Genomic DNA, 144,179 nt, shown 5'->3' on the forward strand with positions numbered 1-144,179 from the left:
AGAGAGCCTTGCTTTCTTTACCCCAATCCTCTTCTCCGTTTGGTGCCACGTGTTGCTCCATCATCGCTGCACCTCGTGGTCTGGCCGCAGCCATCTTTTTCTTCAGTGCCTTGCCTCGTGGTTCGGGCGCCATCTTTCCTCCATCCACGATGTCGTCTGCGGTGATCCTCTTCTCCCCGGGTTCTGCCTCCAAAAATGAGAAGTCGCCTCTGGATCCGATTTTCTTCCTTCGGAGTCCTGCCACTGAAGCCTGGAAGGTGCGTTCGGGTCGTCTCAGCTGGATCATCTCCACGCTGAGCGGTCTGTGTCTCGGGTGCCGTGCTGGTCTGTGCCGTGCCGGCGCTGGGTCCATCCTCAGGTGAGGGCTTGCTTTGCCTCTGAACGCAGAGGACGTCAATCACTGGAGGGGTGAAGTCTTCCCACTTCTAATGGATCTTCTCCATCCACTTTCTGGCGAGCAGTGTTGGTCCATCACCTGCAACAATTCACAGAGGTAACTTGTGCACCATGCCATCATGGAGTACCTTTACATTTGCGCTACCAACGACTGGGATAGTTTCATTGGTGTAGGTGCACAACTTTGCCTGAACCGGGACCAACTTGGGTCGTTCAGCTTAATTGTCCCATAGCCTCTCAAAGGCTTCTTGATTCATCACTGACTAGCTCGCCCACGTGTCCACTTCCATGAAGACTGGAAAGCCATCTATCTCGACTTCCATCTTCAGCGGAGAACACTCGGTGGTACAGGTAAACATGCTACATACCTCCCCGTGGGTCTGGGCTGCCTCTCTGCCTATCGATTCATAATCCGCGCTGGATTCATGGCCATCTGCAGACTCTTCATCGACACAGTGAGTCATATTTCTCTCACACATTTGTTTTAAAGGGCTGCAACCTTTGCATACATAGTCTTTAAAGCAGCACTGGTGAGTCCTGTGATCCCCTCCGCAACGCCAGCATGATTACTCGATTAGCCCCCCTCGGCGGACTCTGAGTTAAGGGACTCAGGGGCCTGTTCTCTCCTCCCTGAGAGGGTTCACGCACTACAGTCCAGCCTCTAAATGACGCCACTCTGTGCACAGTACCTGCCAGGTTTGAGTCCTGAGGGTGAGTCATCTGCCTAGAGCTGCAGGTCAAGGTCATGAATGACTGGCTCACAAAGATGGCCTTCTGCAGTGTGACTGTGATAGCCGCCGACAGTAGCTGATGAAGAAGGCCCTCATGGCCAATTCCAATGACAAAAATGTCCCGCAGCACTTCATTGAGATGGTTGCCGAACTTGCACGGTGCCGCCAGCCTCCTGAGGTCTGCGGCATACTTCGCGATTTCTTGGCCTTCAGGTATAGAACCGGTATCTGGCTGTGAGGATGCTCTCCTTCGGCTTGAGTTGCTCATGGATCAGGGTTACGAGCTCCTTGTATGTCTTGGTCATTTTCTTCGCTGGTGCCAGCAAGTACCTGACGAGGCCATAGACGGTGGGCCCACAAGATAGCTCTATGGTTATCAGTGTGGCCGGGTCGTCTCCTGCCAGGTTGTTTGCAGTGAAGAGATTTTCGAGCCTCTATACAAAGGCATCCCAATCATCACCATCGGCGAACTGTTGCATAGTACCAAGGGTAGCCATTTTCACATGAAAGTTCATAATCTCGTCGCCAATTGTTGTGTCCTTAGATGCTCTAGTAATGACTCCACGAGGCAATGTGTTGTACTTGAACTGTAGTGACCTTAGTCCTTTATTTGTTAACTCCAGAGTGAGATCACACCTGGTGGCCTGCCTTTTATACTAGGCCAGGCACACCTGTACAGGTAACCTACAAGGCTCCCACTGCCCTCTGGTGGCACACCTTGTGATAGTACCAACAGTAGTCATGTAGGATACATGACAGTTTGGACAGAGTAGATGGAGAGAAACTGTTCCCATTGGCAGAAGGGTCGAGAACCAGAGGATACAGATTTAAGGTGATTGGCAAAAGAACCAAAGGCAATGTAAGAAAAACCTTTTTATCCAGCAAGTGGTTAGGATCTAGAATGCACTGCCTGAAGGGGTGGTGGAGGCAGATTCAATCACTGCTTTCAAAAGGGAGTTGGATAAGTACCTGAAATAATTTTTTTTTGCAGGGCTATGGGGAAAGGGTGGGCAAGTGAGACTAGCTGAGGTGCTCTTACAGAATGCTGGCACAGGCTCGATGGGTTGAATGGCCTTCCTCTGTGCTGTAATCATTCTATGATTCTATGATTCTATGATTCTATAGCCGACACGGGCTTGATGGGCCAAGTGGCCTCCTACTGTGCTGTATCGATTCTAAGAGTCTATGATTTTTTTTGTAATCTATTTATACCAACGGAGGACATGATAGCTAACCATATTTTCAGGTTATAGTTCAAATCTATCATAATAAAGTAACAGATGAAGTATAATGTGGATAAATGTGAGGTTATCCACTTTGGTGGTAAAAACAGAGAGACAGACTATTATCTGAATGGTGACAGATTAGGAAAAGGAGAGGTGCAACGAGATCTGGATATCATGGTACATCAGTCATTGAAGGCTGGCATGCTGGTACAGCAGGCGGTTAAGAAAGCAAATGACATGTTGGCCTTCATAGCGAGGGGATTTGAGCACAGGGGCAGGGAGGTGTTACTACAGTTGTACAGGGCCTTGGTGAGGCCACACCTGGAGTATTGTGTACAGTTTTGGTCTCCTAACTTAAGGAAGGACATTCTTGCTATTGAGGGAGTGCAGCGAAGGTTCACCAGACTGATTCCCGGGATGGCGGGACTGACATATCAAGAAAGACTGGATCAACTGGGCTTGTATTCACTGGAATTCAGAAGAATGAGAGGGGATCTCATAGAAACGTTTAAAATTCTGTCGGGTTTAGACAGGTTAGATGCAGGAAGAATGTTCCCAATGTTGGGGAAGTCCAGAACCAGGGGTCACAGTCTAAGAATAAGGGGTAAGCCATTTAGGACTGAGATGAGGAGAAACTTCTTCACTCAGAGAGTGGTGAACCAGTGGAATTCTCTACCACAGAAAGCTGTTGAGGCCAATTCACTAAATATATTCAAAAAGGAGTTAGATATAGTCCTTACTACTAGGGGGATCAAGGGGTATGGCAAAAAAGCAGGAATGGGGTACTGAAGTTGCATGTTCAGCCATGAACTCATTGAATGGCGGTGCAGGCTAGAAGGGCCGAATGGTCTACTCCTGCACCTATTTTCTATGTTTCTACGGGCCCAAGTTTCCACATGATTTGCGCCTGATTTTTAGGAGCAACTGGTGGAGAACGGACTATCTTAGAAATCGCAATTCTCCACATTTTTTTTTCTGCAGTTCTAGTCAGGTAGAACAGTTCTACTTTGGAACAGAATTTTTTCTTCAAAAGGGGGCGTGTCCGGCCACTGACGCCTGATTTCAAAGTTTCCACAGTGAAAACGTACTCCAAACTAAAGTAGAATGGAGCAAGTGAAGATTTTTGTACAACTGAAAAAACCTGTTCTACACATTAAAAAATCAGGCGCAGGTTACAAATTAGGCATCCAGAACGAGGTGGGTGGGGGAAGGGAAGTCATTAAATTCTATAATAAATCCTTATTTATACTTATACAAATATTATACAAATAAATCCAACCTGAATAAACATTTATTAGCAAAGAAAAGATTAAATAAACCATCTTCCTACCTGTGTGAAAGTGCTTCAGGCAGGACTTTCGGGACCGAAGGCTGAACGGGCCGGCCCGAGACTTCAGGCAGGGCCCGTCCCCAGCACCAGATTTACAGGTAGGTGGCGTTGGGTTGGGTCGGGGAGGTTCGGTTCGGTTCGGGTCGGGGGGGGGGGGGGAGAGAGGGAGAGAGAGAGAGGGGGTGAGAGGGGGGGAGGGAGAGAGAGAGGGAGAGAGGGGGGGAGGGAGAGAGAGAGAGAGGGGGGCAGGGAGAGAGAGAGAGAGAGGGGGGGAGAGTGGGGGAGGGAAGGTCGAATCCAGTCCGGGAGCGGGAGTCGGGTCGGGTGCAGTGGGGGGGGGGTCGGGTCGGGGGGCGGGAGCGCGGGTCGGGTTGGGTCCAGTCGGGAGGTTGGGGAGCGGGAACAGGAGCGCGAGTCGGTTCGGGTCCAGTCGGGGGGGGGGCGCGCGGGTGTCTGGTCTGGTCCGGAGGCAGGGGGGGCGGGGCGCGGGTGTCTGGTCTGGTCCGGAGGCAGGGGGGGCGGGGCGCGGGTGTCTGGTCTGGTCCGGAGGCAGGGGGGGCGGGGTGCGGATGTCTGGTCTGGTCCGGAGGCAGGGGGGGCGGGGCGCGGATGTCGGGTCTGGTCCGGAGGCAGGGGGGGCGGGGAGCGGGTGCCGGGTCTGGTCCGGAGGCAGGGGGGGCAGGGCGCGGGTGCCGGGTCTGGTCCGGAGGCAGGGGGGGGCGGGGAGCGGGTGCCGGGTCTGGTCCGGAGGCAGGGGGGGCAGGGCGCGGGTGCCGGGTCTGGTCTGGAGGCAGGGGGGGCAGGGAGCGAGTGTCGGGTCTGGTCCGGAGGCAGGGGGGGCAGGGCGCGGATGTCTGGTCTGGTCCGGAGGCAGGGGGGGCGGGGAGCGAGTGTCGGGTCTGGTCGGAAGGCAGGGGGGGCGGGGAGCGAGTGTCGGGTCTGGTCGGAAGGCAGGGGGGGCGGGGAGCGAGTGTCGGGTCTGGTCCGGAGGCAGGGGGGGGGCGGGGCGCGGGTGTCTGATCTGGTCGGAAGGCAGGGGGGGCGGGGAGCGGGTGTAGGGTCTGGTCCGGAGGCAGGGGGGGCGGGGAGCGGGTGTCGGGTCTGGTCCGGAGGCAGTGGGGAGCGGGTGTAGGGTCGGGTCTGGTCCGGAGGCAGGGGGGGAGCGGGTGTCGGGTCTGGTCCGGAGGCAGTGGGGAGCGGGTGTAGGGTCTGGTCTGGTCCGGAGGCAGGGGGAGGAGCGGGGGAGCGGGTGTCGGGTCTGGTCGGGGGTGGGGAGCAGGAGCTGGCCGTGGGAGGAGCCTTATTCACGCAGCCCCAGTGAGGCCATTCAGCCAGGGCTAGGGGCTGTGTGCTTCGGGCCCCTCCCACACAGTTCGGCGCCTGGAGCTACTGCACGTGCGTGCCGACTGTAGCGCGCATGTGCAGAGATCCCGGCACTGTTTTCAGCGCAGGGACCTGGCTCCGCCCCCCTACAGCTCGTGCTGGCTGCGCGGAGGGCCAGAGGACCTGCAGGGAGGTGGAGAATACCGAGGATTTTTTTAGGCGCACTTTGTGGCGCGAAAAACGGGCGCCCAGCTCGGAGGGGCGCCGTTTTTTTTCTTGTGGAAACTTGGGCCCTATGTTTCTAACAGATTTATGCAAGGGATAGTATGGCTGGTATTTAATATATCTATAATACCAGCCATAATATCCCTTGCAGAGCTGTCTTATTCCGAGGGACTGCCTATGATGATTACAATAAATACTAACCGTATTCTGGAAATATAACTGTCTAATTTAATTATAAGCTCTCCGTATGATTTTCTGTTAATGTTGACTGTCACTCAATAATGTGTAGTAATAATTAATCATTTGGTGTGGATATTATTATGAACTAAAGAGGTGGAGTGTGCTGGTCATTGATGTCTATAACAATATTAGCATAATTAGAAACAGACAGGCAGGCACCTGGGCAGGGGTACGGCGGAGGGGGGTGGTGACCTTATGTACTGCTGAAGATGTTTGAGTTAAGTAGCTGGAAAGTAGGAAAGTCAACCACATGTTTTATTAAGTGCCTAAATCAGTCTGAATCAGTTCCTCAAATTTAGAAGCCCAAGATTGCTGGTCCTGGGATGGAGTTGCAGCAATTGGGTGGGGTGGGCAGGAATTGGGACTGGAGCCAGTTCCACCGGATCTCCACCCTTTTTTTCCTGACAATAAATATTGTTCCAGTTCCACCCCTCACCGACGCCGCCACCCCCGCCCCGCCCCCACCCCACTTCCCCAATGCTAATGTCAGAAGATGCGCTAGTACTGGCCAGAAATTCTTCCAGTGCCATCTCCTTTATCCTCAATGACAAGTATGCCTGCACAATGCAGGTGTATTTGAATGCCAGGATAGCTTCCGCGCAGAAGCGGGGCCCATAATGCCGGCTTCCTAATGGTGATCAATTGAAGAAAGCGGCTCCAATTTTCAGTTGGAATGTCCTTCCCCCTCTGAACTACTGTGGGGCAGATGCCTGAGCAACACCAAAGAAATGGTGTGGGTACCCACTCCACATGAAGAAGGCTGACCCTGAGATCTTGGATGGAGTAAGATTGAGGCAAACTGGTAGGTAGAAGCCCAGGCCATCACACTTCTGGTGGAGGAGCAGGGCTCCAGGAACTCTGGGTTCAATGCGTTTAAGTATTTCTCTTGTGAAGTTTCATTTAGTTGTAAAGAGACACCAAACATTGAAGAAGCGATTGAATGTGCTGAGCATCAGAGACATCAGCCCAAAAATTGCAGTCGGAGACTTCCTGCGGGTCGACGCCTCCGAACGAAACATTTTTTCCGAAAGTACCTGGTGGTCCCGGAGGAAAGTATACTTGCGGTCCGAGGCATAGATGCACAGCCCAGCGTATGGGTTCAAGCATCCAGGAACGTAAGCGCAACCTGGGATCACGTGGGCCTGGGCCACCAATGAACATGGAGCATTCTCATTGATAATCATGGTGAGTTCCCATTACTATGAGTGAGAATACCCCCAAAAACACAGAAACATAACACAATAAAAAAAACAGCTCACATATTTAAAATTGATTGAAATTGAATTTAATTAAATGTTTTAGAAAAAAATATTTATTTTTAGAATTTAAAAAAAATATGTTTTAATAGGGTTAAAAAATAAACTTACCTTAATAGACAGGGTTTTTAATATAAAACTTAGTGATACAATTTAATTTTTCTATGTTTTAAAACTATTACACAGGTAAAAGTAGGCTATACACCTGCTTTTACCAGGCGTAAGAGTTTGAAGGACATTCGCTTGGCAAGAGTTGGACAAATAGCCCAAATCTCTGCCCCGTGAATGTCCTTCTCTCAGGGATGCATGCGATCTGTCAAATTTTGAAAGATCGCAAATGCCGGTTCTAGGCGCATGTGCATTGCGTGCCGAGAAGCAGCATTTGCCGGGCCTCTTCAGGTGTGTGTGCACATCACACACATCCGGAGAGGCTGCAATTTTCGGGCCATCATTAGGTCATCTCAGAAGAATGAACAACTGTTGCCTAAAGTTGAATAGAAGATACAAACACAAATCAAAATGGCTGCACAGGAATTACTGACTGAACAATTCTAATCCTAACGAAAGATCCTGTGCAGAACTGAAGGAAGGTCAAAGTAATGATGAATGAATTATGAGCTGCTTATATGATCAACACATTTGTTACTTAAACTCAAAAATGTATCAGAATCAAAAGCCTTGGCCTGGAAATAGGAGATTGTTAAAAATCTTCCGGTACCACCGTGTGCTGCTGACAGGACTGGTGAATTGGTACTGGTTGTTAATTAACATCAGCCCAGTGCTAACTTCACTATGCAGGACCGTTTTTGTGGTGATAGCCTTGGCAGGAGGCCCAATGTAGTGTGGCCATAGCGTCATTGCAGCTAGAACAGCATTCTCTTAACTAAGGCTGTGTCGGTCCTTTCAAGGGGAACTACCTTCTAAAATGAAAAAAAACCTCATTTAAAAATAGGCAGTTTTTAACCCTTGCAGCTCATCTGCCTTCTGAACAAAAAAACATTAAAAATAATTCCCAAATAACAGTCTTCAGCACCTAAAAAAACGCAAATGGCTTAGCAAGCCAGGGAAGGGGCACCAGGGTCTCGCATGCAGCACTCCAGCTTTGTGCAGGGGGTCAACACTGCAAGAGAGGTCCTCTACCCACAGGGGCCAGGAGGCCCTCCAGAAAGCAGGATGTGGGACCACATCACCGAGGCCATCACTGCCAGCAGTGTGATCCCCATAACCCGGCTCCACTGCCCAAAGAAGCTTCATGACCTCAGACCAGTGATCAGTGGTCAATGTCATAGAATGCATTTTCAAAAGTTGTCTTCTACCAACTATAACACCAGTCTCAGATATTTCTCAATGCACCCCTCCCAATCACTCACTTATAAACAATTTATACCAAACATGAGGCATACCTTCCATTCATAGCTTCAACTCACCCTCTTGGAGGAGACGGTGCTGGCCATTCTTGGCAGGGGCATGGCTGAGTCCTTGGCCAGAAATGTGGCTGAAAAGATGCATGATGCTGGTATCCTCCTTCTTGCATGTACCTCTTGCTTGCCTGCCCTCTCCTCAGCAAAACTCCACCCTTGTGCCTTCCTCAATTCACACACCCAAGAAATACAGTTTGCCCAGCCAGTAGTTGCCCAAGAAGAGGGAGAGGAAAGTGAAGAAGAAGAAACAGCGTCACTTGATTTTACCCTCCCAGCCACCAGCTACTTAAGGTTGACCAGCAAGGCCATTTGCAGTGCCCCCCACTGAAAAGCAGCAGCCTTCCACCAGACATACGGCAGCCACTGGGATAGCACTGCGTGGCATCAGTAGGATAGGCAAAGGCACAAACACGATACTAAGGGATACACAAAGGTGATTAGTTGATTTCTTGATGTCATATTGGATGCATAAATCAATAAAGTTGTTATGTATTTAACCCATTGTAACCTGCATGACAGCTGACCACCAGAGGGCCCACCTGTTGGAGTCCCAAGGGATTCCAGCATCCCTTGGGAGCACAATATATAAGCAGGCCACCCACGAGGTACCTGCACTCTGGAGTCTTATTAAAGGAGCTAAGGTCACACTTGCTCATTGTACACAGTACTCAGTTTCCACCTTTATTATGAGTGTATTAATTGGTGACGAGGTAACGAACAACCGCGCGAAACAGTCGGCATCTTGGAGAAGTTCTCAGAAGGGGATGATTGGGAGGCCTTTGTGGAGAGATTCGACCAATACTTCATGGCCAATGAGCTGGAAGGGGACGAGAACGCTACCAAACGAAGGTCAATCCTCTTAACTGTCTGTGGGGCAACAACCTATGGCCTCATGAACAATCTCCTGGCCCCTGCAAAACCAACAGAGAAATCCTATGAAGAATTGTGTACGCTAGTCCGGGAGCACCTAAATCCTAAGGAAAGCATTTTGATGGCGAGATATCGGTTCTACCTATGTCAACGATCGGAGGGCCAGGAAATGGCGAGCTACGTCACTGAACTAAGGCGCCTCACAGGACATTGTGAGTTTGAGGGATTCCTAGAACAAATGCTCAGAGACTTTTTTGTACTGGACATCGGACATGAGACAATCCTTCGCAAACTGTTGACTGTAGAAACTCCAAATCTAACTATGGCCCATTATGATCACCAGCGACAACACCAAACAGATTTAGCAGAATAAAGAAGTTTCGGCCAGTACTGTGCATAAAGTAACGTCGGTCTCGAGCAGAAATGTACATGGCAGAATGTACACGCCAACTGCTCCGGCCCAACTTCAGATAACCCAGAGTCCGCCATCAATTGTTAATGCGAGGCAGTTAACACCCTATTGGCGCTGCGGAGGTGATCATTGGTCCCATCAATGCTGCTTTAAGCATTATGCATGCAAAGGTTGCAAAACAATGGGACACTTCCAACGAATGTGCAGGCGAACTGCAAACCCTGCAAACCCTGCAAACCACCACGTTGCAGAGGAAGATTGATCTACTGTGGATCAGGCTGAATTGGAGCCTCGAACTGAGGGGGCCGAAGTGTACGGGGTACACACGTTCACTACGAAATGTCCACCAATAATGTTGAAAGTTGAACTGAATGGTATCCCAGTATCTATGGAACTGGACACGGTGGCAAGTCAGTCCATAATGAGTAAAAAGGCCTTCGACAGACTGTGGGGCACACAGACCCAAGCTCAACCCCATTCACACCAAACTAAGGACTTACACCAAGGAACTAATCCCTGTAATTGACAGTGCAGAAGTCAAAGTCTCCTATGACGGAGCAGTACACGAACTCTGGCTGTGGATTGTACCAGGGGATGGCCCCACGTTGTTTGGCAGAAGCTGGCTGGGAAAAATCCGCTGGAACTGGGACGACATCCGAGCGCGTTCGTTCATCGACGACACCTCATGTACCCAGGTTCCCATCGTTGTTCCAGCCAGGCATCGGAAGCTTCTCAGGGGCAAAAGTGCAGCTCCATTTGATTCCCGGTACGCGACCCATCCACCACAAGGCTGCAATGTGAAGGCATCATCGCGCCGGTGGAATTCAATGACTGGGCCAGTCCGATTGTTCCGATACTTAAGGAGGACGGCACGGTTAGAATTTGTGGGGACTATAAAGTAACGATTAACCGTTTTTCGCTGCAGGACCAGTACCCAAGGCAGACGACCTATTTGTGACCCTGGCTGGAGAGAAGACGTTCACCAAGCTGGATTTGACCTTGGCCTACATGACGCAGTAGCTGGAGGAGTCTTTGAAAGGCCTCACCTGCATCAACACGCACAAAGGTCTGTTTATCTACAACTGGTGCCCGTTCGGGATTCGGTCGACTGCGGCAATCTTCCAGCAGAACATGGAGAGCTTGTTAAAGTCGGTTCCTTGCACAGTGGTCTTCCAGGATGACATACTAGTTACAGGTTGGGACAACATGAATCACTTGAAGAATCTGGAAGAGGTTCTTAGTCAGTTGGATCGCGTGAGGCTCAGGTTGAAACACTTGAAGTGTGTTTTCCTGGCACAGGACATCGAGTTCTTGGGAAGGAGAATTGCAGCAGACGGCATCAGACCCACCGACGCCGAGACGGAGGCCATCAAAAACGCACCGCAACCACAGAACGTGACGGAGCTGCGGTCTTCCTGGGACTCCTTAACTACTTCGGTAATTTCCTACCTGGTTAAGCACCCTGCTGGAACCCCTACATGCGCTACTGCGCAAGGGAGACAACTGGGTATGGGGGAATTCACAAGAGGCTGCCTTTAAGAAAGCCAGAAATCTGTTGTGTTCTAACAAACTGCTTGTCTTATACAACCCTTGTAAACGATTAGTGCTAGCTTGCGATGCGTCGTCATATAGAAACATAGAAACATAGAAAATAGGTGCAGGAGTAGGCCATTCGGCCCTTCTAGCCTGCACCGCCATTCAATGAGTTCATGGCTGAACATTCAACTTCAGTACCCCATTCCTGCTTTCTCGCCATACTCCTTGATCCCCCTAGGAGTAAGGGCTACATCTAACTCCTTTTTGAATATATTTAGTGAATTGGCCTCAACAACTTTCTGTGGTAGAGAATTCCACAGGTTCACCACTCTCTGGGTGAAGAAGTTTCTCCTCATCTCGGTCCTAAATGGCTTACCCCTTATCCTTAGACTGTGACCTCTGGTTCTGGACTTCCCCAACATTGGGAACATTCTTCCTGCATCTAACCTGTCTAACCCCGTCAGAATTTTAAACGTTTCTATGAGATCCCCTCTCATTCTTCTGAACTCCAGTGAATACAAGCCCAGTTGATCCAGTCTTTCTTGATAGGTCAGTCCCGCCATCCCGGGAATCAGTCTGGTGAACCTTCGCTGCACTCCTTCAATAGCAAGAATGTCCTTCCTCAGGTTAGGAGACCAAAACTGTACACAATACTCCAGGTGTGGCCTCACCAATGCCCTGTACAACTGTAGCAACACCTCCATGCCCCTGTACTCAAATCCCCTCGCTATGAAGGCCAACATGCCATTTGCTTTCTTAACCGCCTGCTGCACCTGCATGCCAACCTTCAATGACTGATGTACCATGACACCCAGGTCTCTTTGCACCTCCCCTTTTCCTAATCTGTCACCATTCAGATAATAGTCTGTCTCTCTGTTTTTACCACCAAAGTGGATAACCTCACATTTATCCACATTATACTTCATCTGCCATGCATTTGCCCACTCACCTAACCTATCCAAGTCACTCTGCAGCCTCACAGCATCCTCCTCGCAGCTCACACTGCCACCCAACTTAGTGTCATCCGCAAATTTGGAGATACTACATTTAATCCCCTCATCTAAATCATTAATGTACAGTGTAAACAGCTGGGGCCCCAGCACAGAACCTTGCGGTACCCCACTAGTCACTGCCTGCCATTCTGAAAAGTACCCATTTACTCCTACACTTTGCTTCCTGTCTGACAACCAGTTCTCAATCCATGTCAGTACACTACCCCCAATCCCATGTGCTCTAACTTTGCACATCAATCTCTTGTGTGGGACCTTGTCGAACGCCTTCTGAAAGTCCAAATATACCACATCAACTGGTTCTCCCTTATCCACTCTACTGGAAACATCCTCAAAAAATTCCAGAAGATTTGTCAAGCATGATTTCCCTTTCACAAATCCATGCTGACTTGGACCTATCATGTCACCTCTTTCCAAATGCACTGCTATGACATCCTTAATAATTGATTCCATCATTTTACCCACTACCGATGTCAGGCTGACCGGTCTATAATTTCCTGTTTTCTCTCTCCCTCCTTTTTTAAAAAGTGGGGTTACATTGGCTACCCTCCACTCCATAGGAACTGATCCAGAGTCAATGGAATGTTGGAAAATGACTGTCAATGCATCCACTATTTCCAAGGCCACCTCCTTAAGTACTCTGGGATGCAGTCCATCAGGCCCTGGGGATTTATCGGCCTTCAATCCCATCAATTTCCCCAACACAATTTCCCAGCTAATAAGGATTTCCCTCAGTTCCTCCTCCTTACTAGACCCCCCGACCCCTTTTATAACCGGAAGGTTGTTCGTGTCCTCCTTCGTGAATACCGAACCAAAGTACTTGTTCAATTGGTCCGCCATTTCTTTGTTCCACGTTATGACTTCCCCTGATTCTGACTGCAGGGGACCTACGTTTGTCTTTACTAACCTTGTTCTCTTTACATATCTATAGAAACTTTTGCAATCCGTCTTAATGTTCCCTGCAAGCTTCTTCTCATACTCCATTTTCCCTGCCCTAATCAAACCCTTTGTCCTCCTCTGCTGAGTTCTAAATTTCTCCCAGTCCCCAGGTTCGCTGCTATTTCTGGCCAATTTGTATGCCACTTCCTTGGCTTTAATATTATCCCTGATTTCCCTTGATAGCCACGGTTGAGCCACCTTCCCTTTTTTATTTTGATGCCAGACAGGAATGTACAATTGTTGTAGTTCATCCATGCGGTCTCTAAATGTCTGCCATTGCCCATCCACAGTCAACCCCTTAAGTATCATTCGCCAATCCATCCCAGCCAATTCACGCCTCATACCTTCAAAGTTAGCCTTCTTTAAGTTCTGGACCATGGTCTCTGAATTAACTGTTTCATTCTCCATCCCAATGCAGAATTCCACCATATTATGGTCACTCTTCCCCAAGGGGCCTCGCACAACGAGATTGCTAATTATTCCTCTCTCATTACATAACACCCAGTCCAAGATGGCCTCCCCCCTAGTTGGTTCCTCGACATATTGGTCTAAAAAACCATCCCTTATGCACTCCAGAAAATCCTCCTCCACCATATTGCTTCCAGTTTGGTTAGCCCAATCTATGTGCATATTAAAGTCACCCATTATTACTGCTGCACCTTTATTGCACGCACCCCTAATTTCCTGTTTGATGGGGTCGGGTGTGTGTTACAACAGGCTAATGAATCGGGGATTTTGCAACCGGTCGCTTACGCATCCAAGAGTTTGTCCAAGGCCGAAAGGGCCTACAGCATGATTGAAAAAGAGGCTCTGGCATGAGTCTATGGGGTAAAAAAAATGCACCGGTACTTATTTGGCCTCAAATTTGAGCTTGAAACTGACCATAAGCCGCTCCTATCGCTGTTCTCTGAGAGCAAAGGGATTAATACCAATGCCTCTGCCCACATTCAAAGATGGGCGCTCACGCTGTTGGCATACAACTATGTAATCCGCCACAGACCAGGCACAGAGAACTGTGCAGATGCTCTCAGTTAGCTGCCATTGCCCACCACCGGGGTGGAAATGGCACAGCCAGCGGACTTGCTCATGGTCATGGAGGCATTCGAGAATGAGAAGTCCCCCGTACGCCCCGCCAGATCAGGACCTGGACAAGCCAGAATCTTTGGTAAAAAAAACTGTGTCCTCCATGGGAGCTGGTCCGGTATCCCAGTGGAGATGCAGGAGGTGATTAAGCCTTTCCACAGACGCAAAGACGAGTTGTCCCTGCAGGCGGACTGTCTATTGTGGGACAATCGCGTGGTCTTGCCCAAGAAAGGCAGAGACCCACTCATATGTGAACTGCACAGCACCCACCCAGGCATTGTAATGATGAAAGCCAATCGCCAGATCCCACGTGTGGTGGCCTGGCATCGACTCAGATTTAGAGTCATGCATGCGGCAGTGCAACACTTGCTCTCAGCTGAGCAATGCAACCAGCGAGGCACCACTAAGCTTGTGGTCGTGGCCCTCAAAACCATGGTCGAGGATCCATGTAGACTATACGGGCCCATTTCTAAGCAAAATGTTTTTGGTTGTCGTGGACTCTTACTCAAAATGGATTGAATGTACAATAATGTCTGTAAGCACATCCACGGCCATCATTGAAAGCCTACGAGCCATTTTTGCCATACACGATTTGCCTAATGTCCTAGTCAACAACAAAGGGCCGTGCTTCAGCAGTGTTGAATTCAAGGAATTCATGACCCGCAATGGGATCAAACACATCACATCTGCCCCGTCCAAGCCAGCATCCAACAGCCAGGCAGAACGGGCAGTTCAGACCATCAAGCAAAGCGTGTGTCAGAAGGCTCCCTGCAGGCCCGGTTGTCCCGAGTGCTGCTCAGCTACCGCACCAGACCTCACTCACTCACCAGGGTTCCCCCAGCCGAGCTGCTCATGAAAAGGGTGCTTAAAACAAGGCTCTCTCTTGTCCACCCTGATCTCCATAATCACGTGGCGGGCAAGCGGCATCAACAAAGTGTGTACCATGACTGCGCAAATTTGTCACGCGATATTGAGATCAATGATCCTGTGTTTGTGCTCAATTATGGACATGGTCCCAAATGGCTGGCTGGCACTGTCACGGCGAAAGAGGGGAGTAGGGTGTTTCAGGTCAAATTAGCCAATGGACAAACGCACAAAAAGCATTTGGACCAAATCAAATTGTGGTTCACCAACAGCTATGGAAAACCCAAAGAGGACACCACCAACTTTGACCCTCTAGCACACACACACAAATGGCAACTGACATCATGGTTGACCACGAAACCAAACTCATCATCCCCAGCAGCCCGGCAAGGCCGGCTGCCCAACAGCCCAGTGAAGAACTGACCAACCCAACCACACCCGCATATGGACTGAGACGATCGACAAGGGAGCGCAAAGCCCCAGATCGTCTCACCTTGTAAATAAGTGTACTGTTGACTTCATGGGGGAGTGATGTTATGTATTTAACCCTTTGTAACCTGCATTACACCTGACCATCAGAGGGCTCACCTGTTGGAGTCCCAAGGGATCCCAACATCCTTTGGGAGCACAGTATATAAGCAGGCCACCCACAAGGTACCTGCACTCTGAAATCTTATTAAAGGAGCTAAGGTCACGCTTGCTCATTGTACACAGTACTCTGTTTCATTCATTATTATGAGTGTATCAAAAGTTGGATTGGAAAATTTGATTTGTGGTGGCTTTTATTTCAGTATTGTAGCCAAAAGGACACTGTGTTGGTCAGTATCAGAGAAAAAGTAAATGTTGAAAGGGGAATGGCAGTTGTGGTCACTGGTATCACAGGCAAATGATTCCATCTCGGACATCCTAGCCAGAAAAGGCTGTCTGGGTTGCATCCTTCCTTTCGCTTCTTCCTCTTCTGCGTCTTCCTCTTCCCTCTATGAGCAGATGCTGTAAATCTGAAATAAAAACATAAAATGCTGGAAATACTCAGCAGGTCACGCAGCAGCTTGACCTGAGACATGAACTCTGTATCTCTCTCCATGGATGCTGCCTGACCTGAAGAGTATTTCTAGCATTTTTGTCTTTGCTGAGGTCTTCCTTTACCATCCGAGGCCTTGCAAGCATCAAGCAGCACGCCCTGCACACTTAAAAAACTTTTAACATGTATTGAGGTTAAAGCCACTAATTCAATTTTTTTTTTAATTCAGTCCAAAAGCTTAAATGTAAATTTACCTAAAAGGTGTGTGTGTCCCTTTAAGAAGTGCTGACAGCCTCTCTGTCAGTCTGATGCACACTCGCTTTTCAGAGCGAGCTTAGAACCCAGTGCTAAACTCAGCGCAAAGGTTCAATTTTGTTAAGCGTGAAATTAAGTCGGCATTGTATGCCGACTGATGTCACGCTTTCCATATTTGCATCTCCAGGGCCAGTGCAGCTATTGGCCCTCAACAAAATGGCGGCCGCCGAGTCCTGTGCCACAGAAGGGCGTTAGAGTGGCCGCCATTTTTTTGGATTGCAGCGGTTACTCATAGCGGTAAATATCCCAATTTCAGGGCCCTTGAGTTTAACTTAGGGCAGAAATCGGGTGGGGAGCTGAAGCAGTCAATAAACCATTCTGACCTCAGCAGCTGAATGATTTTTAACTCCTAAGCCTCAGCTGGATGGCTAGTTGGCAGGAGGGATCGCAATCTCTGGTGGCAAGAATCTGCCACCAAGGACCAAAGGACCAGTCCAACCAGATTGAGAAATCCTCACTGAGACATGAAGACTGCAAAGCAGGAACTATGAAGCAGGAAATATAAATTAGACTTAAATCACAAATAGAAAGCAAAATAAATATTGGGAAATACAGATGCAATTAAGGGAGACAGATAAAAGAGAGACAGAAAAATTAAAAAAAATATATTTTACTTTAAAAAAAAATCTTCAACATTAGTTTTCTTCTGAGGGAATGAGACCCTACACTTTTAACTTAATTTTTCTGGCCAGAGTGGTTGTTCAGCTGTAATTATCACTTATTATGCCATTAAAAACTCACTTACTCCCGAATGCACCAGCCCTAACTTTTTCAGCTATCTTTAGTACAGAACTAGTGGGAAAGTGCAGAAAATTCACACCATTGTAGTCATTTCAATGCTGAGTATATCACAAGAATTAGGAGCAGCAGTAGACCATTTTGACCCTCGAGCCTGCTCTGCCATTCAATGAGATCATGGCTGATCTTCTACCTCAACTCCACTTGCCTGCATTATCCCCAAAACCCTTGATTCACTCAATATCCCAAAATCTATCGATATCTGTCTTGAATATACTCAACAACTAAGCTCCACAGCCCTCCCAGGTAGAGAATTCCAAAGATTTACAACCCACTGAGTGAAGAAATATCTCCTCATCTCAATCCTAAATGATCGACTCCTTATTTTGAGACTGTAACCCTGGTTCTAGACTCCTCAGCCAGGGGACACATTCTCCCTGCATCTACCCTGTCAAGCCCTGTAGGAATTTTGTATGTTTCAATGAGATCACCTCTCATTCTTCTCAACTCTAGAGAATATAGGCCTAGTCTACTCAATCTCTCCTCAGAGGACAATCCCCCATCCCAGGAATCGTGTCTGAATGAACCTTTGATGCACTCCCTCAATAGCAAGTACAGGTTGAATCTTCCTTTTCTGGAACCCTCGGGACCTGGCCTGTTCTGGATAAGGGATTTTTCCAGACACGGGGTGGTCAGGTTAAATTGGATGGTACAGGTACTGAGCAAGGGGATATCTGGGCTGGCTGGTTTGGGGTGGGAGTGCGGTAGAGAGATCACGGGCGGGGAGGGGGAGGGGGGAGGTGGATTGCAGGGTCAGGCCAGTGATTGTGGGAGTCGGCAGCGAGGAAGGACTTCAATTTGTTCAATTTGTTCATGTCGGAGTTCTGTGCATGCGCCATCCATTAGCCGGGAATGGTTCTGGACGAGGGGAGATTCTGGATAAAGGAGTTCTGGATAAGGGAGGTTCAACCTGTATATCCTTCCTTAGGTAAGGACACCGAAACTGTACACAATACTCCAGGTGCGGTCTCACCAGAGCCCTTTATAATTGCAGTAAGATGTCTTTACACTTATACTCAAATCCTCTTGTAATAAAGGCCAACATACCATTTGCTTTCCTAATTGCTTGCTGTATCTGCCTTGTTAACTTTCAGTGATTTGTGTACAAGGACACCCAGGTCTCTCCGAACACCAACATTTCCCAATCTCTCACCATTTAAAAAATATTCTGCTTTTCTATTTTTCCTACCAAAATGGATAAATTCAAATTTCTCCACATTATTTTCCATTTGCCATCTTCTTACCCATTTACTTAGCCTGTCTATATCCCCTTGAAGCCTCTTTGCATCCTCCTCACAATGTACATTCCCACCTAGCTTTGTATCATCAGCAAATTTGGATATATTACATTTGGTCCCCTCATCTAAATCATTGATATATATTGTGAATAGCTGAGGCCCAAGCAACAATCCTTGCGGCACCCCTCGAGTTACGGCCTGCCAACTTGAAAATGAGCCGTTTATTCCTAATCTCTGTTTTCTGTCCATTAACCAATCCTCAATCCATGCTTGTACATTACTCCCAATTCCATGAGCCCTAATTGTGTTTAATAACCTCTTGTGTGGCACCTTATCGAATGTCTTCTGAAAATCCAAATAAATCACATTCACTGGTTAATCCTTATCTATTCTGTTAGTTACAGCCTCAAAAAAATTGTCAAACATGATTTCCCTTTCATAAATCCATGTTGACTCTGCCCAATCTTATTATTCTTTTCTATGTGCCCTGTTACCACATCCTTAATAATGGATTCTAGCATTTTCCCTACTACTGACGTCAGGCTAACTGGTCTGTAGTTCTCTGTTTTCTTTGTCCATCCTTTCTTAAATAGCAGGGTTACATTTGCTACCTTCCAATCCGAGGGAACCATTCTAGAATCTATGGAGTTTTGGAAGATGACAACCAATGCATCCACTATTTCTATAGCCACCTCTTTCAAAACCCTAGGATGTAGGCCATCAGATCCAGGGAATTTATCAGCTTTCAGTCCCATAAATTTCTCTAGTACCTTTTTTTTACTAATACTAATTTCTTTCAGTTACTCATTCTCGCTAGATCCTTAGTTCTCCACTATTTCCAGCAAGTTTTTTGCATTTTCTTCCGTGAATACAGACACAAAGTATTTGTTTAATTTCTTTGTCATTTCCTTCTTCCCCATTATAATTTCTCCTGTCTCAGCCTGTAAGGGAGCCACATTTACTTACTCTAGCCTTTTTCTTTTTACATACCTATAAAAGCTTTTACAATCTGTTTTTATGTCTCTCGCTAGTTTACTCTCATGTTCTATTTTCCCTTTCTTTATCAATTTCTTTGTCCTCCTTTGCTGAATTCTAAAATCGAAAATCCTTCCAATCCTCAGGCTTACTGCTCTTTTTGGCAATATTATTATCGTCGAGAACTGCAACAGCGCACCCTGTGGAGGAGTGGGATATCTCTGGCAGCAACTTCTAGATTTCTGCGTTTAATTGTGTATGTTCGGACACCAAAGGTTGCTGTCAGATTACTCTATGATAATGGTGAGCACTGATACCCTCAGTGTTATTACTACAGCAAAATCCGCGCCAAAATGTTTTCACTTCTGTGAAGGACTTTGGGATGTTTTTACTACTTTAAACTTGCTGTTGGTTGTTGCTGCAGTTGGTTTTTAACAATGGATAATATATGAAGAAATGATGCTTTTGAAATGCAGTTTTAGGTAATACTGACACAGCCAGCATCAAGTGAATTAGGAATGATCGCTTGTTCTGCCTTTAGGCTTGAACTTCCAAGTTCTCAAGTGGTGTAAGGGTGATGCTCATATTTCAGTAAATGGCATTTACTTCTCTGTGTAAACACTTCCAGCCACATAAAGGTTCTTTGATCAGCACTGAAACCGACTTACCTATCTCCTGGGCAATAGTAAATGATTCAACCATTTCATAGTGCAAAAATAGGGAAGGAGATCAAAGCAGTAAATGAGAAGTAAAAAAGCACATTGTAAACCCAGTCAGAAATTGACTTATCTTTAGACTTGCAAATTCAGATAAAATAGGAAGTACTTTTTGGATGTAATTTTTTTAACACATCATATCTGAAGGGACAAACTCAATGGCAACAAAAGACTGCAGTTAAAATGAATACACTGCACTAAAGACTGACAGCTCTGCACAACAATGGGTTTAATTACCTCTCTGCTATTTTAGTGCACCAATTAGTATAGTATAGCATTAGGCAGTCCCTCGTGTCGAGGATGACCTGTTTCCACCCGGAAAAAGGATGAGCTCACAGGTGTTTCAATGAAGGACCTGACATTCCAGATCCTGAACTACATCTTGAAGGGTGGAAGATGTCTGTGCGTGAATTTTTTTAACATGGAGTGGCCGTTGCACATCAACCAACACACAGGTTTGACAGAGCAATGTCTTGGTCCAGTGGCAAGGGTTAACCAAGATGACTGGAGACCAAGCTCTGCTGCACGGACCTAGTGCTCACACATAATCCTACCGTCCTTGGGATTCATAGGTTACGGTGTGGGTTGACCCGTGCTGCACCTTCCCTGGGCCCCCTGTTGTTATACGCTGTGCCACTTCTGGGCCTCTGCCTCGCTGCTGGGCTCCTCGACTCTGACCACGGTGCTCCTTGACTCCTGACCTCACCGTTCCTCGCCTCCGACCTCGCCGCTCCTCAACTCCAACCTCACCTCCGACCTCATCTCCGACCTCGCCGCTCCTGGGCCACCACCCCACCGCTCCTCAACTCCGACCTCACCTCCGACCTCGCCGCTCCTGGGCCACCACCCCACCGCTCCTCAACTCCGACCTCACCTCCGACCTCACCGCTCCTGGGCCACCACCCCACTGCTCCTCAACTCCGACCTCACCTCTGACCTCGCCGCTCCTGGGCCACCACCTCACCGCTCCTCAACTCCGACCTCACCTCCGACCTCGCCGCTCCTGGGCCACCACCTCACCGCTCCTCAACTCCGACCTCACCTCCGACCTCGCCGCTCCTGGGCCACCACCCCACCGCTCCTCAACTCCGACCTCACCTCTGACCTCGCCGCTCCTGGGCCACCACCTCACCGCTCCTCAACTCCGACCTCACCTCCGACCTCGCCGCTCCTGGGCCACCACCCCACCGCTCCTCAACTCCGACCTCACCTCCGACCTCACCTCCGACCTCGCCGCAGCTGGACCACCACCCCACCTCTCCTCAACTCCGACCTCACCTCCGACCTGACCTCCGACCTCGCCGCAGCTGGACCACCACCCCACCTCTCCTCAACTCCGACCTCACCTCCGGCCTCGCCGCACCTGGACCACCACCCCACCGCTCCTCAACTCCGACCTCACCTCCGACCTCGCCGCACCTGGGCCACCACCCCACCGCTCCTCGACTCCGACCTCAACTCCGACCTCGCCTCCAACCTCACTTCCGACCTCGCCGCACCTGGGCCACCACCCCACCGCTCCTCAACTCCGACATCGCCTCTGACCTCACCTCCGACCTCGCCACTTCTGGGCCCTGATCACACCGCTCCTGGATCACATGGCACCCCCCGACCTGCGAGAGAACACCATCGGCAGGTGAGGGATATAAGGAGGCACCAGTTAACATTTTTGTAAATCCCTATCTACACTATTTTACCACTGTTGTTAACCTGTTTATTTCTAGTGGGTTAATCCTTGCCACTGAACCAAGACCGAGCTCTGTCAAGCCCGTGTGGTGGTCGGTGTGCAATGGCCACTACACGTTAAAAAATCCATGCACAGGCATCTTCCACCTTTCAACATGTAGTTCAGGGCCTGGGATATTAGGTCCTTCATTGAAACACCTGTGAACTCATCCTTTTTTGACGTGGTAGCAAGTCATCCTCGTTTCGAGGGACTGCTTATGATGATGATGAATGGGTTAATGACTGTGTTAAGACAATGCTGACAGGGATTTACACAAACCTGTTATCAGTGTCCTAAGAATAATCCATTGAGGTAATTCAATCCACTGCATGAGAGAGCTGTTTCCTGTTGAAATTAACTGTTAATAATCTCTCAGATATTGACTGAAGCAGGTTTCAGCTACAAGCGCATTGTAATAATTCTGTGGAATGCCATTTACTGTGCAATTCAGTCATTGTTAAATCTCTAATTTAACAGACTAATGTTAGCATTGTACTGATTAAGGTTTGCCCCTCAAAAACATGAGCCTACACTTAGTTCTAAGTTGATCAAACGGCTGCACATTTCCAGGATGTTTTAATTTTCATTTCAGATTTCCGGCGTTCATAAATTTTGTGTCACAGTGCAAAATGGAAAAATAATTATAAAACAAAAATATATGCAGTAATGCCAAATACTATATTCAACAAATGTTGCATCAAATGGAGCTAATGTGGAGAAACTACATGCTTAAGACACAACAGCAACCCTCAATGCGTTATTCTCTGACCACCACTCTTCAGCGGCACATTGAATAGAAACATAGAAAATAGGGGCAAGAGTAGGCCATTTGGCCCTTCGAGCCTGCACCACCATTCAATAAGATCATGGCTGATCATTCCCTCAGTACCCCTTTCCTGCTTTCTCTCCATACCCCTTGATCCCTTTAGCCGTCAGGGCCATATCTAACCCCCTCTTGAATATATCCAATGAACTGGCATCAACAACTCTCTGTGGTAGGGAATTCCACAGGTTAACAACTCTCTGAGTGAAGAAGTTCCTCCTCATCTCAGTACTAAATGGCCTACCCATTATCCTAAGACTGTGTCCCCTGGTTCTGGACTTCCCCAACATCGGGAACATTCTTCCCGCATCTAAACTATCCAGTCCCGTCAGAATCTTATATGCTTCTATGAGATCCCCTCTCATCCTTCTAAACTCCAGTGTATAAAGGCCCAGTTGATCCAGTCTCTCCTCATATGTCAGTCCAGCCATCCTGGGAAACAGTCTGGTGAATCTTCGCTGCACTCCCTCAATAGCAAGAACGTCCTTCCTCAGATTAGGAGACCAAAACTGAAAACAACATTCCAGGTGAGGCCTCACCAAGGCCCTGTACAACTGCAGTAAAGACCTCCCTGCTCCTATACTCAAATCCCCTAGCTATGAATGCCAACATACCATTTGCCTTCTTCACCGCCTGCTGTACCTGCATGCAAACTTTCAATGACTGATGAACCAAGACAACCAGGTCTCGTTGCACCTCCCCTTTTCCTAATCTGCCGCCATTCAGATAATATTCTGCCTTCGTGTTTTTGCCCCCAAAGTGGATAACCTCACATTTATCCACATGATACTGCATCTGCCATGTATTTGCCCACTCACCTAACTTATCCAAGTCATCCTGCAGCCTCTTAGTGTTCTCCTCACAGCTCACACCACCACCCAGTTTAGTGTCATCTGCAAACTTGGAGATATTACACTAAATTCCCTCATCTAAATCATTAATGTATATTGTAAAGAGCTGGGGTCCCAGCACTGAACCTTGTAGTACCCCACTAGTCACTGCCTGCCATTCTGAAAAGGACCCGTTTATCCCGACTCTCTGCTTCCTGTCTGCCAACCAGTTCGCTATCCATGTCAGTACATTACCCCCAATACCATGTGCTTTGATTTTGCACACCAATCTCTTGTGTGGGACCTTGTCAAAAGCCTTTTGAAAGTCCAAATATACCACATCCACTGGTTCTCCCTTGTCCACACTACTAGTTACATCCTCAAAAAATTCCAAATTTGTCAAGCATGATTTCCCTTTCATAAAACTATGCTGACTTGGACCGATCCTGCCACTGCTTTGCAAATGCACTGCTATTTCATCGCTAATAATTGATTCCAACATTTTACCCACTACTGATGTCAGGCTAACCGGTCTATAATTGCCCGTTTTCTCTCTCCCTCCTTTTAAAAAAAGTGGTGTTACATTAGCTACCCTCCAGTCCATAGGGACTGATCCAGAGTCGATAGACTGTTGGAAAATGATCACCAATGCATCCACTATTTCTATGGCCACTTCCTTAAGTACTCTGGGATGCAGACTATCAGGCCCCGGGGTTTTATCATCCTTCAATCGCATCAATTTCTCCAACACAATTTCCCGCCTAATAAGGATATCCTTCAGTTCCTCCTTCTCAGTGGACCCTCGGTACCCTAGTACTTCCGGTTAGTTATTTGTGTCTTCCTTCGTGAAGACAGAACCAAAGTATTTGTTCAACTGGTCTGCCATTTCTTTGTTCCCCATTATAAATTCATCTGAATCCGACTGCAAGGGACCTACGTTTGTATTCACTAATCTTTTTCTCTTCACATATCTATCGAAGCTTTTGCAGTCAGTGTTCCCGACAAGCTTCCTCTCATAGTCTATTTCCCCCCTCCTAATTAAACCCTTTGTTCCCCTCTGCTGAATTCTAAATTTCTCCAAGTCCTCAGGTTTGCTGCTTTTCTGGCCAATTTATATGCCTCTTCCTTGGATTGAACACTATCCTTAATTTCCCTTGTTAGCCATGGTTGAGCCACCTTCCCCGTTTTATTTTTACTCCAGACAGGGATGTACAATTATTAAAGTTCATCCATGTGATCTTTAAATGTTTGCCATTGCTTATCCACTGTCAACCCTTTAAGTATCATTCGCCAGTCTATTCTAGCCAATTCACACCTCATACCATCAAAGTTATCTTTCCTTAAGTTCTCTGAATTAACTGTGTCCATCTTAATAAAGAATTCTACCATATTATAGTCACTCTTTCCCAAGGGGCCTCGCACAACAAGATTGCTAATTAGTCCTTTCTCATTACACATCACCCAGTCTCGGATGGTCAGCTCTCTAGTTGGTTCCTCGACATATTGGTCCAGAAAACCATCCCTAATACACTCCAGGAAATCCTCCTCCACCGTATTGCTACCAGTTTGGTTAGCCCAATCTATCTGTAGATTACTGTCGCCCATGATAACTGCTGTACCTTTATTGCACACATCCCTTGTTTCTTGTTTGATGCAGTCCCCAACCTCACTACTACTGTTTGGTGGTCTGTACACAACTCCCACAAGCATTTTCTGCCCTTTGGTATTCCGCAGCTCCACACATACAGATTCCACATCATCCAGGCTAATGTCCTTCCTTACTATTGCGTTAATTTCCTGTTTAACCAGCAATGCTACCCCACCTCCTTTTCCTCTCTCTCTATCCTTCCTGAATGTTGAATACCCCTGGATGTTGAGTTCCCAGCCTTGTTCACCCTGGAGCCATGTCTCCGTGTTGCAGTTTATATCATATTCACTAATTGCTGCCTGTGCAGTTAATTCGTCCAACTTATTACGAATACTCCTCGCATTGAGGCACAGAGCCTTCAGGCTTGTCTTTTTAACACACTTTGCCCTTTTGGAATTTTGCTGTAATGGAGCCCTTTTTGATTTTTGCCTTGGGTTTCTCTGCCCTCCACTTTTGCTTTTCTTCTTTCTATCTTTTGCTTCTGCCCCCATTCTACTTCCCTCTGTCTCTCTGCATAGGTTCCCATCCCCCTGCCATATTAGTTTAACTCCTCCCCAACAGCACTAGCAAACACTCCCCCTAGGACATTGGTTCCGGTCCTGCCCATGAGACAATAAAATACGTCACACAGATATGTAGTGCATCTATCGTGTTATGTGCTGATTTAATTCGTGAATATGTCAGCGTGCAATTCTGCTGACACTTTCAGGTCTCTGAAAAGTGATTTTGCGTGAGCATCGAAGTGAAATGTCGCAGTGTCACCAAAGCACACTAAAGCCAAGTCTCGTAAAATCCCCACCAGAAGGCTATCTCACAACATTTCAACTTCTCATCACCACTAGTATTAATTTGATCCGGAGCTAAGCCGCATTTCAAAATTGCCCAGGCATTTCTTTGGGAACTTTCAAGAGTCAAAATAGATTGATTTTTATATTTGGAGAAAACAGCACCAAATAGCTCCACTTAACAGACTCAGGCCAGTTTGCGGTATGTAGTCAGTGTGCTAACTGAACATCACAGTCAGAAGGGCCGAAATTTCTCCTCTCTTTAAGGTCCATAAGGTCCTCTAAGAGGCGGTAATGGAGCATTAAGGCCTTTCTGACTGGGGCTGACCCATCCGAAATTGCCCCGAACCGGGTGCGGCTGAAACGGGCTTCTGCCGCGCCTCGTGTTCCCACCCCATTGGGCATGCGCCGATCCTTTACTGCCCAGTAGTGACCCATTTCCGCCCCGCGAGGGAAATTGCAGAGTGACCAGTTGGTGCCCCTGACAGTTTTTCCCGGAGTGTAGCTGCCAGTGGCTGGGCAGCGCATCCACCCTTAAAGGGGAGGGCACACCAACATGGCCGCCATTTTATCCTAATTGTCGGGCGACTCTGCAGTCGGCCCAACAATGGCGACCACGGGTTCGGCCGGGCCACACCCACTCTTGGGTGCTGGACCGGTGGCCCGGTCGAAGCCCTCCCTGGTGGCCCAGTGGGCGCCACTAAAGTGGCTGCAGAATTCGCAGCTGCCCTCCCCTTTAACTGAAGGAGAGGGATGTTGCTACGCGTCAACGTGACATCCACGTCGTGCTGACGTGCTCAGCACGGTGCTGATGACATTTCCCGCCTTCTGCCCCGCTCCTGACACATTTCCACCCCTTAAGCGCCCCAAACACCACCGCAACAAATTCAAACAGAAAGAGCGGGCAGTTTTGCTCTATTCTCCACCTCCAGGGCGGTGAATATTCTTTTAATTCGAATTATCCGCCCTGTTTGGGGTGGAGGGCAATTTCTAGCCCAGAAGGTACTGGTTCCACACTGATGGCTCATGTATAACTGCAGTCCTCCTATGCTTCTCCACTTCTCACTCAAACTTTGAAAACCTTCTCAAAACACAAGTTTTTGACCAAATCTTTGGCCACTCCTCCTAATCTCCTCCTCCACTGCTCAGTTCCCTAACTACTTGCATTTGTGATGCGCCTTGGAACAATTTTTAAGTTAAACATATTTTAATGTCAGGTGTTGTTATTTGCTGAGAACTTTCTATGTATGTGAACATTCACAAAACGGTATTTAGGTAGTGCGTTTAACATGGCAAAATATGTTGAGGAAAGGACAAAACAAACTGGAGGAAATTAAAAGATTATTATTTACACAAATTGTCCTGTCAGATGTTGATTATTTTGAAATAAATTGATTTCAGCAATCTCTGATGATTGCAATGTAGAAATGAGTTTTACCTTGCTTTTATTTCTGACATGTCTGGGGAGAAATTCAGTGTCGCCCTGTTTCGGGGCATTAACATTCAAGAGGTGCGAGACTTAGCACCAAGCGCTGACGTCTTGCCCCTCTCCAGAAATTCGGGTTACCGCCCCTTCCTGCTGTGTTCAAGGGCCCCTTCCCTCACTTAAAGGGAAGGCCTCATGCTGCCATCTCTGCACAAGAAAAAGGGTCTTACCTGGACCACCAGGGAGCGGGGGTGCCGGGTTGAGCGATCGCAGTCAGGGTCCCACGAAGAAACATGATCAGGAGCGGGAAAACAAAGGTATGTTTTGACTTGGCCACCTCACCTTTAATTTTGAGCCGGTAGCGGCCGGCCGCCTGAGACACGCCTCTAGCAGCCGGCATTGCCTTTGCCCGGCGCTGCTGCAGGGGGATAAAGTCAATTTCACGGCTAACGGGGCGATGCGCGCGCCAATGATATCACGATCTCCAGGCGCAGCAGATCAGTGTGCAAAGCCGAAGCAAAAATCCCGCCCAATATGGCGGGAGTCATGAACACTGCCGTGCCCGCTCGAAAACTCATTTGCCCCCCCCCGAGAGCGCTCACGGGGGTGCTAACAGGAGGAGCAAATGAGTTCAATTTCTAGCCCTAGAAGAATATATTTTGTTCTCATCAAGAGATCTTTGTGGAAATGTTTGAAATTTTCATCTTATTTCAGTGGTTTTAATTGTATTCATATGCATAGCTAAAGGTTTTCATCGCTCCACTATTCGCGGCCTAGTCCCTTCAGCTGTATTGGCCCTAAGCTCTAGAATTTCCTCCCTAAACATCTCCACTTTTCTACCTCTTTCTCCTTCTTTAGCTCCACACTTTTGATCGCCTGAACTAATACCTGATTTGGCCAGCTGTCCTAGGGAATCAAGGGATGTCGGGATGAGGCCCCTTACTTTTAGTAGAATGTGAGGCACAGAATCATTTCTTTAAGAGGCCCTGAATTTAATTGTTCAAGAACTCTAAGTAATAACATAGAAGATCAGCCAAGATCCTACTGAATGGCGTAGCAGGCTCAAGAGGCCGTATGGCCTACTCCTGCATACTTCTTCTTTCTCCTTATGTGGCTCAGTGTCAATTTTTGCCTGATTATGCTTCGCTGAAGTGCCTTCGGGTATTTTATTATGTTAAAGGTAGTATATGTTGTTGATGTTATTGTCATGAGGATATTTTCTTTTAATATTATGAATTGTGTTATCACTTCTGGTTGTACAACTCATGGTTAAAGTCTCCAAACTTTCAGTAACTGAAACAAGTCAACACTTCACAAACACTTCAAAAACTCATTGGATACCACCCTCCCCCCATAAGGATCAGTATGATGTCACTTAGAGTTTTTGAACTATTAAATTCAGGGCCTCTTAAAGAAATGATTCTGTGCCACACATTCTACTAAAGGTAAGGGGCCTCATTATCCAAGAAAATGTATCAAGCACGTTTTAGGAAACTGTAGTAAACATGCAGTGTGATGACATTTTTTAAGTATTATATTTATCTTGCCACAATGACAATGATGCAATATTTCTGAGCTCTTTCTCCTGCTCAGAGTAATCCCTTTTTAAAGCTTCTGCTTCTGTTATCATGGAATTGTTTTTGCACTTGAATCAGGATCCTAAATTTATATTTTCAAACATTCTGTATTTTATCCTAGCTATACTTGAGTAAAATTTTATTTATATTTTATAAAATTAGTCACATTCACCTTTAGCTAAATATGATGATTATGAATGTGAGCTGACACTGACATAGATTTTAAAAGGGACATTTTAGTTTTATAAAGTTATAGGGCCTGAAATTGATGAAGGCCTCCGCCTGTCCAAGTGTCACCCAAAGGACCTCCGATGGCCGCCGTGGTCCCTGGCGGTTCTTTGGGCGGGATATTCATGACGAAGGTCCCTCGAAAGTCGGCGGGCGCCAAATGAGCGACTTAGGTCGCCAATCTGGGCGGCAGCCGGCGGGAGCTCCCTATCTCGGCGGCAAAGGCACTTGCCGCCCAAGTGTGCTGAGGATGGAGTCAGGCCCACGGAGGGTCGAAGAGCTGAAAAGGAAAAGCACCAACAACAAAAGACATCTGAAGACCTTCAGGGTAGCCCATCCAGGTAGGTCCCTGGAAAGAAAGAAATGACAAAAAGTTCACCAACCTTTTTCTCAGCATCTTCCTACTTACCGTCGGGAACGGACCAGCCTCCAGCCAGCAGTCCACCTCCTTTCTGCTGCCGAGTCTCGCTGACTCCCGCCCACATGAATATCACATCTCGGCGGGCGGGAGCTCAGTTGCGCCACTCAGCCATCCGCTGATGTCAGCAGGCGCTTCCCGGCAGCTCTCCCCTCCCGCCCGCTCCAGTCCATGTCAAAAGTGGCACTGGATGGTTCGAGCAGAGGAATGTTGGCGGCAGTCGGCGGCCATGGGAGGTAAGGCCATCAATTTTGGCCCCTCATATTCTGGTGATTTGACTAGTTTGGACCACAAAATAAATATGGGATGTTGGAAACACTCAACAGGTCAGCCAGCATCTGTGGAAAGAAACATAGGGTTAACATTTCAGGTCGATGACCTTTCGTCAAAGTTGAAGATCGACCTGAACCGTTAGCCCTATTTCTCTCTCCACAGATGCTGCGTGATCTGCTGAGTATTTCCAGCATTTTCTGTTTTTATTTCAGATTTCCAGCATCCTCAGTATTTTGTTTTTTGTCAAATTTAACCATGTTTAGAGTTAAACCTGGACGGAGATTATACTCCGCAGCTTCTGTTATCCCTCCTTGTCTTTGATCAATATATTACACTTTTACCAAAGCAAAATGCTGCGAATGTTGGAAATCTGAATTAAAAGCAAGAAATGCTGGGAATACTCAGCGGGTCAGGCAGCAACTGTGGAGAGAGAAACAGAGTTTAATGTTTCAGGTCGATGACGTTTCATCAGAAATGGAAAAGGGTAGAGATGTAAAAAGTTTTAAGCAAGTACAGAGGCAGGGAAAGTGGCGGGGAAAGAACAAAAGAGAGGGTCTGTGATCGGGTGGAAGACAGGAGAGATGGTAATGGGGCAAGTAATGAAACTAAAGATGGGCCTCGAGGAGCTATAAATAACAACAAAACCAGAATTACCAGCAGCCGCTGTCCGGAAAAATGGGAGCAGTGGTTCTGATCTGAAATTGTTGGACTCAATGATGAGTCTGGAAGGCTGTGAAGTGCCTAATCGAAAGATGAGGTGCTGTTAGAACAATGTCGGAGGCCAAGGACAGAGAGGTCAGAGTGGGACTGGGCCGGAGAATTAACACTCTTACTGCATTGCAGTCTATAATATTGAATTACAGTTACCAGTTTATTTTGCTGATGTACTTGATTGTTGTGAAAATTAAAACTAAACACACACTTTAGTTACAAAAAATACTGCTGATTTTCTTACATTTTGCTTTATTATTTTGAAGCGAAAAGCTGTAAAGTATAACACAATTTGTTGATTTAGGCCAAGACTACTGGTGTATTACATGTATATCGTAACATGTATACACGTGATCGGGGCCCAGGAAAGGTGTGAGTTCGGGGCCCAGACGAGGCATGGGCCCAGGGGCAGCACGGGCCAGCCACACTGTGATACTTGCATTGGAGGCTGTTCAGGGGAAGGATCACTGGGTTGATTCCGGAGATGAGGGGGTGGACTTATGAGGATAGGTTGAGTAGGTTGGGCCTATAGTCATTGGAGTTCAGAAGAATGAGAGGTGATCTTATCAAAACATATAAGATAATGAGGGGGCTCGAAAAGGTGGCTGCAAAGAGAATATTTCCACACATAGGGGAAACTAAAACTAGGGGACCTAGTCTCAGAATAAGGGGCCAATCATTTAAAACTGAGATGAGGAGGAATTTCTATTCTTAAAGCATTGTAAATCTATAGAATTCTCTGCCCCAGAGAGCTGTGGAGGCTGGGTCATCGAATATATTTAAGGCAGAGAGTAGACAGATTTTCTGAGCGATAAGGGAATAAAGGGTTATGGGGAGCAGGCAGGGAAGTGGAGCTATGTCCACGATCAGCTCAGCCATGATCTTATCAAATGGCGGAGCAGGCTCGAGGGGCCAGGTGGCTTACTCCTGCTCCTATTTCTTATGTTATGTGTGCGCACTATGTCTGTGCAGCAAAGCTAGTCTCCAGTCATCTTGGTTAACCCTTGCCACTGGACAAGACCAAGCACTGTCAAGCCCGTGTGGTGGCTGGTGTGCAACTGCCACCACACGTTAAGAAAATCCATGAACAGGCATCTTCCACCCTTCAATAGGGACCTGGAATATTAGGTCCTTCATTGAAACACTTGTGAACTCATTGAACTCATCCTTTTTTTGGCCTGGAAGCAAGTCATCCTCGGTTCGAGGGACCACCTAAGAAGGAGAAGATTACATGTGTAATGATACTCCTGTAAAAAGCCTCAGGTTTCACTGAAAACAGATAATACTGCAGGGCCTGTCAAATCTCAAAAAAATTAAAGTGAGCCTTGCTCAACCTCTCTTTCATATGTGTTGTAATGTTTGGAAATAAATACTATTGCAATCATCCCATTCTCTTTCCTGCTAAGGGTCACTCTCTCAGACCTCTCTACCAGATCTACTGGTATTCCTTGAAGAGTACCCATTATTATAATGAATGGCTGATTCAGTCCCATCCTCTGCACAACTGCTCCACTACAAACCAGGCTATTGGACCTCACGACACTCAGTTCCTAAGTCTGCCTGTGTCAAAGCTTTTCATGTAATCTCCACGCTGGGATTGAATATCCTTTGTTGATGACCCGGGAGGGTGACTGACAACAGTGAATATCAGCTTGGTTAATTATCTATGCCATCGTTGTGCTTGAGCGGACCAGTATGCCTCGAGGAAAATCATTAACTGGGAGGTAATCCTTCAGGGAGGACTCCCGTGATAATGGGCTCTGTGTTCATTCCCCCGGTGAGGTGCACAAAGCACAGTTAACTCCAGCCTTGTGGGAGCTGCTCTGTTCATCCTCCCTGCCCAGCAATGCCTGCAGAGGTTCGATCAGCTCTGCAAGACGTCCTTGTAGAAACCGGCGACGTAGAGCATGTGCTGCCGGTATGGGATGAAGCGAGCAAGGACTCTGAAGTGCCGGAGTGTTTTATTACATTACCTCAGGACCTGGTGAAAAGTTTCTCTCACACAAAGCGGGTTGGGAATTACCTGGTGGGTAAGATGATCAACAAAGGCTCCTTTGCCAAGGTGATGGAAGGTCTGCACGTTCCAACAGGGGAAAAGGTAAAGACAGATCCCTGAGCTACGCTTGGCTGCTGCTTAATAGATAGCAAATGAAAAATATACTAAAGATCGGGAGGAATCCTAGAGTCTCATATTGATTAATATTTACAAAATATGATTGATTAAGGTATTTTTTTAAACATAAAATAGGTTAAAAGCAGACCGAGTCCAACATGGAAGAACAAAATTAATGAATTTTCTGAAAATATATTATTACCATGAAACAGAATCTGAGTTCTGTAGAGTGACTAAAGTAGAATCTGCTCGAGTTTATCGATGTTTAATATTTCACTCCCATGTGCTAAAATTCATGTGTGCACACGTGCTTTTCTTGTGTTATCTCCACTTTCTTATATTCCATTTGTACTGTAGTCTTTTCCCAGAACCAACTCCAATGATGTTTACGGACTGACAATGCTGGTGGCTCTGCGGAAGTCCTAGCTGCTTCATTGTGGGCCAGTGTGCGGAGTGCCCGAAACTGGTTGCTGTCTAACATTACAAGAGGAGTGTTAGACTGCTTCCTGTTCAGATTCACTCTTATGTTGCATTTTTCCTCCATAACAAGTGACACCACCCCAGCCTCCATATTTAAATGAACAAAAGGTTCACATTTTCTGTGAGTGATTCCTTCCTAAATTGGTGGTGGTCGTTTTTTGAAATGTATTGCTGCTCCTGTTTCTTTATGTTACTGTTGCTCTTCACTCAATCCGCTCTTTATCTTGTTTCTCACATGAATTTTGTTTTAATAGACTGCAGGGTAGAAATTAGCACCGGGCTTCACCTGTTTCTCAGGCATAAAAACGAGAGCAACGTGCCTGGGCGTGAGGTCCTGGGCCCAATATTCGGTGTCTGAAAGTAGCGAAGACACATTTTAAATATGCAATGTAGGGTCTTGCGCCTGATGCCAAATTAGGCAAAAACCCACTGGAGCTTGTGCAGCGCAAACCTCCACAGTTTTTTTCTCTCTCCTTAAACGGACTCCTGGCCTCGGGCACAGCAATGGGCGTTCCAATGGTGGCGACTACTGTCTCCTCCATCGGGGTAAGTTCATGCAGCCATGCCCCTCCCCCACCGGTTAACTCCTGCTGCCGTCGGTTATGCGCCAACTTGTCCTGCAAGAGAGAGGGAAGTGGCTCAGTGAGTGTGGTGCAATGTGTTTGGGTGATGGGCCTGTCATGGCTGAATCGCTGACTGTGTGTGCAAACTGTGAGACAGGGCTGCAGAGCATTCAGCAATGTGTGAGGCTAGTGGTGAAGTGGTGGGATATGGAATTTGAGGAAGAATTCACTGACCTTGATCACACGTGTGAGGTCATTGAACTTTTTGCGGCACTGCATCCAGGTCCTTGGGGCCTGACCTCTGGCATTAATTGCCAAGGCCACCTGCTCCCACTGCCTTTGCAAAGTTTGTCTGGGGGGCTTCTTGGCCCCCCTATGGATAGTGGAGCTCTCTTCTCCCACCCACCTCCTCCACCAAGGCCTCCAGTGCAGCACCGGAGAAACTTGGCACTCGCTCTCTCCACTGTTGCACCTTCAGTCAGTGTTCTCGTCGGTCAGAATCTCTTCCCCAGCCACTGCCAACACCTGCTCCAGCCAGACTGCGCCTCCCCTTTAAAAGATATAAGCTAGCTTTAAGTGGTGCTAGCCTCACACAAACTTGGGCCTCCTGTTGAGGCAATCAGCCATTCAACAGCGCGCTGAGTGCTGCCGCAACGCTGCAATCATTTAAAGTTTGCGTGCTGCCTGCATCAGAAGCAATGGGCGTGGGTTAATCTCGCAGCTCGATCCCCGCGCCTGTTTTCGGGGGCTATCGAATTTAGACCCTGTTGAATTTAAAGACTTCATCCACAGCCCAGGAGTACAAGAGTGTTCCTCCTGGGCCTACAGAAAAAAATGTGCACCTCCGCCGGCCCCCCTCTCGGATTACCCCCCCAGCAAGCTCCAACTGTCGGCTGCCTCACAATGGAAGTCAGCCGATTTCCCACCCATCCCAGAATCAGCGAGCTACAGTGGAGCACTTTCTTGACAACCACAGCTTACTGGAAGAATAGAAATGAGGTCCAGGCCAGTAAATAACTTGTGCCTCCAATAAGCAATACGGGCAGGTTCTGTCTGCCGCCTGTCCGTTCTTTGCAAGTAGTTAAAATCAGCCCTGTGAATTGTACACTGCTCCATTTTCCATAGCAGGGTTACTGCGATCCTAACCTTCTGCTGCCATTATGTCATGCCTTGGGTGAACGGCCTCCCACCACCTGCCCATCTCCCTTCCTCTCCCACTTCTTTTTTTTATCCCCAGCTGGGTTCTGACCTCCCCCTTCACATAATCATGTTTGTTCCTGGATGGAGTCGACACTTGTGCTGGCAGCGGTTTGGGCCACCCACCAATCTCCCCCCGTTTCATCGCTGTCCTCTGGCCTCTCCTCTGAGAAGGAACCAATACACATGCTGGCACTTTGTTGGACTTGAAACACTAGGCCTCAGATCGTCTAACCGCTTCCCCATCTCTTTTAAATCTTCATATCAGGTCCCTGAGGACCAGCACCAGTCGCAGGCCTCTGTCATTGGGCCTTGGGCCACCAACCTGATTCCGCTACAGAAGGCATCTTGCTCCTTGCCTGCTTTGTTCTTTTCTGTCTTAAAGGGCTTAAAGTAATTATACTTTACAATTTACAGTACAAGCATGGTAAGTGCTTTTTAAAATGCACTCCTCTAATTCTGCCCTCTTGAGCATCCCTGATTATAATCACTCAACCGTTGGTGGCCATGCCTTCTATGACCAAGGCCCCAAGCTCTGGAATTCCCTGCCTAAACCTCTCCGCATCTCTACCTCTCTTTTCTCCCTTAAATCGCTCCTTAAAACCTTCTGCTTTGACCAATCTGTCCTCATGTCTCCTTATGCGGCTCGTGTCAAATTTTGTTTTATAACAGTCCTGTGACGCGCCTTGGCAGTTTTACGAGGTTAAAGGTGCTATATGAATGCAAGTTGTTGATGTTAAAAAAAAACTGTTTCTCAATACTATTACAAGCTTCTAATTTGTTGGGGTTTTGTTGAGTTAAATGGAGAGAGCGAGGGCAGTTACTGGTTACTGACCCAGAACTGGTTAAATTGGTGCAACAATTTATATGATGATCCTCAAATAAAAGAAGCTGGAGAGGTGAACACTCAGCAGGAAAATTAAAAATGCTGACAACCTCTGGCTTTTTATGAGAATTTTGAAAGCTTGCTGACAATATAACAGTCTGTGAATGAAGCACGCCATTACTAATGTACAAAGTGGCCAGCAAGTTCAGGGAACAAAGGGTGCAGGAAACGGTCTAACTAATGGCCACGTGGCGAGATGCCCTACTCCAGCAAGATCCAGCCCAATACTGCTGCATCAAAACATCTTCACTTCACATAATTAAATACTTTTGCAGTGCTGTGCAATATTATGTCGAGATGGATGACTAATGAATCTGCTTTCAGACAATACTAAGTGAAGGAGAAATGTTGATTATGCCATGGGTTTGTGAAGGCCTGCTCAAATAGGCATCTCAGTTCATTATATCATCCAAAGGATGGCACCTGGCTCCAACAATGCAACACTCCCTCGGAACTATATTGCTGTGAAGTGTCAGCCTTTATTATGTTCAAACTCTGGAGGAAGATTGCAGAGGGCAGTGTTCTAGAAACATCCAACAGTTAAAAAAAAATGAAGTCCAGGACCGTAATTTCAGCAGAAGGGCACCAGAAGCCCCAGGAAAGTGTCACCATTGCTGCCGGTGGTGTCTCTCTGAGGGTCCCGCAGCTTGAAGTTACAATAGCTGAGTGGGAGATCCAGCCGCTCGCCCCCTCCCCCTCCCCACCCCAACCCCCACCCCGTGGGAATTCACTCCCATGTGTCCAGTTTGGGCACTTTTCGGAACATCAAGTCCACGGAGAGGATCCAGAAGATTCACTAAGATGATACCACGGCTTTAGTCCTGAGGAGAGATTTGAGAAACTGGGCCTTTTTCATTATATCAAAAAGGTTAGGAAGAGATCTGACAGACATGTTCAGAATTATGAAGGGTTTGGATGGGGTAAATAGGAAACATTTATTTCCATTGTTCTGTGAATCAGTAACGAGAGGGCAGACATTTAAGATCATCACCAACAGGAGAGATAGGGAGTTTCTTTTGATGTTGAAAGTTGTTATAAGATATCGTATGTGCTACAAGAAACAGTGGTGGATGCAGAATCTATAATCGCTGCATTAAAAGGGAAAAAAACTGCTCTGAAAAAAGGGCAAGGGACTAGTATTCAAAGGATAACTCTTACAGAAAACTCACACAGACATGATGGGCCAAATGGCCTCTCTCTGACTATGATTCTGTTTTATGTTAAAAATAATCCCCATGGTAGTTTAAGAAAAGCTCATGTTGTTTACCTCCTGATAGAACTGTCACATTCTACATTTTAATTATAACCCGCACTCAAAAGAATTATAACATGATTTTTTAATATGCTTTTAGTGTACAATATGCATAGTCAACAACACAGCCATCCTGTTAGTGATAAAGCATCAGTATTGTATAATATGACTATATATTTTTTTATTATTTGTTCCTGGGATGTAGGCGTCGCTGGCAAGGCCAGCATTTATTGCCCATCCCTAATTGCCCTTGAGAAGGTGGTGGTAAGCCACCTTCTTGAACCGCTGCAGTCCGTGTGATGAAAGTATTCCCACAGTGCTGTTAGGGAGGTTTTCCAGGATTTAGAGCCAGCAACGATGAAGGAACGGTGATATATTTCCAAGTCAGGATGGTGCGTAACTTGGAGGGGAACTTGCAGGTAATGGTGTTCCATAAGAACATAAGAAATTGGAGCAGGAGTAAGCCATTTGGCCCCTCAATCCTGTTCCACCATTCAATAAGATCATGACTGATCTGATCTTGGCCTCAACTCCACTTCCCTGCTTGCTCCCCATACCCCTTGACTCCCTTATCGTTCAAAAATCTGTCTTTCTCCATTTTAAATATATTCAATGGCCCAGCATCCAGAGCTCTTTGGGGTAGAGAATTCCACAGATTCACGACCCTCTGAGAGAAGAAATTTCTCCTAATCTACGATTTAAATGGGTGACCCCTTATTCTGAAACTATGCCCCCTAGTTCTAGATTCGAGGGGAAACATCCTCTTTGCATCTACCCTGTCAAGCCCCCTCCTAATTTTGTACATTTCAATAAGATCATCTTTCATTCTTCTAAACTCCAATGAGTATTGGCCCAACCTGCTCAACCTTTCTTCATATGACAACCTCTTCATCTCAGGTATCAACCTTGTGAACCTTCTCTGAATTGCCTCCAATGTAAGTATATGCACTAGGTATTAGACATCGCGGGTTTGGAAGGGGCTGTTGAAGAAGCCTTGGCGAGTTGCTGCAGTGCATCTTGTAGATGGTACATACTGCAGCCACGGTGCGCCGGTGATGGAGGGAGTGAATGTTTAGGTGGATGGGGTGCCAATCAAGCGGCTGCTTTGTCCTGGATAGTGTCGAGCTGCTTGAGAGTCATTGGAGCTGCACTCATCCAGGCAAGTGTAGAGTATTCCATCACACTCCTGGCTTGTGCCTTGTAGATGGTGGAAAGGGAGTCAAGAGGTGAGACACTTGCCACAGAATACCCAGCCTCTGACCTGCTTTTGTTGCCACAGTATTTATGTGGCTGGTCGAGTTTATGGTGATCCCCAGGAAGCTGATGGTGGGGGATTTGGTGATGATAATGTTGTTCAATGTCAAGGGACCGGGGTTCGACTCTCGCTTGTTGAAGATAGTCATTGCCTGGCACTTGTGTTACACAAATGTTACTTGCCACTTATCAGCCCAAGCCTGAATGTCGTCTAGGTCTTGCTATGTGCAGGCATGGACTGCTTCATTATCTGAGGAGTTGCGAATGGCACTGAACTCTGTGCAATCATCAGCGAACAACCCCACTTCTGACCTTATGATGGAGGGAAAGTCATTGATGAAGGAGCTGAAGGTGGTTGGGCCTAAGACACTGCCCTGAGGAACTCCTGCAGCGATGCCCTGGGGCTGATATGATTGCTTGCCAACAACCACAATCAGCTTCCTTTGTGCTAGGTATGACTGCAGCCAGTGGAGAGCTGTCCCCCTGATTCTCATTGACTTCAATTTTACTGGGGCTCCTTGATGCCACACTCGGTCAAATGCTGTCTTGATGTCAAGGGCAGTCATTCTCACCTCACCTCTGGAATTCAGCTCTTTTGTCCACCTTTGGACCAAGGCTTAATGAAGCCTTAATGAGTGGTCCTGGCGAAACCCAAACTGGGCATCAGTGATCAGGTTATTGGTGAGTAAGTGCCGCTTGATAGCATTGTTGATGACATCTTCTTTCACTTTGCTGATGATTGAGAGTAGACTGATAGAGCGGTAATTGGGCGGATTAGATTTATCCTGTTTTGTAGATAGGACAGATCTGGGCAGTTTTCCACATTGTCGGGTAGATGTCAGTGTTGTAGCTGTAATTGGAACAGCTTGGCTAGAGGTGCAGCTAATTTTGGAGCACAAGTCTTCAGCACGACAACCGGGATATTGTCGGGGCCTTTGCTCAGCTGTTTCTCGATATCATGTGGAGTGAATCGAATTGGCTTCTGTGATAGTGGGGACATCAGGAGGAGGCCAATATGGATCATCCACTCGGTACTTCTGCTGCAGATGGTTGCAAATGCTTCAGCCTTGTCTTCTGCACTCGCGTGCTGGGCTCCGCCATCATTGAAGGTGGGGATATTCATGGAGCCTCCTCCTCCCGTTAATTATTTAATTGTCCACAACCATTCTTGACTGGATGTGGCAGGACTGCAGAGCTTTGATCTGATCTGTTATTTATTAATGACTAAATTATATTTAGAAATTGTAAGCGATTCAATTTCTTCATAATACATTACTTAATTCCCTATCTCCTGAATATAATTAAATATCTTTATGTGGCCTACATATGGAGCTTTACTACAAAAAAGGCAGAAAGCTCAAAACTTTAGTAATTTCTTTGGTCTGCATTTAGCTACCAACTGTTGCATGCTGTTCTTTCAGATTATCAGCACGGGAGCAGACATCATTATACCATTTATTTTCTTATTACTGTGCTTCCTCAGGTTTAAAATTATCATTTATGCTGCTTATGTCTCGCAAGATTGATCAGTACTTACTGCTTTGCTGCTGCGTGAGCTCCCTCCCTGTCCACCATGAGCCACGATAGTTCCTGTCTGGCTGGGTGTGACATCACATGGCAGTCACTCACGGCGATCCTTCTGTGGAGCACAGGAGCCCAGAAGTTTGAATGAAGGCGGGTCAGATCCAGTTTGAGTTTTTATGGGAAGCTGAGCATGGACAAATTGAATGCTGTCTAAAAGTGGATAATTGGCATTTACATATACGCTTTACATCTCAGCACAGGGCCTGCCATCACCCTAAGCCCAACTGCCCCCACACCTGACCCCATCATGCACACATCTCATCTGCAACCTGACAACAATGTAACCAGAAATAAATAAATATCGGGGAAGAAATTTGTCTTGGGCAGTTACGCAAAATGAGCAGAATTGCATTGGCCGCACGTTCTATGTCCCACCCACACCTGACATCAGTGGAGCTGAATATCGGGAGAGGTGGACAACAGGCGACCAATGCGAAGGAGGACTTTCTACCCTGTGATCTGTAAGTGGTCCAGAAGTAGATAGAGAGAAACTGTTCCCATTGGTGGAAGGGTCGAGAACTAGAGGACACAGATTTAAGGTGATTGGCAGAAGAATCAAAGGCGACATGAGGAAAAACGTTTTTATGTAGTGAGTGGTTAGGATCTGGAATTCACTACCTGATAGGGTGGTGGAGGCAGATTCATTTGTGGCTTTCAAAAGGGAATTGGATAAGTACCTGAAGGTAAAAAATTTTGGAGGGCTACAGAGAAAGGGCTACGGGGGAATGGAACTAGCTGCAGTGCTCTTTCAGAGAGCCGGCACGGACTCGATGGGCTCAATGGCCTCCTTCTGTGCTGTAACCATTCTATGATTTCAAGTACTGATTTATTATAGAGATAATTTACATTACCTAATATCATATAAAAACATGCAGTCAAAGTGAAATTAAAACTCTTTAATGTTTCCCAGCTTGCCTCACCCTATTTCTGAATCTAACTTCATGTTTAATTAGTTGTTAGTGTAAATTAGCTGAGTAGCAACTAATTATTGAACAGTAAAATAATAAAAAGACTTCCAGATACTAAGCGCACAATGACTCAGAGCATCTAGGAGTCCAGCTCCAACATGTATCGGAGCTACACACAGAGCATGGAGAACCTTTTGTCCAACATGGACCAAGCGATTAACTCCATGAACGTACAATGGTACCCACCATGATGGAGCCTCTCCTGCCAGCTCTGATAGCTTCTATCGCAGCTCACATTGAGGGTCAGATGGCTGCCACCTTGGCTCTCGGAGCCAGCCTTGACAGGGGCTTCCATAGCATCACAAAACTCCTTCATTCTGTTCTATTGACAAAGATGCCAGGCTGGTGATGGGGAGTATGCAAAGCAATGCGTGTCTATGACACCTTGGGCCCTGAGGAAGCCTACAATATGGGTCAAGCCTGGTGCTCTCTTGTCCTGCTTCATTCTTTCCAATGGGAATTTGATATAGGTTTTCTTCCTGATGTAGAGAGACTCAGTGACCTCCCTGATACAGCACTGCAGAGCAAACTGCAAAGTTTTGCTAATGTCACCTCCTGCAGCCTGGAATGAGTCGGTGGCATATTTGTTAAGGGCCAAGGTGACCTTTACAGCAACAGGCAATGCAGTTGATGCCCCTGGTTCTGCGCTCCAGTTGGGGGTGCAGCAGGTGACACAGCTCCATGATCGCCTCCTTGGTGAAACAGAAGTATGAGAAGTGCCACCTGAAGACCCGCTGTGGGTATAGGCCCCTGAACAATGCCATTCTCCTCTCTCTTATCCCAGCTATTCTGGCTCTCTCCTGCCTTCTTCATTGCTCCCCTTCTTCCTCAAGCCCCAAAGGCAGAACTACCAGACCTCCCGTGACTGGAATAACACACTTTACAAAGCAGATAAGATCAGTCCAGCACCGACACAAATGTGTTTCCAAAAGTCAGAATTAATTTACGGAATGCAGAAAATAGGCCCAGAAGTTAACCCGCAGCCTAAGAGGACCAACCAGTAACTAACCTGCATGGAAGGATGAGCCCTTTAAATAGCGCTCCTGCGGGGCCCTTGCTGACTGTTAGCACCATGATTTGCTGAGCAAAGTTTTGACGTGATGAGTCAAGGCCCTGAGGCAGACCAATTTCCCCAAAGGGTCCTACAACAAGCGTCCTTAGTTAAATGTTATAATGAGGCTTGTAAATGCCTCCGGAGCGTGCCCTGGACACTCACTGAGCAGCTCGATTCAACATGACAGGCAGCTAACTTTTGGCGTGGAAAGAGTGCACGCACATCACCCGCTACGTTGGACTCTTCGGCATCCACTGTACACCTGTAACACAGGCGCAGGGCGATAGCATTGCTAGGCCAACATCTCCAAGCATTCACTAATTTGATTTGGTTGATTTATTTACCAGGTAGCCATCAAAGTGATTGACAAGAAAAAAGCGAAGCAGGACACCTATGTACAGAAGAACATGAAGAGGGAGCCCCGCATTCACCAAATGATCAAACACCCAAACATTGTACAACTGTTTGAGACGCTCGAGACCGAGAACTCCTACTACATGGCGATGGAACTGTGCCAGGGAGGAGACCTGATGGACAGAATCTGCGAGAAGCAGAAGCTAGAAGAAAGAGAAGCGAGAAAATACACCAGGCAGATCTTGTCAGCAGTGGAACATCTCCATCGTCACGCAATAGTACACAGGTAGAAACGGAATCGTTTCCTGTCCATCCCCAGTGTCAGCTACTGCTCTTCTGTGGTCACAGGTCGAGAGCTATTTGTCATGTCAAACTTTAGACAACAGTTTGCTGATTCCGTGAAGCCGAAGGGAAATTTGGGTGTGTGCTGTGCACGAGTAATTTAAATGGTAATAAAATCACACAACACACTCCTGAATTTCCGATGTTTTCTGCCAGTAGTGCAGAATTGGAAAATAATCTTTAACGTGTTGAATTTATGAAACTTGCTGTAAGTTTTTGAAGGTTTTTTCCCTGTGCAAATCAACATGAGACACATTAGTGGTGGGAATGAAACATGCACTAATTTCAGACACTGTGTTGGTATTAATGATTCCAACTTCATAGAGCATTGACTAGCTATAAAGTCAAGCTGATCTTTACTCCGTTCCAAAAAAAAGGGGAAGATCTATTCTAGTACTTTGTGCACCAAAGTTTTAAACCTGTTCTTTTTTGAAGGGTTTGCACAAACATACAAACTAGAAAATGAGCAAAAGCTTCGGAACGCTAATACAGCCCTCAAATGCAAACAACTCAGAATGATCCTGATGCTAAGCCTTTGACGTGTGGAAATAAGTAATCACGTGGGCTTTGTAACTTAAGTTACAAATCCGACTTTCAGATGAGATGTTAAATTGAAGCCCCGTCTGCCCTCTCAGCTGGACATAAAGATCCCATGGCACTATTTTGATGAAGAGTGGTGGAGTTATCCCCAGTGTCTTAGTCAACATTTATCTCTTGAACCAACATCACAAGAAAAACAGATCATCTGGTCATTATCACATTGCTGTTTGTGGGAGCTTGCTGTGCACAGATTGGCTGCCGTGCTTCCTACATTACAACAGTGACTACACTTCAAAAGTATACCATTGGGTGTAAAGTGCTTTGGGACATCCTGAGGTCATGAAAAGCACTGTATAAATACAAGTCTTTCGTTTATTTTTATAAGCCTTTGACATGTTATGCTTATAGAGTTAGATGAGGAAAGACGGGAGGTGGCTCAAGTTGAGCATAAATACCGGCATGGGCTGGTTGGGCAGAATGTAACCATCATATGAAACCACAATAAGTGTGAACGGGAAAACCCCCAAAAACACTGAAAATAACTATTAAAAATACCAACACCTATTTCAAATTCATAAATATTGAATGTAGTTAATTATTTAAAACAAAAATTTTATTTTGTTGGTCCTGACCTTCGTAAATGCACATGTATCCCAGGAAGTACTAGCAGGACATTTAGAAAACCATAATGCAGTCAAGCAGAGTCGGCATGGTTTTATGAAAGAGAAATCATGTTTGACAAATTTGCTGGAGTTCTTTGAGGATGTAATGAACAGGGTGTATAAAGGGGAACCAGTGGATGTGTTGACAGGTTGGATCCAGAGAGGATGTTTCCACTTATGGGGGAATCCAGAACTATGGGGCAGATTTTTGAGCGATAATGGCATGAAGGGTTATGGAGAGCAGGCAGGGAAGTGGAGCTGAGCCCATGATCGGATCAGCCATGATCTTATTAAATGGCGGAGCAGGCTCAAGGGGCCAAATGGCCTACTCCTGCTCCTATTTCTTATGTTCATATGTTCTTAATGTTATTGAAAACAGCTCGGTATTTGGCATCTGGAGATGAATTATTTTTCTTTGTAACTTCAAATGTTTTATCAGCAGCAACAAGCAAATGAATAATGAAAAAAAGTTTTTATTTATTTATTTTTTAAAAGAAAATGCCTTGAGGCAAATAAGTGAACTGAACTCTTTCTCATCGATCATGGCATCAATCTAGGCAGAATTTTAAGCAACAGTGTAGAAACTGGTATGCGTTATACACATTTTTAGGGTGTAAAATGGGTGTAAAGCGAACGAATTTAGCAGTAGGACAGCCTGTGCCTACTGTGGGCAGGTGTTGGTCCCACTGCTAAACTAGTGGGGATCTGTAGAATCATAGAATCATAGAATGGCTACAGCACAGAAGGAGGCCATTCGGCCCATCAAGCCTATGCCGGCTCTCTGCAAGACTGGCTTCAGCCAGTCCCACTCCCCTGCCCTTTCCCCATAACCCTGCATTTTTTTCATTCAGGTACTTATCCAATTCCCCTTTGAAAGCCATGAATGAGTCTGCCTCCATCACCCTTTCAGGCAGTGCATTCCAGATCCTAACCACTCACTGTGTAAAGAAATGTTTCCACATGTTGCCTGTGGTGCTTTTGCCAATCGCCTTAAGTCTGTGCCCTCTGGTTGTCGACCCTTCCACCAATGGGAGCAGTTTCTCTCTATCGATTCTGTTTAGATCTCTCATGATTTTGAACACCTTTAACAAATCTCCTTTCAACCTTCCCTGCACTAAGGAAAACATCCCCAGCTTCTCCAGTCTAACCACATAACCATTGTTCAAGTATCCTGAGTGGATGTCTAAATCAAGCTCTAGGCCCCTTAAAAAACATCTTAATGCCTGTTGAAGGACTGCTTTACATAATTTGTTACTTAGGATTTTTCAATGCCCCTGCCCCCGCAGCCAGCAACTAAAAGTAAGTTTAATTTTTAAATGTTTTAAACTTTCCCATGGAGCGAGGAAGAGCAGGATTCCCTTTGATTCCACAGAACTGTAGCCCGCTCCAATCCCCCCTCCCTGACCTTAGCTCAGGGTAAGTGGCGATGGCCTGAAATTCATGTTTCTCATGGGGCGAGCTGCCTGTTCATGCTCACCCCGAAGATGCTCTCGAAACAGGCCCAGCCTAAATTCAGCCCAGACAATTAATCTCCTTCCAAATGTGTTCCTCTGACACATGCATCAACTTGTGTCGCATTTCTGACGGCGGGGGGGTGGGGGGGGGGGCAGGGTGAGGGTGGCACCATGGAAAATGTTAATGTTTTACAATAAAATGATGCATTCTGGTAAATGTTAAGCACTTTTATATTTCACTGATAGATTTCTAATCTGGAAAAAAAAATAACAAAGTGACATTTAGCTTTTTAACAGATCAACCAGAACATCACTTCCTCAAAAGTTACCTCAGCAGTCACTCTCCCATTTCTAACTAGCTCCCACCTTTAACTACCCCCTCCCCTCTCACTGCCGCCCCCGTGATGCCAGTTAAAGGGATGGTTCTTTGTACATTCATGTCTTTGCCCGTTGGTTTAGCATCCATGATTGGCAGCAACCTAAGCGATTCAATCATTATCTTATTCACATAACCTTGCTATGATGCACATGTCATTCTTTGAATAGCTTTGATATTCTAATGCATCATTCACTGTGTTGAGGTGTAATGGTAGAGGGTGTTTTATTTATTACTCAGTCATTAAGATCACGGAGCTTGTTGACATTTGGGGCAGATTCTGAAACAATAAACCAGTTCAGGTTTTTTAACAGACGGTAGTGGTTTCTATTGGTGTAATGTTGACCAATCATAGAAGGCAGTGACTAAACCAAGCATGATAATTTTACTTATGGTGGAAATCAGTCATTACATGTTCTCATTCCATACAGGCACCAGATTTCAGGAAAGTTCAGAAATACATCTATTGGCAAATTACACCTTAACCTTGGAACCCCAAAAACTAAGCAACAAATGTCAACAGAATATAAGCAAGCTGGAACAGCAAGCTGACTGAAGACAAACTAGTCAACAAAGACATTGTAAAAATTGACTTATATAAATAGGGTCAGTTCAAGTACCACATAACAGACTTATTCTGAAAATAGAAACACATGGCATTAAAGGGATGGTGGTAACTTGGATACATAACTGGCTAAGGGATAGGAGGCAGAGACTAGTGGTAAATGAATGTTTTTCTGACTGGAGGGAAGAATGTTATGGGGTTCCCCAGGGGCCGGTATTAGAAAGATTGCTTTTCTTGTTATATATAGATGACCTGGACTTGGGTATAGGGAGTACAATTTCAAAAGTTTGCAGATGATACAAGACTTTGCAACGGAATAAATAGTAACAGACTTCAGCAGGACATAGCGAGACTGGTGAAATGGGCAGACACATGGCAGATGCTATTTAATGCAGAGAAGTGTGAAGTGATGCACTTTTGGAGAAACAACATGGAGAGGCAGTATAATATAAATGGTACTATATTGAGGCCGGTGGAAGAGCAGAGGGACCTGGGGGTGCATATTCACAAATCTTTGAAGGTGGCAGGGCAAGGTGACAAGGCAGATAAGAAAGCGAATAGGATAGTTCGCTTTGTAAATAAGAGCATTAAATACAAAAACAAGAAAATCATGCTCGATCTTTACAACAACAACAACAACTTGTATTTATACAGTGCCTTTAATGTAGTGAAATGTCCCAAGGCGCTTCATAGGAGCATTCTGAGATAAAAATGTTGACAAGGCACTCGCTAGGCACCAGCTGGAGTATTGCGTACAATTCTGGGCATCACACTTTCGGAAAGATTTCAAAGCCTTGGAGAGAGTACAGGGGAGGTTTACCAGGATTGGACCAGGGATGAGAGACTTCAGTGGTGTGGAAAGATTGGAGAAGCTGGGATTGTTCTCCTTAGAACAGAGAAGGTTAAGGGCAGACCAAATAGAGATATTCAAAGTTGTGAGGCGTTTTGATAGAGCAAATCGGGAGGAATTGTTTCCTCTGGCAAGTGGGGTGGTAACTTGAGGTCATAGATTTAAAATAATTGGCAAGGAGGGGAAATGAGGAGAAATTTTTCATCCAGAGGATTGTTAAGTTCTGGAATGCATTACCTGAAAGGGCGGTGGAATCAGATTCCATAGGAACTTTCACAAAGCAGTTGGACATGTATTTGAAGAGGACTAATTTGCAGGATTATGGGCAAAAAGCGGTGGTGTGGGATTACCTTGGACAGCTCTTTTCAAGAACTGGCACAGGCACGACAGGCCAAACAGCTCCCTCCTGTGCTGTAATATGATTCTAAGTATATAATCATCCTCCACCTGACCTCCAGTACAGAACCTTGAACATCCTCCCAACAAATGGCAGCAGGGAGAACCTTGATTTTTATCAGTAGGCTTCCATTGCTTCTACTTAAAATCATATTGATTAGTATAACTTCAATACCCGATTTCATCTGGACTTTCTGTTGTATTCAGGACTGTGTAGATAGTATAGTGGTTATATGCTACGAGAGTACCGACACCCATGAACTTGCTGTCGAGGTTTGCGGCGGCAGTAACCCCTAGCGCTCAGATCTCCTGCGCCCCAGAGATCGTGACATCATCTGGCTGCGCAGCGCCCCGGATCCGAACTTCGGTTCCGCCACTTGCAGCATCGTCGAGCGTCATCACCGGCAGCTGCAGGAGGCGTTGTAAGGTATTTCAAGGAGTCGCTTTGTTCGAGTGCTTGGCACTGATCATCGCGGATCGCCGTTGCCATCAGCCACCACGGAAATATATTTAATGCAGAGCCTGCAGCAATGGCCTTTCCCTTTAAGGGAGGGAAGGAGCCTCCGATCCCGGCAGCGCTGCACTGGACATTGCGCAGCACTGCACTGCTACCATGCCTCCTGCGTGGCTTACTGCTCCAAGGGAAGTGGCAGCACTTGACTTAGTGCTCCACTTCCCTCCTGAAGCACTAAACTGGAAGTTTGCATCCGCTGGATTTGGGTAGCACCCCGGTAGATACTGTTACGCCCCCGCAAATATTATCGACCCAAACGGGGCGCTATGCAATTTCTCCCCCTGAGAGTTTTAATCTCACCATGGCAAATTGTGAGATTGAATTGAATACATTTGTGGCCAGTACCAGAAAAATTACCTCGAAAACTGATAGATGTTATTTAAAAAAAACAACTGGTTCACTAATGGCCTTCAGGGACGGAAAGTTGCCCACCCGTACCCAGTCCAGTCCACATGATGAAGTTGACACTGCATTGCATTTTCAAGTGGTCTAGCAAGCCATTCAGTTGAACATATGAACAGCCACTTCAAGCAGAACGCTCTCCGTTACCTTCAGGTGGAACTACAGGTGGAAATAAATGAGGCCTCTATTTTAAGTGAAAGGAGGTATATAGGCCACTTCTTCTGCACAGCTGCTCTGGTGGGCGTCCAAGGTGTGGCACAGGCTCCTTGCAGCCATATATAAATAAGGGAACCTCTTACTGATTTCAGAAACAATGGCAGGGTCAATGGCAGAAGTTCCCTGTGTGAAGATCCCAACACAAGCCGAGATTGACGACCCACAAATATTTGGGCCCGTCAGAAGGAGTGTGGCCGAGGGATGGGTCTCCCAGGTTGAGTGTTCCCTTGGTCCGAGCCTGGGCTTCACCGGTCACCGAGTGAAGTCCACCTGAAAGGGGCCAATTTTACTGTTCTTCTTGAAGTGGTTGTTCATATGTTCAACTGAATGGCTTGCTAGGTGGCCTTATGAAAGGGGACAATTTTACTGTTCTATATTAGTGGCAACAGCACTCTCCAGAGCAGCTTTCCTGTACCGTCTGTTCTGGCTTCTCCACAATGGTGGATTTCATGAAATGTTCCCATAGTCTCTCAGGTATTTGTCAGGAAAATTCAGATGAGTGAACATCGGAACAGGAGAAGGCCATTTAGTCCCTTGAGCCTGAGCCTAAAAAGTTCAACAAGGTTCCAAGTGGGCACATCCTGACACTTACACTAGGATTCTTTTTTAATTCATTCACAGGATGTGGGCTTTGCTGCCAAGGCCATCCCTAATTGCCCTTGAGAAGGTGGTGGTGAGCCACCTCACACAACTGAGTGACTTGCTAGGCCATTTCAGAGGGCAGTTAAGAGTCAAGCACATCGCTGTGTAAGGACAGCAAATTTGTTAATGTCACCATTACTGATACTAGCTTTTTAATTACAGATTTCTTAAATTAACTGATTTTAAGCTCCCCAGCTGCCATGGTGGGATTTGAAGTCAGGTCTCAAGAATACGAGTCCAGTAACATAGCCACGATGCTACCGTACCCTTGTTCCAGCCCCACCCATGTTTGGGCTCCTTATTTGCAACTCCAAAGAATCAAGAGAGGAACATTCAGAGGAGCATTGAAGATCAGCTCAATCATACTCAGTTTAAATTGAATTAAATGTCAGAATGAATGATTGCACTTAAATATATCGTGTTTGCTGTTGTTTTCTCAAGGGACCTGAAAATAGAAAACTTCCTGCTTGATGAAAATAACAACATCAAAATTGTTGGTAAGTGTAATACCATATAAAGTAATCATCAGAAACTAGTGGCACCGCGTGTGCTATTGGAGTTAGTAATGAATGCAACCCATTTAGAAGAAACCAGTTACAACCACCATTATAATACCTGTAGCAGCAAAAGAAATTCAAGTCAAACACAATAAGGGTAATTCTGACTATGAGCAATAGTGGAAAACATGCGATGTCAAGTTGGCCACCCATTAAACATCTCTCCCGATTGACTTCAATAGAAACAAGAATCAGGAGAGGTGTTTAATGGCTGGCCAAGCCAATATTGCCTGCTTTACACCATCATCAGAATACAAAGTGACCCTCATTGAGTATTCAGAGTCTAATTTCAAGCTTCTCAATTTTTGGAATAGACTGTTGCCGTATTTGAGTTGGACAGGCGCACCAACATCAGTGTCCTCGTCCACGCTAACATCTCCAGTATTGAAGCACCGACCACACTCAATCAGCTTCACTGGACAGGCCACATAGTTCGCATGCCAGATACGAGACTCCCTAAGCAAATGCTTTATGTGGAGCTCCTTCATGGTAAATGAGCCAAAGGTGGGCAGCGGAAACATTATAAGGACACCCTCAAAGCCTCACTGGTAAAGTGCAACATCACCACTGACACCTGGGAGACCCTGGCCGCAGACCGCCCAAGGTGGAGAAAGTGCATCCGGGAGGGCGTTGAGCTCTTCGAGTCTCAATGCAAAGAGCATGAAGAGGTCGAGCGCAGGCAGCAGAAGGAGCACGTGGCAAACCAGCCCCACCCACTCCTTTCCTCGACAAATGTCTGTCCCACCTGTAACAGGGTCTGTGGCTCTCGTATCGGACTGTTCAGCCATAAAAGAACTCACTTTGGGAGTGGAAGCAAGTCTTCCTCGATTCCAAGGGACTGCCTATGATGATGATGATGATGCTCAATATGACAATGTCACCACCTTATACAAATTTATTCAAAAAATATACCAAAGTTTAACAAAAAAAAGTGTAAAGGTAAAATTGATTGGAGTTTGTTCAAAAGTGGTGCGAATGGGAAAAACGTCTTCAACTTAATCAAATTCATGGAAGTCATATTACTGTTCATATATGATTCAGGAGTCAACTGTGTCTGCTAAAAAAACAATTGGAACACTACTCCAGCTGGTTCACTCTTTTTAATCTTCCGCGTAAAATAAATCCTTGCATGCTGTAAATGAGAAAGCAGAGCACATTGCTTGGAATTTTCCGATGTGGAGGATGCCTGGTAACTGCGGAACCAAACCTCAGCAAGGAAATCAAACCTCCAAAAGAGTAGAGGGAACAAAATTGGCAGAAATTATTGAATAATAAAGGGTGGACACTCATGCACCAATTGAACTCTTAGGTCATTTATTTAGTATTCATTCTCTGTTGTGTTTTCTCCTTGATGTAGATTTTGGATTGAGTAACACCCTGAAGAATGACAGCCAGGAGTTGTTGAATACACAGTGTGGGAGTCCGGCCTATGCTGCCCCAGAGCTCCTGGCCCATAAGAAATATGGGCCCAAGGTGGATGTCTGGTCAATGTAGGTACTGGGTGAGGATCGACAGATAATAATTAAATCTACCTCTTGGATTAAGATATCTACATACATCCCCACTGACGCAAATTGATGCAATTTCATGTATCTTGCTCTCCAAAGAAATTTTGTTCTGATTTAGGGTCTCTTCTCTTTGCAGGTGCTGACTGATCTGCTGTGTATTTCCAAAGTGTGCAGTTGTTTTTTTGGCACAATCTTGTCTTTGCTTTACGTTCCTGCAGGCACTGTTCTAACACGTTTCCAGACTCACTTAAAATAAACAACTTAACGGGGCCGAAATTGGTGAAGAGCAAGTGCCGCCCAAAGGACCGCCGATGGCCGGCGAGATACCTGACGGTTCTCTGGGCGGGGTTTTCGGCAAAAAGGTCCTTGAAAGGGCAGCCGGCAGCAAAAGAGGGACTTATAGCGTCAATCTGGGTAGCAGTGGGTGGGAGCTCCCAATCTCGGTGGCAAAGGCGCTTGCCGCCCCAAGTGCCACCGAGGATGGAGTCGGGCCCACGGAGGGTCGAGGAGCTGCAAATTAAAAGCATTAAAAAAAAACATTGGAAGATCTTCAGGGGACCCTATCAAGGTAAGTCGCTGCAAAGAAAATGTTTTTAAATTGTTACTGACCTTTGTTTTCAGCTCTTCATACACACCGTCGGGGATAGACCAGCCTCCTCGCGGCAGTCCACCCCCGCTCTGGCACCGACTGCCGCCCGCACCAATCTGGCATCTTGGCAGGTGGGAGGTCAGTTGTGCCACTTGGCCGTCCGCTGACCTCAGCGGACGGTTCCCGGCGGTTCTCCCCTCCCGCCCGCTCCAGATCAAATCGTAACTGGCTCTGGGCACAGCTCGAGGTGGAATGTCGGCGGAAGTCGGCGGCAGTGGGTGGTAAGGCCATCAATTTCGGCCCTAATGTGTGCTAAAATTGTGCACAAAGAGATGTAATACGAATGGATTAATCCCATGCTATACACTGGGAACACAAAATTACAAATGAAACACAGAAAATGCTGGAAACACCCAGCATTGAGACAATATCTGTGGAGAGAGAAACACAGCTAACGTTTCAGTATGATGACCCTTCATCTGAGAATCAGCCAATAAAAGAGCATCTACCTGAAATGGATTTAAACCTGAAGTGACGGGCGAGAAACCCACAGGATTGGGTGGAGCGTGGATTTTACAGCCCACCCAATATTACTCTCCGTTATCTTCAATGGAGGGTAAAATCAGGTGAGTTGTAAAACCAGAGTTCCACCCAATCCCCTGTTTCCCAATGGGTGGTTGGGTTAAAATTGCCCCCATTAACTCTGTTTCTCTCTCCACAGATACTGCCTGACCTGGCTGAGTGCTTCCAACATTTTCTGTTTTTGTTTCAGAGTTCCAACATCCGCAGTATTTTGCTTTTGTTTTATCACAGAATAACGAGCCTAATTTCAAAACTGTTACAAATCTAGCTAAAGTATTGTTACTAAAGGGGTGTTGTTGCTGTTTTAGCGGATTCAGACAGCATGAAACAGGCGCAAGCTAAAGCTGTGAAATTTCTGCTGATCATTTGGATTTCTCAGGGTCCTTCTCGTCACCGTTGACATTGACCAACTCGCTCTGAAAATTATGTTTTCAGAGGTAAGCAAAGCGGACAAGTAGTTCGCCTCCTGGGTGAAATGAGCTCTGGCCAAACTTACCGAAGAAGAGGGTGGAAATTCGGTTGGAGGCTAATAAGGCCGCTAATGGCAGCAGGACGATAAATTTTGCACCGGGGAATGTTTTGCATCTGCAGCCACAAAATTCATCAGCTGGGCCCTGTGTCGGGCGGAGCGCTTAGGGAGACGTTCCACACCTCTCTCAGGGCACTAGGCCGGCTGAGCAACTGAAAATCTTGTGCTGAAGAGCCAGCCTCGGAGTGCCTTAAGAGATGCTTCGCTGGATTAAAAAATGGCCAAAAGAACACAAAAAACATTCCCAAATCTTTGCTCCACATGAACATAAATCACAAAAATAAAAAAATTAAAACCAATCATTCCTTCCTTCAAACCGGCAGAACAGTTTGGATTGCCCCCTTTCCCAGGCGGTCACATTACGGCACGCTGCGGGGCGCTACCGGGTCGGCGCGAAACAAAAACCATAGCGCTGTCGAAAATGGGGGCAGTGCACACCAGCTCGATGCTCCCGGGAGGTACTGGTCAGCACCCCCACAAAACCGGCACACTGTCTATGCTGAGCGGCGTGAATGCCAGCGCTCGTGGCTCTGACGCCTTTAGCGCCCCTGTTCCGACCCTTTCCAGGGGCGCTAAGCGACTGAATTTCTATCTCAAAGGGTAGAATCGACAGCCTTCCCTGGAATTCAACTTCCTTCTAAACCTGCTCCAGCAAACTAATCTGTCAGAGAAACATAGAAACATAGAAAATAGGTGCAGGAGTAAGTCATTCGGCCCTTCGAGCCTGCACCGCCATTCAATAAGATCATGGCTGATCATTCATCTCAGTACCCCTTTCCTGCTTTCTCTCCATACCGCTTGATCCCTTTAGCCATAAGGGCCATATCTAACTCCCTCTTGAATGTATCCAATGAACTGGCATCAACAACTCTCTGCAGTAGGGAATTCCACAGGTTAACAACTCTCTGAGTGAAGAAGTTTCTCCTCATCTCAGTCTTAAATGGCTTATCCCTTATCCTTAGACTGTGATCCCTGGTTCTGGACTTCCCCAACATCGGGAACATTCTTCCTGCATCTAACCTGTCCAGTCCCGTCAGATTTTATATGTTTCTATGAGATCCCCTCTCATCCTTCTAAACTCCAGTAAATACAGGCCCAGTCGATCCAGTCTCTCCTCATATGTCAGTCCAGCCATCCCTGGAATCAGTCTGGTGAACCTTAGCTGTACTCCCTCAATAGCAAGAACGTCCTTCCTCAGATTAGGAGACCAAAATTGAACACAACTGTCGCAGGCTGACGTAATTTGTTTTAAAACCAAGAATAAATATAAGTATTCATATTTTTTCTCAAATTTCCAGTTATAATTTATGGCAATGAATCATCTGGCGGAGATTTAAAGGATGATAAAGGTGATATTTTGAATGCTGGTAAAGTAAGGTGAGACTTTGAAGTTAATTTGGTTTTCCTGATCACTCGACTGCTTCACCCCCTACAAAGAAACAAAAATTACTCATGGATTTTATTTGTAAAAGCACGTAGTTTGCTGACTTGCTGCCACCTTAAAGGAAAAGTGCCCTTTACAGTCTCTCAGAAACCGAGACATTATACAGTGAAACTTGTTATACTTAGCAGTTTCTCCCCATATTAAAGTTAGTTAGAGGCAGGCTGGGAGTAGACATTTTCCTGCAGAACTCCTCTCATGATATTTAAGAGGAACATAAAAATAGGAGCAGGAGTAGGCCATTCGGCCCCTTGAGCCTGCTCTGCCATTCAATAAGATCATGGCTGACTTCTACATCAACACCACTTTCCCACCCTATTCCCAAACTCCTTGATTCCCTTAGTGGCCAAAAATCTATCGATCGCAGTCTTGAATATAATTATCGACAGAGAATCCACATCCCTCTGGGGTAGAGGATTCCAAAGATTCACAACTTTCAGTGAAGAAATTTCTCCTCATCTCTGTCCTAAATGGCCGACCACTTACCCTGAGACTGTCCCTCCTGGTTCTAAATGCCCCAGCCAAGAGAAACAGCCTCTCAGCATCTACCCTGTCAACCCTTCTAAAAATGTTATACGTTTTAATGAGGTTACCTCTCTTCTAAACTCCAGAGAATATAGGCCCATTTTGCTAATTTCTTAGTTCTCCTTCAGCAGCGAGGCCTGCCATTTGTTTTAAAATGTAAAACATTTTGATGTATGCCACGCTTTTAAAAATAAACACCGCTCCATGGGCTAGATCTGCCACCCTCCCATTCACAATCAATGGACAGAAAGCTCACAGAGATAATATTGTGACTTTGAACTCCCGGCAGGGAACCTTATCTGCCAGTAACATATACCAAAAATTCAGGCACGAGTTACACATAATTTTCCAACCATAGTGTTCTCCCAAATTTCTAATGTTCACTGTCGCAAGCTGAACCACCCTATCAGGAGCACAAAGTCAAATAATTAACCTCATGATCTCACTTTAGGGGAAGTCAAACACAAAATGTCTGCCCTTAGGCTGCCTGCAAATAGCAATTGTGAAAGATAAGGCAAAGTGAGAGACATTGTAGAGCAACGTTATGCAGTTTTGTAACATTTGTGAGACAATTCTGTGGAATGCCATTCTGCTTTAAGAAAATCTATTTTTTTGCCCCCAGTCATCACCAGTTCTTACGAACAACCTGGCTTTGTTCCAATTCCAAACACTGGAGGCAAGAAATTACTGTCAGAGATGATAGTGGATGAAAGCTGATCTGGGTAGATTATCGTCTTCATCACTTGGACAGCAACCTGGCCGAGCAGATCCCCCACCTATTATTGAAATGAAAATCAAGTGGATTCTATTCTGGGCTAGCGATCCGCTCCACCAGATTTCCACCCCAGCGGTCAAGACACCCTAGCGTGTTGCCATGACATTCCTATTATAACGGGGACCTTAGTCCACGCATTAAAATAACAGGCAGAGGAATGTTAACTTTTCATCCATTATTATCATTCATATTAATTACTATTCTAACAGGTCTGTCAACCAGACTGCCCTTCACTCCTTCACTAGCTCTCCATTGGGTTAATTACCTAATCTGGCATTCCAGGCAACGACTAACGCTCATGGGAAGTGATGGTTAGGAAATCACAGCACCAAAGTCCATGATTTTCCATCAGTAATTTGAGTAGATGCAGCAACCCATTGACCATCACTCCTTGTGACTGATGCACCAAGCTGGGATATCCAACGGTGGCATCAACCCTCATCTCTCATCATATCCCCAATGTGAATAAAGCTATATTTCTTCTCCAACTGATTCCTTCAATTCCTCCCACCCACTGCAACATTGGGCCAGAATTTGCTGGAGCGGGGCATCTCACAGTGTATGCCATCAGTTAGAATTTTCCTGCAGCCTTCAGCTCAAAATTATTTTGCACCCTAATTTGCTGGAAATGCGAGCTGATAACGGAGCATCTACAACCTGGGTGGTCGGCGGGACCAACAATGAATCTCCTTAACCAATGAGATTGGAGGATTGAGAAACAAAAAACAGAATGACAGAGAAGGAGGTTGGATTAGATTCAAATTAGATACAGAATAACATAGAAACATAGAAACATAGAAACATAGAAACATAGAAAATGCAGGAGTAGGCCATTATGCCCTTCGAGCCTGCACCACCATTCAATAAGATCATGGCTGATCATTCACCTCAGTACCCCTTGCCTGCTTTCTCTTCAAACCCCTTGATCCCTTTAGCCGTAAGGGCCATATCTAACTTCCTCTTGAATATATCCAACGAACTGGCCTCAACAACTCTCTGCGGCAAGTAATTCCACAGGTTAAGAACTCTCTGAGTGAAGATGTTTCTCCTCATCTTGGTCCGAAATGGCTTAGCCCTTATCCTTCGACTGTGACCGCTGGTTCTAGACATCCCCAATATCGGGAACATTGTTCCCGCATCGAATCTGTGCAGTCCCATCAGAATTTTATATGTTTCTATGAGATCTCCTCTCATTCTTCTAAATTCCAGTGAATACAGGCCCAGCCGATCCAGTCTCTCCTCATACGTCAGTCCCGCCATCCCGGGAATCAGTCTGGTGAACCTTCGCTGCACTCCCTCAATAGCAAGAACGTCCTTCCTCAGATTAGGAGACCAAAACTCGATATAATATTCCAGGTGAGGCCTCACCAAGGCCCTGTACAACTGCAGCAAGACCTCCCTGCTCCTATACTTAAATCCTCTCGCCATGAAGGCCAACATGCCATTTGCCTTCTTCACGCCTGCTGTACCTGCACGCCAACTTTCAATGACTGATGTACCATGACACTCAGGTCTTGTTGCATTTCCCCTTTTCCTAAGCTGCTGCCATTCAAATAATCTTCTGCCTTCATGTTTTTGCCACTAAAGTGGATAACCTCACATTTATCCACATTATACTGCATTTGCCATGCATTTGCCCCCTTACCTAACCTGTCCAAGTCACCCTGCAGCCTCTTAGCATCCTCCTCACAGCTCACACCACCACCCAGCTTGTGTCGTCTACAAACTTGGAGATATTACACTCAATTCCTTCATCTAAATCATTGATGTATATTGTAAATAGCTGGGGTCCCAGCACTGAGCCCTGCGGCACCCCACTAGTCACTGCCTGCCATTCTGAGAAGGACCCATTTATCCCGACTTTCTGCTTCCTGTCTGCCAACCAGTTCTCTATCCATGTCAATACATTATCCCCAATACCATGTGCTTTAATTTTGCACACTAATCTCTTGTGTGGGACCTTGTCAAAAGCCTTTTGAAAGTCCAAATATACCACTTCCACTGGTTCTCCCTTGTCCACTCTACTAGTTACATCCTCAAAAGATTCTAGAAGATTTGACAAGCATGATTTCCCTTTCATAAATCCATGCTGACTTATGGATCCTGTCACTGCTTTCCAAATGCGCTGCTATTTCATCTTTGATAAATGATTCCAACATTTTCCCCACTACTGATGTCCGGCTAACTGGTCTATAATTCCCCTTTTTCCCTCTCGCTCCTTTTTTAAAAAGTGGTGTTACATTAGCTACCCTCCAGTCCATAGGAACTAATCTAGAGTCGATAGACTGTTAGAAAATGATCACCAATGCATCCACTATTTCTAGGGCCACTTCCTTAAGTATTCTGGGATGCAGACTATCAGGCCTTGGGGATTTATTGGCCTTCAATCCCATCAATTTCCCGAACATAATTTCCTGACTAATAAGGATATCCTTCAGTTCCTCCTTCCCGCTAGACCCTCGGCCCCCTACTATTTCTGGAAGGTTATATGTGTCTTCCTTCGTGAAGACAGAACCAAAGTATTTGTTCAATTGGTCTGCCATTTCTTTGTTCCCCATTATAAATTCACCTGATTCTGACTGCAAGGGACCCACGTTTGTCTTCACTAATCTTTTTCTCTTCACATATCTATAGAAGCTTTTGCAGTCAGTTTATATGTTCCCAGCAAGCTTCCTCTCCTACTCTATTTCCCCCTCCTAATTAAACCCTTTGTCCTCCTCTGCTGTATTCTAAATTTCTCCCAGTCCTCAGGTTTTTTGCTTTTTCTGGCCGATTTATATGCCTCTTCTTTGGATTTAACACTATCCCTAATTTCCCTTGTTAGCCACGCTTGAGCCACCTTCCCAGTTTTATTTTTATTCCAGACAGGGATGTACAATTGTTGAAGTTCATCCATGTGATCTTTAAAAGTTTGCCATTGCCTATCCACCATCAACCCTTTAAGTATCATTCGCCAGTCTATTCTAACCAATTCACATCTCATACCATCGAAGTTATCTTTCCTTAAGTTCAGGACCCTAGTTTCCGAATTAACTGTGTCACTCTCCATCTTAATAAAGAATTCTACCATATTATGGTCACTCTTCCCCAAGGGGCCTCGCACAACAAGATTGCTAATTAGTCCTTTCTCATTACACATCACCCAGTCTAAGATGGCCAGCCCTCTAGTTGGTTCCTCGACATATTGGTCTAGAAAACCATCCCTAATAGACTCCAGGAAATCCTCCTCCACCGTATTGCTACCAGTTTGGTTAGCCCAATCTATATGTAGATTAAAGTCGCCCATGTTAACTGCTGTACCTTTATTGCACGCATCCCTAATTTCTTGTTTGATGCTGTCCCCAACTGTTTGATGGTCTGTACACAACTCCCACTAACATTTTCTGCCCTTTGATATTCCACAGCTCTACCCATACAGATTCCACATCATCCAAGCTAATTTCCTTCCTTACTATTATGTTAATTTCCTCTTTAACCAGCAACACTACCCCACCTCCTTTTTCTTTCTGTCTATCCAGCCTTTATTCACTGGAGTTTAGAAGGATGAGAGGGGATCTCATAGAAACATATAAAATCTGACGGGACTGGACAGGTTAGATGCAGGAAGAATGTTCCCGATGTTGGGCAAATCCAGAACCAGGGGACATAGTCTTAGGATAAGGGGTAGGCCATTTATGACTGAGATGAGGAGAAACTTCTTCACTCAGAGATTTGTTAACCCGTGGAATTCCCTGCCGCAGAGAGTTGTTGATGCCAGTTCATTGGATATATTCAAGAGGGAGTTAGGTATGGCCCTTTCGGCTAAGGGGATCAAGGGGTTTGGAGAAAAAGCAGGAAAGGGGTACTGAGGGAATGATCAGCCATGAACTTATTGAATGGCGGTGCAGGCTCGAAGGGCTGAATGGCCTACTCCTGCACCTATTTTCTATGTTTCTATGTTTCTATCCTTCCTGAATGTTGAATACCCCTGGATATTGAGTTCCCAACCTTGGTCATTCTGGAGCCATGTCTCCATAATTCCAATTATTTCATATTCATTAATAGCTGCCTGCGCAGTTAATTCGTTCCGCTTATTATGAATACTCCTCGCATTGAGGCAAAGAGCCTTCAGGCATGTCTTTTTAACACACTTTGTCCCTTTAGAATTTTGCTGTAATGTGGCCCTTTTTGTTTTTTGCCTTGGGTTTCTCTGCCCTCCACTTTTACGTTTCTTCCTTCTATCTTTTGCTTTCTATCTTTTGCTTCTGCCCCCATTTTACTTCCCTCTGTCTCCCTGCATAGGTTCCCATCCCTGCCATATTAGTTTAACTCCTCCCCAACAGCACTAGCAAACACTCCCCCTAGGACATTGGTTCCGATTCTGCCCAGGTGCAGACCGTCCGGATTGTACTGGTCCCACCTCCCCCAGAACTGGTTCCAATGTCCCAGGAATTTGAATTCCTCCCTGCTGCACCACTCCTCAAGCCACGTATTCATCTGAGCTATCCTGCGATTCCTACTCTGACTATCACGTGGCACTGGTAGCAATCCTGAGTTTACTACCTTTGAGGTGGTCCAGACTGTCATTGTTTTGGGCGCCGGGCAGTGGCCTCGGCACCACACCACCCTGATGGCTCAGTGGAGGCCATCAGAGGTACAGCAGAGTGCACAGCGGCCCTCTCCTTTAACCGAAGCGGAGGAGCATTGAAACACGTCAGCGCTACGTGAATCATCCTTGTAGCACTGCCGATCATGCCCCATTGTCGGCCGGAACCCGCCCCAAGAGTAAGTGGAGCGTGCAAGATTGTGCTCCACTTCCTCTGAGGGGCGGTAACCGCAATTCCGCAGCCAGGGCGGGACCTCCGCGCTAGGTGCAGGAAGTCCTGCCCCGAGTTGGTTACCGCCCCAAATCGGGGTGCTGGGAAATTTCTCCCTTATTATTTTTAATTTCTGTTTGAAGGAAGATTATGCGATTGAACTTCCCCAGTGGTTCTCCTGCTCATCTGTCGTAACTTTGGTGCAAGAACCATGAAATCCATAGAAAATGTTTTTCAGCGGCTCTTCCACCAAAGTTACTGCAGATGAGAAAAACCCACGCATAAATTCAATCCTTATGACGATCAAATCATTCTCCGAGATACAAGCGCAAGAACAGTTAACAATAACTCTTTATTATTTTGCAAAGAGAGCCTCAGCTTAAAATAATCTTGGGCCTTACAATAACACGCTGGGATACTGGTGTACAAATGCTAAACACATTCATATGGAATTCCTCCTTCGTAAAAGGATTTTAGCAGTGGCATTTCCCATTTAATATGAAGACACTTTGTTAAAATATATTTTTCCTTCCCCTTTCTGGATCTCACTGAGATAGCAGATGACCTACTCCCATGCCTCTGACAATTCTGTTGTGAAGGTTATGCCGATTGGGTGAGTTGAGGATTGCTGTTACAAACTCACAGTGCTGCAGGGCATAGAGTGTGCTGACACATCGCTGCTCAACCTCAAACTAAAATAACAGCATTTAACTGTCTGAAGCAGATGTACAGATACAATTGATGGGTTTGCACTCCCAGTGGGGCACTAGACCAACAGAAGGGCAGAGCACAGAAGAGGGCGTGGAAATCGCTATGTTCATTTCACGGCTTTCACATTTTTCATTAAAATTAATAACCTGAAAAATCACGAGGGACACAAATCAGGTATACTGACATCCAAGCTCATTTCTGTGACTTGGCCTCATTTTCAGCAAGGCTTCACACTGAGAGTGCAACCTCATAAATGTTACCCTTTGCTGTCCAACATAGGACAAACTAGTCAAAGCCTTCAAATAGTGAGTTCTGGAGAGTTCTGCATGTGCTGTCCCTAATTGAAGAACAGAGTACATTCAAAAATTCCCCAATATGATGACACTAATCCTTTAATAAAAATGTCAAAACTGCATCCTATTGTTGAGGATTTAGATGAGGTCCTTACTGCTAGGGGGATCAAGGGGTATGGCGAGAAAGCAGGAATGGGGTACTGAAGTTGAATGTTCAGCCATGAACTCATTGAATGGCGGTGCAGGCTAGAAGGGCCGAATGGCCTACTCCTGCACCTATTTTCTATGTTTCTATGTTTCTATCACAGTGATGGATTGGTAAAGGCTACAGTGATCAATATTTCCCTAAATCTAGTAAATCATTAATGTCACCTAGTATCTGTTTACAGTTTCACAATGTTTCCTCATCTGTGGGAAAAGTTGAATGCATGTATTAGTAAATCAATACGTACTAGTATATATGTATACATTATTCAATACCTATATGTTAGCTGAACTTCAAGTGACAAACCTCAGTCTATGTATTCTCAGAGATTAACAAAGTTCACTATACTAACGCTTCTGCTATAAGATGCTTTTCCCTTAGCTCCAACAGAAAGTCAATTTTGATTAATGAGGAGCTTAAAATTTTACATGATAAGCTGCTTTGTCAGTCCATGTGAGTATGTATAGACTTGTAGTGTACTACAGTATTGTAGAGATTGAAAAGATCCTCTGGAGCATTAAGGGCTTACGGGCCGGATTTTCGGCTCGGGGTTTATCGGCGAAAACGTTAGCGATATGTGAAACTTGTCATTTTTGCAGCGCTGCTATTTTTAGTCCGAACTTCCGGCCTTTATGTCTGCACCAGGGGCGCATCGGTAAGGGAGGCGTTGCACAAGGATTCACGGTGCAAAAACGCGAGTTTCGCCAAATTTAGACTGGGGCCGGGAGCGCTGCGAGGGAGGCCTTGGGAGGGGGGAAAAAAATTCCAAAAATATTACCAAGTCCCTTACCTATCGAATCGCTGAAAAAAAAGTAAAAAATAAAATCTTTAACTTACTTTTTTTTTGCGGGTTTTCATACTTACCGCTGCTGGCAGGGCTGCACTGACAGGTTTGACTTGTCGCTATTCTGGGCACGGCGTACGGGTCGGGAGAGAGCCGAAAGTCTGACGCAAACGCAATCCGCGTCATTGCATGTCGACGCAGCTCTCCCCGGCGGTACTTGGAAGCGCCGCCGCAAACAGGTGCCTGAGGATCCTGTCCGGGCTTTGCGACCGGCGTTTTGCCGTGGAGGGTCAAATCGCAGTGACAACTCAGTCGCAAACTTCTCAGAAATCCGGCCGCATACTTTTTAAAGTAATTGATGCCAGCTGTAAACCAAAGGAATAAAAGGACATAACTTTTGGCAAATTACATGAAAAAAAAACAAAGACTTGGATTTTGTGGCATAATTACCGATTCTGGCAAACGGAATGCACACTCAGCTGATGGGGACCCTCCTTCGAAAACTTGCGGGCAGATGCTGTGTCATGGAGGGCAGCGTAGTGGCCCACGGATCCCAGGGATGTACCGTGTGTAGAAGCATACCTGGGATCACGTGGCCAGCTGCTCCAATCAGCAAACAACAGGTCTCTCATTTTTTATAACATAGATAGATGTTTATGCAAATTAAATCCCGAAAGGCTCTAATAATGAGGGTTTGTTTTTAACCTTCCTCCATTTCCTGCATGGATTTCTTTAAGCTTATGCTCCACATAAATGCAAAACAATAAATAAAACCCTCAATGTAGTAACCGCTAACTCCAAACATTTTGTCGACAATAAATACTTCTCATGGACAAAATCCTAAAACACTTCCATTTCTGGCCTCATTTGGCTTTTAAAATGACATCATTTTGTCAGGAGATATCTACTTACACTGTGGAAACAGGCCCTGTGCCTATTTGCACCAGCAATTAAGATTTCCCTGTTGGTACGGCTGATCTGTAAAGTCAGAACTTGACAGATTGAAATCCCGAACTTGCTGTCCATTTCAAGGGTGGTATGACGGCATACTCTGAGAGAAACATTCGATTGCTTCTCTACTTGTAAATTAATAGGGTAATGAAACTGCTTCTGAAGCTGTTCTGTGAATTGAATCACCATCAGATAGTCTTTGAAATATAATACAGGTGATGAAAACTAGAGAATACTTTCCAGTGTAGCTTTAATTGAAGAGGCTGACTTTGATTATGGGTTGGATAAAATATTTTTGTCAAATCTTCTGAGGGTAATTACATTGCATATCTACTTTGTAATGAACTCTGTGGTAGACAAATATAGATGGACAAAGGTGTCAAGTTCCTGTTATTTTGCATGTTCTCTCCTTATCTTTCCCCCCCTGCCCCCTTCCCAAATGTGTATTTCGCCAGTTTGGACAAGCATTACAACAGATATCCAATGCGTGAGCTTTTGGCTTTGGGGTCACATTCCTGTCTCTGAGTCAGAAGATGCAAGGTTAAAACCCCACGCCAGACAGTGCTGGTGAACAGAAACCAGAGCTCTGGCTCTGAATTCTGAGTTGACATCTGGTGAGATACTCATGTCTGGTACGTGTGTGTGGCCCCGCCCCACCTGTCCACCTATGGCGCGTGGGATCCCATAATACCTTTCTGACATATAGGACTAACCACCCTATTGGTGTCTATACAAAGATGGTCACAGCTATGTAAGGAGCGTTCACATCGCGGCCTGTCTAATGCTTAATCAGCCTGTAAATCTTTCCATTACTTCACACTTTTCTCTGAGGAAAGAGTGTGACGATGTGAAAATAACATCAATCAGATGTCTAATTTAAAGAAAGCTTCATACTGATGGTGCTCATATGAGCTGATGATGGGGGCGGGGCACGGTGGGGGGAAGGGGGACTGTGCTGTGCGAGTGGGTTGGTGCTTGGGGTGGGACAATTGGAACACCATGCTCCTTCGTTTCAACCTGTTTTTTTTCTTCTACCAGTTTCCTGGAGCCTGGTCAGTTTGTTGGTTTTTCAATCTTCTCTTTCTACCTGCCTATCTCCCACTCCTTTAGCTATTCACACACTAGTTTTTATTTCTCTCATTATACCTGCTATTGTCTCATGCTAGCATCGCTTCTATCACTTAACCATCCTGTTTTCCACTTAAGCACATTACAGACCCTTCTATATTTATATATATGTGTGTGTGTGTTTGTAGTGTTCCCCTTTCCCCTTTTTCTGTTCCTTCTTAAAGCTGTTCGGTTGTAAAATCTTCCAGTTCTGATGAAGGGCCACACCTGAAATGTTGACGATTGTTTGCTTCACAGGTGCTGCCTGACCTGATGACATTTTTTGTTTTTGTTTCAGATTTCTGACTTTAGCATTTATTTCATCGTAGAATGAATTTCTCCTGCCTGATCTCCTCGGGCACCATTTGAACTGTAAATATTGTCAGTGAAGTCTGCTGCTTTATCCCTTTCTGGCAACTTGCATCGATTATTTCTTTGGTGGTGTTTGATAAAGAATATTTTTGATAAAGAATATTTTGTTGACCATTCTTTATGTTGGAAGTAACACAAATATCACAGCTATGTCTGTGGTTGTTGAATGGACAATGCTTCTTACAGTCCACGTGGTCCTGTCTTCACAGTGGGGTCAGTATGTTCGCGATGCTCACCGGTACATTACCGTTTACCGTGGAACCATTTAACATCAAGCAGCTGCATCAGAAGATGATAAGCGGAGAAATTAGTTCCATCCCATCAGAAATCTCCTCAGGTATCAGACATGTTGAATACCTAACAGAAATAATGACACATGACACTTGGATGTTATAGCAAAGGTGCGGAAATGGCGGATTATGGTTTCCAGTGTGAGTGTGAGTTTCATTTTTTGTTTTTTTATGCCATCTCCCTCCAGCATCATGCTGGTGCTTATTGAGCATTATCTCTGATGGCTAGTAGGACACTTTGTTAATAAGAAACTTTCACAGTGAAATATTTTGCTGTGATAATTTTCTTTATGTCGCCCTATCTCACTGATTGATCATGGGTGCTGAGTGCTCTGCAATTTGTTTGTTCTATCTGTTTAAGCTGAGACTGAGTAGTGCAGAGTTCTTGGCCATCCTGTCATGGCCTGCTATAAAGAAAGAGCAGAAAATGTACCATGATTATTTAGTAATTACTATTATTAAACCATGCAACTCATTCCTCCAACCAATGACCGTGTATATTCTGATATAGATCAGCCATCACGGATGTTCTCAAAATCTCCTTACAAAATGTCCGTTCACTTTCAAACAAGGCTCTTGCCATCCATGACCTTATCATGGATGAGTGCATTGACAGCATGGCACTAATGGAAACTTGGCTGAGGGATAAGGACACACTTCCTTTAATCGAAGCCTCCCCTCCCGGCTATACCTTCTACAACATACCCCACCCAGACCGCCGTGGTGGGGGTATAGCTCTCATACTAAATCATACCTTGGTCTGTCCCCTTACTCCTCCGGCACTTTCTTATCTTTTGAACATCTCACCTTATTCCAACCCTCTAACCTCTCATTCAAAATTCTCGTTCTCCACCGCCCACCCAAACATGGTAAAAACTTTATTATGGATATATTCTCACTGCTTTCCTCCCTCAGCCTTTGCACCGAGCGACTTCTCATCCTCGGTGATTTCAAGCTCCATCTCAACTCATCTTGTTCTCTCTCCTCTGAGTTCACTACCCTCCTGTCCTCCCTTAATCTCTCCCTCCATGTAAATTCCTCAACCCATATTCACAGCCACCCCCTTGACCTTGCAATCTCTCATGGCCTTGCTATTCCAACTGTATCAATTAAAGATAAAACCATCTCTGACCATTTCCTTGTATCCGTGGCATAACTAAAACCGCCTTTTACCACCTCTGTAACATTGCTCACCTCCGCTCCTGCCTCAGCTCTTCTGCTGCTGAAATCCTCATCCATGCCTTTGTTATCTCTAGACTTGACTACTCCAACTCACTCCTGGCTGGCCTCCCACATTCCACACTACGTAAACGTGAAGTCATCCAAAACTCAGCAGCCCGTGTATTAACCTGCACCAAGTCAAGATCACCCGTCACACCTGTGCTTTCTTACCTACATTGGCTCCCAGTTAAACGACGCTTCGATTTCAAAATTCTCATCCTTGTTTACAAATCACTCCATGGACTTGCCCCTCCCTATCGGTATAAACTTTTTCAGCCTCACAATCCCACAAGATGTCTGTGCTCCTCAATTTCTGGCCTCTTGAGCATCCCTCATTATAATTGCACAACCATCGGTGGACTTGCCTTCAGCTGCCTGGGCCTTAAGCTCTGGAACTCCCTCCCTAAACCTCTACACCTCTCTACCTCTCTTTCTTCCTTTAAGACACTCGTTAAAACCAACCTCTTTAAACAAGCTTTTGATCAACTGCCTTAATTTTTTCTGTGGCTCGGTGTCAAATTTATCTGTTTTGTCTTGTAACACTGTTGTGAAGCACCTTGGGATGTTTTACTACGTTAAAGATACTATATAAATAAAAGTTATTATTATTATTATAAAGTGCATCCAAAATGTTTTCTCCACAATGAGCCACCTAGTCTAATCCCACTCTCCTGCTCACTATCGATACACTTTAAAATGAACAGGTAGGCAATCTAACATCATGTCTGAAGGAGGGCACCTCCAACTATGTAGCACTGAAATGTCAGCCTAGATTACGTGCTCAACTCCATAATGAGGCTTGAACCCACAGTCTTCTGAGTCAGACGTCAGAATGCTACTTGACTGGTTCCAAACAGTTTCAGTTATGCTCTAAGGAGTAACAGGTGAGCTGCATGGCTTTTGCCTTCTTTTTGAGCTAATGCTTTCGGCAGGGTGATTTTACCAATAAAACTACAAATAATTTCCAACGTGGTCCTGGACTTTTGATGCAGTCTGATAGCAGATACAAACAAGTGGAATTCTGACCATATTTTGGTGGAGACAACTCTATTAGTGACTTAGCTGAGAGCTGACTAAACCCCTCGTACTTTACCCAAACATATGTGATGTATAGTCTCCACCTACATGGCTTGTCGATGACCCTGTGAATGTAGCTCACACAGCTGTGCTTTTCTCTCAGGAGCTGTACATTTCATGCTTTCCTTGCTCGAGCCTGACCCAACTAAACGCCCCACTGTGAGAGAAGCAATGGAAGAGAAATGGTTAAACGAAGGGTTTATTCGAAGACCACTGCATTCAGTTGTTTACAAGAACAGGTACTTTATTAAAAGTGAACTGTCACATCAAACACCGCAATCATTCTTGTGAAAGAAATGTTTCAGTATGTGTTAAAATTAATTTGGGGAAAAGGTCATTTTGCTGTAAAATGGATTTTGTTCCCAATGGCCACCTATCATTACACTAAGCATGGCATGTGCATTGAGATATAGTGGGACATCATATGCTAGTTAACTGAACCAACTGACTAACTGAGCTTCCCAACCTCCTCGCAAGCCTTTTCATACACCTTAATGCAAGTTCTATGTGTTATTTCATTTGTACCAGTTTCTGTATTGAAGAAATGCAGCATAATAAATAAGATTAATTGTATAACCGTTTAACTTATCCAAACATGAGGTGTTTCTCAACCTGCTTAAAGATACTGGGGGTGGGGGAATCTTCAACGTCCTCCCAATATGGGTGCAAAGGGGACAAGGCATGCACTGTGCCACCCGAAGCTGTGAGATACATACCATTTTAGGATGCGTGCCTCATTTCCATAGGAAGGTGAGTTGGCAGCACTACTCACACTTATAATTGGCAGCTCACCCATTGGAATGGCATGAAATTCGGCAGAGCTGCTGCAATTGGTTAATGCTGCCTTCAGTACTGTTGCTGTCTTTAAAATGACTGCTGTCAGAGTCCCCTATTTCTCCAATGGTCCAATAGAGGTCATGGTGGAGGAGGTAACCAGAAGGAAGAAGGCCCTCTTCCTCAGTGACGGACACAGAGTGGCATGCCCGGCAACAGTGGCAGAGGTTGCCGAACACATGAATGCCAGAAGCATTACATAAAAGACTTGGCAGTAATGTCAGAAGAAACTCAATGACTTGACCAGAATTGCTAAGGTAAGACTCCCATTCGCAGCGTTCTTATAATCTGCACAGCCCTGCATCACTAGATAGTAACCTCAACATTAACAAGCCTTCCCTCCACCCTACTTCCCATCTCGCTCCTCCAATCAAAGCAGCACACTTCACTGTACCTCCAGGAATGTAAGTCTGATGCCAATGGAGGAGGTGGCATTAATGTAATTGACAGAGGGAGGACAGAAAGCTTGGCAGCTGGCAAGACTGAAGTATCCCATAGGGTGTTCAGTCATCATCCTCAGCTTTTCTCCTATACTAAACTTCCTCCCTTACACAATTTACATGACAGCCTGGCGGGGCATAGAGATGCCACTCATCTGTTACTGCTCTTCATTGCCACTAAATGCTAACTCCTATCTATCTCCCCTCTTCCCAGTTCCCTCACAAGTCCTGGGACAAGCTGCACCAGAGGAGGTGGAGATCTGCCCTCCAGAAGATGCAATGCTACTCTCTCTAACCCTTGCAAGCACCAGCTCGGAAATTGATAGACTGCAAACTGTAGGAAGTGAGCGACCTGCACTGACTGATGCACGGAGCACAGATGAACCAGGAGCAAGGGAAGGGGGAATGGATGGCACAGGACAGAGCTCTCTGGAGAGTGAACACGCATCCTAGCTTTGCTATGGAGGGCACAGATGAGGACTTTCAGGTCTCAGCTTTTAAGAGAAGACTGATAGATGTGCACCAGCAATTGCTCGGAGCTTTCGCACCATGTTGGACAGAGTGCAAGAGTTCATTTCCAACTTGTGTGGGGTCATCGTGCAAGGCAAAAAGGCATTCAACCATGGAGCGTATTGTCAGCTTTGTGCACACTGGGGCCCTCAGTTATAGAATGTATGGTGACTGCTTTGGCAATTCTTATGAAGCTCCGGCTGCTGCCATTCAGGTTCAGGCTCCACCATTGAAACAAGTTTGGGTGAAATCATCGATAGGGGCTTCATTGCCTGCGATCTGCTCGACCACGGATCAATGCAAACGCCGAGGCACATCCCCACGCAAGTGGAAGTGACACATACTATCTTTTCTTGGGATGACAACAGACCTGCTCCCTTGCCAATGCCTCAACCATCATAGCAGCCTAAAATTACTAACCAGAGACTTACCTTAATGGAAGTGTAGATCCCTTTAAATAGCACTTCTGCAGCCTGCTTCCCGACTGCTCATGATTTGTTGGGTCGGCTTAAAAATAAGCAAATCAGACATTGGTGTATACCAGTTTTATAGAAGAACTCTGAAACAGGCGATGGATTCTTACATAAATGTTTCAGACAGGTGTTCGGAACAACTAAGGCCGCCCAAACCAAAATGGTGGTCAATGTACTTCCAGAGCATATCAAACAGCGTGATTGTCAATCGATATCACACCCACTTTATACTCAAAAACCTGCAAAATTAGGTCCAACTTCTCCTCCAGAGGACCTTCACTCTGCTTTATTCTTGAAGGGTAAATAGCCCACAACCAAAAACAATTAAGGTAATCCTTATTAGTCAGGAAATTGTGTTCGGGAAATTGATGGGATTGAAGGCCAATAGATCCCCAGGGCCTGATAGGCTGCATCCCAGAGTATTAAGGAAGTGGCCCTAGAAATAGTGGTTACATTGGTCATTATCTTCCAACATTCTATTGAATCTGGATCAGTTCCTATAGACTGGAGGGTAGCTAATGTAACATCACTTTTTAAAAAAGGAGGGAGAGAGAAAACAGGGAATTATAGACCGGTTAGCCTGACATCGGTGGTGGAGAAAATGTTGGAATCAATTATTAAAGATGAAATAGCAGCGCATTTGGAAAGCACTGACAGTATCGGTCCAAGTTAGCATGGATTTATGAAAGGGAAATCATGCTTGGCAAATCTTATAGAATTTTTTGAGGATGTAACTAGTAGAGTGGACTCCAGGGAGAACTAGTGGATGTGGTATATTTGGACTTTCAAAAGGCTTTTGACAAGGTCGCACACAAGAGATTAGTGTGCAAAATTAAAGCACATGGTATTGGGGGTAATGTATTGATGTGGATAGAAAACTGGTTGGCAGACAGGAAGCAGAGAGTCGGAATAAACGGTTCCTTTTCAGAATGGCAGGCAGTGACCAGTGGGGTGCCGCAGGGTTCACTGCTGGGACCCCAGCTATTTACAATATACATCAATGATTTAGATGAAGGAATTGAGTGTAATATCTCCAAGTTTGTAGATGATACTAAGCTGGGTGGCCGTGTGAGCTGTGAGAAGGATGCTAAGAGACTGCAGGGTGACTTGGACAGGTTAGGTGAGTGGCAAATGCATGGCAGATGCAGTATAATGTGGATAAATGTGAGGTTATCCACTTTGGTGGTAAAAAAAAGAAGACAGAATATTATCTGAATGGTGATAAATTAAGAAAAGGGGAGGTGCAACGAGACCTGGATGTCATGGTACATCAGTCATTGAAGATTGGCATGCAGGTACAGCAGGTGGTGAAGAAGGCAAATGGCATGTTGGCCTTCATAGCTAGAGGATTTGAGTATATGAGGAGGGGGGTCTTACTGCAATTGTACAGGGCCTTGGTGAGGCCATACCTAGAATATTGTGTTCAGTTTTTGTCTCCTAATCTGAGGAAGGATGTTCTTGCTATTGAGGGAGTACAGCGAAGGTTCACCAGACTGATTCCTGGGATGGCAGGACTATGAGGAGAGTCTGGATCAACTGGGTTTGTATCCACTGGAGTTTAGAAGAATGAGAGGGGATCTCATAGAAACATTTAAAATTCTGACTGGATTGGATAGGTTAGAGGCAGGAAGAATGTTCCCGTTGCTGGGGAGTTCCAGAACCAGGCATCACAGTCTAAGAATAAGGGGCAAGCCATTTGTGTAAGCCATTTAGGACCGAGATGAGGAGAAATTTCTTCACCCAGAGAGTGGTTAACCTGTGGAATTCTCTACCGCAGAAAGTTGTTGAGGCCAGTTCGTTAGATATATTCAAAAGGGAGTTAGATATGGCCCTTACAGCCAAAGGGATCAAGGGGTATGGAGAGAAAGCAGGAAATGGATACTGAGGTTGACTGATCAGCCATGATCTTATTGAATGACGGTGCAGGCTCGAAGGGCCGAATGGCCTGCTCCTGCACCTATTTTCTATGTTTCTATGTTTCTATGTAATTAAGTATCATCTCATTACACCAAGTCTACTGTTGCCAATCATCTCAGAACCTCCTATCACAGTAGGAGAAGTAAGAAAAAAAGAAATTGCGTTTCTATAGTTCCTTTTTTGACCTTAGGATGTCCCAAATCACTTTACAGCCACTGAAGTACTTTTTGAAGTGTAGTCACTGTTGTAATGCAGGAAACGCAGCAGCCAATATGTGCTCAGCAAGGGCCCACAAACAGTAAAGTGATAATGACCAAATAATCTGTTTTTAGTGATGTTAGTTGAGGGATAATTATTGGTCGGGTCACCAGGGATAACTCCCCTGCTCTTCTTCAAAAATAGTGCCATGAGATCTTTTATGTCCACCTAACAGGATAGATGGGGCCTTGGCTTAATGTCTTGTCCAAAAGACACCACCTCCGACAGTGCAGCACTCCCTCAGTACTGCATTAGATTTTGTGCTCAAGTCTCTAGCATAGGACTTGAACCTACAACCTCCTGACCAAGAAGTGAGTATGCTATCAACTGAGCCATGGTTGACAGGGCTTAGATAGACTCCATTGGTGCCCAATGTCAAGAATACAAGAAAAAACAATTTTTTAAGATTAATTAAAAATTTAAGAATATTTCTACTTAAAAAAAAGCTTAAGTAAGAAGCTAGGTCTGAAAGGGCACATGGTAATAGGCAGCAAGAAGAAATGGTGATTTCAAATAGTGGGAAGGTTGTCAAATTTGTGTTGAGCAAGATGTTTTAGTCATTAACTGAATATGTGCAGAATGATTTGGGCAAGTTGGGGAAATGTCTGCAGAAAGCAGTGCAGAATGATATACCAATGGGAGCTTTGGAAGCTGTGGAATAAAGCCACATATCTGCACACAAATGAGATTTTTCTCACGGAGGTACTGTGATGGCAGAATTATTTTGGCAGTGGAACCAGATCTTCGTCAGCTGAAGGTTTCCCTTATGAGCTGTGCCTACAGCTGTCAGGCAGTTGACACAATTCAGTTATTGCTTCATTGGGGAAGTGTAGCTCTGTCGAGCATTTCTGTGGGGTCATGGTGAAGTAACCCCGCCTGGATCTGCAAAGGGTGGCAATGTAGAAGCTGGAGGACACCAATGCTGCCTATTCAGCAGAGCATTTCTGTGATGGCTGTCCTGGCCCAAAGCAAAGGAACAAGAGGAGGGCTAAGGAAGACTCCATTTGTGCACAAGGCCCAGTCTACAAGAATAAACTTTTTAAAAACTTTAAATAAAACTTTAAGAAAAGTTATACTTTAACAAAAAGCTTGTGGGCTAGATTTTTCACTCCTGGCCGCCTCTGTTTTCACCCCGGAGGGGCGGTCATGGCAGCAGTAAACTCTTCTGTGTGGGCGGCCAGTTGTTTCTGGAGCATGTGTAATCTCTTCTGTATGACTTCACAAACACACAGGCTTTAAGATGGCTGATAACTTCAGCAATCTGTCAGGTAACCTGTTCCCTTTTTATTGTTGTAAACAGCAATGTATGCATTAGTACTGGGTAGAGCTATATATATTACACTCCTCCCTCCTTAATGAAGAAGTAATTATAACAAACACTCATCATACATAACTTGCATGGTATACACAACAAAAGATATGGACTTATTTTGCCATATTTGCAAATCAAGTTTAACCACTTGTTTTCTGTATTCAAGAAGATACCTTCGCTCTTGAACAGAACTTCCCAAACATGGTGTCGAACTTATACTCATTCTAGGCTGATCCTGAGGAAAGTTCCTCCAAGGGATGTCCTTGATTTACATTTGAACTCACTACAACTTCAGACTATTTGTCTGCCTGACTCGGACTCAAGACTTAAATTTTGACTTTCTCTTGGATTTGTTTCTACTACGTTTGCTGTAAGATATGCTACTGGTACTGTACTTGTAATAAGACTATCTGATGAGTCAGAAATAATTGAATCATTCCAACTTTCAACTCCTTCCACATCTGTAGGTAAAATATGATCAATGTGAACAAACCTAACCTGTCCATGATCAAACATCTTGACCAAATATGTGCGCGGACGACATATCTTCACCACTCTTCCTGGTAACCAGTTTAACCATTTATGGTGATAGTTCTTCACTCTCACTTTCTGATTTAATTTCACACCTCTCTTTTACTCTACCTCTATCATGATTCTCTTTCTGTCTTAATTGTTTCTCTTTTATGGACTGTGCAAAGTTTGATTTTAATAACGAGAATCTGGTTCGTGGCTGTTGTTTGAGAAACAACTCTGTTGGTATTCTACCAGTAGTTGTATGAGGAGTATTATGATACGTAATTAGAAAATTAGCCAATTTGTGGTCCAATGACAACGTTGTCGATTCTTTGGATTTGGATCCAACATCTGTTTGATGAGAGCACATTTTACAATTTGTACTGTGCGCTCTGCTGTACCATTTGAAGCAGGGTGATATGGTGGAACCTTGGTATGTTTCACACCATTTTTGCACGTGAACTATGCAAATTCTCCTGAACAAAATTGTAGTCTAGTATCAGAAACAATTTCTTGGGGGAGGCCAAATGATCTTCGCAAAATGTCTAATGTTTTACTTGTTGTTTTTTAACGCATTGGAAACACCTCGACCCACCTCATAAGAACATAAGAAATAGGAACAGGAGTAGGCCATACGGCCCCTCGAGCCTGCTCCGCCATTCAATAAGATCATGGCTGATCTGATCATGGACTCAGCTCCAATTCCCCGCCCACTCCCCATAACCCCTTATCCCCTTATCGTTTAAGAAACTGTCAAGTTCTGTCTTAAATTTATTCAATGGCCCAGCTTCCACAGCTCTATGAGTCAGCGAATTCCAAAGATTTACATCCCTCTGAGAGAAGAAATTTCTCCTCATCTCTGTTTTAAATGGGTGGTCCCTTGTTCTAAGATTATGCCCTCTAGTTCTAGTCTCCTCCATCAGTGGAAACATCCTCTCTGCATCCACCTTGTCAAGGCCCCTCATAATCTTATACATTTCGATAAGATCACCTTTCATTCTTCCGAATTCCAATGAGTAGAGGCCCAACCTACTCAACCTTCCCTCATAAGTCAACCACCTCATCCCCGGAATCAATCTAGTGAACCTTCTCTGAACTGCCTGTAAAGCAAGTATATCCTTTCGTAAATATAGATACCAAAACTGTTATGTATGTACACCTGTAAATACCATGTCTAAACACCAGAGGGCTTATCCCCTGGAATCCCAAGGAATCCCACAATCCCTTGGGAGCACCTGTATATAAGGAGACCTCACAGGCTGGAGAGGCACTCTGAGATCTGTAATAAAGGATGACGGTCACACCTTACTTTGAGCTTGCAGTATTTAGTCTAACTCTTTATTCAAGATACAACAACTGGCGACGAAGATGGGATGACGAATCCCAATGCAACAATGCAGAGAACTGTGGGCATCCTGGAGAAATTTCGGAGGGAGATGATTGGGAAACCTTCGTGGAGCGACTCGACCAAAACTTCGTGGCCAACGAGCTGGAAGGAGAAGCGAACGCTGCCAAACGAAGGGCGATCCTTCTCACCATTTGCGGGGCACCAACGTATGGCCTCATGAAAAATCTGCTCGTTCCAGCGAAACCCACAGACAAGTTGTACGATGAGTTGTGCGCACTGGTCCGGGAGCATCTAAACCCGAAGGAAAGCGTTCTGATGGCGAGGTATCGGTTATACATGTACAGGAGGTCTGAAGGCCAGGAAGTGGTGAGCTACGTCGCCAAGCTAAGGCACCTTGCAGGACACTGCGAATTTGAAGGACTCTTGGAGCACATGCTCAGGGACTTCTTTGTACTTGGCATTGGCCATGAAGTAATACTTCGCAAACTTTTGACTGCAAAGACCCCAACCTTGAGTAAAGCCAAAGCGATAGCCCGGGCGTTTATCGCCACCAGTTACAATACCAAACAAATTCCTCAGCACACGAGTGCTGCTGCAAGTACCATAAACAAAGTAACGTTGTTTTCGAATCGAAATGTACAGGGCAGGACTTACACGCCTGTAGCTGCACGTCCGCAGATGACTCAGAGTCCACCAGTGGTGAATACAAGGCCATTAACACCTTGTTGGCGCTGCGGGGTGATCATTATTTCCATTCAGGCCGCTTCAAAGGATACGTTTGCAAGGGCTGTGGAACAATGGGACACCTCCAACGAATATGCAGGCGAGCTGCAAATCCTGTTAATCCTGCAAACCACCATGTTGTAGAGGAGGACAGATCCACGGTGGATCATGATGAACCAGAGCCTCAGACCGAGGAGGCAGAGGTGTATGGGGTGCACACATTTACCACAAAGTGCCACCCGATAATGCTGAAGGTTGAATTAAATGGACTCCCGGTGTCCATGGAGCTGGACACGGGTGCAAGCCAGTCCATAATGAGCAAAAAGACTTTCGATAAATAGTGGTGCAGCAAGGCCTCAAGGACAGTCCTGACTCCCATTCATACTGATTCCTGTAGTCGGCAGTGCTATGGTAAAGGTCTCCTACGACGGAGCAGTGCACGAGTTACCACTCTGGGTGGTACCGGGCGATGGCCCCACACTGTTTGGCAGGAGCTGGCTGGGAAAGATACGCTGGAACTGGGACGACGTCCGAGCGCTTTCGTCCGTCGACGACACTTCATGTGCCCAGGACCTAAACAAGTTCCCCTCACTGTTCGAACCAGGCATCAGGAAGTTCCAAGGAGCAAAAGTACAGATCCATTTGATTCCGGGGATGCGACCCATCCATCACAAGGCGAGAGCGGTATCTTACATGATGAGAGAGAGGGTGGAGATCGAGCTGGACAGACAGGCTGCAACGAGAGGGAATCATCTCGCCGATCGAACTCAGTGAGTGGGCCAGTCCGATTGTTCCAGTCCTCAAGGGAGATGGCACCTGTGGTGATTACAAAATAACTATCAATCGTTTCTCACTGCAGGATCAATACCCGCTACCAAAGCCAGACGACCTATTTGTGACGCTGGCGGGAGGGAAAACTTTTACGAAGCTGGACTTGACCTCGGCCTACATGATGCAGAAGCTGGAGGAATTATCGAAAAACCTCACCTGCACCAACACACACAAAGGTCTCTTCATTTACAACAGATGCCCGTTTGGGATTCGATATTCCAGAGGAACATGGAAAGCTTGCTGAAGTCGGTCCGGCGCACCGTGGTCTTCCAGGACAACATCTTGGTTACAGGTCGGGACACAGTCAAGCACCTGCAGAACCTGGAGGAGGTTCTTAGTCGGCTTAATCGTGTGGGGCTCAGGCTAAAATGCTCGAAGTGCCTTTTCCTGCTGCCTGAAGTGGAGTTCCTGGGGAGAAGAATCGCGGTGGATGGCATCAGGCCCACCGATTCGAAAACGGAGGCAATCAAGAACGCATCGAGACCACAGAACGTGACGTAGCTGCTGTCGTTTCTAGGACTCCTGAACTACTTTAGTAACTTCTTAGCGGGTCTTAGCACATTGTTAGAACCCCTGCACTCTTTACTGCGTAAAGGAGATGAATGGGTATGGGATAAAAGCCAAGAAAATGCCTTTGAGAAAGCTAGGAAGCTGTTATATTCAAACAAATTGCTTGTGTTGTACGATCCATGTAAGCGTTTGATCCTAACATGTGATGCGTTGTCAGACAGTGTCGGGTGTGTATTGCAACAAGCTAATGAATTTGGGAAATTGCAACCGGTTGCTTATGCATCCAGAAGTCTGTCTAAGGCTGAGAGGGCCTACAGTATGATTGAAAAAGAAGCGTTAACGTGTGTTTACCGGGTAAAGAAAATGCATCAATATCTGTTCGGGCTCAAATTTGAATTCGAAACCGACCATAAGCCGCTTATATCCCTCTTTTCTGAAAGTAAGGGGATAAATATGAATGCATCGGCCCACATCCAGAGATGGGCGCTCATGTTGTCCGCATACAACTACACCATCCGCCACAGACCAGGCACAGAAAACTGTGCCGATGCTCTCAGTAGGCTGCCATTGCCCACCACAGGGGTGGAGATGGCACAGCCCGCAGACTTAGTTATGGTAATGGAAGCATTCAAGAGTGAGCAATCACCTTTTACCATCCGACAGATTAGAACCTGGACGAGCCAGGACCCCTTACTGTCCTTAGTAAAAAAACTGTGAGCTCCACGGGAGTTGGTCTAGTATCCCGTTAGGGATACAGGAAGAAATAAAGCCATACCAGCGGTGCAAAGATGAAATGTCTATACAGGCAGACTGCCTCCTATGGGGTAATCGGGTAGTGGTGCCAAAAAAGGGCAGGGACACCTTCATTAATGATCTCCACAGCACCCACCCAGACATCCTAATGATGAAAGCGATAGCCAGATCCCACGTGTGATGGCCCGGTATCGATGCAGACTTAGAATCCTGCGTGCACAAATGTAATACATGCTCACAGTTAAGCAATGCACCCAGGGAGGCGCCACTAAGTTTATGGTCCTGGCCCTCCAAACCGTGGTCCAGGGTCCATGTCGACTATGCAGGCCCATTCTTAGGAAAAATGTTTTTAGTGGTTGTAGATGTATACTCCAAATGGATTGAATGTGTGATAATGTCGGCAAGCACGTCCGCTGACACCACTGAAAGCCTATGGGCCATGTTTGCCATGCACGGTCTACCGGATGTCCTTGTAAGTGACAATGGGCCGTGCTTTACCAGTGCCAAGTTCAAGGAGTTTATGACCCACAATGGGATCAAACATGTCACATCTGCCCCATTTAAATCAGCGTCCAATGGTCAGGCAGAACGATCAGTTCAAACAATCAAACAGAGCTTGAAAAGGGTAACTGAAGGCTCACTGCAGACTCGCCTATCCCGAGTCCTGCTTAGTTACCGCACAAGACCCACTCGCTCACTGAGGTCCCTCCCGCTGAACTGCTCATGTAAAGGGCACTTAAGACAAGGCTCTCGTTAGTCCACCCTGATCTACACGAACAGGTAGAGAGCAGGCAGCTTCAACAGAATACATATCATGATCGCGCAAATGTGTCACGCGAAATTGAGATAAATGACCCTGTATTTGTGTTGAACTATGAACAAGGTCCCAAGTTTCTTCCTGGCACTGTTTTGGCCAAAGAAGGGAGTAGGGTGTTTGTGGTCAAACTCTCAAATAGACTCACCTGCAGGAAACACTTGGACCAAACCAAACTCAGATTTACGGACTATCCAGAACAACCCACAATAGACTCTACCTTTCTCGACCCTCCAGCGGTTGACCACGAAGCAGAACCCATCACCCGCAGCAGCCCAGCAGGACTCACCACCCCCAGCAGCCCAGCAAGGCCAGCTGTACAGCAGCCCAGCGAGGGCCCAACAAACGACTCACCAAAACCAGCATTTGCACCGAGGCGATCAACCAGGGAAAGGAAGGCCCTATTTACTTACATTGTAAATAGTTACACTATTGACTTTGCGGGGGAGTGTTGTTATGTATGTACACCTGTAAATACCATGTCTAACCACCAGAGGGCTAAACCCCTGGAGTCCCAAGGGATCCCACAATTCCTTGGGAGCACCTGTATATAAGGAGGCCTTACAGGCTGGTGAGGCACTCACAGATCAGTAATAAAGGACTTCGGTCACACCTTACTTTGAGCTTTCAGTATCTAGTCCGACTCTTTATTCAAGACACAACAAAAACTGCATGAAGTATTCCAGGTGTGGCCTCACCAATACCTTATATAGCTGTAGCAAGAATTCCCTGCTTTTATACTCCATTCCCTTTGCAATAAAGGCCAAGATACCATTGGCCTTCCTGATCACTTGCTGTACCTGCATACTATCCTTTTTTGTTTCATCCACAATTACCCCCAGGTCGTGCTGTACTGCGGCACTTTGCAATCTTTTTCCATTTAAATGACTATCAAACACAATGAACAATTGCTGTATTTCTAGCTCAGCAAAATCAATATGTAACCGTTGCCTCACCCTGGGAGGCTATTTCCATGGCTGTAATGGTACTGATGGTGATTTCTTGCTTACCGATTGACATGTCATACACTGACTGATGATGTACTCTATATCTTTATCTAGACCTGACCACCATAAGTAACTGCATGCAAAACTCTTGGTCTAGCACATTCCCAGGTGCTGGTCATGAAGGTCTCCTAATAATTTGGTCCTGAATTTATTTGATATAATCACTCTTGCACCCAACATGATACAATCTTTATCGACTGATGGTTCATTCCTACGAATGAAGAATGGATGAATATCTTTCTCTGTTCCTGGTTTGGCCAGCCTTTTGCAATGTAATCATACATCTTTGACATAACTGGGTCACATTTGGTTGCTCTACCAATCTCTTCAGCTGTGACTGGCAGTTCATCAATGTATGAAAAATAGAACACTTCTTCCCTAACTTATGATGGGGAAGGCAACCCAGACATAGCATCAACATCACTGTGATCAGCTGATCAGCTGTACTCAATGTCATATGTAAATGCTGACAAAATCAAAACCCATCTCTGCATTTGGGCTGCAGCTAATGTTGGAACTGGGGCCTTTGGATGGAGGATTGCTGTCAGGGGCTTATGGTCCATAACGATGGTAAACTTACGATCATACAAGTATTTATGAAACATCTTGACCCCAAAAATTTATATCAAAGCTTCCCTTTTGATTTGCGCATAATTACGCATAGTCGCACTGAGAGTGCGTGAAGCAAAAGCAAGTGGTCTCTCCTCCCCACTATGTGAGATCATTGCACCAACTCCATATGGAGAGGTGTCACATGCTAGCTTGATTTTCTTAGATATGTCACAGTGAACTAACATGGTACTCACTCCTTGAATGCTGCGTCGCATTCTTCTGACCACTTCCAATGGACCTGGTTTTTCAACAGCTCATTCAGTGGATGTAATACTGTAACCAAATTTGGTAGGAACTTCCCACAATAGCTCAAAAGACCCAAAAATGATCGAAGCTCAGTGACATTCTTGGGAGTGGGTGCATTTCTGATTGCATCCAGCTTACCCTTTGTTGGATGTAAACCATCTTTGTCTACTCTGTGCCCTAAGTACTCCACTGAATTTTGAAACAACTCACACTTGCGAGCAATCAATTGTACTCTGTGTTTCTCTAGCCATTTGAGGACTGCATTCAATATGTTATTATGAATTTGCCTGTTTGTTGCTGAAATTAGTATGTCATCTAAATAACATACTACCCTTTCAATGCCTTGCAAAATCTGGTTCATCACTCCTTGGAATATGGCAGGGGCGGAAGACATTCCAAATGGTAACCTATTAAATTTGTAAGACCCAACAGTCGGAAGACCTGACCACCTGTCGGTGTTATGAACAAATCTTCTCCATTAAGTGAAGTATTGGGGAGATTACCCTCCAGAACCTGGTTTACGGTTACTTTATAATCACCACACTACCTTACCTTACCATCGGACTTAGATACAACAATAGGTGTGCCCAATTACATATATCTATCTTAGAGATAATGTTCTCAGTCTCTAGTCTTTTGAATTCTTGCTCAACTTTCTCCTTGAGTGCATATGGTACAAGATGTAGCTTGCAATAAACTGGTCTAGCATCCTTCTGTACCCTGACATTCGCCTTGAAGCCTTGGATCGGACCGCAGAACACTTTTGGATGACATCATTCTTCGATGCAAATCTTGTTTCAACACGAAAAATCTCACTCCAATCCAGCTTCAGTGATCCCAAACGAAAGTTCGTTTACTCTTCATTTGGCATGCTTTCGCAAGATGCCCAATTTTCCTGCAGAAGAAACACTCTGCCTTCACACATGGACAACTTTAAGCAAAGTGTGGTCCCAGGCACCGATAGCATGACTTCAATGTATTGTTACCTTGGCCAGTTTCTGAGGCCTTGGGGCCCAAGTGCCTTTTACTTTTAACCTGCAGGTGATTCACCGCGGTTGTCTGATGACTGGAAATAGTACAAAATTCTCGGGCATATTGGTCGGCCATATCTATTGGCATCGCTCTCTGACAAACTAAATCAAAAGTCAAGTTAGGAGTTGTCAACAACTTTCTTCTGATCGCTTCATTTTCTATCCCACAAACAAAGTGGTCACGCGATGCTCGGTCCTGAAAGTTTCCGAAATGACAGTGACCAGATAGATTTTTTAATACTACAATGTACTCACTGATACTTTTGTTGGTTAACTGGTCTCGTATTATGAAATGATAACTTTCAGCAATTTCCAGGGGATCAGGACTGTAGTGCTGTTCTAACTTCTGCATAAGTGATGTGTCTTTTGGCTTGACAGGCACAAGCATATTTTTCAGGGTTTCATACAACTCAGGCTCTGCTTCAGTTAATAAAATGGCTGCATTACCATAGTAGCCCACTGGGTGGAGCTATATATATATATTACAGCATGGAGCATTACCATCCGGAAGAGGCAAGCCAGTGTGCAACACTTCTGGTTGTGACACCGGATTGATTTTTGCCTTCCGCCCGACCAGTAGTGATGCATCGAGCGCCGTGCTGGGAGTGCCTGTCAAAACGGGCGGCCTAATCGGTAGTGGCTGCTGAGAGGTAAATAATGTCGACCTCGGGTAAGTGTGATTGTTTGGGTTTTGTTGCAATTTATGTAGTGGTGGCGTGAGGTATTTTTTGGGAATTATTTTTTTTTAGGGTTTTTTCTCTCCCCAGGCCGGCACTTTAGCTTGGGATTTTCACATGCTAAGCCAGCCTAGCGCCCTAAGAGAGATGGCAATGCCTCTCTTACCGATCCGCCCCACACTCAGGGCCCAGCTGCCCAATTTTGCTGACTGAGGCACAATCTTTTTCAAGGTGGTATCAGGACTGCCCCGCCACCATTCACGCCCGAAATCCTAAAAGTCGAAAATCCAACCCTAAATACTGTAAGCTATTTTAAAAACAAGGAAACTTAAAAAAAAACTCTTAAAATTATTTAAATCCTTGTGGCTTTCAGCATTTGCCTGCCACAAGCAGACCCCAATACTTCTTTCCCCAAGGCATTGCTCTTTGACCTCTGAACTTATATTGACCCGACATAGCATCTGTTATAAGTATCCAATTTCTAAGGAATTACATTTTTAATAGATTTTTTTCTGATAGTATATACAGCAGTTTAATGATAGATAAATAGATCAAAACTGTTATAAAGGTAAGAAAGTACTTTCAGCATTTAATCTTACTTAACCTGTGGCAGTGCCATTATGTATGTGGTTTTCTGTTTCTTAAATGCTGCCTTTGATATATAAAAACAACATTTAATGATATTGTGGTAATAACCTGTGCAATAACTTCTTTATTTTGCAGACTTCGTTCTGATGAACTGAACTCAGTGGTTTTAAACTTTATGACTGAGAAAACAGGCTTTGGGCTTGCGGAGATTATTAACACATTGACCAATAACAGGCCATCCCCCAGCATGGCAACCTACTATTTGTTACTGAAAAAACTGGCACGATACCAAAAAGGAATAAAAAACAAGAAGGTACAAAATATTGGTTCATCCATATTTTAGTGTTATTTCAACATTTTGGTCTGTTCTCCTTTATTGAAAAACAGTATTTGTTTATTCCAATCTGGTTGTAATTTACTAACCACATTGCTTCATTCTTTGCTTTATTGCATAGAAAATTGAGTCAAGTGAGTGGAATTTATCATCTAAGACTCTGTGCATTGATCAAGCAGAAAACAACACCCCTAACAAAAGGCCAACTCAACAGGTGCATTGATATTAGCCGCCTTTTAATTTTACAGGGTTTTTTGTGCTTATTATAGTAGAGGCATGCCAGCGCTGGGGAATGGATACTCTCCCACTACATCCAATCGGTGTTAGCAGCAAACACGCACAGCCCAATTTTAACTCTGGGCTAGTTTTGGGATGTGTGAGTAGCAGTGTGAGTTGGAAATTCAACTGCTGCTCCAGAAATGAGTTCCATGGTATAGTAACTCCAGGGCCTCGTTAAAATCCCTGCAGCTGACTACCCACCCATTCAGACCGGGATGTCAGTGGGAAGTGGCGGAAAATTGCACGACCTGGAGGCCACCTGCCATGACCAGGTAGGTGGCAGGATCGGCTGCCGGGGTTGTCCCGTGAGGTCATTGTGATCAGGAAGAGGAGTGGGGGGGTTCCTCCTGGAGCCACAAAGAAAGTTTTTAAAAAATAGCCCAACAAAAAGAAACATAAAAAAAGAAACTTACTTTGTTGGGCCTCTTTTGGCCCCAATCCTTTTGTCGTTGGTGGGCCTGGGGGGAAGGGGAAAGTAGGAAACAAGACTCACTGCAGCTTCCGACTCAGACTGCCAAATTAAAACTACAGTCACGTCCCAATGTCATATTTGGGACCCAGCATGCATTCCTATGTAAAAAAAAGTACCTGGCTTGCTTTGGGCAGCTGTCCTTGCCCCATGCTCAGTTGAGCAGGTTAAAATTGGGAATCATCATGTCTTAGCATCTCTAGGACGGTTAAATAACCGCAGTGATTTTAACTGTCCATCTGCCTGGTGGAAGTGGGCGGTAAAGGTTAAAATTGTGCCCATAAAGTAAAACTCTAAATCTACCTTAACCTGGATGTTTGAAAAGGAAGACTAACAAGGCAAGGGAATACACATTAAATGGTACGACACTGAAAAGTGTAGAGGAACAAAAGGACATTAGAGTGCAGGTCCACAGATCCCTAAAGGTAGCAGGCCAGATAGATAAGGTGGTTAAGAAGGCATACGGTATATTTGCCTTTATTAGTCGAGGCATGGAATACAAGTGCAAGGAGGTTATGCTTGAACTGTATAAAACACCGGTTAGACCGCAACTGGAGTACTGTGTGCAGTTCTGGTCACCACATTACAGGAAAGATGTGATTGCACTGGAAAGGGTGCAGAGGAGATTTACAAGAATGTTGCCTGGACTGGTGAATTTTGGCTATGAGGAAAGATTGGAGATGCTGGGTCTGTTTTCTTTGGAACAGAGGAGGCTGAGGGGAGACCTGATTGAGGTGTATAAAATTATGAGGGGCCTGGATAGAGTGGATAGGAAGGACCTGTTTCCCTTGGCAGAGGGGTCAGCAACCAGGGGACATAGATTTAAAGTCACTGGGGGGAGGTTTAGAGGAGATATGAGGGGAAATTTCTTCACCCAGGATAGTGGAGGTCTGGAACTCACTGCCTGAAAGGGTGGTAGAGGCAGAAACCCTCACCACATTTAAAAAATACTTGGATGTGCACTTAAAGTGCTGTAACCTACAGGGCTACGAACCAAGAGCTGGAAAGTGGGATTAGGCTGGATAGCTCTTGGTTGGCCAGTGTGGACACAATGGGCCGAAATGGCCTCCTTCCATGCTGTAAATTTCTATGATTCTATGAAAAGCGCTTCTCCTGATGCAGCATAGATCTTCCAATTGTGTCCTTTCGGAATAAGCCAGCCAACTAATGTTGAATTATGAGTGGTTTTGTGCTGTGGAAGTATGCCCACTAAGTACTATGGTGTTGTTGCTTGAACTCATTTCAATTTGGATCCTTTACAGTCACAACTTGAGACAAGAATCTCTAATGTTATTACCTCGTAAGACAATGATATGTCAGATGCTTGAAAGTTGCCAGTGCCATTTGTTAACTCATTGAGATAACTATAACTTTTGAGTTATGATATCCAGTAAGACTTGAGTAAATGGCTAAAAGGTAAATTTAACAATTAAGGTATCCAAATAAGATAATAATGATAACCCTAACATGCCTCAGAATTTGGATGCACATTTATCCTTTTTCTGCTTCTTGTCTGAAACTCCTTACGTACAGTGTTTTATACAGTTCAAGCATAACTGAAACTTTACATCCTTTAGATTATGCTGTTTTTCTGTGATTTCCCCACCACCCCGGTATAATCAATAACTTCACTATAAATGAGCAAAGTCTTAGACAGGCTAAATAGGCCCAAAACAAATAAATCCCCAGGGATAGATGATATGTATCTCAGAGTGTCAAGGGAGACTCGGAAGGAGATTTGTGAGGTGCTGGCAATCATTATGAGGGAGTTAATGGACACTGAGGAGTTAGCTGTCGATTGGTAACAGTTTAATGTGGTGCCCTTATTTAAAAAGGGTGACAACTTCGGACCCATCAGTCTGGCTTCCATTTCATATAAAGTAATAGAATCAATAATTAACAGTAAACTTGAGGATTACCTGTACAACAATAACTTGGTTAACAGTAGTCAGCATGGATTCAGAAGGGCAAGATCTTGTCTGACCAACGTCCTCGTCTTCTTTGAGGGAGTGACAACCCAAGTGGACTGTGGTCAGCTCTATAATGTGGTGTACCTCGACTATCAAAAGGCTTTTGATAAAGTTCCCCAAGAACGGCAATTACTCAAAGCTGTAGTAATTCAGGGTAAATCCAGGAATGAATTAGAAAATGGCTGAAGGATAAAAAAATAGCGTACTTATTATAGGAGTTATGACATGAAATTCAGATACGCAATGAAAAGTGGTCAAATTTGCGGATGATCCCAAACTAGATGGGGAGGTGGAATCGAAAGAGGAAGAACAGGAATAGCAGAATGAGTTGAAAAAAATATACACTTGGGCAGAACAATGGCAGATGAAGATAAATGTAAAGAACTACACATAGGAAAGAAAAATAGCTGACATACTCCATGAATGGAATGACAAATCAGCCATGATCTAATTGAATAGCAGAGGGGCTGAATGGTTTATTCCTGTATATAGCATCTTTCACAACCACCAAATGTCCCAAAGCGTTTTACAGCCAATGAAGTACTTTTGGAATGTAGTTACTATTGTAATGTGGGAAATGCAGCAGCCAATTTGCACACAGCTAACTCCCACCAACAGCAATGTGATAATGACTAGATAAATCTATTTTTGTTATGTTGACTGAGGGATAAATATTGGTCAGGTCACCAGGGATAATTCCCTTGCTCTTCTTCAAAATAGTGCCATGGGATCTTTTACATCCACCTGAGAGAGCAGATGGGGCCTCAATTTAACATCTCATCCAAACGACAGCACCTCCAACAGTGCAGCACTCTCTCAGCTCTGCACTGGAGTGTCAGCTTAGATTTCATGTGCTCAGGTTTCTGGAGTGGGACTCAAACCCACAACCTTCTAACTCAGAGGCAAGTGTGCTACTAACTGAGCCACAGCTGAAACATACAATGAATGGTATATATAGCTAAGGTGAAGCTGAAAGGGACCTAGCAATCTTAGTAGACTCAACGCCAAATGTATCCAACCAACGCAGTGCAGCAATCATCAAAGTTAATAGGATACTGGACTACATAGCCAAAACGGTAGCATATGTCAGTGGAGGTAATGATCAAACTATATTGTGCTCTGGTTGGATCACAGCTTGAATACTACATCCAGTTCTGGTCGCCAAGCAACAAAAAAGACATTCAAGCACTGGTGGCAGTGCAGAGAAGAGCCACAAGGCAGGATCAGAGTTATGAGCAAAGACTGGAGAAACTTTGACATTTTTGCCTGGAAAGGAGGTGGCTGAAATGTGAAGGTCAATTTTCAAGAGAGCAGTGGGTGGGGCTACTCTCATTAGTCTAAGGCTCGCACCATTTTGATGGTCGGGCTTCATTTACATTTCATTGGCAGACTGCCCATGTATTTCCAATGGTGACTGGCAGACCACTCAATTGAAGGGTGGGACCTCTGGTGGTTCCCTCTGCCTATTTAAGGAATGAAGGCACCTTTTAAAGCAAAGTGTCATCGAACTCTGTGAAAATCTGTGCTGTACTGCACAGTTTCTGGAGAGCAACATGTCGCAGGCAAGAGCACCTCAATTTTCTGGCACAGCGGTGGGGGTTGCTTATGGAACAGGTGAAGACACCAGGGAGTACCAAACAACAGAATCATGGTCTTAGTAGAACTGAGAATGCTTACAAACCTTTAGTTATTTAAACATTCTTTCCAGTAAGAATCTGCAGATTGTTTCATACAAATGTCATGTGATTATTTTTAATTCATAGAGAGAAAGTGCAATAGTAAAGCAAAGTAAACAGGCAGAACCAGGAACTCCTGACCAAAATCTCCCATCAGAATCACATAGCAGTAAGCAAACTGCTGAACAGACTAATCAGGAGAATCAGAGTATTTCAGAGACGAGGGAACAGCAGTGCATGTACACCCCTACAATGAAAGAGGTTATTAAAGAAGAAGAGATTTCAATTTCTCTAGAAAATCAGGACAACTGCTTCCCAGAAGGTACACCTGGAATTTTGTTTATAATGAGCATTGTTTTTTGTTATCAGAGGTGTTAGAAGTTTTATTAACATTTGAATTAGAGGTGTTCTACTTAACCAAAATCAATATAGTAGAACGCTGCACACAGGCATAGTACAACCAAATATTGCTCGCTGGCAAGATGTTTATTGATAAAAGTAAGAGCAGTTTTGTTTTCAACAACAAATGTTACATAATAAAGCATTCATTACTGCAAAATAATGCACACTGAAACTATTTGGAGCAAAGAGTTAAAATTGTTTTAGTTCGGACACTTCACGAGATTGAGAAGCAGCTAGATACTGTAATTGGAAAAGGGTAGGTTGGTTCTCTTTGAATGATGGTGACTGTTGGGCTGAGGGTTTTCTTCAGTCAAAACTACCTTGTTATCTTGTTTCTGTTCTTCATCAATCGCATGACAGAAACGTCATTAGATCTACAGGTACACAAGTATTAACTAACTGGGTTATTTAAATTAATTACTGATGGTGCAAGTTAGGAGGATGCAATTAGTGGCAGCATATCTTCAGCGTGGATATTTTCTCAGGTATAAATTAGCTTTCAGTGTATTTAAAATTAGTACAATGAGTTTTGCTAATTGAGAATGATCTAATGAACTGGATAATTACATTTCCACGATGTCACGATCAACAGAGAATAACTGTACTGAATTTTATAGTTTGTAGTAACAGTGTAAAACTGTGTGCGTTATGTGATACAAAGAACTTGTATTGACATAAAGAAAAAGTGTAAACAGATGTGTTATATATGACACAATAAATATATGGGCTAGACTGGCCTCATTTCCATAAAACTTGTGAGCTGCGAGGAGGCAATCTTGCGTCGGGAAGAAGCTCGCAGGTACCATCTGTATTAATGTTGGCCTGTTGCAATGGGTGGAGCAATCCTGAGAAGGGGTGAACTTGGGCCAACAACAGTTCTTTTCTAGAGCCAGGAGGAACATTCTTGCTCCTTCTGACTCCACAAAACCCAAAAAAGTTTTTGACCCTTTTCCTAACAGCCTACAGTGGTCCCTTTTAAGGACCACTTGTAAGGCCACGTAAAACCCAATATAAAATGGACGGAGCTTGTGCGGCACAAACTCTGCCCATTTGTACATCGATATTACAATTAGGGTCCTAAAATCAGTACATAAAATCCTGTTTCCAGCAGGCGCCCTGGGAAACTGTCATGTCGCACAATCCAATATGGCAGCTGCTGAACTTTGGGTGCAGATTGGGCGTGGGAGATCGCAACCCGATTTTGGTAAGATTTTCCCTCATTTTGTGCCTGATAAATGTGCAGAATGAGGTAAAACTAGAAAATAGGGCTGTCAAGTGATGAAATTTAATCGTGGTTAATGTGGATCAATATTCAACAGAAAGCAATCGAAAGGAAAATAAGGTAATGGTAAACTAAAACATTATGTAGGAATGGGAAGTTTATTTCTCTTAAACTGTCTGACGGTTCATTGGATAGAAAAACAATTACTTGTATCTGCTGTCAGACTGAGTTCCAGTATCACAGAAGTACTTTTCACAATATACAGTTTATTTTATCAGGTAATAAGAATAAAAATAAGAATAACAGTAATAAAACTAATTTGAATGAGATAGATGCAGTAATTGTATTAATTAAATATCCAATTATCACCAAGATGAACTGAGATTAACATTTTTAATCAAGAGATTAATCATTATTACTTTTTTAATCATTGACAGCCCTAATTTGTATTCAAACATATTTTAGTCATTTATTTTTAATACATTTAAAGTCTACTAATAAGGATCTAAAGGATTTACTTTATTAAATGAACACTAATTATGATGTTATTTTGCTTTGGGGAAAAAAATTAACTTCACTTTATATCTCCTGCAATCAGTCAGTCAGGGAATGGAACAAGGATAATCTATTCCTGATCCATTCCCAGACACAGTTTAGTCATTATTTCTTGATCGTGAATGCTGAATTGTGTATGCACAACTAACTATGTTATTGAGATGAAAGTTAAATTCTCTAAATTGCTTTAATTAACTACTAACAAAGTATACAACTAATTTTGTATCATTCACAGTTTCTAAATTTGCAAATAGAGAACTAGTGCATCTGGGACCTCCCAAGTCTTCATCCATTTCTGACCAAGCTAGTTCAGAATTTCAAGGTAAATCAGAGGTCACCCATGGGACTGTCGGTGCTAAAAAACAAGGTCATCAAGAACAAAAACAGGATGCTCGTTTGCAACCAGTAAGTCAACTGGCAATAGAAGGGAATCTCAAATCAACAACAGGCAGTCCTGGTAAAGGAATACCCAGATCCTTGCTAGAGAGCAAAGGACACTACAAAAGCCCCACAGCCCATCATGAAACTAAGTTTAAAGATCTTCTCCAAGCTATGGAAGACCAATCAGCAACAGCAAACTGGAGGTATAAGGAGAAAGATGGGCGCAATTTTGTGGTAATTGACACACCTCAGCTTTCCCCATTGCCAAAACTCAAGCAAAGTATTTTCAAAGACGACCTCAGTAAGAAAATCACCTGGGTTGGAACGCCTCGCCATGGAACAAATGGGTCGTCGCCGTTTTTGGTCAATGGTGCGAGACATCCCCTTTTTCCACCTTCTCGCCAGCAGACTCTGATAGTCAAGAGCTTACGCCACTCCAAGGAGAAAACACAAACTTCTCTCACCGGCAACATATTCAAAAGGAATTGCATTCAGCTTAAGGCAGCTCAGAAACCAACAGATTTAAATCTACCAGTTTTGTCACCTGCATTTCAGTCAAAGTCTGACAAAAAAGGTGAAGTACTAAGGCTAGACTTTGTGTAAGTAAAGTGACACATGAGGATGAATGGGTAGATAGGTGGAGGAAGATTTCCATTGTTGGCTATTTGTAGTTCTTTCTATATAAATTTACTATTGCACTGCAAATACCAAATAGGGCAAACCTTCCCCAGTTTCTTGGAGAAGATCCACAAAAGCGAACAAAAGATCACAAAAGTGAACAGGTGGCCTGACTAATGAATCACTAAACAACTCTTGATATTCATAGAAATATAGAAAAGTTGCAACAAGCAAATAGGCTATTTGACCCAGCCAGTCAGTGTTGGTGTTTACACTTCACGCGAGCAAATGGACCCAATCACTGGTTCCCATATCCCATTATCTTCTTTTCCTTCATCCACTTATCCAATCTATTTTGGATGTTTTTCTTACTTACTCTTGGGATCTCTGGCAAGACTAAAATTTATTGGTCATCCCTATTTGCCCTTGAGAAGATGGCGGTGAATCTTCTTGAACCGCTGCAGTTTATGTAGTGAATGTGCATCCATAATGGTAAGGAGTTCCAGAACTTTAACCCAGTGACATTGAAGGAACAGCGATATATGTCCAAGTCGGGATAGTGTGTGACTTGGTGGAGAACTTGGAGGTGATGGTGTTCCCATGGACCTGCTGCCCTTGTCAGCAAAGTTTGCATCGTTTCTGCCACTGATGGTGAAAATGAATTCTACAGCCTCATTGTTATCTATGGAAAAAAGCTTTTCATGCTCTCTGTTTTAAATTTCTTACATTTCTATAACCCCTGATTCTAGACGCCCCCAACTATTGTTAGACAATCTGCTTCTATCTACTCTGTCTCAACCTTTCATAATTTCAAACACTTCTATCGTATTGCCCCTTAATCTATGTTGCTCTCAAAAGTTAATGCCCCAACCGCGGCAATACCGAATTTCTAGCCCATCTCTTATTTTGATATCATCTATAAATTTCAGCACCACTCCCTCTAGGCCAATATTCAATTCATTGGCATGCACAATGGACAGAATCTCCTTAGATTAATTGGACAAGTGTTAAATGTAAGTACAGGTACTTACTTTAAATGACTGTTCACGATAATAGTGGGGGAACGAATAACATATTTATATGACAGTCCTGTGTCTGCTGTTTTAATTGTGACATTGATTCAATTATTTTAAAATAACAGACTAAGGACTGACATCCAAATGTGTTAAGTGTTTGTCCACTATTGTCACCACAGTAACTTCTAGCCTTTAATGTTCTTTTGCTGTTTTACATTGGGTTCAGTTAATTGTCCCCAGAAACTTTATTAGTACTTAGCACTCTGAAGAAAAATGGTTTGAGATATTTATAAAAAGACAACTGCAGGGCAAACTTTAGCTTACTACATATAAAATAGTCCACAGATATAAAGCACCATTTCTCTCGTCTTCCCCAACCATGTTCAAGAAATTCACTAGTGACAATCCTGCATGCACGAGTGGCATTCCAGTACCTCACCTATTTTGACATTCTTCATATGCAAGCCTGGTCAGTGACCATTTGAGAGCTATTCACTTATATGGGTCATCCCAGCTAAGCTCAGTACAGACCAGGGGCCTTCTTGGTCTATGTGGCCCAATATCACCCATAAGGTGTGTTTATCCACTGAGCCATGACACAAACTGTCGTAGTAATCAGGCTGAAAAATGTTCATAGAGTATATTTCGAATGTTGGGTATTAAGATAGTTTACAAAATATATTTACAAATGGCAGTGGTAACATTACTAGAACAAGAGCTTACATAAGGTGACAGAGATTAGCAAATATTACTAAAATGTTTGCACATGAAAAGCTCACAACAGCCACACAAAGAGAAACACTTTGATAACAAGGTCCTTCTGTTGTAACTATTAGATTCCATTCCACTGTGACATGACCGGCATAATACTGAAGTACTTTTTATAGTCATGAATATTTATTGTAGTCTATATTTTACTTTGATTCAATCACTCAACAAGAGTGCCAAAGCAATTTGTGCCTGTTTCAGGCCTTATAACAAGTATAATCAATATAATTTTTTTAATAAATCAAACTGTGTATATTTTAGTTAAAAGAACAATTTGCAATCTGTAAACAGTGTTAAAGTATTTTACATCTGCAAGTGGAATTTTCCATGTACTTAATGCAGTTCCTTTCCTGTTTACTCAGGATTGAGGATATAATTCCATATTAGATGCAGTCTTTTATTTAATGGCAAACTGAATATTTGGTGCAAATCTGTACTTTTCTTATTCCTGTGGCATGATTCAGACTTTTGTAATTTAAAATTGTTGCTCTCCTGTGGTGATACTCACAGGTAAAAACTATTTAAGAAAGTATACTTACTACATTATGTGTATTGTAGTAGATATATATACAGTATTTATGTATTTACTGCTGTTCTATGCTCATATGTCTCTTTATTAATTTTATAATAAATATACAAAGAAAATGCTGAGCCTGTCTCAATTTATATTCTATTTCTGATCCTGGCAGTACATTTCTCAAGGTTTTCTTTGTAGCTTAAGGAAAATCAGTTGAATTTACACCATGTTCTCACTTTGTCATTGTGACAGCTTTCCTTGTGGTGGCTCATGGCTAGAAAGGACCATTGGGCTTTGATTAACACAGATCAATAAAATATGGGATTTTTCAGTCGCCTTGTTTTCACAGTTCAATCGCAGCACTCAAAATCAATGAGCAACAGTAACTATGGAAACAATTACTCGGGACCAGTGACCAATTGCTGTCGAAACAGAAGTCCATCAAAACCCATCTGGCCTTATCTTTATCAGCACCGGACAGAAACGTGTCAATCAAACACAGAATAATCAGGTCAGTCACATGATTAGCTTCAGTCAATAGTCAGGTCATCATTACTGGCCGTTGAGATCACTTAAGAGTATCACAAAGACTGGAAAGTCTTAAGGTGGAAAGAAATAAATATTGCAAATGATGGCAACATTAGAGTGGCAGCTAATGAAGAATTATTTTGAATGTTGCTCTTTTGAATCTTTCATTTAGCAATTTTTTGTATAGCTTCTCGGGCGTCTTTGAAGCAAAGGCATGAGATTTCAAATTCTGGTTCTGACAAGAAAACATGAATGGAAAATGACAATTCTTCCAAAGTCAGAAAACTTTTGCATTTTGGTCAAATGCATGCAAGCAGATCGCGGAAGACCTATAAATGTGCAAATATTTAAAGGTGATCCAGTCAGCAACCCCCTTCCATGCTGTTTCAGGCTAAACCTGATGGTACATAACCTCAGTGCCTAGCTTGACCCTCAGCTGATCTTTATACCCGATATCTTATCTATAACCAAGATTGTCTATTTGCGCTGCAAAAGGAACGTCCTTCAGCTGCTTTTACCTCACCCTCACACCACTGAAACTGTTATCCCAACCTTTGTTAGGTCTAGGTTTGATTTCTCCAACCAACTCTTCACCAAGCTCCACTCCTATATAAGCTTCAGCTCACCTATAACTCTGTTGCCTACATCTTGCTACCTTGGTGAGTCCTATCCTTCATGACCTCCAGTGGTTCCTGTCCTCCAAAATATTGAAATCAAAATTATCATTCTGGTTTACAAACCCATTCCTGGCCTTGCCTTTCCTTACTTTTTGCAATCTCCTCCAGCCCTATGTAGTGACTTGCACTTCTGATCTTCCAACTCTGTATCTCTCCCCTTTCCACAGCACCTTCAGTGGAAGAGCCTTCAGCTGTCTTGGCTCTACACTTTACAACTTCTGCTTAAGCCTTTGCTATAATCAAGATTGTCTATTTGCCGCCACCTTCAAACGTCTCCTCAAAACCTACTTCTTCAAACATGCCTTTAACAACCTCATTATTGCATTATTTGTTTTCACCTCTGTGAAACACTTTGGGATGTTTGCTATGTTAAAGGTATTATATGAATGCAAGTTTGTGTTGTCTCTTGGACTTGTTTATGGGGCTATGCTGGAGGAATGGGGAAGGGATATTTTTTAAGTGATTAGTCAGGCAATGCACACATCTTTTTATCTATCCAGTTCCCTTTTAATGGGGCCAATTGATTCGAAATAACAACTTTCTCTGGAGGTCTGCCTTATTAGTTTGCGCTTTTTCCCAATGGTCTGTCTTGTAGTCCTGTAGTTACTTTGGAACTGAAGCCTGGGTCCGTACTTACTGTTGAATAGGATAGTGTGCCCAGATCTAGCATTTAACTCCCAAATGTTGTATATTCCTTAATATTTCCTCCAAAGGCAGAAAATAACACATTGCCAAATCATTATACAATCTAAAGCTATTGTCCAATTTAACTTAGCGAGAAAAACAAATGGATCAAGACACAGGAAGATGTTGAAACAGCAAATACTTAAAAATATTTCTTTGGGGAGTTCTTCCAATTGGCCATCGTAACTTTAATGGAAACACGAGAGAGACGTGTAACCAGGGTTTCTGTGATATATTCACAGAGCACAGCACACATAGCTTCCTAACATGGCAGGCAGCTCTCTCGGATGTCTCCGGAATTGCCTGGTTCTGTTTAATGATTAACTCTGCACTTGCAGTACACAATACGTCCACATCCACAGTGTGGAGCTACAAACATTACAAGCTTACAGATATTACAGTTTCCAACAATCTTCTTCCAAAATTAACGAGTCCTGTTGAGAGGAAAGTTCCTGGTGAATAGAACTAGAGTCAGTCCACAAAGAATTTCCCCTTTTTGCAAAAAGTATTTCCACAGTTTAATCTCAGCAAAGTTTAGAAAATACAGTCATGAATGTTGAACTATTTGGGAACAATTCCTCATGAGGCTCTACTGAACGTATTAGAATACACTCAAATAGGGAGCTGGACACTATATAATAATCCCTGGATTATATTGGAGCCTTTCCTTTGATGTAAAAGCACAGTAACCATATATTAACAGTCTGGGAAATGAGTCTCATCTCAATGATATCCACACCTCTTTCCTCACAAGGTTTTTCAACAATCAATCAAAGAATAGATAGACTTTGAGATAGGTAATCACCGAGAGGAATTCACACGGAATAGTGATGTGAATGATCCACTCGTGGACATAAAGAAAGTATTATAATGGTCCGGAATTTGCGGTCGGGATAACAGCAAACTGGCAGTGTTCGTCATCATTCCGCCTTTGAGACTGGCCACAACTTTGGGATTTAGCACATACGGAAATCCTGAAGTTGCGGTCTGTCTTTGGCAGCTCTGAAATGGGCTACACTGTGCCAGCAATCTGTGCAATCAGCCAAATCAGGGAAACTGAGGATAACTTCGGCTCTTCCGCAGTAATTATGCTGTTAAATTCCCCACTAAAAGTTAGACCCAAAGGGATTAGGTGTAACAGGTGTTTTAACAGCGTTATTACTGCTAAACAAATGTTAAAGGCCTGGAAATCTAATGTTAATATTGTGCAGTGTGAACTTTGTCTATTTAAAAAAAAACATTTTCAAGAAACTTTTCAAAAAAAATTAAAACATTTTTAGTTTGTTCATTTTATTTCAGAATTGCCTTTTCCCCATGTGAGAGCCCCAATCTTTGTTTATTTCTCTCTAACATTTTTGAAAAGTTAGAATTTTAAGAGCTTACTCATTTCCTTGTTCACACTCTGTGAGAACTCTGCATTTTGATTGGTTGATGTCACAGCAGTTTGCACAAGGGGAGCCTCACTATATTAAGTTGATTTGAATTGACTGTTGAAAAACCCAAACTTCTCAACCACAGGGACCGCGAGATCCTTGTGTGAAGCATACTTCGGGGCCAGGAGTGAACGCCTTCGCTTCGCTGCTGACTGCAAATTCCGGGCCATTATATGTAATCTGATAGGCAGTGAAATAATGAAGAAAATTCATTTAAAGCAAGTGTTTGCTATTGAATAAGAAACCTAGGCCTGATTGAAAGCAGTAATTACGGTGTTCCAAAATTCCAAAGAAGCAGTTGATTTTCCTTTCAAGCAGACATAACACTAAAATTATATTTTTATATACGCAAATGTGTATAAATGAATATATAACAGGACTGAAATTATTTGGCTATTCCAGCCATATTGTTTAGTGATCTTGTTTGGGATCAAAGCCTCTGCCTGCCCCAAACATAGCCACTGGCCACAGTGGGAGGCAGTGACTCTCTATGCTGAGTTCCCACTTCCCCAGCCCTAATGGGACTTAGCCTATCTTTACAGACCAGTGTGTCAAATCAGATGAAGTGTGCCAACCCCCAGAAGGGTGCAAATGGGTACCACCATGAGAAAGTGGGGAGGTTGGGGGACAGGGGGAGTAGGGGGATGGAGGGGGGGGTCCAGTACAGGGAAGTTGCCCAAACACCCAAGGATGAGGAAAGATCTTCTTTTGAGTTTCCAGCAACAGAACTTGTCTGGGCAAAAATAATGGGGCTGAATTTGCGGCTCTGATGGACGGGTATGAGGTGTGCACACGCCCATAGGGGACCCGCAAGTTCCAGGTTTAGGCATGTACTGGCCTCTTGACAGATCGTACGAATATAACAGAAATGGGCATTTGATGGCGGAGAGTTGGGCTATTTGCCCAACTTCTGCCCAGTGAATGCCCGTAAAATTCTTACGACTGATAAAAGCAGGCGTAAGGCATAAGGCCTGCTTTTGTCAATGTAAGTCTTTTAAAGGACAGAAAAATACATTTGTTTCAATAATTTAAACATTTTAAAACCTGCAAAATAAGGTAAGTTTATTTTCAGACTCTTTAAAATATGTAAATTTATTTTTCAAAAAATAAAATTTTTGTTTTAAATAATTAATTAAATTCCATTTTGACTCATTTTAAATATACGATGTTTTTTAAAATTTATTTTAAGTGTTTGTGTATTTTTGGGGGTATTCCCATTCATATTTATGGTGATTGGATTCACCACAAGTATGAATGGGATTACTCCTACTTTGATTGATTGGGCCGGCCCACGTGATCCCAGCTTGCGAAATGCCAACGTCCCTGGGATACGTGGGCTTCTACGCAGGCCTGCACATAGAGGCCCAGGACCGCAAGTCTCGGAACCTCCCAGACCACCAGGTAAGTTCGGCGATTTTTTTCAGGTCAGAGGCATCAGCCAACATTTTCTGCACCATTAAGTCCAAGGGTTGGCTTTTGGGAGAGACTGAGGCCTTCAACTAAAAACTGTCATCAAGGCACCAAAAGACACAAAAGAACATTTAATTTGATAAACATAATCACATTATTTTGCAATATGGAATGTTTTATTGTTTTTAATTTTGCTTGAACATTTCTTTTAGATATTATAAATTTCAGTTTCTAAAGAAAAAATGTTGGATGAAAAAATTTCGGAAAGCATTTTAAAAGCAATTTATGAAGATAGGTTGAGTAGGTTGGGTCTACATTCATTGGAGTTCAGAAGAATGAGAGGTGTTTTTATCGAAACATATAAGATAATGAGAGGGCTGGGCAAGATGGATGCAGAGAGGATATTTCCACTCATGGGGGAAACTAAAACTAGGGGGCATAGTCTCAGAATAAGGAGCCGCCCATTTGAAACTGAGATGAGGAGGAATTTCTTCTCTCAGCGGATTGTAAATCTGTGGAATTCACTGCCCCTGAGAGCTGTGGAGGATGGGTCATTGAATATATTTAAGGCGGAGATGGACAGATTTTTGAGCGATAAGGGAATAAAGAGTACGGGGAGCGGGCAGGGAAGTGGAGCTGAGTCCATGATCAGATCAGCTATGATCTTATTAAATGGAGTAGCACGCTCGAGGGGTCAAATGGCCTACTCCTGCTCCTATTTCTTGTGTTCTTGTGTTCAATGTGCGAACCCAGTGATCAGATGTCAGAGTGATGAGTTTACGTAGGCAAAATTCATAGGAAACGTGGACATTGGAACTTATAGTGGGAGAAAATATTATACAAGAAGGGCAACAAAAACATGACAATGGGAAGTCAAGGAACTGCACTCAGACATTAGAATGTTAATATTGTGTACATCAAAATGTTGAGCAAGTTATACAAATATTTACTTATTCTATGGGACATCATTACAATAGCAACGACTGAATTAGTTTACAAGTTGTTAAGATGATGTAAACTCACAAATTGGAAAATAAACAGCAGTTAGAGAACAGATGCATAGAAATGTATCTGAGATAGAAGACACTGCAATTATGTCCTTGATTTATAACAGACATCATTCTTTTAACAGAAAAAAGACCATTTGAATGAATATTTTAACAGCAAACTAAGACTTGATGAAGCTCTGAAAGCCCTGTAAATAATTAACAGGAAATTGTGATATTGGATAGTGTTTCCTTTACAGATACCGGAGCCTGGTAAATTGGTGAAAAGAGATTGAACTCAATGAGTGCTGACTACAGAAGCTTCATGTTACTGTTGTGAACAAAAATATCAACAAACATCAAACAATGACTGAAAAAGAAGAAATAAATGGAGCCTCCACAGAGTATCAATCAATGAGAACAATGCACTCTGGAGCTGTCGAAGATTTAAGATGAAGCCATAAGGGGAGAAATTCAGTCATGCCTCATTTAGAGCGGTAACCCAGGCGGGGCGGTAATTTAGTGCCTTGAAAAAGTTTGCGTCCTCCGCCCAGAAGTTCGTCAGAATTGGTGTAAGAGCTGAGACGGGCGCTAAATCAGTCATTGCACAACAGAGCTGGGGGGATGCTAACAAAAATGCCAGCATTAAATTTAACCGATACATTGTGCTGAACTCCGATTCAGGTCCCAGGAACAGCCGAATCTTAAAGGGGTGGCATAGTAATGCATCCATTAAAGTTTTCAAAATAATTTTTTCTCAAGATGAACTCTTATTTCTATCTATCGCTGCAAACTTGGAGTCTCACCGCCGTGCTGTATGTAAATATTGCACAGTCTGTGACCTCTGACGGAAGCCCTCTCTCTTCCTTTTAAGTAGCCACCAGTTAAAGACTCTGCAAGCCTGTACCAACTGTTTTTCCAGACGTTGTTCTTGGCGGCCGCGAAATGAGGCGGCTGCACCTAATTTTCTGACCGGAGCGCAAGTGTGGACATTGCACCAGGAATACGTCATGATCGGAGTGGTCATCAGCATCCAGGGGCTACTGGTTTGCACCCCCGGTGAGCCTCTACTGAATTTTTGGTTGGGGCACTAAATGCTGCGCTCCCGGTCGGGAACCTCTTATACTCCCATTAATGCCTCCTCTGGCCTCTAACTGAGGTGTTAGACAACCGAAAATCCATCCCATGCTTTTGGGAATAATGAATTAAGGTGCATTTACACTGAAACCATAACATTGGTGTGAAGCTGCACTTAAAATGTAAATGCGGTTCGTCGATGCTCCGTGCTGGCCCATCCTGTTCATGTCGACTTTGTCCTTCCATGGGACCTCTAACTTTGACCCTGGTGTCCCTACTATTGTACCCCATTAACTACTACATTTGCACAGGCCTATGTGACCTGAGCTTTCCCTCAGCCATTCACATGCACACTTTGGCTGCCGTTCCGGACCCGAGCCATTCAATACTTTTCCCACTCCTTCCTCTTCTCTTTATCCCTCCCTGACCGTTCTCCCTCTCATCATGCCTCCTTCCATCTCTCCTCTCTCGGATACTTTGCCTTCCCAAATCCCTACCCCAATCCTTCATTACTCTTCGACCTTTCTACTCTCCTGCCGCAGTCCCAGACTTCACTCCCTCCTGTTAAAACAATTAATCTCTCGCATCCTGGCCGTTCCCCAGGTACAGCCCTGATCTTCGCTCCCTTAAGTCCAAGGGACACAGACTTGAATGGCTATGGTGGACAACTGGTTTAGCCATTCACTGCCAGATCTGGCTGGATCACATAAAGCACTATTTGGTCCTGCTCTCGTCTGCCAAAATCGTTCACTATTCCAGAATCATCCTAGAACGTAAAGATAAACCCCGATTTCTATTCTCCCACTGCTAACCATCTGTTAAAAACCCTCTCCCCAGTCTCCACCCTCATCTCTGACAATAAGTGTGAGGAGCTCATGAACTTCTTTGTCTCGAAGATTGAGACCATCCATTCGGCCACCTCTGCCTCTTCCCTTCCTTCCCCTATCCCACTGGCCAAACTTCCTCGAAGGAAGACCCCTGCCCTAGCCCTGACCTCACATCTTTCTCCAGTTTCTCTCCGATCTCCTCTCATGACCTTTCCGAGCTCATCCTGTCCATGAGACCCACCTCCTGCTCCCTTGAACCTATTCCCACCATACTGCTGACTATCCAACTTCCTTTTCTGGCTCCCATTAGCTGACATTGTTAACGGTACTGTGGATGGACTATCCCGAGCATTGCACCTGCAATTGTTGATAGCTGTCCACTGGGAGCAAGACCCCACAGGTACCATGGAGTCGGAGATGGGTTTGTTCATTTTGTTCAAGTAAGGTCACCAACAGTGTAAAGGATTCAGAGAAGAGCAACAAAGGTGTTAGGTCATTGAGCCATGAAGAGAAATCATAGAAGATAAGAAGATAAGAACATAAAAACATATGAAATAGGATGAGGATTAGGCCATTTGGCACATCAAGCCTGTTCTGCCATTCAATAAAATCATGACTGATCTGATCATGGACTCAGTTCCACTTCCCTGCCCACTCCCTATAACTCTTTACTCCCTTATTGCACAAAAATCTGTCCATCTCCGCCTTAAATATATTCAATGACCCAGCCTCCACAGCTCTCTGGGACAGAGAATTCTACAGATTTACAACCTTCTGAGAGAAGAAATTCCTCCTCATCTCAGTGTAAATGGGCTGCCCCTTATTCTGAGACTATGTCCCCTAGTTTTAGTTTCCCCGATGGGTGGAAATATCGTTTCTGCATCCACCTTGTCGAGCCTCCTCATTATCTTATATGTTTGATAAGATCACCTCTCATTCTTCTGAACTCCAATGAGGGTCGGCCCAACCTACTCAACCTATCTTCATAAGTCAAACCCCTCATCTCCGAAATCAACCTATTGGACCTTTTCTGAACAGCCTCCAATGCAAGTCATCATCATCATAGGCAGTCCCTCAGAATCGAGGAAACATAGAAACATAGAAACATAGAAAATAGGTGCAGGAGCAGGCCATTCAGCCCTTCTAGCCTGCACCGCCATTCAATGAGTTCATGGCTGAACATGAAACTTCAGTACCCCATTCCTGCTTTCTCGCCATAACCCTTGATCCCCTGAGTAGCAAGGACTTCATCTAACTCCCTTTTGAATATATTTAGTGAATTGGCCTCAACTACTTTCTGTGGTAGAGAATTCCACAGGTTCACCACTCTCTGGGTGAAGAAGTTTCTCCTCATCTCGGTCCTAAATGGCTTATCTCTTATCCTCAGACTGTGACCCCTGGTTCTGGACTTCCCCAACATTGGGAACATTCTTCCTGCATCTAACCTGTCTAAACCCATCAGAATTTTAAACGTTTCCATGAGGTCCCCTCTCATTCTTCTGAACTCCAGTGAATACAAGCCCAGTTGATCCAGTCGTTCTTAATAGGTCAGTCCCGCCATCCCGGGAATCAGTCTGGTGAATCTTCGCTGCACTCCCTCAATAGCAAGAATGTCCTTCCTCAAGTTAGGAGACCAAAACTGTACACAATACTCCAGGTGTGGCCTCACCAAGGCCCTGTACAACTGTAGCAACACCTCAAAAGTAGTAATCTCGGGATTGCTACCAGTGCCACGTGATAGTCAGAGTAGGAATCGCAGGATAGCGCAGATGAATACGTGGCTTGAGCAGTGGTGCAGCAGGGAGGGATTCAAATTCCTGGGGCATTGGGACCGGTTCTGGGGGAGGTGGGACCAGTACAAACCGGACGGTCTGCACCTGGGCAGGACTGGAACCAATGTCCTCGGGGGAGTGTTTGCTAGTGCTGTTGGGGAGGATTTAAACTAATATGGCAGGGGGATGGGAACCAATGCAGGGAGACAGAGGGAAACAAAAAGGAGCCAAAAGCAAAAGACAGAAAGGAGATGAGGAAAAGTGTAGGGCAGAGAAACCCAAGGCAAAGAACAAAAAGGGCCACTGTACAGCAAAATTCTAAAAGGACAAAGGGTGTTAATAAAACAAGCCTGAAGGCTTTGTGTCTTAATGCAAGGAGTATCCGCAATAAGGTGGATGAATTAATTGTGCAAATAGATGTTAACAAATATGATGTGATTGGGATTACGGAGACGTGGCTCCAGGATGATCAGGGCTGGGAACTCAACATTCAGGGGTATTCAACATTCAGGAAGGATAGAATAAAAGGAAAAGGAGGTGGGGTAGCATTGCTGGTTAAAGAGGAGATTAATGCAATAGTTAGGAAAGACATTAGCTTGGATGATGTGGAATCTATATGGGTAGAGCTGCAGAACACCAAAGGGCAAAAAACGTTAGTAGGAGTTGTGTACAGACCTCCAAACAGTAATAGGGATGTTGGGGAGGGCATCAAACAGGAAATTAGGGGTGCATGCAATAAAGGTGTAGCAGTTATAATGGGTGACTTTAATATGCACATAGATTGGGCTAGCCAAACTGGAAGCAATACGGTGGAGGAGGATTTCCTGGAGTGCATAAGGGATGGTTTTCTAGACCAATATGTTGAGGAACCAACTAGGGGGGAGGCCATCTTAGACTGGGTGTTGTGTAATGAGAGAGGATTAATTAGCAATCTCATTGTGCGAGGCCCCTTGGGGAAGAGTGACCATAATATGGTGGAATTCTGCATTAGGATGGAGAATGAAACAGTAAATTCAGAGACCATGGTCCAGAACTTAAAGAAGGGTAACTTTGAAGGTATGAGGCGAGAATTGGCTAGGATAGATTGGCGAATGATACTTAGGGGGTTGACTGTGGATGGGCAATGGCAGACATTTAGAGACCGCATGGATGAAGTACAACAATTGTACATTCCTGTCTGGCGTAAAAATAAAAAGGGGAAGGTGGCTCAACCGTGGCTATCTAGGGAAATCAGGGATAGTATTAAAGCCAAGGAAGTGGCATACAAATTGGCCAGAAATAGCAGCGAACCTGGGGACTGGGAGAAATTTAGAACTCAGCAGAGGAGGACAAAGGGTTTGATTAGGACAGGGAAAATGGAGTACGAGAAGAAGCTTGCAGGGAACATTAAGGCGGATTGCAAAAGTTTCTATAGGTATGTAAAGAGAAAAAGGTTGGTGAAGACAAACGTAGGTCCCCTGCAGTCAGAATCAGGGGAAGTCATAACGGGGAACAAAGAAATGGCGGATCAATTGAACAAGTACTTTGGTTCGGTATTCACTAAGGAGGATACAAACAACCTTCCGGATATAAAAGGGGTCAGAGGGTCTAGTAAGGAAGAGGAACTGAGGGAAATCTTTATTAGTCGGGAAATTGTGTTGGGGAAATTGATGGGATTGAAGGCAGATAAATCCCCAGGGCCTGATGGCCTGCATCCTAGAGTACTTAAGGAGGTGGCCTTGGAAATAGCGGATGCATTGACAGTCATTTTCCAACATTCCATTGACTCTGGATCAGTTCCTATGGAGTGGAGGGTAGCCAATGTAACCCCACTTTTTAAAAAAGGAGGGAGAGAGAAAACAGGGAATTATAGACCGGTCAGCCTGACCTCAGTAGTGGGTAAAATGATGGAATCAATTATTAAGGATGTCATAGCAGTGCATCTGGAAAATGGTGACATGATAGGTCCAAGTCAGCATGGATTTGTGAAAGGGAAATCATGCTTGACAAATCTTCTGGAATTTTTTGAGGATGTTTCCAGTAAAGTGGACAAAGGAGAACCAGTTGATGTGGTATATTTGGACTTTCAGAAGGCTTTCGACAAGGTCCCACACAAGAGATTAATGTGCAAAGTTAAAGCACATGGGATTGGGGGTAGTGTGCTGACGTGGATTGAGAACTGGTTGTCAGACAGGAAGCAAAGAGTAGGAGTAAACGGGTACTTTTCAGAATGGCAGGCAGTGACTAGTGGAGTGCCGCAAGGTTCTGTGCTGGGGCCCCAGCTGTTTACATTGTACATTAATGATTTAGACGAGGGGATTAAATGCAGTATCTCCAAATTTGCGGATGATACTAAGTTGGGTGGCAGTGTGAGCTGCGAGGAGGATGCTATTAGGCTGCAGAGTGACTTGGATAGGTTAGGTGAGTGGGCAAATTCATGGCAGATGAAGTATAATGTGGATAAATGTGAGGTTATCCACTTTGTTTGTAAAAACAGAGAGACAGACTATTATCTGAATGGTGACAGATTAGGAAAAGGGGAGGTGCAACGAGACCTGGGTGTCATGGTACATCAGTCATTGAAGGTTGGTATGCAGGTACAGCAGGCGGTTAAGAAAGCAAATGGCATGTTGGCCTTCATATCGAGGGGATTTGAGTACAGGGGCAGGGAGGTGTTGCTACAGTTGTACAGGGCCTTGGTGAGGCCACACCTGGAGTATTGTGTACAGTTTTGGTCTCCTAACTTGAGGAAGGACATTCTTGCTATTGAGGGAGTGCAGCGAAGGTTCACCAGAATGATTCCCGGGATGGCGGGACTGACATATCAAGAACGACTGGATCAACTGGGCTTGTATTCACTGGAGTTCAGAAGAATGAGAGGGGATCTCATAGAAACGTTTAAAATTCTGACGGGGTTAGACAGGTTAGATGCAGGAAGAATGTTCCCAATGTTGGGGAAGTCCAGAACCAGGGGTCACAGTCTAAGGATAAGGGGTAAGCCATTTAGGACCGAGATGAGGAGAAACGTCTTCACCCAGAGAGTGGTGAACCTGTGGAATTCTCTACCACAGAAAGTTGTTGAGGCCAATTCACTAAATATATTCAAAAAGGAGTTAGATGTAGTCCTTACTACTCGGGGGATTAAGGGGTATGGCGAGAAAGTAGAATGGGGTACTGAAGTTGCATGTTCAGCCATGAACTCATTGAATGGCGGTGCAGGCTAGAAGGGCCGAATGGCCTACTCCTGCACCTATTTTCTCTGTTTCTATGTTTCTATGCTTTCATATGCCTTGGTGAATACATCGACTATATCCTGGAGTTCAGCCTCAGAATGTGCGCAGATGTAGGCGTCGTCCACGTACTGCAGCCTAACGACAGAGGTTGGGGTGATCGTGGACCTGGCCTGGAGGCAGTGTAGGTTAAACAGCTTCCCATTGGTTCTGTAGTTTAGTTCCACTCCAGCGGGGAGCTTGTTGACTGTGAGGTGGAGCATGGCAGCGAGGAAGATTGAGAAGAGGGTTGGAGCGATGACGCAGCCCTGTTTGACCTCGGTCCGGACGTGGATTGGGTCTGTAATGGAACTGCTGGTCAGGATCACGGCCTGCATGTCATCGTGGAGCAGGTGAAGGATGTTGACAAACTTTTGGGGGCATCCAAAACAAAGGAGGATGCTCCATAAACCCTCGCGGTTGACAGTGTCAAAGGCCTTTGTAAGATCAAAAAAGGCCATGTATAAGGACTGGCGCTACTCCCTACATTTTTCCTGCAGCTGTCGCGCTGCAAAGATCATGTCCGTTGTGCCCCGTAGGGGACAAAATCCACATTGTGATTCCAGGAGGAGCTCCTCGGCCACAGGGAGAAGACAGTTGAGGAGAACTCTAACAACAACCTTCCCAGTGGCTGATAGCAGGGCGATTCCCCTGTAGTTGCCACAGTCTGACTTTTCCCCCTTTTTAAAGATGGTCACAATCACTGCATCTCTGAGATCTTCCGGCATGCTCTCCTCCCTCCAAATGAGAGAGATGAGGTCATGTATCTGCGCCAACAGTGCCTCTTTGCCATACTTTTTTTGGCGCCTCAGCAGGAATTTCATCCGCACTCGTAGCCTTATTATTCTTGAGCTGTTTATGGCTTTGCCTACCTCGTGCAGCATTGGAGTTTCACTGAGGTGGTGGCGGGTCGCATGCTGCGGGACGGAGTTGAGAACACTAGAGTCTCGATTGAGGATATTGTGTATGCAAGCACTCTGTAGTAACGACTCCATGAGGTAAGGGTATAGCACTTGAACTGTAGTGACCTTCGTCCTTTATTGCAGCTCCTAAAGTGAGGACACCAAGAGGTGAGTTCCCTTTTATACTTGGTTACCTGCAGTGTACAGGTGACCCTTAGGTCTTCAGCAGCAGCACCCACTGGTGTACAGGTCTTGTGTATATAGGGTGAAGTTACATTCAGTGGTCTAGTGTTACAGTACATTCATTAACATGCATACATAACAACACTCCCGTAAGCCTTTCCGAAGTCCTTATTGCCATGACATGGGGAGGTGATTAGTAGTGGACGTTTGGAGGTTGTGGTGAGGGATGTGCCGGGTGTGATCCCTGTGTTCGTGGATGCACGCATCCATTTCCCATCCCCCCATTCATAGACCATGTGGGTGTCACTTTTGGAGGATTCCGCAATGGTGGAGCAAGTACATGTTGTCGTGGGTAAGGAACATACATTGTAGAATGGGTAGATAGTGGCGTTTAATGGTGGGCAGGGCCACAGGAAGGTGTGGCCTCCTTGTCCTCCATTGATGGTGGGAGTCTGATCATCTCAGGTTCCCACCGGGAAAACTGGAGTGTACTGGCCTCTTGCTCCCGGTGCTGGCCCTGGTGGCCAGGGGGGTTTAGGGTTGATCTGGGGCAAGTTGCCAGTGGTGGTGGCTGTGCTACACATTGACCGTTGTCCCTGCAGTGGATATGTCCCACTGGGTGTGTGTGAGCCCTTCCTGGGGCATCACATTGGTCCCATGATCAGATAGCCCACTGGACCTGGATGTTTCCCACGGGAGTTTCCTTTGGCATTGACAGTATACATGTAGAACCCGGTATCATTTATCATTCTATCATTAGCATACATGACACATTGGCTCTGATCGCGACTAGTCGACTCGACATTGTTATATCTCTTTACACTTTCACATTTGTAACTTACAACGCTTTCTTGTGTATCGGTATCTCTATACAAGGTTACATTTATCACCTTAGCATTACTGGCATCACTGTTCAACAGTACAAACTTGTTACTTACATCACTTTTTGAAGCATTCATTACATTCCTCCCATTAGCCTTGCCGGCATCACCACTTAACAGTACATTTGTATACCTGCATTCATTTATTACACTTTTATCTTTAATATCACTGGCATCGCTGTGCCTAGAGTAGAACTGTCCCTTTAATTGTTTTGGGTTGATGGTCTCCTTGAAGAGGGCCTTGCAATCTTTACCCCAATCCAGTTCGGCACTCAGTAACATGTGTTGCTCCCTCAACACTGCCCCTCATGGTCTGGTCATGGCCATCTCGATTCCAGGTGCTTCGCCTCGTGGTGTGGGCGCCATCTTCTCTCTCTCCAAGAGGTAGGCTGAGGTGATCCATTTCTCCCCAGGTTCTGCCAAAGACGCTGGGAATCTACCTTCTGCGCCGATCTTCTTCCCTTGGAGTCCTGCGACTGGAGGCCGGAAGGTGAGGGCTGGTCGTTCAGGTTAGATCATCTCTGCACTGAGTTGTGAAGTCTGTGTCGTCGCCACGCAGTCGAATCGGACGCTAGGATTTTCAAGTGCCACGATGGATCCAAGGTTGGGGCCGGGTGGGATGTCGATCGCCGGGGCCCGGAGGCCGCCGTCGCTCCAACCAATTTGGACTTGCTTCATCCATCTTCTACCCAGCAACGTTGGACCATCACCGGCAATGATCCACAAGGCGATCTTGTACATCGCACTGCCATGGGATACCTGGACATCCACGCTGCCAACGACTGGGATGGTGCCTTTTGTGTAGTGAGCAGCTTTGCCTGGATTGGGGATATTTTGGGTCATTTGGCGGGATTGTCCCAGAGTTTCTCAAAGGTCGTCTGATTCATCAATGACTGGCTCGCCCCTGTGTCGATCTACATCGAGACTGGAACCCCATTGATTTCCACTTCCATTTTCCACGGGGAACTCTCGGTGGAGCAAGTATATATTCCGTACTCCTCTTCAAGGGGTCGAACAGCTTTGTCTTCATCAGTGCTGGAGCCTGGGTGATCGGCCAACTCTTCAGCGACTTGGTGAATAAAACTTTTTCGACACATTTGCTGAAGGTGACACTTAGTGTTGCAGCCTTTGCAGGTATAGTCTTTGTATCGGCACTGGTGGGCCCTGTGGTTTCCTCCACAGCGCCAGCACGGGACTAGCCAGTTTGCCCCATGTGGCAGACTCAGGGTTGCGGGACTCGGGACAGCATTCTTGCCTCTGAAAGTCACCATTCTGTTCACTGTATGCATCGGGTTGGAGTCCTGGGTGTGAGTCATCATCCGTTTAGAGTTGCAGACCGAAATCATGAAAGCCTGGCTCACTTTGATTGCCTTCTGCAAGGTGACCGTAATGTCCGCAGAGAGCAGTTTATGGAGGAGGCCCTCATGGTCGATTCTAATAACGAAGATGTCCCTTAGTGCTTCGGTGAGTTGGTCTTCAAAATCACATGGTGCAGCCAATCTTCTCAGGTCTGCAGCGTATTTAGCAATTTCTTGGCCGGTGGGTGTAGAACCGGTGTCTGCCTGTGAGGATGCTCTCTTTAGGTTTGAGTTGTTCTTGTAGTAAAGTTACGAGCTCCACATCGGTCTTGGTTGTCGTCTTCGCTGGGGCTAGCAGGTCCCTGACGAGGCCATGGATCGTGGGCCCACAACTGCTGAGCAGGATGGCTCTGCGCTTATTCGCCAGCGAGATCGGTGAGTCCCCAGACAAGTCGTTCGTGATGAATAAGTGTTCTAGCCTTTCCACAGAGGCATCCCAATCTTCCCCATCAGCAAATTGTTGGAAGTTGCTTAGGTTAGACATATTGTGCATGGAAATTCGTAACCTCGTCGCTTGTTATTGTGTATGCAAGCACTCTGGAATAACGACTCCACGAGGTAAGGGTATAGCACTTGAACTGTATTGACCTTAGTCCTTTATTGCAGCTCCGAGAGTGAGGACACCAAGAGGTGAGCTCCCTTTGATACTTCGTTACCTGCAGTGTACAGGTGACCCTTAGGTTTCCAGCAACAGCACCCTCTGGTGTACAAGTATTGTGTATACAGGGTGAATGTACATTCAGTGTTCTAGTGATACAGTACATACATTAACATGCATACATAACAGAGGAGATCTTCAAAATGCTCCTTCAAGCGGGCCCTGACAGCCTCGGTGTCCTTGATGAGTGTTTCCCCATTCTTGGCCAGGAGTGGGGTGGGGCCTTGGGAGTTTGGACCGTAGGTGGCCTTGACTGCAATGAAGAATCCTCGCATATCGTGGCTGTCAGCCAGTTGTATCTCCTGTGCTTTCTCCATCCACCACCTGTTCTTTAGGGCTCGGCTTTTTTGTTGAACCTCAGCCTTGAGCGGTCTGTAACGTTGCTTTGCAGCACCCAGGTTGGGTTGTTACTTGAGGCTCAGAAATGCTTTGCGCTTATGATCTATTAGTTCTTGGATCTCCTGATCATTTCTGATTAAGTCTCTTCACAGGCACTGTTATGGAGACATGGAGGGCAGACCAAGTACTGTGGGCATTCTGCATCTCAGGGTCATCAAGGCATGCCAGGTTAGCTGTGAGGTGCTGGCTGTATAGGGCTCAATTAGCTGGGTCTTTAAGTGCCCCGACATTAACTTTTTTGCGGCACTGCTTCTGCTGTCCTCTCTGCATTGGGGCTATGTTCATATTGATGATGGATTGGATTAGGCGATGGTCCATTCAGCAGTCGTCAGCTGCTGTCACGGCACGGGTAATGCACACATCCTTGCGACCCCTGGCTCGGACAATGACGTAGTCGAGCAGGTGCCAGTGTTTGGAGTGAGGGTGTTGCCACGATGCCTTGTATTTGTCCCTCTGGCAGAACAGGCTGTTGGTGAAGAAGAGTTCATGTTCTAGACATTTTGTCAGGAGTAGGGTACCGCTGCAGTTGGCTTTCCCTAACCCCTCTCTGCCAATCACGCCTCCCCAGAGGGCTGTGTCTTTGCCGACCCCGGCATTAACGTCACCCAGGAGGATCAATTTGTCGCCCGTGGGGACGCTATGAAGGCCAACATGCCATTTGCTTTCTTAACCGCCTGCTGTACCTGCATGCCAACCTTCAATGACTGATGTACCATGACACCCAGGTCTCGTTGCACCTCCCCTTTTCCTAATCTGTCACCATTCAGATAATAGTCTGTTTCTCTGTTTTTACAACCAAAGTGGATAACCTCACATTTATACACATTATACTTCATCTGCCATGAATTTGCCCACTCACCTAACCTATCCAAGTCACTCTGCAGCCTCATAGCATCCTCCTCGCAGCTCACACTGCCACCCAACTTAGTGTCATCCGCAAATTTGGAGATACTACATTTAATCCCCTGGTCGAAATCATTAATGTACAGTGTAAACAGCTGGGGCCCCAGCACAGAACCTTGCGGTACCCCATTAGTCACTGCCTGCTATTCTGAACAGTACCCATTTACTCCTACTCTTTGCTTCCTGTCTGACAACCAGTTCTCAATCCATGTCAGCACATTACCCCCAAGCCCATGTGCTTTAACTTTGGACATTAATCTATTGCAGGCAGTGACTAATGGGGTACCGCAAGGTTCTGTGCTGGGGCCCCAGCTGTTTACATTGTACATTAATGATTTCGACCAGGGGATTAAATGTAGTATCTCCAAATTTGCGGATGACACTAAGTTGGGTGGCAGTGTGAGCTGCGAGGAGGATGCTATGAGGCTGCAGAGTGACTTGGATAGGTTAGGTGAGTGGGCAAATTCATGGCAGATGAAGTATAATGTGGATAAATGTGAGGTTGTCCACTTTGGTTGTAAAAACAGAGAGGCAGACTATTATCTGAATGGTGACAGATTAGGAAAAGGGGAGGTGCAACGAGACCTGGGTGTCATGGTACATCAGTCATTGAAGGTTGGCATGCAGGTACAGCAGGCGGTTTAGAAAGCAAATGGCATGTTGGCCTTCATAGCATCCCCACGGGCGACAAATTGTCGAAAGCCTTCTGAAAGTCCAAATACACCACATCAACTGGTTCTCCCTTGTCCACTCTACTGGAAACATCCTCAAAAAATTCCAGAAAATTTGTCAAGCATGATTTCCCTTTCACAAATCCATGCTGACTTGGATCTATCATGTCACCTCTGTCCAAATGCGCTGCTATGACATCCTTAATAATTGATTCCATCATTTTACCCACTACCGATGTCAGGCTGACTGATCTTTCATTCCCTGTTTTCTCTCTCCCTCCTTTTTTAAAAAGTGGGGCGACATTGGCTACCCTCCACTCCAGAGGAACTGATCCGGAGTCTATGGAATGTTGGAAAATGACTGTCAATGCATCAGCTATTTCCAAGGCCGCCTCCTTAAGTACTCTGGGATGCAGTCCATCAGGCCCTGGGGATTTATCGGCCTGCAATCTCATCAATTTCCCCAACACAATTTCCTGACTAATAAGGATTTCCCTCAGTTCCTCCTTCTTACTAGACCCTCAGACCCCTTTTATATCCGGAAGGTTATTTGTGTCCTCCTTAGTGAATACCGAACCAAAGTACTTGTTCAATTGGTCTGCCATTTCTTTGTTCCCCGTTATGACTTCCCCTGATTCTGACTGCAGGGGACCTACATTTGTCTTTACTAATCTTTTTCTCTTTACATATCTATAGAAACGTTTGCAGTCCGTCTTAATGTTCCCTGCAAGCTTCCTCTCGTACTCTATTTTCCCTGCCCTAATCAAACCCTTTGCCCTCCTCTGCTGAGTTCTAAATTTCTCCCAGTCCCCGGGTTCACTGCTATTTCTGGCCAATTTGTATGCCACTTCCTTGGCTTTAATACTATCCCTGATTTCCCTAGATAGCCACGGTTGAGTCACCTACTCTTTTTTATTTTTACGCCAGACAGGGATGTACAATTGTTGTAGTTCATCCAGGCGGTCTCTAAATGTCTGCCATTGCCCATTCACTGTCAACCCCTTAAGTATCATTCGCCAATCTATCCTAGCCAATTCACGCCTCGTACCTTCAAAGTTACCCTTCTTTAAGTTCTGGACCATGGTCTCTGAATTAACTGTTTCATTCTCCATCCTAATGTAGAATTCCACCATATTATGGTCACACTTCCCCAAGGGGCCTCGCACAATGAGATTGCTAATTAATCCTCTCTCATTACACAACACCCAGTCTAAGATGGCCTCCCCGCTAGTTGGTTCCTCGACATATTGGTCTAGAAAACCATCCCTTATGCACTCCAGGAAATCCTCCTCCACCGTATTACTTCCAGTTTGGTTAGCCCAATCTATATGCATATTCAAGTCACCCATGATAACTGCTGCACCTTTATTGCATGCAACCCTAATTTCCTGTTTGATGCCCTCCCCAACATCACTACTACTGTTTGGAGATCTGTACACAACTTACACTAATGTTTTTTGCCCTTTGGTGTTCTGCAGCTCTACCCATATACATTCCACACCATCCAAGCTAATGTCCTTATTAACTATTGCATTAATCTCCTCTTTAACCAGCAATGCTACCCCACCTCCCTTTCCTTTTATTCTATCCTTCCTGAATGTTGAATACCCTCGGATGTTGAGTTCCCAGCCCTGATCATCCTGGAGCCACGTCTCTGTAATCCCAATCACATCATATCTGTTCACATCTATTTACACAGTTAATTCATCCACTTTATTACGGATACTCCTTGCATTAAGACACAAAGCCTTCAGGCTTGTTTTTTTAACACCCTTTGCCCTTTTAGAATTATGATTTATACTCTATCCCCCTTGCAATAAAGGCCAACATTCCATTAGCCTTCCTGAGTACTTGCTGTACCTGCATACTAACTTTTTGTGTTTTATGCACAAGGACCCCCAGTACCCTCTGTACTGCAGCACTTTGCAATTTTTCTCCATTTAAATTATAATTTGCATTCCTATTTTTTCCGCTAAAGTGGATAACCTCACATTTTCCCACATTATACTCCATCTGCCAAATTTTTGCCCACTCACTTAGCATATCTATATCCATCTGCAGATTTTTTGTGTCCTCCTCACAATTCGCTTTTCCACCCATCTTTGTATCATCAGCAAACTTGGCTACATTAAACACCATCCCTTCATCCAAGTCATTAATATGAATTGTAAATAGTTGAGGTCCCAGCACCGATCCCTGCGGCATCCCACTCGCCACTATTGACCAACCAGAAAATTATCCATTTATCCCAACTCTCTGTTTTCTGTTCGTTAGCCAATCTTCTATCCATGCTAATATATTACCCCCAACCCCGTGAACTTTAATCTTGTGTAGTAATCTTTTATGTGGCAACTTATCGAATGCCTTTTTAATTTTACTTTAAATTAGAAAAATAGATAAAAAGATTCACATGGCATTCAACAGCTTAGCAGCGAGGGAACATCAGCGGCAGGTAGGGGCCATAAAAGAAGTGGTGCTGTGGGCCCCTGGAGTGGCCCCTGAAGTGGCCCTTGGAGCGGCCATGCCACTGCAAAGTACAGCGCGAGCAGGTGCAAGAGGGCAACGGCAGCGAAAAGCAAACTGGATTGGACGTCAGCAAGGTCCAGGTCGGTGATTGGAGGTACAGCAGGAGCGGCTAGGTCAGGGCGAAGGAGTGGCGAGAGATTGTGGAGCGACATGATCGTAGCCCAGGAAAGGCGTGAGTTCGGGTCCAGAAGAGGCCTGGGCCCAAGGGCAACACGGGCCAGCTCACACTGCAATATGTGTGCGCACTAGGTCTGTGCAGCAGAGCAGGTCGCCAGTCGTCTTGGTTAATCCTTGCCACTGGACCACAACCTAGCTCTGTCAAGCCCGTGTATGGCTGGTGTGCAATGGCCACCACATGTTAAAAAAATCCACGCACAGGCAACTTCCACCTTTCAGGATGTAATTCGGGACCTGGAATATTAGGTCCTTCATTGAAACACCTGTGAACTCATCCTTTTTTGGTGTGGAAGCAAGTCATCCTCGTTTCGAGGGACTGTCTGCTATGATGATGATGATGATGATGATTGGCAACAAATGCATTATCACATTCTGTGCTCAATGTTAATACATTTGTTACCCTGTTTTCTTTAAATGGGTTAACAACTGCAATAAAACAACACAATGACCTGTTAACATGCCCATTCCAAATACCATTGAGAGTAATTTCAACCTTCAAGGCCGATATGATTCAAGCATTAAAATGAATGAGGAGAATCAATAATATGGAGTCGGGACTGGGTTTTGTGCAAAACCATCATAGAACCAGAGGACATGATCATCAACTGAGGAAGCTATTGTAAGGGGTTCTCGGGGAGTGTTGTTGTGCCTTGGGTGTCCCTCTCTCTGGGCTTCTGCCCTCACAGCTTATGCCTGGCCTGTGAGGCACCCTGAGTGCTGCAAGAGCATCCCTGGAGAGACTGTGTCCACAGCTTATGAAGGGGGTTTTGAGACTCGTGCCTCCCCACAGCTTATGCCTAGCCTGTGAGGTACCTGTGAGTGTCAAGCACTCCTAACCCCTTCTTCCCGAGCCTGTGACACACAGTTGAGCATTTTCGAGGTGCTCCTAGCTTCCCTTACACTGTTCTGACATAAGACTCACGATCAGGAGATGTAATACAATAGAACTGAGACAAGGTGATTCCAAGAGGAACTTAGGCTTCCAATTTATTTGACAAGGTGTATCTCAACAAACAGCAATACACCAACAAAACAATCCCCCTAAATCCCACTAAACGGACACAACGAAAATTTTTACACAAGTTTAGCAGTACAATGCCCAACCTCCCACCTTTTCTGGCCTAACTGAGTTGGGAGTTCTGGGGACCAGAGGTTATACTCACTACTGTGCCTTTTGCAGTCTGGTGGTTTGTTTCTTCTATCTTCGGTGTCTTCGGACACTGGTTTTCCTTCAGTGTCGAGCGGCTTACTGGTTGTTGGATTACGAGAGCAGAACACACACTGGGTCAGAAACCCCTTTTTATAACCAGATTATCCAGTCCGCCTCTCGTGCTGAAATCGATCCTTACCATTGGTGGGCTTTGTGATTTTGAAAATGCAGAAGTTTTAGATTATTGCGGGTTTTTTCCACTGATGTTAACCGACTCAAGGTTTGAGTAGGTGTTGATTGCGTTGGCCTCCTGTAGCCAGTGTGTAGGCCCTTGAGTTGTTTTGGGTTCCCTAGTTTTCTGAAGGTCTGCATAATTTCCCTCCAATTCAGTTTTCTCTAATCTACTCAAGGTTTGAGTCGGGCTTGATTGGGTTGGTCTCCTGTAGCCATTGTGTAGGTCCTTGGTTTGTTTTGGGTTCCCTAGTTTTCTGAAGGTCTGCATAATTTCCCTCCATAGTGTAAACATGGGGAAGACAATAGCCCGATAATGGCGATGAGTCAGTCCCACAGTTTTCGAGCAAGTGCTCTCCCATTGGCTTGAAAGCCCCATGCTTCGGGCTGATTCTGTTCCACCATTGGCCCTCCGGTGTCCTCCCCCGTTCAATCACTACTCTGTCAAAGTCAAACCGTCTCGGTTTCAATTCACATTGCAGCACAGACAGATCCCACAGCCCTTTTCCTTCTGGGTAAAATGAGGGGGTTTTCATCCTCCCCTACACTATGAGATGGAATCAGCATAATTCCTTCAAAGTTAATCATTTTATGGAATTGATTGCAACCTGGTACAGTAAATATAGTTGAAATCTTGATTTTACAACATGTAGCTCTGTGTGTTTTGGGGAAAAGAAAAGTCAATCTGGATGATGGAATAGTGTCCAATTTTGTTTGATAACGGCCCTCTGACGCACCTTAGGTGGTTTTACTACGTTAAAAGCTCTATATATAAATGTAAGTTGTTAGTTTCAGAGGTTCTTTTCTCATTTATAAATTCTTAGGTTCACATAAGTCATCAACAAATCACACAAAAGGTTTTCTGAATAACTTATAACCTGTAACTTGAACAATGTCAGTTCGAAGGCCAATTGAAAGCTCACCTTTATCACCTTAATAGAGACAGTCCTACATTTTGTGGACATCGAACTGTCAAGGCTGAAACCTTCAGCAGATTGAGGGATAAAGAAACTAGTGCAAGAGGACTGTAACCCCAGGTCATTCAAAAACTGTCCAGCTAACCTGGGTTAAGATCCAGAATGATGAAATAAAAAGTCTTTCTCTGCTGCTTGGTTGATCCTATGTGAAATAAATGTGCGTACTATCATTCCATTTTACAGAGGGTGTATACTTACAGTACAGATCTACCCATAATTCGACATAAATTGGTACCATTTTTTAATTTTCACTCAGAATAACCAAAAGTATGCTTGTTAGAGAAATGGGCGAAAAATCATAACAGCACAGCAAAGGTATGCTGCTGACATTGAGTTAAGGCCATTGTTAGGGTTGAGTAGACGGAACTGGATTCGACATTTGATGGTCATTTTTCACCCTGAAACATGCATCCCTCACCTTAATTAGGGCAATCATTCATAAAAATGTGAGGTTATCCACTTTGGCAGAAAAATAGAAAAGCAAATTATAATTTAAATGGAGAAAAATTGCAAAGTGCTGCAGTACAGAGGGACCTGGGTCCTTGTGTATGAAACACAAAAAGTTAATATGCAGTGACAGCAAGTATTCAGGAAGGCAAATGGAATGTTAGCCTTTATTGCAAGGGGGATAGAGTATAAAAGCAGTGAAGTCCTGCTACAACTGTACAGGGTATTGGTGAGGCCACACCTAGAGTACTGCGTCCAGTTTTGGTCTCCATATTTAAAGGAAGGATATACTTGCATTGGAGGCAGTTCAGAGAAGGTTCACTCGGTTGATTCTGGAGATGAGGCGGTTGACTTATGAAAATAAGTTGAGTAGGTTGGGCCTATACTCACTGGAGTTCAGGAGAATGAGAGGTGAAACATATATGATAATGAGGGGGCTCGTCAAGGTGGATGCAGAGAGGATACTTCCACTCACTGGGGAAACTAAAACTAGGGGACATTGTCTCAGAATAAGGAGCCACCCATTTAAAACTGAGATGAGGAGGAATTTCTTCTCTCAGATGGATATAAATATGTGGAATTCTCTGCACTAGTGAGCTGTGGAGGCTGGGTCATCGAATATATTTAGGCGCAGATAGACAGATTTTTGAGCGGTAAGGGGATAAGGGGTTATGGGGAGCCGGCAGGGAAGTGGAGCTGAGTCCATGATCAGATCAGCCATGATCTTATTAAATGACGGAGCAGGCTTGAGGAGCCAAATGGCCGACTCCTACTCCTATTTCTTATGTTCTTATGTTCTTATGCAAAACAAAATAAAACAAAACAACCCTTTTCGGTAAATGTTCTACAAAATAGAAAAATATGGTTAGTTCCGGAGTTCTGGGAATCATCCATAAGAATTAGCAACTTCTGTTTAATTTACTCTCACTTTAATACAGCAGTGCTTTCAATTAGAATATCATGTGCTGCCCTCATGGGAGCTGTAGAAGAACAAATTAATCAGGAGGAAAATTAATTTAGTAAAGTTAAAATCTTAGGCAAGAAAGGCTGAAAGAAAATACATATACACATGTTCATAGTGGAATAGCTGAGCTCTGCATTCCAGTAACCAACTGTTGATGCCCTATTGAACTCATTAATCTAGGAACAGAATGTATTTTGCTGCTATCAGGGCTAAGACAAAGAGCTGAGGTTATTAAAAGGAGTTGGGGCTGAGGCCAAAGACCTCTCAAGGAGATAGTATCTAGTACATGCCTGAGAACAGAAATAAAGCTTTAGTAGTATTTCAAGGCAGTGCTCATAAAATAATAAACTGTTAGGGGCCACCTTCAGTTATATATGGAAACATAGAAAATAGATGCAGGAGTAGGCCATTCGGCCCTTCGAGTCTGCACCACCATTCAATAAGATCATGGCTGATCATTCACCTCAATTCCCCTTTCCTGCTTTCTCTCCATACCCCTTGATCCCTTTAGCCGTAAGGGCCGTATTTAACTCCCTCTTAAATATATCCAATAAACTGGCATCAACAACGCTCTGCAGTATGGAATTCCACAGGTTAACAACTCTCTGAGTGAAGAAGTTTCTCCTCATCTCAGTCCTAAATGGCTTACCCCTTATCCTTAGGCTGTGACCTCTGGTTCTGTACTTCCCCAACATCGGGAACATTCTTCCTGCATCTAATCTGTCCAGTCCCATCAGAATTTTATATGTTTCTGTGAGAGCCCCTCTCATCCTTCTAAACTCCAGTGAATACAGGCCCAGTCGATCCAGACTCTCCTCATATGTGAGTCCTGTCATCCTAGGAATCAGTCTGGTGAAACTTCGCTGCACTCCCTCAATAGCAAGAAGGTCCTTCCTCAGATTAGGAGACCAAAACTGAACACAACATTCCCGGTGAGGCCTCACCAAGGTCCTGCACAACTGCAGTAAGACTCCCTGCTCCTGTACTCAAATCCCCTAGTTATGAAGGCCAACATACCATTTGCCTTCTTCACCGCCTGCTGTACCTGCATGCCAACCTTCAATGACTGATGTTCCATGACACCCAGGTCTCGTTGCACCTCCCTTTTTTCTAATCTGCCGCCATTCAGATAATATTTTGCCCCCAAAGTGGATAACCTCACATTTATCCACATTATACTGCATCTGCCATGCATTTTTCCACTCACCTAACCTGGCCAAGTCACCCTGCAGCCTCTTGGCATCTTCCTCACAGCTCACACCACCACCCAGCTTCGTGTGATCTGCAAACTTGGAGATATTACACTCAATCCCTTCATCTAAATCATTGATGTATATTGTAAATAACTGGGGTCCCAGCACTGAGCCCTGCAGCACCCCACTAGTCACTGCCTGCCATTCTGAAAAGGACCCGTTTATCCCGACTCTCTGCTTCCTGTCTGCCAACCAGTTCTCTATCCACGTCAGTACATTACACCCAATTCTATGTGCTTTAATTTTGCACACCAATCTCTTGTGTGGGACCTTGTCAAAAGCCTTTTGAAAGTCCAAATACACCACATCCACTGGTTCTCCCTTGTTCACTACATTAGTTACATCCTCAAAAAATTCCAGAAGATTTGTCAAGCATGATTTCCCTTTCATAAATCCATGCTGATTTGGACCAATCTTATCACTGCTTTCCAAATGCGCTGTTATTTCATCTTTAATAATTGATTCCAACATTTTCCCCACACTGATGTTAGGCTAACCGGTCTATAATTACCCGCTTTCTCTCTCCCTCCTTTTTTAAAAAGTGGTGTTACATTAGTTATTCTCCAGTCCATAGGGACTGATCCAGAGTCGATAGACTGTTGAAAAATGATCACCAATGCATCCACTATTTCTAGGGCCACTTCCTTAAGTACTCTGAGATGCAGACTATCAGGCCTCGGGGATTTATCGGCCTTCAATCCCATCAATTTCCCAAACACAATTTCCCGCCTAATAAGGATATCCTTCAGTTCCCCCTTCTCACTAGACCCTTAGTCCCCTAGTATATCCGGAAGGTTATTTGTGTCTTCCTTCGTATTTGTTCAACTGGTATGCCATTTCTTTGTTCCCCATTATACATTCACCTGAATCTGACTGCAAGGGACCTACGTTTGCCTTCACTAATCTTTTTCTCTTCACATATCTATAGAAGCTTTTGCAGTCAGTTTTTATGTTCCCAGCAAGCTTCCTCTCATACTCTATTTTCCCCCTCCTAATGAAACCCTTTGTCCTCCTCTGCTGAATTCTAAATTTCTCCCAGTCCTCAGCTTTGCTGCTTTTTCTCGCCAATTTATATGCCTCTTCCTTGGATTTAACACTATCCTTAATTTCCCTTGTTAGCCACGGATGAGCCACCTTCTCCATTTTATTTTTACTCCAGACAGAAATGTACAATTGTTGAAGTTCATCCATGCATCCATGTGATATTTAAATGTTTGCCATTGCCTATCCACTGTCAACCCTTTAAGTATCATTCGCTCGTCTATTCTAGCCAATTCATGTCTCATACCATTGAGTTTACCTTTTCTTAAGTTCAGGACCCTAGTCTCTGAATTAACTGTGTCACTCTCCATCTTAATAAAGAATTCTACCATATTATGGTCACTCTTCCCCAAAGGGCCTCGCACAACAAGATTGCTAATTAGTACTTTCTCATTACACATCACCCAGTCTAGGATGGCCAGCCCTCTAGTTGGTTCCTCGACATATTGGTCTAGAAAACCATCCCTAATACACTCCAGGAAATCATCCTCCACTGTATTGCTACCAGTTTGGTTAGCCCAACCTATATGTAGATTAAAGTCATGCATGATAACTGCTGTACCTTTATTGCACACATCCCTTATTTCTTGTTTGATGCTGTCCCAACCTCACTACTACTGTTTGGTGGTCTGTACACAACTCCCACAAGTGTTTTCTGCCCTTCGGTATTCCGCAGCTCCAACCATACCGATTCCACATCATCCAAGCTAATGTCCTTCTTTCCTATTGCGTTAATTTCCTCTTTAACCAGCAACGCTACCCCACCTCCTTTTCCTTTCTGTCTATCCTTCCTGAATCATCCCAAAGAATTAGCAACTTCTGTTAATTTACTCTCACTTTAATACAGCAGTGCTTTCAATTAGAATATCATGTGCTGCCCTCATGGGAGCTGTAGAAGAACAAATTAATCAGGGGGAAAATTATTTTAGTAAAGTTAAAATCTTAGGCAAGGAAGGCTAAAAGAAATGACATACACATGTTCGTGGTGGAATAGCTGAGCCCTGCATTCCAGTTGGGGATGCAGAAGGAGTTGGGCTGAGGCCAATGAACTCTCAAGGAGATAGTATCGTGCACATGCCTGAGAACAGAAAAACAAACCTTGACAAGGATGACCAGCACATAGGCAATGAACCTGGGAAAGGAATTCACAGAAATGATGTACCAATGAAATCATTAAAATTGTATGAACCAATGAAATCATTAGAATTGTACAATGAAATCATTGAAATTGTATGGACCAATGTAATCACAGTAGGTGGGCGAGGACTTGTGGCAAACAACCAATGGAACACTTATGCGCATAGCTTCATGATTTTGTATGTATTTTGACTGTATTTTGAGTGTATAAAAAAATAACAGCCCAGGCTGTTCGAATGAGACGGGTGGGGATTGCATCCAGTACAGAATTGATGCGACTGTGTCTCCATTGTTGGTATTTCTCCAGTGACTTGAGGTATCTACTGTACATGGTCCATGTCTCTGAGCCATACAGGAGGGCCGGCATTACTACAGCCCTGTAGACCATGAGCTTGGTGGCAGTTTTAAGGGTATGGTCTTCAAACACTATTTTCCTCAGGTGGCCAAAGGCTGCACTGGTGCACTGGAGGTGGAGTTGGATCTCGTCGTCAATGCCTGCTCTTGTTGATAGGAGGCTCGCAAGATATGGGAAATGGTCCGCGTTGTCCAGGGCCGCGCCGTGGATCTTGATGACAGTGGAACTAAACTACAGAACCAATGGGAAGCTGTTCAACCTCCAGGCTAGGTCCAAGACCACCCCAACCGCTGTCTTCAAGCTACAATACGCGGACGACATCTGCGTCTGCGCACATACAGAGACTGAACTCCAGGACATAGTCGACGTATTTACTGAGGCGTACGAAAGCACAGGCCTTACGCTAAACATCCGTAAGACAAAGGTCCTCCACCAGCCTGTCCTCACAGAGAGCATGCCCCACAGGCATCAAGATCCACGGCACAGCCCTAGACAACGTGGACCATTTCCCATACCTCGAGAGCCTCTTATCAGCAAGAGCAAACATTGATGATGAAATTCAACATCGCCTCCGGTGCGCCAGTGCAGCCTTCGGCTGCCTGAGGAAAAGAATGTTCAAAGACCAGGTCCTCAAATCTACCACCAAACTCATGGTCGACAGGGCTATAATAATACCCGCCCTCCTGTATGGCTCAGAGACAGGGACCATGTACAGTCGACACCTCAAGTCGCTGGAGAAATACCACCAACGATGTCTCCTCAAGATCCTACAAATCCTCTGGGAGGACAGACGCACCAACCTTAGTGTGCTCGACCAGGTCAACATCCCTAACATTGAAGCACTGACCACACTTGACCAGCTCCGCTGGGCAGGCCACATTGTCCACAGCCCAGACATGAGACTCCCAAAGCAAGCGCTCTACTAGGAACTCTTCCACGGCAAATGAGCCAATGGTGGGCAAAGTAAACGTTACAAGGACACCCTCAAAGCCTCCCTGATAAAGTGCAACATCCCCACCGACATCTGGGAGTCCCTGGCCAAAGACCATCCTAAGTGGAGGAAGTGCATCCGGGAGAGCGCTCGAGTCTCATCGCTGAGAGCATGCAGAAATCAAGCGGAAAGAGCGTGCAGCAAACCAGTCCCACCCTCCCTTTCCCTCAACGACTATCTGTCCCACCTGTGACAGGGACTGTGGTTCTCGTATTGGACTGTTCAGCCACCTAAGGACTCATTTTAAGAGTGGAAGCAAGTATTCCTCGATTCCAAGGGACTGCTTATGATGATGATAGCCTGTCAGTTATAACTCTTGCTGGTTTGTAACCATTCCAGTGTTGCAACATTTACACAAATGATACCAGAAGCTGGATAAATATTTGAAGGGAAAACATTTCCAGGACTATGAGGAAAGAGCAAGGGAGTGGGACTAATTGGATAGTTCTCCCAAAGAGTAAGCATCATCATCATCATAGGCAGTCCCTCAGAATCAAGGCAGACTTGCTTCCACGCTTAACATGAATTCTTAGGTGGCTTTACAGTCCAATACGAGAACCACAGACTCTGTCACAGGTGGAACAGATAGTCGCTGAGCGAAGGGGTGGATGGGACTGGTTTGCTGCACACTCTTTCTGCTGCCAGCGCTTGATTTCTGCATGTTCTCGGCGATGAGACTCGAGGTGCTCAGCGCCCTCCCGGATGCAGTTCCTCCACTCAGGGTGGTCTGTGGCCAGGGATTCCCAGGTGTCAGTGGGAATGTTGCACTTTATCAGGGAGGCTTTGAAAGTGTCCTTGTAACATTTCCGCTGCCCACCTTTGACTCGTTTGCCATGTAGGAGTTCCAAGTTGAGCGCTTGCTTTGGGAGTCTCGTGTCTGGCATGAGAATAATGTGGCCTGCCCAGTGGAGCTGATCAATGAGCCGCATGGCCTCCTTTTGCGCTGTATCATTCTTTGATTCTATGATATTAACTGAGAGGTTATAACTAACAGGAAGGACTGAACATGCTGGGGCTCTTTTCTCAAGAAAAGTGAAGACTGAGAGGTGACCTGTTGGAGGTCTTTAAAATTTTGAAGGGGTTTGATAGGTTAGATGTAGAGAAGATGTATCCACTTATAGCGGAGTCCAAAATTAGGGGCCATAAATATAAAGTAGTCACAAATAAATCCAATAAGGAATTCAGGAAAGACTTCTTTACTCAGAGAGTGATTAGAATGTGGAACTCGCTACCACAAGGAGTAGTTGAGGCGGATAGCATAGATAAGATATATTTAAGAGGATGGTGTAATGTATTTGCTTCATGGGTTCTTTGCTGAAGAATTCATAGCAACACATTGCTATTAAGAACTAGTCAGTTTATTAACAAAGGTTTAACAATCAAACTGCACATTATCAGTTCATCTGCTAGGCTCACAACTGCATACCTCATCGTGGATGACCTAGACTCAATTGACTGGGGTTTTATTGAATCTTGTGAACATCACATGACTGGCTAAGCCACTCAGAATGCAACAGCGCTACAAACCTGTGAACATATTCACAGGTACATACTTTACAGATGGTAGGTCAGTACAAGATAGAGAAAGAAATAGAAAGGTATGTTGATGGGGGTAGATGAAGTAGGGTGGGAGGAGGCTCGTGTGGAGTAGAGACCAGTTGGGCGGAATAGTATGTTTCTGTGCTGTAAATGCTATGTAATTCTAATAAAACCACTGGCAGGCCCTGCAGTAGTTAGATTCTTAAAGCTAGAGTTGTCATTTTTTTTTAAGTATTGATACTTAGCTGAATTTGCTCCCTACATTAGTTACTGTGTTGGGTGTGATTATGGGACTATTTTTCTCCCGCATGTCTCTGCAGCATTGTTGCTTGCTGCTGCAAATGGATTTGCATTAGATCCTCATTTAAGTGGCTGGTGAATAGAAAGGAAATGTGGTAGCAAGTTCGGTCTGCTCTGCATTTTATTACTCGACCATGTAAGAAAATGTCACTAATAGTGCAGATGATATATGTTGTATGAATGTATCTTATAACAGCAACAGCACCATACAGCTAGAGAGAATGGCAACAGGAATAAATATCTCATTGTCTCTGATTGCTGGAAATGTATAAAACTGTACCGGGCTACCTAAAAGCAAGACACAGATGTCCACCAGCTATCAACATGCTCCACCAGAGTACCAGGCAGTGATAGGATCTAGGAGAGTTCCCAGGAAATGCATTTACAGATCTTGACATTCTCACACTTCTCTTTGCTGCCTCTACTTCACAATGGAGGATGTCACTGAGCTATGCTTTCTGCTCAAGGCTGACCTACAGACAACTTCTGCAACAGGGACAGCTCTTCCCATAGCTGTGAAGGTTTCCACAGCAATAAGCTTTTATCCACGTGGATCATTAAGCCACCACAGAGGACACTAGGCAGATCGGCCAGTCAGTAGCCTATGGACGACCAATGGAAGTGTCTGCTTCATCCTCACTTTTGCTGTGGAAGGAGTCATTAGCTAACAGAAAAAGAAAGACAGGCATAGAATTTTCATTAGTGACAGGGTTCTCAAGGGTACAGGGTGTCGTAGATGGCACCAGTGCAGCCATCAGGGCTCCGCATATCAACCCTATTACCTATGTCAACAGAAACAACTTCCATTGGATGACTGGTCAGACTGTGCTTGGCCATGGAAAGATGTTTATGCATGTTATTGCCCAATATGCAGGAAGCACCCTTAATTCCTTCAATATGGAGCAGTCCACTTTGCCTGCATCAGATAGATTGAATGGATGGCTGTTGTAAGACCAGGGCTATCCTCTGCAGCCATGGCTTAAGACCACACCGAGTAACCCCAATCAGCAGTAGAATGTACATATGATGAGTGACCAACTGTGGAGCACACTGTTTGGATGCTAAAGCAAGCATCCCACTGTTTTGTAAATTCAGATGGGTGCAAAGATGAACCAGCAAAGATGACCAAAATAATCATGGTCTGCATGCAGCATAACCGCAATACATAGAGGAGTAAACATACAATAGGATGAAGAAGAGGCCCACTGTACAGCAGCAGTAGGCGATGAGGAACAGGAGGAGGACATGGAGAAAAGAGAGCTGCAGCCAGAAAGATTAGTGCAGTACTGCTCATTGATAATGACTTCCAATACTTCTCAAATCTAGCCCTTGCACAAGTATTGCAGATGAATGAACAACCCAATGTACCCAGAAAAGATATGCTGTACATTCCTATCTACAAACCTTAACTTGCCATTTGTTGATACAGGATGTACCTTAACAAGGCCCTTATCAACAAAACAGAGTAAGAAAAATTAAAGTGCACAAAATGTATGTTGGTGATATTTACAGAAAGAAATACTTCTAATACCTGCCCTCCTGCTCGTCCTTGATGCCCTTATAAGGTGTGCTTCTCCTACTGCTGATCTTACCAGTCTCTCTAAGTGCTCTGAGTGAGAGGAACACATTTGGTGGGAGGCTCATTGCAAAAAGGGTTGGAGGTTGCCTTCTACGTCTGGGTGAAGAATCATAATATGACTCGGCTGCAGTTAGAATTGTTATCTATGTAAACTTGTATTTACTCTGTACAGCCACCAGAGGTCTCATCCCCTAGAGTCCCAAGGGATCCCATAATCCCTTGGGAGCACAGATATTTAAGGAGGCCTCACAGGTTGGAGAGGCACTCTGGAGACCTGCAATAAAAGACTAAGGTCACACTTTACTTTAAGCTCACAGTGTTCAGACTGACTCTTTCTCCATACATAACAGGAACCATACCTGAGAAGGCCGTGGATGCCAACATCTGTTTGCTAGCTAACACTTCAATTTGAAGTGGCTGGCTGTAATGGTTAGATGTGCAATCACCCTGAGTGGAAGTTATCCAATCTCTCCATTCCTCTGCCATGCCCCAGGTGTAGAATGGGTAGCGATCTGCGTAAAAGCAGACCGTAGGGCAGCACTGAGGAGTGTGAAGTCTTCTGTCGTGTCGTTCTCAAGACAACCCCTCCAACTTATCAAATCTGACAGTGACAGACTTCAGCAAATTTGAATCGAATGTGTCAAAGTTCCAGCTATGGTGTTCATGGGAAAAACTGTGCCTGGTCACTGACTTGGTCCTTCTGTCCTCTCACACAACCCTGCCCCCGCTTGTTGCCATGAAGTTGCCACATACTTCATGATGCACTACACTTCATTATGCACTGCAATGTATGACTGGCTCCTCCTCAAACTCACTATCTTAATGCCCCAGGGTGCTTGGATCGGAGTTGGTGAAGGTACCATGCACCTTCAGTGCTGTCTGAGCAGCCATTGCTCCTTTTCTTCCATAAAGCAAAGATGCAGACGTATTTTCAATGGGATGCCTACTGTGCATATCCATGTGAACTGGTGGTGAGAGAAAATAGTAGGCCCACAACAAATGGCAAATGAGCAGATGGCAGTCTACAAAAAAAAACTTTAAAAATATCAAAAACAGATCAAACGTTACACACCTATTGCTGTCACCAATGTAGCTGCTCAGATATTTAAATGCTCTTAGAATCATAGAATAGTACAGAACAGAAGGAGTGCATTCGGCCCATCAAGTCTGCACCAGCTCTTTTGAAGAGCAATCCAGTTAGTCCCACTCTCCCAACTCCTTCCCCATATCCCTGCAATTTTTTCTCCTCCAAGTATTTATCCAATTACCTTCTGAAGGCTACTATTGAATCTACCTCCACCACACTATCAGGTAGTGCATTCCAAAACCTAAACACTCGCCGCGTTAACAAGTTTTTCCTCATGTCGCCTCTGGCTCTTTTGCCAATCACCTTAAATCTGTGCCCTCTGGTTATCGACCTTTCAGCCATTGGAAACAGTTTATCTTTATTTACTCTACCTAAACCCTTCATGATTTCAAACTGCCTTCTCTGAAGCCGTTAAAATCTCCGTGTGTGGGTTTTATTTGGGCAAGAAGAAATGGTGCAAGTGAGGCGGAAATGCTGGAAAACAGAATGTAATTCTCACCTTATTTGCATGTAAGCACCTACAAATCGGCAGGTGCTGTCAGTGGCTGCTGGAACTGACTGCCAAAAACAGGGCAGTCGCAAAAGTGGGCAGAGATCCAGAATAATGGATGTGAACTCCATTTCCTGATTTTGAGACCATGGGCAAATGGGGAAAACAGGGTTAGAAAAAATTAGCTTATGTATGTGTGTATATTTAGGATAGAGAATGGGAAATGAAAAAAGAATAGAGATGCAAAGAAAGATACTACAGTTTCAACCAGCTCGAGTTGGCAATTCTTTTCTGATTACCTGAAGAATGACTATAATTTTTAGACTTAAGTTCTCTCTGGTAAAAGAAAGAAAGACTTGGATTTATATAGCGCCTTGCATGACCACCAGACGTCTCAAAGTGTTTTACAGCCAATGAAGTACTTTTTGGCATGTAGTCGCTGTTGTAATGTAGGAAATGCGGAAGATCATTTGCGCATTAGCGAGCTCTCACAAACAGACTGGTAGAGTAGACTTTTGCAAGGGTTGATTGATAGCAGTTCCAGGTGTAAAATAAATCTGTCAAAAGGAATTAGTTTGTGAATGGAAACCATTCATATGACACACAAAGGTTAACTGAGGCATGGAAGCAGATAACGTCGAACAGTGAGGAAAGATTAACGAGTGCGTCATTCTCCATTAAAAAAAGCCAGTGGAGGGTAACAACCTGCAGTCCATGTTGTATTTATTACTGGCTTGAGTTTCACATTTTGCTACATTTTTAATTTTGTTTTTCCTGTGAACAAACTGAAGTGAAGAAATAGAAAATTGTTTTATTTTGTTGATTGACTGTCTTTCCCCATGTGTGGTAAAGCTACTCATAACCAAAGTTTCTAGCGCTGTGAATTTCCTTTACTACTGTGTTTCTATAAGAAGTTAAATCCTTGCAGACCTGCCTCACTCCACAGTCATTGTGTTTATTTGTTTGAATTTGCGGTGATAATTTGGATTATCCAATCAAGTAAAATTTTATGTAATCTTTTAAAATAATTCTGCCAGGGAGCTGGCCTCTGAAAGCAGGAAAGCAAGTTTCTCATCCCAGTTATATACCTGGTATGCACCAGTACATCACATCCAACAAACATTGCCAGTAGCTTCTTCATAGTGTTGCAAGATGGTAAGTGACTATGATGACAACCAAAATGTTGTTACTTGTGCAGATGAAATGCATTTTAACAGTTGTACAATTTGAAAACAAAAAGTGTGAGAAAAGAGGCAAGTCAGAACATTGAAAGAGGAGGGAAAGATCAAAATGGTGAAGAGAGATCAAAATATTAAAGGAGAGCGCGATCAGAAAATTGAAAGTGGAGCAAATGACCAGAACAGTGAAAGTGGAGGGAGCGAACAAAATAGTGGAGGGAGCAAAATATTGAAGGAGAGCGAGAGATCAACATATTGAAGGTGAAGAGAGACAGATTAAATCATTGATGAGAGCAAAATGAACAAGAAATAAAGGAGTAGACACATTTTTTGCAGACTTACCGCTACTGGTATCCAAAGGTAGGGCATGAAAGGCAGCGAGCTTTTTAATGGGGCCCAGCCTGAACGAGTTTGAGAGCCACTGAATCAGATAGCTTCTTAAAACTTAAAACTTAAATGCTTGGGGCATTTTGTGGCTAACTCCTGTGCCCCTCGCAGTATTTGTCCTGAAAATAGGTGACTGTTGCTTCATGGCAAAACTGCTGGGATACAGCTATGCTACGAGGGTGCTACGCTATTAAGGTATCTGCCCGCCAAGGAAGCAGCATACTGCAGTACTGCCTACTAGGTGGACGGGGGGTGGGGTGGCCAGGTTCCCTGTCCCCACCGTGACCCCAGAAGTATCATTTAACAGAACCCTCGGTCCCTTTTGAGAAAGAAACCATGAAGAAAAGTATTGGACAAACTGATATAACAAGATGAGAAAAGTCTCTGCAAAACAATGCGAGTTTTCACACGTACACTGATTATACCCAGCTCTATCTCTCCTCCACTCCTCTTGAACCCTCCACCATCTCTACACTATCAGACTGTTCGTCCGACATGCAGCACTGGATAAGTAGAAGTTTTCTCTAATTAAATATCGGGAAGACGGAAGCCATTGTCTGCATTTCCATTCCACTGATTCAATGTCTCTCCCTGGCAACTGTCTGAGGCTGACCAAGTCAGTTCACAACCTTGGTATCATATTTGATCATGGTTTGAGCGTCTTACCTCATATCCATTCTGCCATTAAGACTGCCCATTTCCACCTTCATAATATCGACCGTCTCTGCCATTACCTCAACTTATTTGCTGCTGAAACCCTAATCAAGCAGCCAAAGGGCATAAGACCATTGAAAGCATCTCTCCGATTCTGGGTTGTACCTTACAAGATATAAAATCTACCAGGGAAGACAAACTAGCATTCATCCACAGTGGAAAAGTGTTGGCTCCTGCAATGCCAATTAGAGAAGAAAGGAGGAAGTCTTGCTAACCCTGTTATCTCAGGTAATTCAAGTGCTTTGGAAGCTGTACAATCTGGTCTCACCCAGATACATGGTGGTAGGACAATAATACAATGGACAGTGTAATTTGGCTGGAAAAAGTTGGCAGAGCTGGTTGGCTGATTTTTTTTTCTCTGCTAATCGCACAAGCGAGAAGCTAACATGCCTCCTCCTGGCTCCAGGACATAACCACTAAGAGCTTGTTCAAGTCCTTTGAAGATCAATCTTCATGGATTACTGGGTACCACCCAGTTCTACTGTAACTAATAAGCATTTCATTCCCAATTGAGGAGAATCCTTCGAGTGATGTGTCGTTCTGAAACTCAACAGACAGTTCTATAAATTACATCATCAGATATCAAATAAACAGATCTTAAAAATTTATTATAAAAAGGTACTGAATTCCTAAAAAGTTCCAAAAAAAAAACACATTTATGTTATTCCTAATATGTGTATATATTTACCAGTAGTTCTCCTGTGGCACTGCTCATGACAAGTCAGAGATTATGTTGTTGCAAGATGATGTGTGGGAATGTGGAGCAGGGCGCACATGGCCGGCCATTGAAAGGATTTGAAAACAAGATGTGCTCAGACAGTGACATTTTTTTAAGTGTGAAATTGCGGATCGGGGCGGTAACAGCTGCGAGGCAGGACTTCCTGCACCAGCCACAGAAGTCCCACCCTGCAAGCTAAATTCGGCTTATCACCTTTGAGAGGAAGTGGAGTGCAAAATCTCGCACTCCACTTCCTCTCGGGGGGCGGATCCGGGCGCTAACCAACGTGAATTTTCCAGCGCTATGCAGGAAGGCGCATAGCGCTGCCAGGAACACAGGGCCCTCCCCTTCCATTAAAGGGGGGGGCACACTGCAGAATCTGCATTCGAGAGAAGGGGCCACTACTAGACTATCAGGGAAAGGGGTGCCAGGGCAGCAGCCCAGCACAAAAGCAGAGTGCCGGGCTGCAACATCGCGGCACTGACCCCGCGATATGAAGATGAGAAGGCTGCTACTGGTAAGTCGGCCATTTTTTAAATTATCAGCACCACACCTCCCCATTAATTTTCGCCCTGCGAGCGGCCTAAAGCCCAGTATGTGCCCCACAAAGCTGTCGCTGGCATTGCCCGCGGCAGCCTCATGGTGCACTATCGAATTTTCACCAGGGTGAAAATGGGTTGCTGTGCAGCAATGCTGTCATCATCGCCGGCGCCGTGGCCCTGGGGGTGGAGGGGGGGGGCACTAACCAGAGGCGCAAACTACCCAAATTTTTACCTTCTGACTTTAATTTCCCAGGAATACAGATTTTTCCAGTAATTTTTTTTTTTCAGTAATTTCTGTGTGATAAACAATTCGGACCTAGAAATTCCATTGCGTGCTCCCAATCTCCTATCGCACCTTTAGCAGGAAACTAGCAAAACTGGAGGAGAAGCAGCTGAAACCTGCCATTTACGTTGTTTCCCTGGGGGTTCTGGCAGCCCCCCCATCAAAGGTACAGCAGGAGATCAGGAGAACCTCTGTGGAACAGGCACTGGAGAGAACACTGGTTTATATATAATTAATCTGCTGTGGCGGTGCTCAAGGATTAAAAAGTAGTTTAGGAATGCAACATGAAATAGTTTAGAATTTGGATCGTTGGGTGAGGAATTGCGGGAAGGCAGAAGGTATGGGTGTGAGTCGGACATTTTGTGCATCATTGAAGATAGTAAAGAGTGGAAAAGTGGGTGCTGGAGAGGTGGGGATTGGAATGTGGAGAAGGTTAGGGGTGCTTGCAAGTAAAGTGAAGGAATAAAGGAGATACTAAGGAGAAGTTCGATATCATTGAGTGGTATATATAACATAAGCGTAATGTTACCCCTGATCATAGTTTGAAAAAGTTAAAACAGTGGTGATCAAACCGAATCCATTATCATATTTTGGAGCTGATAATAGAAGGTATGAAATCAAAGTGTGCTAACAGCTGGGAACAGAAACGTGCCAGAAAATGGGAAGCAAGGAGGCAGGGATATAAAAAGGCCGAAATTCCCCCTTTGTGCAGGGCCAGTTAGCGCTGTCAGCCAGCGCTACCGGAGCTCTAATAGGTGAGCACACAGGTGTCGTGGCCACATCAATTTGCCACATCAGGGCAAATTGCCTCGCGCGAGTGAGGTCTGCGCAGGACGATGCTATCGACAGCTTCTCGAAGCGAGAAGCTGTGGTGGCTGTGGCGCCCCAGCCACCCTTAAAGGCAAGGTGCCGTCACAGCGGCCACCATCTTTTCAGTCAGCCCGACAATGGCAGCCGCTGGTTTGGCCAGGCTGTCAATCCAATAGGCCCCCTCTTGGGTGCCAGGCTGCTGGCACAGCCGACATTCTCCCTCATAGCCCACTGGGCGGCACTGATTGCACTGTCCCTTCCCTTTCAGAGACATGGCACGGCACATCAGCGACGCGCTGGTTAGCGCAGTCGACATTTTTTTTGCACAAAGAGCCCAAATCCCGAGGCAGAGGTCTGAGGTGGGGGCGAGGTCGGTGGGGGCACAAGGTGGGGGCGAGGTCGATGAGGGCCCAAGGCGGGAGAGAGGTCAGCGATGGCCTGAGGCGGGGGCGAGTTCGGCAGTGGCCCGAGGTGGGGAAGGTAGGCGGCAGCCCGAGGCAGGGGAGAGGTTGGCAGTGGCCCGAAGCGGAGGAGTCCAGCGGTGGAGAGCGTGCGGGGGGGGGCGGGGGGTAGGGGGGGGCATGAGGGGGGGGCACATCGGATCCGGATTCTGCAACATTTTCCGGATTCCATACGACCCCGCCATGGATCGTCCCGGTGTCTGAATTCCAGAACAGTACGGATTCTGGAACTCTGGATTTTCAACGTTGTACCTGTACCACAAAAAGCAAGGGACCCAGCACTGAGACCTGCGGGACCCAATTGCATACAGCCTCCTGTAATATAGTTCCACATGATGGACTACTGCTCCACCTTGTGGACTATTGTGGTAATGCAGCCATTGCTATAAATGCAATAAAGACATCAGGTGAGAGGTCACCTGACAAGTTCCTGAGTTAACAGCCATCTTGGAGTCTGTGTGTTTGTGAGGTCGGAAAGAATATATCAGATTGGTGATGAAGGATAGGATTCCTGGATACCGTAGCTGAAATTTTTGTTAGTAGATGATTCCAGCGAGACTAGATAGACTAGATAGACTAGAGAGACTAGATAGGTCCTCTGTTTGCAGAACAGCTAAAAATCCAAGGTTAATTACAAGCACACTGGGCTGAACTGCCAGAGTCCAGATGGCCATGCCTATGGGAATAATAATGTGCTTGGGTGAATTCCATCACGACATGCGACTTTTGGAGCATATGTGGAACGGCTAGCAATGTTTTTCACCGAAAATAGTATCATCGAAGTCCCCGATGATGAAAATCATAACTGGGTGGTGTTAGAAAGAAAACGGGCTATTTTATTAACTGAAGCAGGCCCTGAGGTGTATGAAACCCTAAAAAATGTGCTTGTTCCCATCAAGCCAGATTCTAAGGAAGTTAGAACAACACTACAGTCCTGAGCCCCTGTAAATTACTGAAAGTTTTCATTTTGGAACACAAGATCAGTTAATTGATGAAAGTGAGTACTACAGTGAGTACATTGTAGCATTAAAGAAGCTATCTATTCTCTGTCATTTCAGAAACTTTCAGGACTGAGCATTGCATGACCGCTTTGTTTCTGGGATGAAAAATGAAGTGATCAGAAGGGAAGTTGTTGACAATTCCTCACTTTGACTTTTGATTTTGCTTGTCAGATAGCTAAGTTAATGGACGTGGCCGACCAATATTCCCAAGATTTCAGACCATTTCCAGTCGTCAGACAACCGAGGTGAATCGCCTGCAGGTTAAAAGTAAAAGGCAGTTGGGCCCCAAGGCCTCAGCAACTGGCCAAGGTAACAATACATTGAAGTTATGCTATTGGTGCCTGGTACAACACATTGCTCAAAGTTGTGTGAAGGCAGAGTGTTTCTTCTGCAGGAAAACTGGGCATCTTGCAAAGGCATGCCGACTGAAGAGTAAACCAACTTTCAAAGCTATAAGTAGAAAGTCCCAGAGAGTACATAGCATGGAAGAAAAGCAACAGGATGAAGAGATACACATCATCAGGAGAACGAGGGTAACTAACAGCGATTCGAAAAGTATCATCATCTAAGTAGATGTTGCAGGAACTAGGATACCCATGGAAATCAACACTGGCGCATTCGTGAGTGCAGTACCAAAATCGCTATACCTCGACAAATTGCATGATTTCCCATTGGAGAAATCCAACGTAGAGCTGCGAGGCTACTCAGGAGAGCAAAATCCTGTAGTAGGTTGCATCACCGTACCAGTGAAATACAAGGATCAATTTCAGAGCTTGCCTCTCTTAGTAGTGACAGGAGACAAGCCTGCCTTACTCAATAGAAATTGGTTGGGATCACTGAAGCTGGATTGGAATGAGATTTTTCATGTTGAAACGAGATTTGCATCGAAGGATGATGTCATCCAGGAACATCCGAAGGTATTCTGTGAAACAAGCAGTCCGATCCAAGGCTTCAAGACGAGTGTCAGGCTACAGAAGGACGCTAGACCAGTTTACTGCAAGCCACGTCCCATATAATTTGCACTCAAGGAGAAAGTTGAGCAAGAACTCAAAAGACTAGAGACTGAGAACATTTTCTCTAAGATAGATCTATGCAATTGGGCTACATCCATTGTTGTTGTACCTTAGTCCGATGGTAAGGTAAGGTTCTGTGGTGATTATAAAGTAACCGTAAACCAGGTTCTAGAGGGTAATCTCCCCAATATATTGCCAAATGTAGAAGATTTGTTCACAACATTGGCAGGTGGTCAGATCTTCTCAAAGTTGGACCTCACAAATGCCTACTTACAACTTGAACTAGATGAGGAGTCCAAATCATGCTTGACTATAAATACTCATCTAAGCCTATATCAATTTAATAGGCTACCATTTGGAGTGTCTTCTGCCCCTGCCATATTCCAAGGGGTGATGAACCAGATTTTACAAGGTATTGAAGGGGTAGTATGTTATTTAGATAACATACTAAATTCAGCACCAAACAGGCAAATCCATAATAACATATTGAATGAAGTGCTCAAATGATTAGAGAAGCACAGAGTACGAGTGACTGCTCACAAGTGTGGAGTTATTTCAAAACTCAGTGGAGTATTTAGGGCACAGATTAGACAAAGATGGTTTACATCCAACCAATTAGAAATGCACCCATTCCCAAGAATGTCAATGAACTTCGATCATTTTAGGATCTTTTGATCAATTATGGGAAATTCCTACCAAATTTGGCTACAATGTTACATCCACTGAATGTGCTGTTGAAAAAACAGGTCCAGTGGAAGTGGTCAGAAAAATGCGACGCAGCATTCAAGGAGTATAAAAGCCAATTGGTAGAGAGCACCATGTTAGTTCACTATGACATATCTAAAGAAAATTATGATCAAGGCAGAGTAAGAGAGAGAAGTGTGAAATTAAATCAGGAAGAGATAGTGAAGAACCATCATCATAAATGGTTAAAGTGGTCACCAGGAAGAGTGGTGAAGATATGTGGTCCTCGCACATATTTGGTCAAAATGTTTGATCATGGACAGGTTAGGTTTGTTCACATCGATCATTTTTTACCTACAGATGTGGAACTAGCAACAAGTCCAAGAGAAAGTCAGAATTTAACTCTGAATCTGAATCAGGCAATCAAACAATCTGAAGCTACAGAGAGTTCAAATGTAGATCAAGGGCATCCCTTAGAGGAAAACTTTCCTCAGGATCAACCTAGAATGAGTCTATGTTCGACACCATGTTTGGAATGTTCTGTTTGGAAGCGAAGGTATCCTCTTCGAAACAGAAAACCAGTGGTTCAGTTTGATTCGTAAGTATGGCAAAATAAGTCCATATCTTTTGTTATGTATAACTATGCAAGTTATGTATGATAATTGTTTGTTGTAATTACTTCTTCATTGAGGAGGGAGAAAAGTAATATAGTTCCACCTGATGAACTACTCTCCAACTAGTGGACGACTGTGGCAATGTAGCCATTGCTGTAAATGCAATAAAGACAAGTTCCTTGAGTTAACAGCCATCTTGAAGTCTGTGTGTTTCTGAGGTCATAAAGAATATATCACATCTTCCAGTCACAAAAACATCCACAACCATTACCCTTTGCTTCCTGCCTCTGAGCCAATTTTGGATCCAACTTGCCACTTTGCCCTGGATCCCACGGGCTTTTACTTTCATGAGCAGTGTAAGGGGTTCTCAGGGAGTGTTGTTGTGCCTTGGGTGTCTCTCTCTGGACTTCTGCCCTCACAGCTTATGCCTGGCCTGTGACGTACCCTGAGTGCTGCAAGAGCACCCCTGGAGAGACTGTGTCCACAGCTTATGAAGGGGGTTTTGAGACTCGTGCGTCCCCACAGCTTATGCCTAGCCTGTGAGGCACCTGTGAGTGTCAAACACTCCTAACCCCTTCTTCCCGAGCCTGTGACACACAGTTGAGCGTTTTCGAGGCGCTCCTAGCTTCCCTTACACTGTTCTGACATAAGACTCACGATCAGGAGATGTAATACAATAGAACTGAGACAAGGTGATTCCAAGAGGAACTTAGGCTTCCAATTTATTTGACAAGGTGTATCTCAACAAACAGCAATACACCAACAAAACAATCCCCCTAAATCCCACTAAACGGACACAACAAAATTTTTTACACAAGTTTAGCAGTACAATGCCCAACCTCCCACCTTTCCTGGTCTAACTGAGTTGGGAGTTCTGGGGACCAGAGGTTATACTCACTACTGTGCCTTTTGCAGTCTGGTGGTTTGTTTCTTCTATCTTCGGTGTCTTCGGACACTGGTTTTCCTTCAGTGTCAAGAGGCTTGCTGGTTGTTGGATCACGAGAGCAGAGAGCACACACACTGGGTCAGAAACCCCTTTTTATAGCCAGATTATCCAGTCCGCCTCTCGTGCTGAAATCGATCCTTCCCATTGGTGGGCTTTGTGATTTTGAAAATTGCAGCAGTTTTAGATTATTGCGGGTTTTTTCCACTGATGTTAACCTACTCAAGATTTGAGTGGGTGTTGATTGCGTTGGCCTCCTGTAGCCATTGTGTAGGCCCTTGGGTTGTCTTGGGTTCCCTAGTTTTCTGAAGGTCTGCATAATTTCCCTCCATAGTGTAAACATGGGGAAGACAATAGCCCGATAATGGCGATGAGTCAGTCCCACAGTTTTCGAGCAAGTGCTCTCCCATTGGCTTGAAATCCCCATGCTTCGGGCTGACTCTGTCCCACCATTGGCCCTCCGGTGTCCTCCTCCGTCCAATCACTACTCTGCCAAAGTCAAACCGTCTCGGTTTCAATTCACATTGCAGCACAGACAGATCCCACAGCTCTTTTCCTTCTGGGTAAAATGAGGGGGTTTTCGTGCTCCCCTACATAATCCCCCATCTGACACAGTCAGACATCACTCGAGTGTGTCAAAGTTCAGGGTGGTGAGAAAACCCGAGGTCTCCCAAATTGCCCAACTTTCCCCAGTTTAACTCTAAACTGATCTCGTCGATATATATCGTAATTCCTTTTAACACGGTACAAAACACAGAATCCAACAGGTTACAATATACGACCGCAATATACATATATGTACTTCAGGTTACAGCAGTAATTGTACATTGAGTCTCATTTCAGTCTTAACCGTAAAACAAAGAAACCTGCCCTGTAAACTCCCCAGGGGCCATGTATGAAAACGCAGTCATCCCTGGGAATAACAAAGCCACCTAAGTGTCGCGGTCAAGCTTTGTTTATATGCCTTGAGTGTTTAGCAACAGCTCTCCTGTCTGTGTAGTAGCCTGAGGAACTGCTTTCTTTTTCTTTTTCTCCTCAGCTTACAGCTTGTAACTAGTAGATATGCTACAATCAGGAGTTGGCCGATTACGAAGGCATGCGATCCCACCTGGAACCACGCAGCTATGTCTGCCGTATCCCCAAATCCCACCATGCTGGGGGTTTAATCTGGGCAATTTCCCCTGCTAGAATTTCAGTTTTCTGCTCCAAGGTGTAAAAATGTTTTTGAGACAAATCCACTGCCTGGAGGAGGGCTGTAAGTTTCTCAGGTAGTGGGGCAATGGGATAGCCAAAATGGGCGACATATTGTTGTAGGTGGCTGAGGTTGTTTTGTACCGTGAGGTGAATCGTGGAAGTTTATGGGATGGGTGTGATTCTGGTGTGTGCCACTTGAACCTCTGGCCTGGGTTTAAAGCAAAAGCTGCTGTACGGTATTGGACACCACCTTCCCAGTCCGTGTTCATACCGTTGGGCACTTGTGGTGACATAATATGTCCCACCGCCTACATATGCTACCTGTGGAGGCATGTGGTTAGGGGCCATTACCTCCATTGTGCAATTGATAGGCTCTGCCCCAGCAGTTATGAACCCGCATTGTGGCCTTGCAAAAGCGTTCAAGTGCTGGGGGCACAGGATTACCTGTGCTCCCCTGCTCCGACAACCCGAGAGGTCTGTACCTGTCACAGTGTGCTCCCACATTGTGACATAAGGTGGGACCTCTTGGAATCGATCATGCACCCCTCCACGAATGACTCCCACATTCTCCACTCAGTACAGGGGTGCTGGTCGTGGGGTCGCCCCCATTACGGGCATCCTGACCACCACACCCATGATGGTATGGTTTGACTTTCCACAGTCCACCAATACCGGGTAGGCTTCCAACGCTACACGAAGTTGGCAAGGACTCAAAACATTATCATAAGGGTGCAGTGCTGCTAAGTGCTGGTTGCTGATCTAGGAGGGGACCTGTCCCTGTCTCAGATCCTCGAGGTTATTCCGTCCCTCTCCCAGCAACCAGTCCACATAGAGCACGCACACCTCATTTTGGGCGGCTTGATTGGAGGTGTTTCTATCCTCCCGAATCAAGGTGTTTACAGCCCTGGCCTGTGCCTCCAATTGAGAGATAATCTCCTTTAAGTGAACTGTCATTGCCACCTCTTGGTGGAGCACGGATCCCACTACGGTATTCTCGTCCCCCACGATTTTGCGCAGCTGATTCTTTAACCCATTTATCTGGAGGGCCAGCTGCATGTTATCCAAACTGTTTCTGGCGGAAAAACCCCGTGAAAGTGTCATTTAAAGTGCCCCGCCTCTACCTGCCCAGTTCGGCCCTATCCCACTGTTTATACTAGTCTGTCACTTTGACATCCCCGAAGTCCAGTTCATAGAACTTCCGGAGCATCTCCCGCAGCAGAGCCTGGTATAACAGCTCGGTTTCCCGGGGACACCACGTAGGTAGGCGGACCTCGGTCAGATTTAGCACCACTGATGCCACCGCGTAGTGTACACCCTGATAAAGTAGTTTCTCGGTAGGGACCAACACTAAACCATTCCCCAGCCCCCTGGTTATTGTCGGGCACTCGTGTCGGATGGTGGGCTTGGCCGTGGGTGGGGGTTTTCTTTCCCGAACTATAAGTTCGGTGGCGTTTACTGGTACCCGGGGATTGGGGGTCACACACGCCTCACCGCTGCGATCCCATACCACCCCATCCCCGACATCCTGCCACCACCTATAGAAAGCAATGGAGACCTCCTCTGAACACACGCGAGTGGATCCCCACATACAAAAATAAATTCCTTGATCGTACGCCCACCATTTCTCCCAGCACACCGTGACCCCGCCAGATGACCCCATGATGGTTCCCAGTCCGAGTGTCGGTCTCCCACGTCCCTCTTGAGCTTTCTGAGCCACCACCACCGTCCCAGAGGTATGTCCCCTTGGCAAGTTAGGCATACCTTCCTGCCTTCTGTCACTCTCACTCTGGAAGTGGCCACAGTGATCTCCGGGCCGGGGTGGAGGCCTCTCCGTAGGTAAAGTCCTTATGGTTGGAGTACTTGGTGGAGTTCGATCCCAACCACCCAGGCCATCTCCCTTCGTGGGAGTAGGTGACCCGGCCATCCGCCGCTGGAGTCCCTTCTCCTGTGGTCACTGTCGGCGCTCTGCCCCCGGAGCATCCGAAAACCAGGGAGTCCTCGGTGTCCACTCGGTGCCCGGTGCAGATCCATAGTGATACCAATATCATTAACGTCCAGTAGGGAGGTGTTGACATCTGAAAGGCAAGAAGAACATGGCCTTGCCTTGAGAGACCTCTCCAGGCTCGGCCCGCGTAACATGTTCCAAACACAAAAATGCTGTACCCAACCGTCACTGCCTTACCTAAACACATATACACACAACACAAGGTAACAAAACAGGAAGAGAAAATATACACACCGCCACCCGCCCCCGTGTGGCCAGGCTACATCCTGTCACTGTACAGGCGTCGTCGACCACTCGGCTGACCGTATCATGGGGGCCAGGATGCCCTCCGCTGAGGGGCTCGTATAGTCCCCCCTAATGAGTCTTGTGCTGCCCTCCAAGGCCGTCCCGAGCCCCGGGTAATCGGTGGGAGACCCTTGCTAGCGCAACAGAGCACCCTCCCTGTTGTCTTTCGCCTTCTCGGTCTGGGGCGGGGGGCTAAGTAAACAGGGGACCACGGCGCCCTGGGCTGTGGCACTCTGTCACTCCTCCTTACTGTCAGTGCAGAGTCCCACGTTATGGGCTGCAATGCCATCTCCTCCACCTCTTGGGCTAGCCCCAGCTGATCCACCATGGGAGGTTCAGCTTCCCCTTGGACCTTGCTAATGGTAGAGCCTTTCTCCCTACTTCTGTTAATGGGCTGGGAACCTCTACCCAGTGGTGGGATAGCCTTCCAGGAACAGTGAACCAACCCTGGCTGTAGAGCTTCGGGACCCGCTGCCTCCTCCGAAGCCTCCAAATCCACCAGGGCCTGTTCTTCCCCCCGTGCCTGATTCCCTTCCCTTGCTCGTCCCCTCTGTTTTTCTCTGCTTTTGGGGTCATAGAAACATAGAAAATAGGTGCAGGAGCAGGCCATTCAGCCCTTCTAGCCTGCACTGCCATTCAATGAGTTCATGGCTGAACATGAAACTTCAGTACCCCCTTCCTGCTTTCTCGCCATACCCGTTGATCCCCCTAGTAGTAAGGACTTCATCTAACTCCCTTTTGAATATATTTAGTGAATTGGCCTCAACTACTTTCTGTGGTAGAGAATTCCACAGGTTCACCACTCTCTGGGTGAAGATGTTTCTCCTCATCTCGGTCCTAAATGGCTTACCCCTTATCCTTAGACTGTGATCCCTGGTTCTGGACTTCCCCAACATTGGGAACATTCTTCCTGCATCTAACCTGTCTAAACCCGTCAGAATTTTAAACGTTTCAATGAGGTCCCCTCTCATTCTTCTGAACTCCAGTGAATACAAGCCCAGTTGATCCAGTCTTTCTTGATAGGTCAGTCCCACCATCCCGGGAATCAGTCTGGTGAATCTTCGCTGCACTCCCTCAATTGCAAGAATGTCCTTCCTCAAGTTAGGAGACCAAAACTGTACACAATACTCCAGGTGTGGCCTCACCAAGGCCCTGTACAACTGTAGCAACACCTCCCTGCCCGTGTACTCAAATCCCCTCGCTATGAAGGCCAACATGCCATTTGCTTTCTTAACCGCCTGCTGTACCTGCATGCCAACCTTCAATGACTGATGTACCATGACACCCAGGTCTCGTTGCACCTTCCCTTTTCCTAATCTGTCACCATTCAGATAATAGTCTGTCTCTCTGTTTTTACCACCAAAGTGGATAACCTCACATTTATCCACATTATACTTCATCTGCCATTCATTTGCCCACTTACCTAACCTATCCAAGTCATTCTGCAGCCTCATAGCATCCTCCTCGCAGCTCACACCACCACCCAACTTAGTGTCATCCGCAAATTTGGAGATACTACATTTAATCCCCTCGTCTAAATCATTAATGTACAATGTAAACAGCTGGGGCCCCAGCACACAACCTTGCGGTACCCCACTAGTCACTGCCTGCCATTCTGAAAAGTACCCATTTACTCCTACTCTTTGCTTCCTGTCTGACAACCAGTTCTCAATCCACGTCAGCACACTACCCCCAATCCCATGTGCTTTAACTTTGCACATTAATCTCTTGTGTGGGACCTTGTCGAAAGCCTGCTGAAAGTCCAAATATACCACATCAACTGGTTCTCCTTTGTCCACTTTACTGGAAACATCCTCAAAAAATTCCAGAAGATTTGTCAAGCATGATTTCCCTTTCACAAATCCATGCTGACTTGGACCTATCATGTCACCATTTTCCAAATGCGCTGCTATTTCATCCTTAATAATTGATTCCATCATTTTACCCACTACTGAGGGCAGGCTGACCGGTCTATAATTCCCTGTTTTCTCTCTCCCTCCTTTTTTAAAAAGTGGGGTTACATTGGCTACCCTCCACTCGATAGGAACTGATCCAGAGTCAATGGAATGTTGGAAAATGACTGTCAATGCATCCGCTATTTCCAAGGCCACCTCCTTAAGTACTCTGGGATGCAGTCCATCAGGCCCTGGGGATTTATCGGCCTTCAATCCCATCAATTTCCCCAACACAATTTCCCGACTAATAAAGATTTCCCTCAGTTCCTCCTCCTTACTAGACCCTCTGACCCCTTTTATATCTGGAAGGTTGTTTGTGTCCTCCTTAGTGAATACCGAACCAAAGTACTTGTTCAATTGGTCTGCTATTTCTTTGTTCCCCGTTATGACTTCCCCTGATTCTGACTGCAGGAGACCTACGTTTGTCTTTACTAACCTTTTTCTCTTTACATACCTATAGAAACTTTTGCAATCCGCCTTAATGTTCCCTGCAAGCTTCTTCTCGTACTCCATTTTCCCTGCCCTAATCAAACCCTTTGTCCTCCTCTGCTGAGTTCTAAATTTCTCCCAGTCCCCGGGTTCGCTGCTATTTCTGGCCAATTTGTATGCCACTTCCTTGGCTTTAATACTATCCCTGATTTCCCTAGATAGCCACGGTTGAGCCACCTTCCCTTTTTTATTTTTACGCCAGACAGGAATGTACAATTGTTGTAATTCATCCATGCGGTCTCTAAATGTCTGCCATTGCCCATCCACAGTCAACCCCTTAAGTATCATTCGCCAATCTATCCTAGCCAATTCATGCCTCATACCTTCAAAGTTACCCTTCTTTAAGTTCTGGACCATGGTCTCTGAATTAACTGTTTCATTCTCCATCCTAATGCAGAATTCCACCATATTATGGTCACTCTTCCCCAAGGGGCCTCACACAATGAGATTGCTAATTAATCCTCTCTCATTACACAACACCCAGTCTAAGATGGCCTCCCCCCTAGTTGGTTCCTCGACATATTGGTCTAGAAAACCATCCCTTATGCACTCCAGGAAATCCTCCTCCACCGGATTGCTTCCAGTTTGGCTCGCCCAATCTATGTGCATATTAAAGTCACCCATTATAACTGCTGCACCTTTATTGCATGCACTCCTAATTTCCTGTTTGATGCCCTCCCCAACATCACTACTACTGTTTGGAGGTCTGTACACAACTCCCACTAACGTTTTTTGCCCTTTGGTGTTCTGCAGCTCTACCCATATAGATTCCACATCATCCAAGCTAATGTCTTTCCTAACTATTGCATTAATCTCCTCTTTAACCAGCAATGCTATCCCATCTCCTTTTCCTTTTATTCTATCCTTCCTGAATGTTGAATACCCCTGGATGTTGAGTTCCCAGCCCTGATCATCCTGGAGCCACGTCTCCGTAATCCCAATCACATCATATTTGTTAACATCTATTTGCACAGTTAATTCATCCACCTTATTGCGGATACTCCTTGCAATGAGACACAAAGCCTTCAGGCTTGTTTTTTTAACACCCTTTGTCCTTTTAGAATTTTGCTGTACAGTGGCCCTTTTTGTTCTTTGCCTTGGGTTTCTCTGC

At 45.0% G+C, this 144,179-nt stretch overlaps 1 protein-coding gene across 1 annotated transcript; it reads left to right on the forward strand.

Moving 5' to 3' along the window:
• Positions 1 to 32,216: 32,216 nt before the first annotated feature.
• On the forward strand, positions 32,217 to 96,457 carry LOC139266654 (hormonally up-regulated neu tumor-associated kinase homolog A). The gene is made up of 13 exons (XM_070884240.1): positions 32,217 to 32,288; positions 32,328 to 32,468; positions 42,069 to 42,361; positions 49,476 to 49,531; positions 50,949 to 51,081; positions 64,969 to 65,096; positions 67,451 to 67,586; positions 82,880 to 83,057; positions 83,200 to 83,292; positions 85,662 to 85,950; positions 89,887 to 90,631; positions 94,324 to 94,531; positions 96,359 to 96,457. Exons 1-13 carry the CDS (start codon positions 32,217 to 32,219, stop codon positions 96,455 to 96,457), a joined length of 2,571 nt encoding a protein of 856 aa, XP_070740341.1.
• The last annotated feature ends 47,722 nt before the right edge of the window (positions 96,458 to 144,179 follow it).

The sequence above is a fragment of the Pristiophorus japonicus genome, chromosome 7 (assembly GCF_044704955.1).
Source record: "Pristiophorus japonicus isolate sPriJap1 chromosome 7, sPriJap1.hap1, whole genome shotgun sequence".
Classification (NCBI taxonomy): Eukaryota; Metazoa; Chordata; class Chondrichthyes; family Pristiophoridae; genus Pristiophorus; species Pristiophorus japonicus.

Excerpts from the sequence above, each read along its gene's own strand:
- LOC139266654 (XM_070884240.1), top strand. The coding sequence starts at position 32,217 with ATGCCTGCAGAGGTTCGATCAGCTCTGCAAGACGTCCTTGTAGAAACC. Across the intron at positions 83,058-83,199 it reads AAGGAATAAAAAACAAGAAG|AAAATTGAGTCAAGTGAGTG; the intron begins GTACAAAATATT and ends TTTATTGCATAG. Across the intron at positions 85,951-89,886 it reads CAAAGCTGTAGTAATTCAGG|TTTCTAAATTTGCAAATAGA; the intron begins GTAAATCCAGGA and ends TATCATTCACAG.